Source organism: Nelumbo nucifera, chromosome 2 (genome assembly GCF_055504915.1).
Source record: "Nelumbo nucifera cultivar China Antique chromosome 2, China Antique-T2T, whole genome shotgun sequence".
Classification (NCBI taxonomy): domain Eukaryota; kingdom Viridiplantae; phylum Streptophyta; class Magnoliopsida; order Proteales; family Nelumbonaceae; genus Nelumbo; species Nelumbo nucifera.
Window position 1 is genome coordinate 35,521,672 of NC_142650.1, and position 133,464 is coordinate 35,655,135.

The 133,464-nt window shown below is 37.2% G+C and overlaps 3 protein-coding genes and 1 pseudogene across 10 annotated transcripts; 2 read left to right on the forward strand and 2 right to left on the reverse strand.

Moving 5' to 3' along the window:
* The first annotated feature begins 21,487 nt into the window (after nt 1-21,487).
* On the forward strand, nt 21,488-24,429 carry LOC104612327 (protein EIN4 pseudogene; annotated as a pseudogene). The gene is made up of 2 exons (XR_016083074.1): nt 21,488-21,732; nt 21,966-24,429. The product of XR_016083074.1 is annotated as a protein EIN4 pseudogene (transcript).
* Nucleotides 24,430-28,099: 3,670 nt separating this feature from the next.
* On the forward strand, nt 28,100-69,577 carry LOC104612329 (Alg9-like mannosyltransferase family). Of its 5 annotated transcripts, none has more exons than XR_016082390.1 (11): nt 28,100-28,512; nt 28,640-28,757; nt 37,106-37,210; nt 37,296-37,579; nt 42,147-42,428; nt 42,548-42,746; nt 43,006-43,157; nt 43,294-43,456; nt 43,572-43,677; nt 54,113-66,257; nt 66,398-69,577. XR_016082390.1 is itself a non-coding variant. In XM_019200260.2 (10 exons), the coding sequence occupies exons 1-9, from the start codon at nt 28,298-28,300 to the stop codon at nt 43,650-43,652; spliced, it is 1,599 nt and encodes a 532-aa protein (XP_019055805.1). In that variant the 5' UTR covers nt 28,100-28,297; the 3' UTR covers nt 43,653-43,677; nt 54,113-69,577. The 5 variants fall into 5 exon arrangements, 3 of the variants coding, with proteins under 3 accessions (XP_019055805.1, XP_019055804.1, XP_010278015.1); XR_002023510.2 differs by having other exon boundaries at nt 66,144-66,257; XM_019200260.2 differs by having other exon boundaries at nt 54,113-69,577.
* Nucleotides 69,578-101,369: 31,792 nt separating this feature from the next.
* On the reverse strand, nt 101,370-106,620 carry LOC104612330 (uncharacterized). 2 transcript variants are annotated; one of them, XR_016082235.1, is made up of 9 exons: nt 105,901-106,620; nt 105,743-105,817; nt 105,523-105,591; nt 103,940-104,297; nt 102,839-103,006; nt 102,646-102,695; nt 102,445-102,542; nt 101,838-101,895; nt 101,671-101,751 (listed from the first exon to the last, which is right to left on the reverse strand). XR_016082235.1 is itself a non-coding variant. In XM_010279714.3 (8 exons), the coding sequence occupies exons 1-8, from the start codon at nt 106,081-106,083 to the stop codon at nt 101,534-101,536; spliced, it is 1,179 nt and encodes a 392-aa protein (XP_010278016.1). In that variant the 5' UTR covers nt 106,084-106,618; the 3' UTR covers nt 101,370-101,533. The 2 variants fall into 2 exon arrangements, 1 of the variants encoding a protein (XP_010278016.1); XM_010279714.3 differs by lacking the exon at nt 102,445-102,542 and having other exon boundaries at nt 101,370-101,751; nt 105,901-106,618.
* Nucleotides 106,621-127,554: 20,934 nt separating this feature from the next.
* LOC104612331 (transcription factor IBH1-like 1) lies at nt 127,555-129,049 on the reverse strand. 2 transcript variants are annotated; one of them, XM_088897179.1, is made up of 2 exons: nt 128,897-129,049; nt 127,555-128,471 (listed from the first exon to the last, which is right to left on the reverse strand). In XM_088897179.1, the coding sequence occupies exon 2, from the start codon at nt 128,427-128,429 to the stop codon at nt 127,872-127,874; it is 558 nt and encodes a 185-aa protein (XP_088753305.1). In that variant the 5' UTR covers nt 128,430-128,471; nt 128,897-129,049; the 3' UTR covers nt 127,555-127,871. The 2 variants fall into 2 exon arrangements, with proteins under 2 accessions (XP_088753305.1, XP_010278020.1); XM_010279718.2 differs by having other exon boundaries at nt 127,555-128,431; nt 128,897-129,047.
* Between the last annotated feature and the right edge of the window lie 4,415 nt (nt 129,050-133,464).

Genomic DNA, 133,464 nt, shown 5'->3' on the forward strand with positions numbered 1-133,464 from the left:
AGTGTCAAAGCTCGAGTGGGAGCAGTTGAAGTTTGTAAATTGATCTTGGACATTGATTTTGTTTTAGACTTAGAAATGAAATGCTATTTGTGTACCTAGTATGAGGAGAAACCTTTTGTTAGTTGCTAAACTCCATGCTCATGGTTTAAATTTAATTTTAGAAGTAGTGTTTTTAATTTAAATTTTCAATCTTGTGTTATTGGTAATGGAACCTTATATAATGGTTTATATAAATTGAAGCTTGATACTACATATGCTTAATCTCTCTTATTAATGGATGCATATAATGTTGTTGGTACTGTAAAGCATTGCATTGTTAATAAAAGAGAAATACTAGGACCTTATATAATGAAAATATATAAGACTAGGTACTGTAAAGCATTGCATGTGCTTCAAGAGAAATGATTGAGAGGTTAATAAAAGAGTTGGATTTTACAAATTTTAACACATGTGTAGAATGAATTAAAGGTAAAATCATGAAGAGTAAAAAGAAAGGAGCCATGAAGAGTTCAAATCTTTTAAAATTGATACATATTGACACTTGTGGACCTTTTCCCACATCGGCTTGGAATGGTGAAAAATATTTCATTATTTTTATTTATGATTATTTTTGTTATGGTCTTGTTTATTTGCAAAATAAGAAAACACAAGCTTTGGGGTCCTTTAAGATTTACAAGGCTGAAATTGAGAATCAACTAAACAATTTGATTAAGGCGGTAAGATCTGATCGAGGAAGAGAGTACTATAGAAAATTTAATGAATTTGGGCAACATCTAGGACCTTTTGCCAAATTTTTAGAAGGGTGTTGTATTGTTGCATAGTATACCATGTCTAGGACTCCTGAACAAAATGAAGTAGTAGAAAGGTTAGAAGTATGGTATGCAATTCAACATTTCTAGAGTCCCTTTGGGGGAAATCCTTAAAAACTGCTGCATACATCTTGAATTGTGTACCTAATAAGGTAATCTACAAGACACTATTTAAACTATGGACTGGCAAAAAGCCCAGTCTAAGTCATTTGCATGTTTGGGGGGTGTAGAGTAGAAGCTAGAGTAGACTATATAAACCCCATGAAAAGAAGTTTATCCCAGAATAGTGAGTTGCAACTTTATAGGATACCCTAAGAAATCTAAAGGGTATAGATTTTATTGTCCATCATGCCCAACCTAAATTGTAGAAACTTGAAATGCAAAATTTATGAGGATGAACTTATTGGTAATGATGTGCCAACTCAACATATTGAATCTGCATTTCATGTACTTCTTCTACACTTCTATTAATAAAGTTTTACCTCACCGTTTTCAATAAAATTAAAGAAATGAATGACAATCACCAAGTAGCGATTGATGGTCATGTAGAAAGGGAAGGTCCACACTTTCCCGTGGTAGTTGATAATCCATTCGTAGAGGAATTTGTAATCTACAAGAGTGTGAATTTGATGTTGGCAATGAAAGTGATCTACCCACATATAAAGAATCCATCAGTTGCCAACAATCATCCAAATGGCTAAGTGTTATGATTGATGAAATGTAATCAATGAAGAAGAATGAAGTTTGGGATCTTGTAGAATTGCCTAATGGAGCCAAACTAGTTGGTTGCGAATGGGTGTATAAAACTATCTGGGATTCAAATGGCAACATAGAAAGTTACAAAGCTCGACTAGTGGCGAAGGAATTCACTCAGACAAAAGGTTTTGGTTCTAGAGAAACCTTATATCCTATCTCTAAGAAGGATTCCTTCAGGATTGTTATGGATTTCGTCGCTCATTTTGATCTAAAATTACATCAAATGTATGTTAAAAAAGACTTTCTAAATGGTGTATTACATAAAGACGTGTACATGGTTCAACTTGAAGGGTTTGAAGTGGAAGGCTAGGAAGACCTTGTATGCAAATTAAAGAAATCGATTTATAGCCTGACGCAAACATTAAGGCAATGGTACATAAATGTTGAAGTCATCACCTCTTTTGGTTTTAAAGAAAATGTAGTTGACGAATGCATCTATCTCAATATCAGTGTGAGCAAGTTTATCATATTGGTCTTTTATGTCGATGACAATTTACTCGCGAGTAATGACATAAGACTGTTTTTAGAAACTAAGCAATTTTTAACTGATAATTGTGACATAAAAGACATAGGAGAAGTATCTTTTGTCACCGATATCTAGATACATCGTGATTGGAATGAGGACATGTTGGTACTTTCTCAAAAATCCTACATTAACAAGGTTCTCAAGAGGTGCGACATGGACCATTGTTCGCTTGGAGATGTCCTAATCACTAAAGGTGAGAAGTTTAGAAAAGAGCAGTGTCCAAAACCTGAATTAGAGGCTAAAGAAATGAAGAAAGTAATGCACAAATTCTCTTATGACTCAGTTGTTGGGAGTCTCATGTACTCTCAAGTTTGCATCCGACTAGCCATTGCTTTTGCAATTACTATACTTAGTAGATATCAAAGTATCCCTAGAAAGGCTTAACTACAGAGTTTGGATTTTTTCTTCTCTAAAAACAACAGGAGAAGGTTCATGGAACATTTTCAAGCCACTAAGAATTTATTATGACAACTCTGTAACTACTTTTTTTCCAAGAACAACAAGAGTTCGGGTGCATTCAAACACATGGACATAAAGTTTCTTGTTTTGAAAGAAAAGATTCGGGAACAAGAAATTACTATGGAGCATATCAGCATTACAAATATGATAGTTGATCAACTAACCAAAGCTCTTAATGTAAAATTGTTCATAAAACATGTAACCCATATGGGTGTTGTAGAATCATTTGATTAACTTGATTACTGGGGGTATCTTTTGCTAACATAAAGTTGATAATATTATTGTTCCCCTACAATATAATTTTTCTCCATTCATTCTACATCAATTATTTATTTTTCCACTATAAGGATTCTAGTGGATTGTAAATAGCAGGAGTCTAAAGGGACCATAAAGTGGAAGAGATGATATTGATCACCACATCATACAAACCATTCCACATTAAGGTTAGTGGACTATGAAGGATGTGGATGTCAATTCAGTAACTATAGAACATTACATTGTGAGTAAGATGTGATGCTCTCTACGATCTTGTGTGGATAGTCTTATTTGTCTTAGTTTGGTTTAACATTGAAAATTCCATGAGAATGTAAATGGGTGTGCTTTTTAAGGTATGTTCCTATCCCGACCAGGCATTTCAAATGGTAGTGGATGTCATGCATTGGTGAACCATTCCTTGATGGGTATGGAAACAATTGATATTTTCCTCTAAACTCTATGTGTTTTTTGTGAAAAAAAAGGCTTCCCCATCGAACCAACGAAGAGGAGGCATGAGGGTTGTGATTTTGCTCATTTTAGAGAGCTCTCCCCGGTGAGGAATTGTCATGACTCCCTCTAATGCAATTTCAATTATTATTTTTTACACATTGGTTGGCTAAATCGTGCAAAGAGTGTTCTACAGTTTTTGATGCCCCTCACTTTTGGAGTTAAAGGGGCTTATACCCCTTTGATAGCTATGAATATATAACACTAGCAAGTGCACTAGTTATCAAGTAGTATAATAATATTGTTCCCACGGGGATTTAACAAAATAAGTATTAGAACTACCGTCTTCCCTAATTATTTGGACAATCGCAATTCAGATTTGAGCAAGACTACTGAAAATAAAATCTAGAAAAAAAGAAAATGGAAACAAAGGTGATCACTAATCGAATATGCAATGGATGAAATTGCTAGGACTTTAGGTCCACTTAACCAATGTAATGAATATTGATGGGTTCGATTAACAGAGATTATTTGTCATTCCCATAAGTTGAGGTCTTTCCAATGTTATTTAATATTCTCTTTCACAATATACTAAACTTACGCCCATCAGGTAGCCCTTCGATCTCTCGAGTAGAGCTCTCAAGATGGGAGTGCATTAAGTCCAAGAAAACCATTAAATTCAGATGAATCATATATATATATATCTCTATATACCATTCAATTCACACTATGAATGATACAGTCGATTATGTGAATTTCTCTCTCGATTCATTCACATAACACAAATCAATTAAGAGGTGGCCAAGCTCTTAATTGCATTAAGCACAATAATTCATAGACTATATGAAAATCACAATCTTGGATAAATCATAAAGATAAAAATATATTCATTAACATGATTAGACTTTCCTCAGCCCTAGCAAGAAACAAATCAGTTCATGATAGAAGAATTAAAGCAAACAAAGGGAAAGAAAGAACTCTTGGATTCGCCCATGGTGTTGAGATCTCCTCTTCTTGATGTCACCTTCTTCTTGAAGTTTCTTGAATTCTTGATCTTTTCTTGACTGCTTGCTCCTTGCTTCTTGATTCCATCCCCAAGATTGAATGATGTGTAAAGCTGGTCCGCCCCCTCCTTTATATAGCTTAAAGGGGAGGGGTGGTCTCCTACTTCCTCTTGAAGTTGATCTTTACAAGAATAGAAAGTCCTATCATAATTTTAATCTTATCTTTTTATTTAATGAACTCAATCCTCTTATCTCTCTAAGATTACATCAAGAATTTAGATCTGGAAGGACTCTTCTCAGTTTCTTGTTCTTGGATTCGTATTAGACATCCTCTGCGGATTGGGCCTTCCTATGAATTTGCCGTGACTTCGGGCCCGGATTTGACTTCGATGCAGGCCGAATCTATGAAACCCCAAAACATGAAAGTTGTGGCTTTTTCTCTTATCTTTCTAGTGGATCTTGAATCAACCCATTCGGATTTCGGATACGCGAGTTAGGCCCAGATTACTGAACGATGTCGAAATTGTGAAAAATCATCCGATTTGTCTTTCTTTGCTCCTGATGCCTTCTTTCATGCCCTGAACAGAAATATGAGTCCAATTAGATGCTAATTTGGTATAAAAGACATAATAATTGGGGATAAAAATATGATAAATTCTACTCTCATCACCCTTCTATTAGTGTGACATTAGGAATCTACCCGAATATGTTGATTTCATAGTTTAACATGTGAAAATGCCGAATTTGCCCATGGATGAAGAATATTTAATGATTGAAATACTCTAAGAAAATCTTTTACCTCTTTGTAAAGGAAGGACAAGGGACAATGGTAAGGATGAAGGAAAACTCTATTTTTGGCATGGAATAGTACCATAAAGGAAAAAAAATTGGCATTGGAACACCTTCTTGGCTAAAAGACTCTGTATGCTATCTATAAGAAACTATTTTTTATCCTTCTTCATAAATGTAAAATCTATTCATTGAAAGCACATCTCAAATACGCATTTATTGTATTTGCTCTAAGATATATACTATAATCAAGATTAAAATCTTAAAATGCAAGTAAGGAAATGTAGATATTAAAATGCTTATAAAAACAGTAGATATTAAAATCTTAGACTCAATTTGGGAAGAGTGCAAATACAAATATGTGCAACGCAAAACCTTTATCTTGTATTTGTATTATATATATTTTTATTTGCACTCTTCCTAAACAGAGATTTAGGCATAGTTTGGGAAGGGTGCAAATACACATGTTTTATGCAAAACCTTATATGCTATATTTATAAACATTGTACGTACACTGTACTTATTTGTATTTGCACTCTTCCCAAACTTAGGCTTAGTTTGAAAAGAATACAAATACAAATCTATCTATAATATATAAAACGAATATTTGGTTTGGTTTTAGTATATGTTATAAAAGTTAAATTTGATAATATAATGCCAACTTAAATCTTTAGTGTTGCATACACCTTTACACTAGTAATATATAAAGTAAATAATTGGTTTTGGTGTAAATCATAAAAGTTAAATTTGACTACATGTATAATCTATATTTATATATTAAAACAAAATGTGCCAACTTGGCATTTTCTTGCATTCTGGTTTCTTTGAAAAGCACCTATCATTTTCCTAATTCTTTTTTTTGATCTTTTCAAATTTTAAAATTGAACAAAATAATTTAACTGGCCAATCACCTTTAAAATCTCTCCCCACCATTAACTCATCATTAGTTCTCTCTTTCCACTATCTTCCTTTTCATTAACCCCTTTAATTTGTTAGACAGTTTTGTATGCCCTTAGCTTCAATCTGATTTGATGTACTTTTGATATTTAGTGTAAATAAATAAAGTGCATGTTTGATTCATGTTGTTTGGTATAATTCTGTGTAAGAACTTAAAACTGGACAGTTATTGAGACTCGCGTTAGTTTTAAATGTTCACAGCCATTGGATAAGTCTGGGGAGATTTATCCTGCCAAGACTAATACTGGTGTGCCACCAAGTGTTAGGATGGCCTATCTCGGCCACCAGGGTAAGACCCAAGGCACATACAGTATAGGATTACTCGAATCCTTGAACCGGACCAGATTTCCAGTATTGCCCTGGACCTTGGAGACAGATGTGCAAAACTGGAAAGTTACACCTGACCCCGAGACTTGATTATAATACTTCACTAGGTGTCGGATCAAACTGTCTTTGATGTGCCTATCAGTGAGATCCTTAGAGGGGGTCAAAACCTGGGCATGTTGGGGCAGTCTAAGAATTCATCTGAGTGGGTGATCATAGTGACAGGATCAACCCCTTTGTCGGACAAAGGTTATGATCGGGAATGCACTCTCTCTGATGGAAACCAAATTGTCGGCAGTTGATTTCAATCGTTAGAATTTTGTTTTGCAAAATTTATATATGATATATATATATACATACGGTTTCGAAATGTTTGCAAATGGTTTTAATTCCCGGGATCCATGTGAGTAGAGTGTGCAACACTGTTCCTTGCAACCGAGGGAGAGGTCCTCTCTTGTCGGGCAGTGCTTGATCATTATGGGCCGAGAGGTTAAGTGTAAGGCCATTTAGGATAGTACCTGATGGGCTAATCTTGCACCTGCCCACAGTCCCTGGGTTTTTATAAGATGGCTTAGCCCAGGGACCACTTAATGTAAGTGTTGGGCCCATAGGGTCCATATGATGTGCTCAAGGGGTTCATTGGGCTTCTCAGTAAATTCGGCTAAGCCTTATAATAAAGGCTGGGCCGAACCCATGTGGCTGGTGTGTAGGTCGATGCTTGGGTCCCACGCCATACAAAGAAGCCCAACTGGGCAGCGGATTGGAAACTAGTTAAGCACTGAACACTTAATGGGCCAAAAGCCCATTTCGAACTAGGCTGATATGATCACCCATTTATGGGGCGGATCTGAGATTAAAGTTAGCAAAATGATTGGGCCTTTAACCTTATCCACTCTAGGAGACCAAATTCAAATCAGATTTGAATCTGGTAACCTTCTGATAAGATCAGGAGTAAGCAAACTTAATCTGCAGATAAGATTAAGATCATCCCCTATCCAAATACTGATTTGGATTGGGATAACTCCTCCTTAGGAGGTTTCTTAATTAAGAAGAAAAGAGGAGAAACCCTAAGAGAACAAGATCAGAATTCGAACATAGGGTTTGTGTGCAAGAAATCATCCTACGAATTGAGATTGGATCTCATACACACTCCAGAGAGAAGTGAAACAATTTCAGCCATATTCATCTCAGGAGTTCTCCTCCAGCCGCCGCCATTTTTCTGACAAGATTCGATCTTTGAAGGAAAGAAATCAAGAAGTCAATTCTTGATATCAGTTTTTGCAGAAAGAACTGAAAAGATTTGGTGCTCAGAGTTTCCAGAGGATTCTTGCAAAGGATTCAGTGTGTAGGACGCACTCTGCTGGTTCTGTTCCACATACAGCTGTGTCATCTTCAGCAGGAGCGGATCTTGGTGTCCTTTTTGGGCGTGAACACCAACTTTGGGAGATACTGCTTCTCTGGATCAGGTATAATTCCTCCCTTGTCTTTGGTTTAGATCTGGTTCGACTATGGTTCAAGTAGGATCATTGAATATTGTATTTATAAATTAGGGAATACGATTCCCAGTTGGAAGAAGGTAGGAAAATTTTTGAAATTCGCCCACCCATTCCGCAATCTTTATGGCATCCATACGATGGATCCTACCATTCTTTCAGTAGTATCAGAGCCACAGGTTCGAATCTTGAACCAAAAAGAAAATCAGATCTGAACCTGCGCAGATGAACAGAAGATGTTCTGCCAAGATTTGCACAGATTATTTTCTTTATTTCAAGAAACTGTTTCTTGTTAAGGGCGATTGATCTGAAATTAATTTCTGTTAAATCCAAAATTTATTTAGAACTTTTCTTTATTTAGTTTGATTTAATGGGTTGTTCAAACCTGGAGATCACAGTGCAGATTTGGCGCAGATGGTCTGCGCAAACTTTTTTTTATTATTCATTCAATTTGGTCTGGAAATAATTTTTTTTTTATTTTCTAAACTGAATGTATAGGATTTGATCAAGAATGTAATTAATTAATAGAAATAGGATTTCTGTTTCTTTTTGTTTTCTTGATTGAAGAAGAAGAAAGAAGAAGGCGACATTGGAGATTTGTAGATGGAGAGATCGCTTTCTGCGATTTGCAGTTTGTGAAACTACAACCCTAGTGATTAACCTCTGTTTTGTAGGTGGTGCGAACAATCCATATTTGATTTGTGATTATTTAAAATCAAAATTATTAATTTCAGATCTTTCATGAATTAATTCTTAAATTGAAAATCAGTTTCAGACAATTTCAGACTAGATTGGACCAAAACTGTTTGGACCGAATCTAGAGTTCGAAGGGGACTGTTTTCAGTCCATTCTTCTCCCTCTTGTAGTTCCAAATCTGATGTTCAATTGCAGGGATTAATTCGCCCCACCTGTAAAGCCCAGTTTTAAAAGGATATAACTACAAAAGCCCACTCTTGTGAGAAAAGTTGTATGGGCCGAACTACTAACTGCGATTCAGCCCATATACCTAGTCGACATTAATTGTTAATGTTATGGATTTTAAATGGGCTGTTCAATGGGCTTTACAGCAGTTAATTGATTGGATCAATTCTTCCTTTACATGTGATGCTTGGATGTTTGATGTGCTACGACCATGGGCCATAAGGACTTGGCCCATGATGACTCGTTAGTGGCTCTTGCACACACCATGGCTGAATGCACATCATTGCCATGGTGTTCCTTAAGGTCATTGGATGACCCCTCCTTACTTGGTGGGCCCCACAACCCTGAAAAAGGGATACGTGCGGAAATACTAGCCGATTAAGGCCCACCAAAAATATGACTTTATGAAAGTCAGTGGGAGCCACTCTGGTTTGACCTAAAATTAGAACTAGGGTGTAATTTTGTTACCTCCAGCAAATATGAGTGCATGTGATAGGGAGATCCATACGATGGACTCTCTAAAGGCCTTCCGTCATTAGCATAATGATGAGTCCTTCAGTAATGAGGAAACACACCATAAAATTGGGCTATCCATTTGTTGTTGGATCTGTCAAAGTGTTTCATAAGATGATAGGGGCGTCATAGATCGATGTGGGAGGGGCTTCACTAGAAAATGTGAACTCTCTCACGGTTCCTTGGCGTAAACTAAATATGATGGGTGAGCACTCACTGGACAAAAATGTTTACCTGAAAACGGCTCTGAACCTTGTCTGACAGAGGCCAAAGGGAAACTCATTTGATGAGTGGATATGATCCGTCATAGAAATGTGGTGGGGTTATGCAGCTGAAACAGTTGGCTTCACGCACCCTATGTGATTTTCCACATTTCCAGAGACATTTCTCCGTCTCCGTCACTGAGAAAGGAGGGAAATCTCAGAGATAAACAAATGAGAATGGAACATAGATTAAAAACCATGTCTATATAGGTAACATGAATCAAACTAAGGTTGGGGACTAACGTCTTTGCTGTTTTATCAGAAAATGGCAAACGGTCAATTCGCAAAGCTTCTAGACAATAACAAGCTTAAGGGCCCAAACTATGCCGACTGGTACAAAAATCTTATGCTGGTCCTAATTTCTGAAAAGTTAGATAAGGTGGTGAAAAATCCTGCCCCGGAGCGTTCGGGTGATAGGGCTTCTGAGGCCCGTAGGAGGGACTACCAAAATTGGGAGGATAAGAACTCCCTAGCCCGCTGCTTTGTCATTGCCTCACTAGACAACTCAATACAGAGGCAGTTCGATCAGATCGAACTAGCCAATGACATATTGGACAGTCTAAAGACAATGTATGAAGAGCAGAATCGTTCTACTCGACAGAAGGTCCTGAAACTGTTCATGACCGCGCAGATGTCCAAAGGGTAGAAAGTTCATGACCATTGTCTTCGGATGATGGGCTACATTAATGAACTCGAAGCCCTTGGATCCGGGCTAGATCTTAGCACGCAAGTGGATGCCATTTTGAATTCTTTGCCCTCTTCCTTCATTGTGTTCACAATGAACTACAACATGAACAAGCTGAATGTCAGCGTCCAGGAACTCAGCAATATGTTGTAGAGGGCCGAAGATCTACTTAAGAAGGATGAGCCTGTGGTTATGCTTGCTGAAGGTAACAAATCGGGCAAGAAAAAGAGAAAGGCAAAGAAGCCCCAGAAGAAAGCTGCCAAGCCCAAGAAGCAGAAGAAGAACAAGGCATCTGATGTCTATCACTTCTGCAAGCAGACCGGCCACTAGAAGAGGAACTGTCCTGCCTACATGGAATCTAAGAAAGGTAACGTCGAAACTTGTGTCATAGAGACTAATATGTTAGTTACTTCTGTGTCCTGGTGTGTTGACTCCGGGGCTTCAACTCATGCGTGTTATTCACTGCAGGGGTTCAAAGTTAGTAGAAGATTGAGTGAAGGCGAAGTGACACTATTCTTGGGAACGACTGCAAGTGTTGCAGCTGCGGCAATAGGAACTGTAGAATTAGTCTTTAGAGAAGGAGTGCTTGTACTTAAAGATTGTCTTTATGTACAGAACTTGAGAAGAAATTTAATTTCTGTTTCTAAATTGTGTGCTGATGGATATACTGTTTATTTTAGTAATATGATTCCTGTTAAACGGAATAACAAATTCATCGCATGCGGGGAACTGGAGAACGGTCTCTATGTTCTACATCCTTCTCTGGAAACTAACTTAACCGAAACTACGTCGGTCGAAAATCCCAAGAAAAGAACTCGTGATATAGTAAATCCCACGTGCCTCTGGCATTACCGACTTGGCCATATCGGTGTTGACCGAATCACAAGGCAGGTAAAGGATGGTCATTTGGATTTTCTAACCGTAGAAAATCTCGCCACTTGTGAGCCTTGCCTCCAAGGTAAGATGACTAAGCGGCCATTTGATGGTAAGCCTGAAAGATGTGTAGGCACACTTGACCTAATACATACTGATGTATGTGGTCCTCTGAGTGTTAGGACACGGAATCAACACGTGTATTTCATCACCTTTACAGATGATTTTTCACGATATGGTTACGTGTACCTAATGAGACACAAGTCAGAATCCTTTGAAAAGTTCAAAGAGTTCAAACAGGAAGTCGAGAAACAGTTAGGGAGACAAATTAAGGCGCTTCGATCGGATCGAGGTGGCGAGTATCTCTCTGACGAATTCAGGGACTACTTGAAGGTCAACAGGATAGTGTCACAATTAGCTTCTCCTGCTACACATCAATTCAACGGTGTTTCAGAGAGGCGGAATAGGACCTTGTTGGACATGGTCCGGTCACTTCTCGTATGCTCAGAATTACCCACATCCTTTTGGGGATATGCATTAGAGACTACTATCTACGTGCTGAATCCGGTTCTAACCAAATCGGTTTCCGAAAACTCCATATGAACTATGGACCAGAAGGAAGCCAAGTGTAAGACACTTGAAGATTTGGGGTTGTCCTGTTCATGTTAAAAGAACGAGTGCGGACAAGTTGGAATCCAAAACCAGTCGTTGCCTATTTATAGGCTACCCAAAAGATTCGGTAGGTTATCTATTCTATGACCCAAGTGAGCAGAAAGTGTTCTGCGGTCGAAACACCCAATTCTTAGAAACCGAATACATCCTGGACACCCATCCTCAGGAAATAGTTCTTGATGAGGAGAGCTCAGGAGCAGTGGGAGATGTCCCATAAGTTTCAGGTAGTGACCAACCTAGAAGATTCACTCGGGTATCCAGGCCACCAGTCCGATATGGTTATGACCAGGATAGTTTCCTGGTGGAAGCCTTGACTAGTGAGGAGGATCCCGCAACTTACGCGGAAGCAATGTTAGACATGGATTCCCAGAAGTGGGTGGAGGCCATGGGAGCTGAGATGGACTCGATGGAGACCAATGGGGTTTGGACTCTAGTAGATCTGCCCTCCGGGGTAAAAGCAATAGGTTGCAAATGGATCTACAAGAGGAAGAAGGGCTCCGATTGCAGGATTGAGACCTACAAAGCTCGTTTGGTGGCGTTCCTGAATGGAGATCTTGGTGAAGATATCTACATGCAGCAGCCACAAGGTTTCATTGCTGCTGGTCAGGAACACATGGTATGTAAACTTAATAGATCCATATATGGACTTAAGCAGACTTTAGGAGTTGAAACATCCGTTTTGATTCTGCCATCAAAACTTTTGATTTTGAGCAGAATCCGGATAAGCCCTGTGTTTACAGGAAGTTCAGTGGGGATAAGATCACATTTTTAGTGTTGTACGTGGACGATATCCTACTAATTGGGAATGATGTAGGAATGTTGACTTCAGTCAAGGTATGGTTATCATAGCAGTTCTCCATGAAAGATCTTGGAGAAGCTTCATATATACTGGTATTCGACTCTATAGAGATAGATCAAAGCGGATAATTGGATTATCCCAAATTGCTTACATTGACAATATTGTCAAAAGATACAGCATGGAGAACTCCAAGACTGTTACATATCTCTCAGATCTACAAGGAATTTGGATATGCTTATCTCTACTGCTACATATCTCTCAGATCTACAAGGAATGCAGTTTCCATCGACCTCTGACATCGTAGGCCTCTTCTTCGCCTGCTCAACCACGCAAGCCAACCCCATATTGCATGCTACAACAGTTGTAGCATGCAAGAAGAATTGCAACTGCAAGGAACCCCAACGCGTTAAGAAGGTATGGATATCTCACAGTTGGAGATGGAGATGTTAAGAAGGGTAGGCCACGGACGGGGACGGTGACAGAGATGGGGATGAGGGAAGAGGGAGGGAGGAATGAAGATCTCTAAAAATTTCGTGGGTATCAAGTTCTTGATCAGTCCTTTCGGACCCAGAAGCAAAATATCTTGGCGATCAGATCTGTTCTCGGACTATGAACCACTACGGGTTATTCCCAGTTTGAATAGTAAGTTTATAGGATGCAGGGCTCCGCCAACGATCCTAGTGGTAAAAGAACGATGAGACAGTGACGAGGGAAGAAAAACGAGACTAAAGACAACTTAGATTTTCGCTGGATTCAAGAAGGATTAGGAGATCTCTGCCACTACAACTCCATTGTTCTCCTCGATAGAGCGGAGTTGCAGTGGCCTGACGGTGAACTGAAAAAGAAAGAACTTGGCCTAATATTCTCTCTCTCCCCGCCCCCTTCATTCTCTCTCCCTCTCTCTTTGTCTCCTTCGTTCTCTCTCTCGTCCCTGTTTCATCACCGACGCTCCAAGGCTACTGCATTAGCGGCGGACCCTCCACATCCGCTCTCTCTCTCCCTGTCCCCTTCGTTCTTTCTCCCGGCCTCTCTCTCGGTCCACATCCGACCTCTTTCTCTCTCGGTCCTTAAAGTTTCCCTCAAAACTACTCAAATACAGTTCTACGACGTGTGTTTCCTAACCCGCAGTGCAACTTGGATTACATCCTCATAAGCCAGAGGCAGATTTCAGGAGCAAGGTGGTGCTCGACGGAGACGATCAAGAAAGATTTACTCTTTTGAACCTTGCACTATTTGTTGTTGCGGTGATGAAACGAGTTGTAGAGAGAGAGAGGCCGGAGGTGGTGGATGCAACGAAATAGGGGAGAGAACGAATGGTAAGGAGATAGAGTATGAGAAAGATAGTGAAGGGTAAAATTGAATTTTAAAAAATTATAAATCATTTGGTGTAACGTGTGTACGGAATTATATATATATTAAAGCGAAAAGATACTTTCGCCGAATGGAATTTTACGTTCATTTTTATAAATTAAAATTTCTCCGTATTACATGCGAAACAAGTGTCTCTTTCCTCTTCTCTCCCTCTATTTTACATGTATCACACTTGTTTACTTTTCTTTTTTCTACTTCTCTCTCCCGCCATCTTCTCCTTCGATTTTCATTTTTCTGTTCCCACTTTCTTCTCCTCTCTCTTCTGCTCCATCAATTCACTCCTTCTTCTTTTTTATCTACCCTCTTCTGATCCTACAACGGATCATTTGTTTGCCATCATGCGATGGATCATTTGTTTGCCAGTAAATGAATACCTTCTTTTGATCACCAGATCCAATGGACCGTGCATCATCACCGTTACCGTCGTCGTAAGCGCCGTCATCGCCATCGAAATTCATTGCATGACAGACACGTATTCATAATTCTGTCTCCCTTCTCTCAAACTCTCATATCTTTCCTCCTTCGATACTCTCAATGCCTCCCTTTCTCTCCCTCTTTCTCTTGGTTACAAAAGGATCTTTCTCTTGGTTACGAAAGGATTTCGGTTGGATTTGGTGGTGTTAGTGTTTCACTTGGGCAGCTGGTTGGTATTATTGATTGGGATTTTCTATCAACGATGTGGGTGGGGTTTATTGGTAGGTTTTCTCTTTTCTTTTTGTTTTCTTTGTTCCGGCGAGAGAACTCCACTGGAGAACCTGATTTCACCGGGAAGCCTTTTGCCAGCCCTTCCAAGGAGTTGCTCTACTTCTTTTGCTGGAAAAACCAATCTCGCATCGAGCCCGCCGTCCCTCCAACTTCCCTGGCCTCTGATGCGCAGGATGCGACTCCGGAGCTCGTGGACCCGCTGAAATGGCACGGATTATACGGACCATCAAGGGTTTTGTTTACAATCAAGGAAGAAAGAGAAGATGCGGAGTCTCAGAAATCATCGGCGGAGAGGAAGCCGAAGAAGAGGCAGTCTTTGGAAGAATGCTTCGAGGTCACGAATAGCGAAGAACTGGAGGAAATGGTGAAGGTGGAGGTGGAGGTGGAGAGGGGGACACCGTTCACGACGCCTTGTGGTTCGCCTCCTTATTACTTGATAAAGCTTCTCCTGATCGGTGACAGCGGTAAGAGATTCGCTCTTTGCATTCGTCCCTTCCTCTGTAACGCATTTTAATTCGATTTTTTTTCTTGTCATTTTCTTTTACTTTTCCGGATCATGATTTAGATTTGGAATTCTAAGGTCTTCTGGCATCGATGGTGAGAGTTCTACGACTGTGATCCTATTATGAGGGTGCTGTTGTCAATCTAGCAAATCTGAATTTAACAAGACCCGTATCCCTAAAGTGTAGGGTCAGTTTTCACTTTTTGTTACTCATTAAGTAGATTTGTTCGTAGCATTTTTCAAGATATTCAGTTTAAACTTTTCCTGTTAGGGAGCTCTTTAGTTTTATTTCATCCTTGTAATCAGTCATGGAGAGTGAGAGACGAGAGAGAGAGAGAAAGAGAAGGAAAGGGAGATACGATTGAGAGAAAAAGAATAGAAATTACAAGTATGCCCTGGCGGCACACCCTAGAAACAAATTAATAAGAAAAAAGGGAAAGGAAAAATAACTAACTCACAATATCTTAAGAGGACAACCTACTAATAGCAACTATAAAGTAACATTTAAATAAGCCTTACAACACTCCCCCTCAAGTTGGGCTGAATTTGTCTATCATGCCAAGCTTGTCACATAATTCATTGTGCCACAAGTATGGAAGCCCTTTTGTGAGGACATCAGCAAGTTGTTCCTTGGAGTTGACATAAGGGATGCAAATTTCTCTTTTTTCCAATTTTCCCTTATGAAGTATTTGTCCACCTCAATGTGCTTGGTCCTCTCATGTAGGACAGGGTTGCTAGCGATGTTTATTGCTGCCTTGTTGTCACAGTAAAGAGACATAGGATTATGAACAACAACTCCAAGCTTCCCTAGAAGATTCTTTAGCCAAAGGACTTCAACCACCCCATGTGCCATAGCTCTATATTCAGCTTCAGCGCTTGACCTTGTTACCACACTTTGTTTCTTGCTTTTCCAGGTCACTAGGTTTCCTCCTACAAATGTGCAATACCCACTTGTGGACTTTCTGTCATCCACAACACCTGCTCAATCAACATCTGTAAAGACATCCACCTTTAGGTGATTATGCTTACTGAATAGTAGACCTGTTCCGGGATATTTTTTCAAGTATCTAAAAACTCTTTGCTGCCTTCATGTGTGGTTTCTTAGGAGAGTGCATGAATTGGCTTAGAACCCCAACTGAATAGGCAATGTCTGGATGGATCATGGACAAATAAATCAGCTTTCCCACTAACCTTTGGAACTGTTTCACATCTTTCAGAGGTTCACCATCACAGTCACCCAACTTGTGGTCAACATCTATGGGAGTATCTACTGGCCTTGCACCTAATTTGCCTGTGTCCTATAATAGATCAATGGTGTATTTCCTTTGAGAGGTAAAGATACCCTTTTCTGAGCGGGCGACTTCAATCCCAAGGAAATACTTTAGGGGACCTAGATCTTTCACTTCAAATTTAGATGCAAGGAATTGTTTCAATTTTTGTATTTCTGAACTCCAACTTCCTGTAATGATGATATCATCCACATACACTATCAATACAACAACCTGTTCATGACATCTCTTCACAAAGAGTGTATGATCAGACTGACATTGTTTGAAGCCCATTTGCTGAACTGCCATGTGAAACTTACTGAACCAAGCTCTGGGAGATTGTTTTTAGCCATAAAGAGACTTTCGCAGTTTGCACACCTTATTTTCACTTCCCTTGGCATAGAATCCAGGGGGTTGAACCATGTATACTTCCTCCTCTAAGTCACCATTTAGAAAAGCATTCTTTATGTCCAGTTGATGCAATTCCCAATAAAGATTAGCAACTAATGACAGGAGAACCCTAATTGAGTTCATCTTAGCTACTGGAGCAAAAGTCTCATCATAGTCAACCCCATACACTTGTGTGTACCCTTTGGCTACTAATCTTGCTTTGTACCTTTCAACAGTTCCGTATGCTTTGTGTTTAACCATAAACACTCATTTACACCCCACGGGGTCTTTCCCCTTTGGAAGATCCACCAATTCCCAAGTTTGATTTTTGTGAAGAGCATTAATCTCCTCCTTCATGGCATCTGTCCATTCGGGGCATTTTAAGGCTTTTGCAATGTTTCTGGAAACGGGGATGCAATCAACTACAGATAGGAAGGCTTAATATGAAGGGGAAATGTGATCATAGGAGACAAAATGGGTAATGGTGTGTTTGGTAGTGCATGATCTGACTCCCTTTCGTTGAGCAATAGGAATGTCAAGGTCATCCATAGTAGGAGTGGGGGTATCAGTAGGTGCAACAGGGATTGGACTTACCTCCTGGGAGTCTTAACGGTGTCGGTTGCTCAATGTTTGACTGCTCCACATCTCTATCACATTTTTTATCTCTACGGCGTGTACGTTGGAAGACACGGAAGGGAGCAAGGTCCGGAATAGAAGGAAGAGATACTTGGTGGACCTGAACCTACTTCTCCTCTTCCACACTACTACTCTCCCCCTGAGGAGAAGCAGGGAAGAATGGGTCAGACTCAAAGAAGGACACATCCATAGACACAAAAAACTTATAACTAACAGGATCAAAGCACCGATACCCTTTTTGAGAGGAAGGATACCCCAGAAAGATACAAGGAATGGACCGAGGGTCTAACTTACCTCGAGATGGAGACAAATCATGGACAAAGGCACGACAACCAAAGACTCTCATGGGAATGGAAAATAAAGGGGACTAAGGGTACAATAACTGATAAGGGGCCATGTAGTTCAACATTTTGGAGGGCATGCGATTGATGACATAAGCAGCTGCAAGTATAACATCCACCCAAAACCTTTTTGGAATATTCATGTGTAACATCATCCCACGAGCTACCTCAAGGAGGTGTCTGCTTTTTCTTTCTACAACACCATTTTGTTGTGGTGTTCTGGCGCATGAGCTCCTATGAATAGATCCGTGGGAGACAAAGAACTCATTGAGCTACCTCAAGGAGTTCTTTGTGGGGTATCCTTCCTCTCAAAGAAGGACCTGGTCTTCATGTGTAACATCATCCCACGAGCTACCTCAAGGAGGTGTCTGTTTTTTCTTTCTGCAACACCATTTTGTTGTGGTGTTCTGGTGCATGAGCTCCTATGAATAGATCCGTGGGAGACAAAGAACTCATTGAGCTCACCATGGAAGTATTCTTTTGCATTGTTGGAGTGGAAGATCTGTATTTCAACATGGAACTACGTAAATATCATCCTTTGGAAGTCTTTCACAATCTTTGGAACTTCGTCTCTACTACGCATAGGAAATACCCATGTATAGCGAGAGTAATCATTGATCAATGTGATAAAGTACTTATATCCACCCTCAGAGATTATATTAGTAGGCCCCCATACATCAGAATACACAACATGAAAAGGAACACTTGATCTTTTATTACTTGAGTGAAAAGTTGTTCTACATTGTTTGCTCAACTGACACGTTTGACACTGGAACTCTGACACTGAACATGACTTAAATAAAATCGGAAACAAAGACTTTACTATTTCAAAAGAAACATGACCTAAACGACTATGCCACAAAAAAAAATTGACTCTTATTTGACTGACTATGTGACTCTGAGGATGACATCGAGAGACCAACTTTGTTGTCAAGAATGTAGAGACCATCCACTAGGCTCCCTCTACCAATCGACCTCCCAGAAGTTAGGTCCTGAAAAACACATGAGCCAGGAAAAATGGTTACACTATAGTTTAAAGAGCTTGTGATACTACTAATTGAAAGCAAATTTATAGGAAGTTGAGGGACATGCAATACACAATTCAGGTTAAGGCCATGGGGAAGAGATATTGATCCTTGGCCTGCAATGGAGGAAAACGAGCCATCTGCAAGTCTCACTCTATCCCTTCTTGACAAAAGGCTATAAGTCTGAAACAAGTTTGGCTTACCGGTCATGTGGTTGGAGGCTCCTGAGTTAATGATCCAAGGGGAACTCGTGGGAGTGACTTGGAATGCAGAAGTCGTATTACCTGAAGTAGAGAGAGTACCAGTGACTGAGCTATCCATTTGTCACAAAGCCCTACCATAAGACTCTAGGTGTTCTCTGAAGTAATTCATTATATCTTCCTTGGGGTCAGAATTATTAAGGTGGTCCCGGGTAGTACCGGAAACCTGAGTATCTTGGGTTGCCACATGTGCTGCATTCTGTGTTGTGTTCATCTTCTTCTGACCTTGACCTTTACCCTGTTCTTGGTTATTCACTACCCACTTGGGTTTCCCGTGGATGTCCCAACATGTGTCACGTGTATGCCGTGAACGCCGACAGTGGGTACAAAACAACTTGTCTTTATCATCAGTCTTCTTAGTGTCACTTTTCTTCCCCGTGGAGTTATTATTCATCGCAGCCAAAGCAACTTGTTGCTCCCCCTCAGTTGTAACCATCACACTCCGCCTAATTTCTTTTGATTGAACAAGGGAGTATACCTCGTGAACCGACGACAACTCTTTGCTTCCTAGGATCTGAACCCTCAAAGGTTCATAGGCAGGGTTCAGTCCCAACAAGAAGGCAAACACACGTTGCTAAGAGACCAGCTTCCTGTAGGCCTTAGCATCATCATCATGTTTCCACTCTATAGCCTAATAATGATCAAATTCTTTCCATATGGAGGTAAGGGCTGAATAATATGAAGACAAACTACGGTTTCCCTGTTTACAGGTTGAAGATTCAGCTTGTAACTGGTAAACCTTGGCATAATGCCTTTGCTCAGAATAGGTAGTTTTGGTCTGTTCCTAGATCTCACTAGCGGTGTCTGCCCACATAAAGTTCTTCTTCACATCAGGTTTTATGGCTGCAAGGAGCCAAGACATCACCATACTATTTTCTTGGTCCCACCTATCATGTTCAGTTGTCTCACCCTTGGGTTCTTTCACCCTTCCATTTATGTAATCAGCTTTTCCCCTTGCCGTTACATAGAGTTTTAGACTTTTAGCCCACTCCAGGTAGTTTAGACCATTTAAAGGGGTAATTGGCATGGGAAACATCATGTTTTCACCTCCCATACCAGCTATGCTGCGGGTCGGTGTAACCCCCGATGAAGTTGATTCATAATTTGCCATAGAATACTGTTGAAAACAGTCAAAATCCCACACAACTACACAACAGCCACAAGCAGAATACCAACCCTCAAGAAATTTACTTCTAGGATGTGAGGAAGAAAACAAGAAACTGTTGAAATCAACTCTGTGATGGTTCAGTCATTAAACCAGCCCGGTAATCAGTCCAACACAGCCAAGGCAGACATTACTATCAGTCCGATTACAACCCATACAATCTAACAATCTAGCATCCAAACGAATGTATAGAACCAAGGAATAAGGCCTTCACACCATTGGCCAAAAAAGACAAAAACAAGAACACACCTGTCCAGCACCTGTACGAAGGTGCCAACCAGAAATCGACTTCACAGCATCGAACAGAGAAGAAAGGTAGTCTCTATCAGCATCGCTCTTCTTTGGCTAGGGTTTCCTTGATATTACAACCAAGGAAGAACCCACAGGAGGTGCCGCCAGTAATCTAGGGTTTCTCTGTCTTCCACGTCCAAGAATTTAAAGAAGGAAAAAAAAAGGTGAAGCAGGTTCAAAACAGGTGGGGCCGAAATTCTTTTACAGCCCAAAAACTTGCTTTGATACCATGTAATCAGTCATGGAGAGTGGGAGACGAGAGAGAGAAAGAGAAGGAAAGGGAGATACGATTGAGAGAAAAAGAAAACCATCTCTGGCTGCCGCCAGTTCACTATTTATATTAACTTAATAAAAAGGAATAGAAATTACAAATATGCCCCTGGTGGCACACCCTAGAAACAAACTAATAAGAAAAAAGGAAAAATAACTAACTGACAGTATCTTAAGAGGACAACCTACTAACAGCAACTATAAAGTAACAGTTAAATAAGCCTTACAACAATCCTCTCTCCAGAATTTATAACTTGGTTTGTTGTAATCACTTCAGATACTATTCAAAATATGGTATCTTATGAAACAACAAAAAAGAAATAATCATTCATTATCTGCACTTAGTCAAAGTTTCTAATCTGTGTTTGTGATCTGTGAGCTAAAGGTTGCTGCTTTAATACTGGAGAATACATTCACACCTATCCTGGATATGGCTGGAGTTCTACTACCTTTCTTGAAGTGGTTCATTGGTGGCAGTGGTTCTAAAGGCCTCAAGGTTCTTAATTGCCTTGTACGGTCTCCATGGAGCACTATTGATATTATTGGCCAGGTAAGAATAGATGTTACTGGAAACTTTAGATCTGTAACCCCTTGCTTTTTATTGTATCTGCAAGGCTTCTGATTTGTAAGTGGATGATTTTATCCCTTTTGTGCCCATATTTTGATCTATAGACGTCCAAGTTCTATATCATGTTTGATTTAAACCTATTTACTGCAGATCAGACAGCCACTCCTATTACTCTCAGGATTGCAAGATGAGATGGTTCCCCCATCTCACATGCAGATGCTTTATGCTAAAGCAGCTTCACATAACAAGCAGTGCATCTTTGTTGAATTTTTCTACTGGTATGCATATGGACACATGGCTGGCTGGAGGTGACCATTATTGGAGAACAATTCAGCAGTTCATGGATCAAAATGTCCCTGAGAATAAGGAATATGACTCGCATCAGAATGACAAAGGTAATGATTCTAAACACTGGATCTCTGCTTTTATAACCTGCAATGTCAATAAGGCCCTTTAGTTTGTTTATATTTCTTGTAAATAGCGAAAGAGGGAAATCAAAACAATTGGAAATTTTTGAATTTTGATGTAAAGGAACTGGGTATCTAGCTATCAAGAACTGGCAAATGGGTTTCTTTTAATTTTGAAGTTTATCTGGTTTTGTTAGAATTTTTTTTTTTTTTTTGAACAGGGTTAGATCTTGGAGCTTTGGTTCTAGGGTTTTAGCAGCATTTCTTAGAAAAAAATGCTGAAAGAATCGGCTTCTTTGTTGTTGATTTTTTCTCTCCTTTTCTCTGTTTCTGCCATGGAGAATGGATTCCCACACTGTAATTGTGATGACGAAGGCTTCTGGAGCATGGACAACATTCTAGAATGCCAGAGGGCGAGCAATTTCCTTATTGTAGTAGCTACTTTTCAATCCCTATTGAGCTCCTTTACTTCATTAGCTGCTCCAATGTCCCATTCAAATGGGTCCTCTTTCAGTTCATTTCCTTCATAGTCCTCTGCGGGATGACTCATTTGCTGAACGGGTGGACTTATGCCCTTTATACATTCTAGCCGATGCTGGTTCTCACCAACTTCAAATTTCTTACTGCTTTGGTCTCCAGTGCAACTGCTATCACTCTGATAACTCTCATTCCTCTGCTTCTCAAAGTAAAGGTGAGAGAGCTCTTCTTGAAGAAGAAGGCCTGGGAGCTTAATAGACAGGTAGGGAAGATGAAGAAACTGAAGGAAGCCAGTTTGCATGTTCGAGAGTTGACCCAAGAGATTCGGAAATCATTGGATAGTCATGCCATCTTATACACCACTCTGCTCAAGCTGTCCAATACTTTGGACCTGCAGAACTGTACGGTTTGGATACCCAACGATATTAAAACAGAGATGAACTTGACCCATGAGTTGAAAGGGAGGAGTTCGTTGATTCACTCTTGCCCTGCTATCCCAATAAATGATCCAGATGTAAAGAAAATTAAGGAGAGCAAGGGAGTGAAGATCCTGAGGCCAGACTCAGCTCTTGGTATTGCAAGCAGTGGTGGATTTGGTGAGCCTGGTGCTGTGGTGGCAATTCGGATGCCCATGTTGTGGGTAGCAAACTTCAATGGAGGGACACCAGAATTAATCCCACAATGTTATGCAATACTGGTTTTGGTTCTTCCAAACACTGGTGGTAGAGTTTGGACTTGCCATGAATTGGAGATAGTGGAGGTGGTTGCTGATCAGGTGGCTGTTGCTCTATCCCATGCTGCAGTTCTGGAAGAGTCTCAGCTCATGAGAGACAAACTAGCAGAGCAGTACCAGGCACTGCAACAGGTTAGGGAGAAAATACTTATCTTGGGACTGCTGCCTATGATACGGCATGAGAATCTGAGCAGTGAGCAGCAGATCACAGTTGAATCAATGCTAAAGACCAGCATTGTACTCTCAACCCTGATAAATGATGCAATGGGGATTTCAAGTGCGGATAATGGAAGGTTTCCACTAGAAATGAGATCTTTCCAGCTAGCTGCACTCGATGATCAAGAAAGCAGCTTGTCTTGCCAAGTGTCTATGTGTTTGTAAAGGTTTCTCTTTCACCATGGAGGTTGAGAACTCAGTGCCTGATCAGGTAATAGGAGATGAGAGAAGAATTTTTCAGGTGATATTGCATATGGTTGGGAATATTCTGAAGGAATTTTTCATGTGACATTGCAATTAAACATTTTATTTTCATTGATAAAAAAAATGAACATTTTATTTTCAAAATTATTAAGAAGACAACTATATATTCTAACAAATTTTCTCAGAAAGTCATTAAGAGTTTACGACCTTGAACAGGATATGCCAAGCCATAAACTCTTTTATCTTAATATTCAATCGAAAAGCCATGTCTACTGATGGCAATTGGCCAATAAGGTTTGCCAAATTGTTATTTTTTTATATGTATTGCCAAATCATCTTCATTCTTATGGGTTGTATTTGCTTGCATTGATAACTCTAATGTGTGGCTCATATTTGGTTATCTGCTTGGGTTTGGTTCATGCTTCTATTGATAACTCTAATGAAGTATATATAACTGATGGATATGTACATCATTGAACAACTTGTATGCCTTGGTGATTAATTTTGCATCTTATATTTCAGAATTTACTATCTTGATTTTGAAACCCATGTGCAGATGATGAAAGGGAACATTTGGGTAATTCCAAACAATAAGGATTTTGCACAAAGCATGAGACCTTAAGTTTCAACTCCAACCAAACCATCTATAGGAGGAGGCATCTTTGAACCAGGTGGATCATCAGAGCAGCTACCTTCAGAATTCAGAGGCCTTCAAGTTATATTAGCTGATTATGATGACATCAATAGGGCTGTGAAACGAAAGCTCCTTGAGAAGCTCGGTTGTCAAGTTAATGTTGTTTCCTCTGGGTTTAAATGCCTTAGACTTGGGCCCTCTGGAACTTCATTTCACATCATTCTTTTGGACCTCAATGTGCCCGAGATGGATGGCTTTGAAGTTGCATTTTATTTTAGAGGTTATTTTAAATAATTTTTATTTTTCTATTAAGATTTGTTCAAACTGGTTGTACTTAGATATCTTACCCATGTATGACCTGGAACATGATACGATTTCTTCTATAATAAAGTTGGTTGATGTAATGATGTTTATGGGAAAATTCCACTTTTATTTTTTAAATGTTTCTTCTATTTACAAAAAATAATTTTATATTGGATTTTAGTTTTAGTTTATTTTGTTCTACTTTTACAGTTTAAACTTTTAATAGTTTTACTAGCATTAATCAATAATAATTATTTAAAAACTTACATTCAGTTAAATTAATTAATTAATTACTTCAATTTCTTTACATTAAGTGATATTTATTAACTCTATAAATAATCTTTCTCAGTACATGATATTAAAATAGTAAGGGTATAATTAGTCAATTTCTTAAACCTTAGGAATAATTTGAGAAATTTGCCCATAAGAATATTAGTATGGACCTGTGTGATGCACGGATTTTGTTGAAGGGAGTCTTGTGATATTTCTAAATGGATTAAGGGAGACCAAGTCCAATTCAATCATTATTTTTTGATGATGTATTGTTAGATAAATTAGTGTTAAAATTAATTTTTGTTAATTTAAAACTAATAATTTTCTTATATTATTAATTTTATTAATAAACTTTCTTATATTTTGTTTTACTAATTTTTATTGTTTTTTATTAGAATTTTTGATGTTATATTTTAAATGGATTTTAAAGTCAATAAATTTTTTAAATATACTTGTTCTTTTTATTAAATGTACTTTTAGTTTATTGTTATCATATTTATTAACTTTTATCATGATTTTTAAATGTAATTTTAATAGATATTAAGATATAAAAATTAATTTCAGAACTAATAATTCCTTACTAACATTTTGTTTTTATTAATAAACTTAAAATGGATGGAAGGTAAGTGGTTGTGATCATGGGCTGACTCGGGCTAGGCTTAGCACATGTTATAAGGCTATGGCCTAGGCCCAAGCCTGACCTAGGTTCTGAGCGAGAAACATAGGTCCCATCCAGCTCTACACATGTCTAGGTAGGGCTTAGCAAATAGTAATTGTAATTAGGGCTATAGCCTAGGTCTGAATAGGTCCATGCATAATTCCGCCTATGAATTTTATTTACAAAATAGTGAATGCATATAATATTTTTATATCAAACATTCATATGTCATGTATAAAAAAATATTTTATACATTTTATATTATAAAATACCATACATTATATGTGCTGTAAGTATCGTTTTATAATATTTATATGTAAATAAAAATAACATAAATAACACAAATATGTGCGGGCCAGGTGGGACTTGGGCTAGGCATGAAGTGTTGGGACCAAGTCCAACCTTGAAATTTGTGGTGCTAATATGAGCCCAATCATGGGCTAGATTGAAAAATGATCACCCCTAGGCATGAAGTGTTGGGACCAAGTCCAACTTGAAATTTGCTAATTTATATTATATTATCAATTAGTTAAGATTAATTAAATTATTAAGTTTAACTAATTAAGTTATAGTTAATTATATACTATTTGTAAATAAAAAAAATATCATATTATGCTTTATTAATAATATAGTTGACAAATGTAATTAACCTATTAATAATACTTAATTACATATGAATAATAAATTATCCTTAAAGTAATTATTACTAACCTCTATAATATGACTCGGATCTCCTGCCCATAAAAACTCTGCCCATATCTATTTACAATACATTACCTCTCGTGAATTGAGAACATCTCCCTCTATATAATATTATGTAGAGGATGAAATATTCTCTATATATCACTGTGATAAAAATAGGCAGGAGATCCGGACTCCTATAATATAATCCATATAATCTAATAAGCATTTTAAATAATAACACCCACTTATCGCTCTATGACACCCACCTAATGCACCCACAAATGACTGAACGGAGGTCTCCCATTCCAATTCTCCAGTACTCTCGTTCTCTTTTTGAAACAAATTGAAAGACTCTTGCTAAACACAAAAATCTCTACGACTCCCATTCTTTGCTTCAAGAAATGCCCATGTGAAATTATATAAAATTAAAAAATAAAAAAAAACAAAAAAAAGAGAAAAAGAGAAATGTTACATCAGATTATTCCTCTTTAATATATAGATATAGATGGGGAAAGGAAACCAATGATTAAAAAAAGGAGATCCATGCATCTGGTTTAAGTAATTGCCTTTAGATAGAACGTTTTTCCTATTTCTTGCTTTATTTTTTATTTGTTGGTTCAAGATTCAATTGAAATTATTTCAAGTAACTATTGATTCAACGAAGATTGTCAATTGCAATTAGGGCTGTTCACAGGTCGGGTTGGGTCGGTTTTATTGCAGTTTTTTCAACCGACCCGACCTGGTCGAGTTACTTGACATAGAAACCGAAACTGATTCAGTGTTAAGTAAAATTGACTTGGTCGGTTTCGGTTCTAAGTTCATCCCTATGATAAAATTTTGCTAATTTTAAAAACAGTCATAAATTGAACATCATTTCAACTATCTCCTATGATAAAATTTAAATGAAAAGTTAATCATAAAAATTGTTCATTAATCACTATTCACTAATCCAAAGTTTCTTGCAACCATTCAAAAACTAGGTGGCCTAATGGGCTTTGGAACTTCATGTTTGAAGTAGGAAGTAAATCGGTTTGGTTCAGGTCGGTTTCGATTTTTCTTGTGTAAAAACCGAAACAGACCCGAATCATTGGTTTAGGAATTTGTACAACCCGAAACCAACCCGTACTGATGAAAACCCGGTCGACTCGGGTTAGGTCGGTCCGGGTTGGTCGGGTTGGGCCTTCTTATGAACAGCCCTAATTGCAAGATATCATAAGAGAGACCTAAAAATCCTGGCTTCACCTATACAAAACCACTGGAAAATAATTAAAGCATAATAATCAGAAGATAAGAACAAATATGAAGAACAAAAGAATGAGAGAGACAGAGAGAAATTGTAGGAAGTTTAGATAAACATGTAAAGAGGTTATTTTAATATTTGGGTGAAGATCGTGATGAAAATGCGACCCGTTTTTTATCAATCCATGTGGTTTAGAGTTCGTGTGTTCCACGACATATCCGTTTACATGCATTTGCATATTTCCCATTTACCAGATTCACCAATTATCTGGTTTTGGATTGGGCTTGTATAAAAATTAATGAACATTCTTTTAAAAAATTAAAAAAGAAAAAGTCAATAAAAACAATTCAAAATCATTAAAAGTAAAATAAACTTATCTAATAATAACAAATAAAAATGAAATTATAAATTAATAATTAATAAACATCAAAATCAATTTAAAAAGTAGCAATTATTACAAAATTATATAACAATAATAAAAGTAACTCATTAATTGTTAAGCAATTTTATATTCTAATGGTAAAAAAATAATATAACATAAATATAACATAAAAAATGGTCAAAACCGTTTGAATAATTAACCGCTTGGATCAGTGATTTATTGACCAATATCAACGGTTTTTAAAGAAAGTCCGATTTATTGATCGTCTAATTGGTTCCCGGTTTTCCAATTCGACCATCCGATTTGGTTTTGAAAACCATGGTTTAACACTTTAATTTGGCCCAGCAAAAGAAAATTCGTGCCACTAGAACCAATGATATCTCTCCAACAATATCATTGGTTACACAGCCGCTGAACAGCCATCGCGTTCAGCTAATATGAATTACATTAAACGGAGGGTGTAGTAGCGTCCGTTAAGTTGCTTGCACGAGTTTCAGCTTCACACCATGCAATGCCTATGTGTCAAATGTGATTGAACGTGCAATAAAATGTGCACAACCCAGGGTGCAGGAGATCCGGACTCTTCTGGAGTGGAAGCTGCGGCTCTCAAAGCAACCGGTTTCCCGGCACCGGCACCTGGTCATTCGTCATCCTCGAGCGATCGTGGAACCCCTCTGTGATTGCATAATGTGGCACTCTTCAATGCTCTAGTATCTTTTCTTGCGTCAGCTTGCTTGCTCGTAGGGATAATGAAGCGGAGACTGAATGCTGCTAGTGCAGCAACTAAAGAGCCAATTGATAAGTCTAGTTATTCCAAAAGGGAACCGATTTCCTCAACCTCTGATGTTCGAATTTTCGCAATTTGTTTGATTTTTCGAGCAGTCAATTCATTGTTAGTGCAAACATATTTCAATCCAGATGAGCATTGGCAGGCCCTAGAAGTTGCTCACCGAATTATATTTGGGTAACTCAACTAATCTCGCTTTTTTCTCTTTTAGGTTTGTTTTTAGTTGTATTTAGTTCATCAATAATGCTTGGTTTGTCTGGATCAATTAATCAAATTATGTTTGTTTGTGGAAATTGAATGACAGATATGGCCACTTAACCTGGGAATGGGAGAAAGGGATCCGTAGCTACCTGCATCCTTTGGTGTTTGCTTTTCTCTATAAAATTCTTGCTTTTCTTCATCTTGATACTCCCTGGTTCATGGTAAATCTTCATTTTAACTGAGAATCATTTGAAACTTGTTCAGGTTACACTTTCTTAGATTTAGATTTTTGAGAAAGATATACAAAGAGAACCAATTTTGTTATGTTTCTTTTTATCCTTATTTTTTTTCCTTGTTCAATGCTTAGACTGTGAGAACTTTGTTATTTTAGAAATAATTTAGTATTTACAGAACATTTGGTTTTATACTTTTAGTACAAAGGTATAGATCCTCTCAATGCCTATACCAAAGAGATTTTCTGTTTAAAAACAATTTAGTAAGAACATTTGGCTATGCTAAAGGGGATGGACCTTCTGAGTCTATATTCTGTGGAGTGTAGAAATTCTAGTATCTTACACCTTGTAGTCTAGCAGTTGAGGTGAAGTCTTGAAAAGACTGCACATGTTTGTATCATGGTAAAATATCCTTCTGTGGCAGGTTTTAGTCCAGTACCCATTGCTATATGGCTAAACCATCGTTCTCCTTCCCATCTTTTTCTTTTAACCTGAGGAAAATATAAAATCTTAAGGCTGCCATATGTAGGGGAAAGATCTTATACATGGTGTAATTTGGGTTGGAGAAAGGTTTTCTTTGCTCTTTGCTTTTTATAGAGAGGTAGCATCTCGTGCCTCTCTGAGGGATGCTTGTAAAGTCTTATCTTAAAGTCTAATAAAAGCTCATCTTATTTATCAAAAAAAAAAATGGGTTGGAGAAAGGTATTTTATATTGTTTAACTGGAACCTTGCCCACTAGTTGGACTGCCCTCTATACTCTATAGTCCACTGTCCACAATCCACATGGTTTTCTAATTTTGTGGAATATCAGAATCACTATAGAAAAAATTTTTAAACAACTAATAATGAAATATTTTCTTTATCCAAATTATCTTGGCCTACTGTTAGGTTCATGAACTCAAACCAAATAATTTAATTATTGTTTTGCATGGAGATGTAGAGATGATGGGTTATTAGAAAAACTAAATCTTCTAATTATCTTTGCATACTACCAGGCATACCGCATGAATCTTGGAAACATCCTCTCTCTGTATCTGTAGGAGTAAGGCTGTGTACATCTATCCCTCTCCATACTCCGCATTGGTGGGAGCCTCATGCACTAGGCTGCCCTTTAACTTGTTCATGGAAGTAATTGGATGGTTTGTTCAAAATCCTTCCCTTATTCAAATCGCCTCTCCCCACTTCTTGGTTAATTTAATTTGCATTTGTGTGTTAGGCTGTAATTTCTAGATGCAGTATTTATACCAATATATATTTATAATGCCTACCAAATGAAGAAAAACCATGAACTCTATGAATAGGGAGTTGAAACATGGAAGGATCATTACTTGCATATTTTGATAATTAACATCATTATATTACTAAAAGGAAGAAAAAACCAGATCTGCCCAGAAAAAGATAGATGAGGAAGCACAAAGGCAGCCTCAAGCTGATTACACAGGAATAAATAATGCAATAATCGGAATACAAATGGAGCTGTGGCCCAGGCATTTCCTATTGACACCCTGACAGTCCACCCCAGCTTGAGCTAAACTGTCAGCTAGGGAGTTAGCTGATTTTTGAAGTCTATAACAAGTGTTAATAATTTGGAGCGGAGCTTCCCAACAGAACACTTTGACCTTTGGGGTGGGTGGATCAATCCAAATGTGTTTTAAAGGAAAAGATGGGAGTATGAGGCTGGGATTGAGAGAAATCAAGCAGTTTGAAAAAGGATTAAACAGAGAAAGGAAGGATATCTTGGTTGATGTTTTGCAAGAATTCTGATAGTTCCTTTGTTTCCTAATCAGCCACTCCTTGTCTAAGTCCAAATTCCAAGAGATATTGCCGTTTTGAAGAGAGGCCAAACTGGCAATAGGTTTTTCTAAAGCCTATACAAATAAGGGTAAGCACAAGAAAAAGGAGCATCTCTCCACCATTAGACTTCCCGAAAATTCATCTATTTTTGTTTTGGGAATCATATCTAATGTTTGGAGAGAAAGTGGGTAAGATGGTCATGATAGCATTACTTTCTATTTATAGAGGGCAAAAAAGCTCATCTGTATCATTTAATTCACTAGTGCATTCTATCATCTCCTATAAATGTTAATCTCACTTAGGTTACTTGATGTGGCTCAGATTGTGATGGTGAACTTAGGGCTTATTTTTGGGAGGGGATGACATCACTAATTCTTTGTTCATGGAATTGGAGGAACTGGATAGATCAAGGATCTTTTGAGATGAGTAAATTGTTGAGAAAGTAGATTAAATTTGATGGAGGTATTTTTGTACTGTTATTTTACTTATCAGGGGTACTTGAATCATTGTACCTGTCTTATTATAAATAAGATTGAGAGAGGTCAACTGCCACATCTAGCATTTTTTGGCTAACCCTCTTGTTTTCTCTTTTCTTCCTCTCCTCTTCTCCAATACTTTTATACTCACCTACCACCCAAGGATGCTACTTAGGAGTCTTATTCCAACATCCAGCAACAGTATCCTTATATCAACCTTGAGGATAAGGTTGTGCCTAAGGGGGGAGGGATTGTTAATTTCCAAGTCCAGGCCCAATGCTCTGATGGGAAGACCATGGCCCATACAGCTGCACCTGGGAGAGACAAGCCCAATTCTGCCTATGAGGTATGTATTTGCATGGAGACCAAAATGAATAAGAAGTTCAAATTTCCCTCTTATCCTTAGCTCTTCTTTTCCATATGAGGAAGAGTCCCCTTGAAGAGACTCCTGAGTGAGCAGATTCTAACTACATTATGGAGAAGGATGATTCTAAGAAAATGTAGGGTTGTGTGGTGTAGAGAACACTGATGTGGGCCCCACAGCTACGGTCCCACTGTGTTCGTAGGGTAGAAGGTGTTCTAGTCTGCCTAGGGTTAACTATTGGTCATTTAGTTGTTTCAGTTGTTACTTATTTCAGTCTTATTTTTGCTCTATTTGTTATGTAAAGACTAAGGGCAGATCTGTCCTTTCCATGTAATGAGCATAACCTATAAATATTGATTAAAGTGGCGGCGGCAGAACATCAAGCTTCTGCTGCTCCTTTTTCAACTCTTGTGTTCTACTACTTCTCTTCCCTCTTCCTCCTTTTTCTCTTTACCTTTCTTCTTATTTTCGAACCTGAAATCCATTAGGGTTCAAGACTGATAACAGTCCTGAACTCCTACTTGGTATCAGAGCTAGGGTTTCTCATGTGAGTCTAGTCCAACCGACCACATGAGAACCATCTAAGGTTGGAAGCTGAGAAAGTAGAGTTCGTTGACTGGTTCTTGGAGATCTCCAGAGGATTAGCAGCTGTTTGAAGAATTGCCACAGTTGCAGCGAGTTGGTGATCAGGAAGAATCAGCGAAGGCTAGGGTTCGGGTAACCTTGGAAGGCAGCGAACAACATCCTATTATAAGTTTTTTATTTTCTGAGAGAAGTACTATCAGAGAAGATAGGTTGGACCTATCTAGCAAGGGCGGCTGAACCACTCTAGGGTTTATCTTTCTATTCTCTAGGGTTTTGTCTTAATCCTACGGCAAACCCTAGTACTGGATTGAACCTTGTGATCTAATACTGCGGCAAACCCTAATAGTTCTCTCCTCAGCATTGATCAGTTTTAGGGTTTCATATTAACCCTACTACAAGCCTTATCCGTACGGTACTGTCTGGAGTGTACGGCTGAGAATTTGCTTTTAGGATTGATTAAAACCCCAATTCGGCTCCAGCATATCAGATTGTTCTTCAAACTGTTTTTTCAGTTTTCTTTTGGGGTTTCGAACTCTTCTAAGGGGGTGAAAACAGTTCGGACTGTTGCTGTTGTGTGTGGTTACTGATTTCAGATCAGTTTATACCTGTTTCATGTACATCTACTGTGAGTACAGATTGGTTCTATACTGATTTTGTGATTGTGGTTGATAGTCCAAGTGTTGGTTTTGACTGTAGTAACCCTATTTTTGAGACTTCTGGTTCTTGACCGAAATGGAGTTTAAGAATCAGGCAAAAGGCAGTATTGGGAATAACAGTTATGTGGTATGTGGGCATTGTAAGAAACCCAAACATATAAAAGAAACATGTTGGAAGCTACACCCTTATTTGGTCCCGGCAAAGTTAAGAAGCAAGAAGGGTAATGTTGGAAGGGGAAGTTGGGAACTCAGCTCAGCCACCGCAGTCACCATTAGCCTCTGCCACATTTGCTTCCGCAAATTCAGGTACTCGAGCCTCAGCCTGCCATGCCTCAGCTCCAGGTACCACTGAACCCTGTTGGGTAATAGATTCAGGTGCATCCGACCATATGACTAGCTTGCCTTCATTGTTTACCACTTATCATTTATCTTCTGGTAGGGATAAAGTATTTATTGCTGATGGCTCTCTTGTCCCCATTTTTGGTAAGGGTGACATCAAACTATCGGATACCATCTCCTTGTCTTCTGTCTTACATGCCCCTAAGCTTGATACTAATCTTCTTTCAGTCAGTAGTATTACCTAACACATGAACTGCTCAGTAACCTTCTTCCCTAACCGGTGTGTTTTTCAGGACCTGAAGACGAAGAAGGTGATTGGGACTGGCTGTGAGACGAATGGGATCTATCTGCTCGGGGAGAGTTCTCGTAAGAAAGAGTCAGGGGGTAAGAAGTCACTTGTTTCCCAGAGTGTGAGTTCGGTTATGCTTTGGCATAACCGATTGGGTCATTTGTCTTTTCGGTCCTTAAGGAGTTTGTTTCCTAATTTGTTTGAGTCTGTTGAGTTGTCCCAGTTGCAGTGTGAGAGCTGTGAGTTTGCTAAACATTGTAGACACTCTTATTCGTTGAGCAATAAAAGGAGCAATCGTCCTTTTGATCTTGTGCATATGGATGTTTGGGGGCCATATCACATTCCTTCCGTGGGTACAGATATTTTCTGTTATTTGTTGATGACCATACCCGACTTTCTTGGGTTTATCTTATGCGTTCACGAGATGAGGTTCCCACCTTGACCCAAAACTTTCACCAAATGATCCTAACCCGGTTTGATGCCAAGATCAAAGTTCTTAGATCTGATAATGCAAAGGAATACTTTGCTAAGCCATTGGCTTCTTACCTTCTTACTCATGGGGTTATTCACCAAAGCACTTGCCCTCATACACCTCAGCAGAATGGGGTTGCAGAAAGGAAGAATAGGCACATCTTGGAGGTGGCTAGAAGCATTATGTTTACCTTCAATGTCCCTATTCGCTTCTGGGGTGATGCTATCCTCACGGCAGTATATCTTATTAATCGGGTTCCTTCCCGGGTTCTTGATATGTCATCTCCTTTTTCCCTTCTATACCTAGATGAGGAGTTGTTCACTGTTCCCCTCAAAACATTTGGTTGTACCTGTTTTGTTCAGCTTTTCGGTCCCCATCACTCCAAGTTCAAACCCAAGGCCTCCAAATGCATCTTTCTTGGTTATGCACAAACTCAAAAGGGTTATTGCTACTATGATCCTGTCTCAGGGAAGAAGTTCGTATCCATGGATGTCACTTTCTTTGAGGAGACACCCTACTATTCTCGGGTCTCTCCTCAGGGGGAGAGTAGTGAGCGTGGAGTTTTGGGTCCTTTTCTTCAGGGGGAGTGCAGTGAGGGCAGGGTTAATATTAGTAGTGAGTGTGGAGATTTGGGTCCTTTTCTTCAGGGGGAGTGCAGTGAGGGCAGGGTTAATATTAGTAGTGAGTGTGGAGATTTGGGTCCTTTTCTTCAGGGGGAGTGCAGTGAGGCCAGGGTTAATACTTTTGGGGCTGTTCCCTTACCTATTTCAGTGGGTGATGAGGGCTGTAGTAGCGAAGGTGGTCAAGGGGATCGGGAGTTGAGAGTCTATCACAGGCGATGTAGGCAGGTTGATCCCAGTCATCAGTAGTCCCGGCCAGCTCCAACCTCTTCTGCGGCTCCAAGTCCAGATATTACAGTCCCAGGGCCCATAGAGACTCCTTCCATTGTTGCTACCTCACCCCCTGCAGATGACCTTGACCTTCCCATTGCCATCCGTAAAGGAAAACGGCATTGCATCACATCTACAACTCACTGCATCTCCCAGTTTTTGTCCTATGATCGCCTATCTCCCTCCTACAGGTCCTATCTCACTTCCGTTGCTAATGCCCCTATTCCAAGAACAGTGCAAGAAGCCCTATCAGTCTCGGAGTGGAGAGGTGCAATGCAAGTTGAAATGGATGCCCTGTTGAAAAATAATTCTTGGGAGCTAGTTGACTTGCCCAAAGGAAAGAAACCAGTTGGATGCAGATGGGTATTTACTGTGAAGCACAATGCGGATGGTTCCATTGAGAGGTACAAAGCTCGGCTAGTTGCAAAAGGATTCACTCAGACTTATGGTATAGATTACTTGGAGACATTTGCCCCGGTAGCCAAGATGACCACCATTCGGGTTCTATTATCTCTTGCAGCAAACTACACTTGGCCTTTGTACCAAATGGATGTTAAAAATGCCTTCCTGAATGGAGACTTGTAGGAAGAGGTTTACATGCAGTTGCCTCCTGGATTCTATGATACAGAGGCAAGTAAGAAGGTCTGTCGGCTCAATAAGGCATTGTATGGTTTGAAGCAGTCACCTAGAGCTTGGTTCGACAGATTCAGACTAGCCCTTGGGAAGTTCGGTTATGTACAGGCCCAGTCAGATCATACACTGTTCATCAAGAGGGTGAAGTCCTCACTGACACTACTTGCAGTATATGTTGATGATATTGTGGTGACAGGAAATGACAGCCATGAGATTGAGTCCCTCAAACAGCTCCTTCATCAAGAGTTTGAGGTGAAATATCTGGGTACACTACGATATTTTTTGGGTATTGAAGTTGCTAGATCTAAACAGGGGATCTTTGTCTCTCAGAGGAAATATGTTCTAGATCTGTTGGCTGAAACTGGAAAGCTGGGTGTCAAACCTGCAGATACACCCATTGAACAGAACCACAGGATTAGTGCAGAGAGTGGGGAGCTGCTTGAAGACAAAGTTATGTTCCAGCGGTTAGTGGGAAAGCTCCTATATCTATGCCTCACTCGGCCAGATATCAGTTATGCAGTTAGTGTTGTCAGTCAGTACATGCATTCTCCTAGAACCCCACACCCTCTAGCAGCAGAAAGAATACTAGCATACTTGAAGAGATGCCCGGGTAGAGGTATACTGTTCAAGAACAATGGCCACATGAAGGTGGAAGTCTATACAGATGTCGATTAGGCTGGGAGTGTTGATAACAGGAGGTCTACCTCTGGATATTGTGCTCTTGTGGGAGGTAACCTGATCTCTTGGAGGAGTAAGAAATAGAGTGTTGTCTCCAGATCTAGTGCTGAAGTTGAGTACAGGTCAATGGCTAACGGAGTGGCTGAAATTCTTTGGCTGAGATCACTACTTGAGGAGTTGGGTATTGAGTATGAGAAGTCCCTGATGCTGTATTGTGATAATCAAGCGGCTATTAATATAGCACACAACCCAGTGCAACATGACAGGACTAAACATATTGAAGTTGATCGACACTTTGTACGAGAGAGGGTCTCATCACAAGAAGTGTGTCTCCCATACATCACCTCCAACATGTAGCTGGCAGATATCTTCACCAAAGCTGTACCACGGAAGAAGATAGAGGTAGATCTATCCAAGTTGGGAATGATAAACATTTATTCCCAACTTGAGGGGGAGTGTAGAGAACACTGATGTGGGCCCCACAGCTACGGTCCCACTGTGTTCGTAGGGTAGAAGGTGTTCTAGTCTGCCTAGGGTTAGCTATTGGTCATTTAGTTGTTTCAGTTGTTATTTATTTCAGTCTTATTTTTGCTCTATTTGTTATGTAAAGACTAAGGGCAGATCTGTCCTTTCCATGTAATGAGCATAACCTATAAATATTGATTAAAGTGGCGGCGGCAGAACATCAAGCTTCTGCTCCTCCTTTTTCAATTCTTGTGTTCTACTACTTCTCTTCCCTCTTCCTCCTTTTTCTCTTTACCTTTCTTCTTATTTTCGAACCTGAAATCCATTAGGGTTCAAGACTGATAACAGTCCTGAACTCCTACTTGTGGTTTGAAAGGCATAGGGAGAGTCTATATGCTTTTAATGTAAGAGAACAGATGCAATATGGTTGGTGTAGGCTTTAGAATTTCAGTTGACTTGTGTACGAAGTGTGGCCAAGCAAATACTTTAGCAGTTGTGCTGTTATGATGTTGCTATGGTCACTCTCTTGAAAACCCAGGTATGGGCTTATTATATGATGAAATATTTTGTTATTTGGTAAATGAATTTTTTCTTTTCAATCTTTTGGTGCTCTAAATAAATGGTGTCTCAATCTTCTGCTGTTTTAATAATGAATAAGTCTCTGTTTAATGTTTTATCCTTCTTCCTGCTTTTAGATGAGGGCTCCACGACTCTTACAGTCTGTCTTTGCCTCAGTTGGTGATGTCTACTTGTACAAACTCTCTCATGTCATCTTTGGTTACTCTGTTGCACAGTGGACTGTATCCTTTTATTTTGTGCGTTTTTAACCACTTAAGTTACTTAAAACATTACTATATTAAGTTGGAACACTTAATTCTCTGATAGCTCTTCTCTCAGTTCACAAATTGGTTCATGTTTTTCTGTTTCACTCGGACTTTATCAAACAGCCTGGAGACAGTTCTCACCCTTGTGGGTCTCTACCACTGGCCCTTTGTTAAAGGTTCTGGCCATGTTTCTGTAGCTTCAAGAAGGTGGGGTTTGTTTGTAGCAGCACTAGCATGTGCTATTCGACCAACGAGTGCTATCACATGGTTTTATGTGGGCCTTTTGGAGTTGTTTGAAACACATGGTAGATTGAGATTCATATTTCTCGAGCTAGTGCCTGTTGGGTAGGTACATTGCATCTTATCCCCAAGTGACTACAAATATAGTCATTGTCAATTTGTTTTTTTTTTCTTATCAAAATTGATGGTTGTCATATACGGTTTTATACTTTAAGTAAATGGTTAGTTAATTAAGTTTATTTTGTATACCAGATAATGCTACCATCTTGTTTTGGCTATTTCTTTGAGCTGCTATACATTTAGAATTATTTACTTGTTATCAAGGGCTTTAATTGGATACTTAGGGTGATAGCAATTTGATACTTTGGTAGTGGTGGGAAAACCTGTTTATGCATCAATTGAAGAACAACTCACCGACTACCAGTCTAATATAACAAACAGTACTTAGAGGGATCATTTGACTAGAATAATTGAAATTTCTTCTATCTCAAGTCACATTTATGCCATGAAATCAATATATTTATGCATATACTATGATACCTAGATACAGATACATGAACATGGATATGGGAAACAAAGATATGGTTCTCCATTTTCTAAAATCCTGGACTTAGTTTGTGGATGCCATTACACTTATTTGTGAGGATGTAATGGGAGGAAAGGGTGAGAAACATGGGACACCTAATAGAGCTTTTTGAGGAGGTGTCTAATCTGAAAATAAATTGAGATAAATATGTATGATAGAAGTTAATGTGGGACAGAGAGACTTGCAAAGATATGTAAGAATTCTAGTGTGTGAGACCTCTCATTGGTCTTTGAAATACCTAGGCATAACCTTGGGGGGAAATCCAAGTCCAAAGAACTTTTAGAACCCAATATTGGATATATTCAAAAAAAGATGTCAACCTAGAAGAGGAATCATATTTGTCTAGGAGGTAGGATAACCATAATCAAGTCAATCCTTGTAAACTTACCTTTCTACCTCTCTATTTTTAGATTACTACCGGTGAAAGCAAAGAGGTTAGGAAATTCATGAACTTTTTTGTGGGAACTAGGTAATACCAAAAGAAATCATTTGGTGAGATGGTAATAGTGTGCAAAAGAAAGGATAAAGGGGGAACTGAACATAGGTAAATTACTAGAGAGGAACACGTTTTTACTAGGAAAGTGGTTGTGGAGGTTTCTCGAGGATCTTAATAAGCTTTGGCACAAGGTAGTTCTAAGTATTCATGAGCTTTTGACAAATGGCTGGAATGCTGGTCTATCAAATAGAGCTACCTTATTCTCCCTTGGAAGTCTATCTCCAAATTTCTTCCCAACTTTATCAATTTTGTCAGGTATGATCACTATGATGCATGTTTAGGGTACAAAATAAAATTTTGGGATCCCTAACTCCCTTTGGAACCTTCTCTTGTGCCTCTTTCTTCAAGTCCCTACTGCCTTCATCCAGTCCATTTGCACAAAACTTTCCAGTTAAGGATGTTTGGGGTGAGCCGATTCCTCCAAGGATTGGAGCCTTTTGTTGGGAAGCCTTCCTCGGAAGATGTAATACTTGTGATGTACTCCAAAGAAAAAGGCCTTTTTGGTGCTTGTCTCTGAATTGGTGCATTCTTTGCAAGGCTAATGGTGAAAGATCCTACCACTTATTAGTTTCTTGCCCCTTTGTTACTGATCTTTGGGAATGGTTTCTTTCCTCTTTTGGTTGCAGGTGGACACCACCGCCAAAAATTCAAAGTTTGTTTAGCCTCTCATTCTTTGGTTGGACAAACAAAAGGGGAAGGATAATGTGGAGATGTGTGAGGGCTGCTGTTTGCTGGACTCTTTGGGAGGAAAGGAACACCAGAATTTTCTCTGAAGTTGAAAGAAGTAAAGAATGCCTTATTGAAGTAGTAACAGTGAGGGTGGTACATTGGCTGAAATCCTTGGACCTGTTTGTTGATATTTCTATGGATATGTTGCTGAATAGCTGGTTGGAGGTGGCAATTTCTTCTCCTGCTTGCTCTTTAGTTTGTCTTGTGTGGTCACCACCAGGAAGTGGACTTATAGAGCTAAACTTTGATGGAAGTAGTGAAGGAAATCCAGGTCCATTAGGTGTAGGAGGGGTTTTCAGAGATGGATGGGAAGGTGCTCGCTTTATATTCAAGTTTCATTGGGTTTGGAGACTCTTTCAAAGCTGAGGTCTATGCAGTACTAGAGGGTATAAGGAAGTCTAAGGAACTGAATATACAAAAGTTAATCATTGAAGGGGACTCAAAGCTGGCCTTAAGTTGGTTACAAGAAGGTAGTGGACTTTGGAATTATGCTAATGAGAGGAGGGAGATTGAGTGGCTAACTAGAGGACTGGAAATCAAGTTTCAGTGGGTCAAGAGAACAGCAAATGCATTTGCTAATGCTTTGGCAAAGCAGGGGATGGGAAGGGATCAAATGTTTTGGGCTGTTCTGTAACTTTTTCTTTTTTGTTATCTTCCTGGAGAGAGTTAAGCCTGTTTATCTCTCTTTGAAGCGCTGTAACTAAATTCTTTTAATTCCAGTTATTGATAAAAAAAAAGAAATTGGGAGGATTTATGGGTGGGGAATAAACCCCTCAAGTATTTTTATCCAAACCTCTACTCTATCTTCACTTTCAAGAATAAAACCATCATCAATTTGCTTTTCTTTCACCTAATGGTGCTAATTGGGACTTGGGATTTAGGACTTTGAAACACAAGATCTTGTGTCTAATTAGTTCCGTAGAGAAGGTTTTCCTTGATTTTTCTTCTATAGACTCTTGTATTTGGACAGGCAGCCTTTCAGGTTCATTCTCTTGTGTGTCATTTTTTTTTTTCAAGCTATATCCTCTCCTCTTCTTTCTTTGGAGGTGCTTCTGATAAAAGAGATTTAGAGTTGACTAGTGTCTCTTAATGTAAAGGCATTCTGTGGGAAGTTTACCATCTGAGAATCTTGCAATGGAGAGTCCATTCACCATTGACTAATCTCTTGTGGTTTTGTCTCTAACATTGGGAGGCGTTTCTTGCTACTTTTGATTGCAGATGGAATTGTCCAACTGATGTTATAAGACTATTTAATCTCTTTTTCTGTAGAATACCAACAAAGAGAGGAAAGGTATTTTAGAGATGCACCAGTTCAATACTCTATGGGAGTTATGGGAAGAAAAAAATGACAGGACAACCTATCAAAAAAAAAAAAAAAATAAAACAATGACAGGATATAAAAGAGGTGGTTATGGAAAAGCATAATGGTTAAGGTATTGCGTTTGGTGAAGACCATGTAGTTGTTTACTCCTTTTACTGTGGATGATTTTAGAAGAGGATGGAATTGGATACAACAAGACCCAAAGTTTAAGATAAATGAAGGCCACTGAGTTCATCTTGATTTAAATTAAACTTTGATGGAAGCAGTTTGGAAAACCCCAGAACATCAAGCATAGGAGGAGCTTACAATGATGCTAGAGCAAACATCATGGCTATATTCTTGGAATCAATAGGTATTGGCGTTCTTTTAGGGTGAAGTTAATGGCTATATTGCAAGGATTAAGGGTAGGGAGGATTATGCGAGTTTGAAATATAATTGCAGAAGGCAATTCAAAGGTAGTAGTATGTTGGCTGAGAACAGACAGCAAAGGCTTATGTTACAGTACAGGCACATAATGACCGATATAAAAGTGCTATAAAGGGAACTGGAAGTGACATACCATTGGGTAAAAGGATGAGTAAGCTGTTAAGAAGATTTACTTGCTAAGCAAAGAGCAATTAGGGATCAGATGCTCACCGGACAGTTGTAATATATTAATGTACAGTGCATAAAAGGATGTAGGAGGACATTGTAAAGATGGGTAACAAACATGGCTGTGCTGAAACATATACTTATGCACTTTCCATTCTCTAATAAAACTTACAGTTACTCATAAAAAAAATCCAGATTTCATTGCTTTGGTGGAAAGAACTTGGGATGACTTGCATGTGAAGGGGAGGGCATGCTTGTGATGAAGAAGTTGCAAAAACTAAAGGAGAAGCTGAAGGAGTGGAATATAAAAGTTTTTTGGAGAGTGGAAGAAGCAGGTATTAGAAAAAAGTGTTGTAGCTGGACAGAATAGAGGAGGGGAGGCTATCTTGGGAGGTCAAACTTGATAGGCATGAAGTTAGAATTAAGTTGGAGCAAATCATTCATAGAGGGGAGATTCGTTGGATACAAAAGTTGAGAGCTACTTGGGTAAAAACTGGAGAATTAGTTATAAGAACTAAAGATGAAGGGGAGGTTCTTTAAGACATGAAGGACATCCAAGATAGAATTTTGGCATTTTATAAGAAGTTAACTGATACATAGAGAGTGTTCAACTGATACAACTGAACCCTGTGTATTTGGTTGATTGTTTTGTGTCCAGGGTTCACCTGCCCTAGGTCTACACTCATGATGCCCTTTTTGTGTGTGCCACTTTCTTTGTGTTTTTTTTTTCCTGGCGTTTTTTTTTCCTCCAGAGGGTTGGTTAGTTAGGGGAGGCTAATCCCATATAGGTGCCTACATGCATGTTACTATGCTTGTTATGAACTTAAAATGTTAAACTTTGTATTACTGATTGTGTGATGGCATGATTGTATTATTGTTTAATTGGATGCTTGGTAGTGCATCAGGGTGGCTATTTTTTATGTCCTTATCTTTTGATGTGTTGTGCCAGAATTGTGGTGCTTGCTTTCACATGTTTATTGGATCGGTTGATGTATGGGTCATGGATCTTGGTTCCACTTAATTTTCTTAAGTTCAATTTTCTCTCTTCTGGTGGAGACTATTATGGAACACATAAGTGGCACTGGTACTTTACTCAGGGGTTTCCTGTCATGCTTTTTACTTTCTTGCCATTCTCCTTAGTTGGCATCTTTAAGTCTAAGCAATGGAAGCTTTTTGGCCTGATTGTATGGGTCTTGGGACTTTACAGTCTGCTTGGTCACAAAGAGTTCAGGTAAGCCCATATGAACTTGAATGTGCTTTTATTATGAGAATACTTTGTACCCTTATTCTTAAATTACTCATCTTTGTTTCATGAAAATAGTGGCCTGCTAAAATAGGCTGGATTTGCAGGTTTGTCTTGCCTGTGCTCCCAATAGCTTTGATGTTCTCTGGATATTCTTTAGCAGCAATGAGAATTCCTATTTCTTCAGATGGAAAAAGTAAAAGATCACTTCACCACACTAGATGCCATAAACGAATGCAATTGGCTGTACTTTTCCTCCTTGTGACCAATCTTCCAATGGCCTTGTATATGTCTCTGGTTCATCAGGTAAGATTTTTTCATAAATAGGCCTGGATATAGCTGATTTTGTTTCTTAACATGCTGAAGGTAGTATAATTGTGCTCTTTGGTTCTATTCTTTTTTTTTTTTTTTTTTTTTTTTTTTTTAAATTTTTGGAAAGAAGATGAAGGTAAAAAAGTCATTGACTTAGCGAAAAGAGCCTTAATCTTGAAAAAGATGTTTAGCTCATTTCTTGCTTTGTTCCATTTTTCATTCATCAATTCTTATCTATAATCATGTCAAGCAGAGAGGAAGTGAAGATGTTATGAACTTTTTAGCCAAAGAGGCCCTTGATGAGAATGTGAAGAGTATCCTTTTCTTAACGCCTTGTCATGCTATGCCTTACTATTCTACTTTGCATAGCAACCTTCCTATGCGGTTTTTAGATTGCACTCCAAGGTTAGAACTTATGTACCTTGTCTTAGTTTATTTAGTATTTTTTTTTTGTATTCCTTTTAGTTATTTTTGTGCTATACTGCTATTCTATAGATAATTTTAACTTGTACTTAATTTTGTTCTTGCATTTATTTTCCAGTGATGAAAAGGGTATTCCAGATGAGTCGGACCTTTTTATGATGGACCCAGTTGGGTTTGTATCAAATATGGCGAAGAATTGGTCTTTGCCTAGTCATATAGTATTGTTTGACTCCCAGGAGAGATTACTGGAGGAATTTCTGACCTCACATTCTTTTAGAGAGGTATATGCTAATTTGATTTTCATAACACCAACCTAGAAGGAATTAAACTTGTTGGTTTCATTGTTCTCATTTTTAGCAATTTTCTTTTTTCTTAGTCAACCTTGGTAATTGGCAGATGAAGAGGTTTTTCCATGCACACTTCAAGGTGGACCGGGATCTCCAATCATCTATTGTTGTATATGCCTTGTCTCAGTGATGAAAGTTCTATAGCATTCAAATGAGTTAAGTCATTGGAACCCATTTAATTGGCATAAGAGTTTTTTTTTTTTTTTCTCAAATTTTATAATGTTGTTATTTATTTGAGTTGGTTTTGACCCTGAAGCCACTGCAGGAGATTCATTCTTTTGACATGTAACAAAATCATGATTTTAGTGCCTACTATCTCTTGGTGTTTATTTCATTCCAGTGTATGGTTTTACTAGAGGGTGTTTGATATGTCTGTGTTTCAAGAACATTTTGTTGCCTCAGCTTGCCTCATTAGCATTTATGCAGAATTGGGAATGAAATATCTTTGGTAATTCTGCTTCATGCAAAAATGGTGGTGAAATGGCATGCCTAGAATTTTGGGCAGGGGGGTAGATTCTTGAGTCACCTTTTTGATATTTCTCAATTTGGGGGTGGTGTTGTAGCAAATACTAGCAATGCACCCTCTGACGTGAACATTAAAAGTGAACCAGAACACTTCTCATGTAACATCCTTTTTTCTTTTGAGGACAAGATAACCTCAAACAAGGAGAGACATGACATGCCACCCCCAAAATTGGGGGTAGGATTAGATAAAAAACTGAAAGTATCATACTCATATGTTACTTGTTGCCAAAAAGTATTTTAATAATAAAAATAAAGCAATTTAAACAACCTAATCAGTATCATACTCAAAGTATCATTCTGTTTTCTTTTGTGGGTTGTTGCATTTTTTGATAGTAAACAAAAAAGTTTTATTAAAAACAAAAAGATGATTACGATCACTTGGGTGTTGAGGAAGCACTGGGGAAGAAAAATCAAGTTTTGTAATTCAAGTACATCCCAAAAATTAGCCCCTAAATTTGAATGACAAACTTGTGCAGATTCAGGTAGTATAAGCACCCAATCTGCAACACACTTTCCAATGGCTGCCACAATCTTCTCAATCTTCCATAGCTTGTCTTCAAACACTCTTCTGTTTCTTTCTCTCCAGATGGACCAACATACAGCAAATGGAATACAGCTACACCACCTTAGCTTTCTTGCTTCCTCTAAGTGGTGGCCACTTAGAAACAGATTTCAGCCAAGGACCTTGGCTGAAAGACTTGCATATTGAAGAGTGCTGAGTAAAACTTCCAGCAAAAGCCATAAATTCTACAAGAGAAGAACAAATGAAATATTGTTTCATTGTCCTCTTTGCACATAAAACATACATTTTCCAGGCTGAGCCCTCGGATTTTTAGGTGATCTGCAGTTAAAACACTATCCATAGCCACCAGCCACGCAAAGGCTTCTTCTACCCTTGGAGGGACCAGATTACCCCACACACCTTCACAACTGTTTGCATCCACCTGGACCCTTAACAAAGCTGAATAAAAGGATTTCACAGTAAACCTCCCATTCTTTCATTCCTTCCATCACAACTCGCCCTTTGAAGAACTTGACACCTTTGAATTTTCCAGCACTTCCAAGTTCCAATAACACACTCCTCCCCCTACCTATCCAAAAGAGCATACTGAATTTAGGACTCCAGGTCATTTTTTTTTTTGGATCAATACTCCAGATCAATCAATTTATCCCCACTCATCTCATAGAATGGGCTGATAGTGGTCTCGATCGTGGAGGAAGGGATTCAAAAAATCTGAGTCTGATGCTTCATTGGGAGAATTGAAAAAAAATCAAGAGCCTCAAACAAAACCCATTTAGTGCATGTTACAAAAGTTTTTTCACTTCTGAAAGATGGCCTTGTGGGGGCTGGCCCGACTAACAAAATTGAAAAGATGTACAAAAGGAAAGGGATCAAATCTAGAGGTCCAAATGGCTCTAGATTTTTGCCTCCAGATCACCTCTTCCCTCTGAATTATTCTTTCCAAATCACTCCCTAGACTCTCTTTCCACCTTGGCAGCCAAGGACAAATTATCTTCGTCCTCCAAAGTTCAACCTGTCCAGCTGTGCCAATTTTTCTAGCACATCCTTCTTCCTGCTATCCAAGTTTCTAAACACCTCCTTATTCCATCCCTTGATTTTCTCCTTAAGCATCTATAATTTTTTAATTAATATGAACCCCACTTAATTGAAAAGGTCTAGCACCAACTCGCAAAAGTTTGGATGATCTAACCACATGTTCTCGAATTGAAAAGGTCTAGCACCTGCCACCTCTACAAACCTCTGCAGAAATATGTGTTTATGGTCTGAAAGGAAGAAAAGGTAGAGCCTCCTGAACTACATCACCAAACTTCTTCCACCCAGTCTGCTAAAAACAAGAATCTATCCAACCTTCTTAGTATTGCCGGATGCTGTCCATTTGTCCAGGTGAACCTTCCACCATTTAAAGGTGGATCAACAAGCCCAAGTGAAGTGATGAAATTCCCAAACCTCCTCTTCCCCACACCAACGCTTCTCTCCCTCCCCCCTTTCATCTCATTCAACCTTCTTACAACATTAAAATCCCCTCTCAAAAAAGAAAAAAAAAACGAACCAAGGATCCCCCATGTCTGTCTAATTTCCTCTAGCTCCTCCCAGAAATCCCTCCTCCCTTCTTCTTTCGGCTTATAGACATTTTTTTGATCAATAAGATAATATTTTATTAGTTATTGATAAAAAAAGATAATATTTTATTAGAGCCAAATAAGAAAGTTACAACAGGGTGAGGAGGTTTTTCTCCCAAAATACAGTTTTACAGTTTTGCCCAAAACATTTGATGTCATAGCCCCTTGTTTAGCTAGAGTATCCACCATCCCATTTGCTGTTTTTCTCACCCATTTGAAAATAACATTCAACTCCCTTGCAATGCTCTCAATCTCCCTAAATGTATGCCTATAGATCCAAGGGATTTGGGTGCTACATCTTGTCTAGGAGATGACCACCTGAGAGTCCCCTTCCACTTCCAAATTAAGGAATCCAAAACGCTTGGCAAATTTGAGTCCATGTAGAAGTCCAAATAGTTCTGCTGTCAGTGCATCCCTATTTTCTGAGGCCCTGAATACATAGCTAACACCTTTCCTCCTGAGTCCCTAAAGACACCTCCTAACCCAGCCTCATCTTGGTTACCAAGAAGAATTTAAAATGACAATCTGTACCCCTCATTTGTTAAGTGTTGGTTTCTTCATGCTTGATATCTTCCTTTTCATGCTTGGTCTCTGTACTTGGTGACTTTCTGATCTCTGTATCTTCATGGTTTGAACTTTCCGACCTGAGTTGCTTCATCCATCTCTTTTTTATCAGTTTTTGTACCTGAATGTCTACAGGAAATAATCTTTTGAGTCCAAGCAGGGTAGATTCCTAAGAGTGATTAGCCAGATGTGCTATAAGTAATTAAGAGTTGCTAATGACACTTGTCTTTTTGTGTCCCCAGTTCCAGATGCATATTATTTCCTTTCACATTTCTATTGGCCTCATATATAATAGTTTTCGAGCTTCCTGGAATTGACTGTTGATGCAAACCTTAATTCCCTAGAGTAATTCTTTCTTTTTTCTTTTAAGTTTCCTTTTATCAGTTTTTTCTATTACATAAATTGTTAATTGATTATTTATAAGATAAAACTTTTGTTCCGTAATTATAATTGAGATCATTTTTTTTTTAAATTTCCCTGTAGTTAGTTGGGTAAAGAACTGATTACTGCTGCTTAGTTTTTGAATTTATGTTTTGGTTAATACTGTAACATGCTTGTTGTTCCTTAGTTTTCATTTCATTGCAAATGGCTTTTTGATATGATCTCAATTTGTTAAGATGGACTGCTCTTTGTAAGTCTCTTATTATTTTTGTTCATGGCTCTCAAAGCTGTCCTGAAATATTCAATGGGTAGAACCTACCTCCCGAGTCCTGATTGAATGTGCACCTTGGATTTTCATTAATATGTTACCATGGCTGAAGTACTGCACCCCATTGAGAGGATGAAGGAACCCAGTGTTGAGTAGATTGGGATTGTCATTACTTTTGTATTCGAGAAGATGTACATCTGGGTTCATAGTCAGAGGGTGAAATAACCATTTAAGTATTTAATACAAAAGTTTATAGAAGAAAGGAGACAAGTTCAATTTTGCTGTACTTCCATTGAGGCCATTGTTCTTTCTACTTAATAGTGAGGATAACTGTAGAAGAAAGGAAAGCTTTAATTGTTATGCAACTGGTGAATTATTGTGACCTTTCACTTCCTATTTCATATTTGTTTCTCTCTTTTAGATTCATTTATGTCCATCTTCTTTTTCTTGACTAGTCTTAGTGCGACTCTTCCATTTTGTTGAGAGTTGTTTTATGTTAGCAAGGTTATTGATGTCATTGTGGCTAAGTTGGTAAAGAGATGCCTAATTAAGGGCATTTGTGTAATATTTCATCATTATATAAATACCAAAACTAGGGGTCATGTGAAGCAAGTTAGACACACCCTATTTGTTCATCGTCTTTTATTTTGTTTTCCTATCTCTTCTTCATCTTTTCAATATTTCACTGTTGCTTCATTAGGTTCAAACTCAAATATCACAAGTTGGTATCATAGCTCATTTTAAATTGTCAACTGCTGATGTCAACATCGCTGGAGGATGACATCAGTAGGTTGTATGGCCAGCTGATGCTTGAGAGGGAGATGACTGTACCACTAGGTCGATCTCAATTTTAGAAGAATTTTGGTGCATATTTGAGGTGGATCTGATTTTGATTTGATATTTTTCCATATTTTATGGATCTAAAACGAAAAGAATTAAAAATCTCATTTTGGGAAATCTGTTTCGGTGAGATGGTAAGGGTTTTTTTTTTTTCCAGAAGTTTTGTTGATGTTGTTTGGTTTATATGAAAACTTGTGAGAGATCAAAATTGATCTCACAGCATTTGGATGAGTTTTAAGGGAGTTGTGATGTTTTCTCTCCCTTATATTTACTGCCAGTTCTTGTTTTCTTTGTCTAGGCCCTAGGGCAATGTGAAACCTTATAATTGATACTGAGGCTCTTGTTTGATCAAGTATTGTTATCAGAGCTTTTCTGAATGCTGTTTTTCATTTGTAGAGGGGCTTCTTTTGTGTGTTTTTGGCTTTCCAAATTTGTTTAATGCTTGTTTTTTGAATATGGCTACCTTGGGAGATTTTGCAAATTAGTTCTTGTGGTTCTATGGGAATAGGTAACTATTCTAATAGTCAAATAACCACCATCTAACTTGATGGAAACAATTTTCTTGAGTGGTCGCAATCAGCCAAGTTGTCCATTGGAGGAAGGAAGATGATTAGTTGTGGAGTGAAGTCAATGGGTATACCCTCTGGATTTGCTTGCACAACAAGCTTTGGTTAGTCTATGTCTTGTGAAGATAGTTTTGATTGTTATCAAGTCTGTAATTTATCTAAACATTGTAGATTGACTTTTCTTTCTAGTAATAAAAGAAGTTCCATTCCTTTCCAGTTGATTTATACTGATGTGTGGGTATCCTACTCCTTTGCTTACATGGGTAGTTACCCTTGTTTTTTATTGTTCATTGATGACTTTTCTTGATGCACCTGGCTATATTTGATGGACAGGGATGAAGTGCCACAATTAATTACAAATTTTTGTTCTATGGTGGAGAATCAATATGATACAAGAATAAAGATCTTGCATTCAACAATGCAAGTATCTTGAAAGAAATTCAAATAACTTTTTACAAGAAAATTTCTTCAGAGGTAAAGGATAAGGCTGTGATGGAATGGAATCCACTGACCAGTCCAAGAATGAAGCTTAACTTCAATGGCAGCTTTCTAGGCAATCCAGGACCGGTAGGTATTGGAGGTGTAATCAAAGATTTACTATTAAAGCTCTGTTTTCAGGATCCATTGGAATTAAAGGTTCTGTTAAAGTGGAAATCTTGGCATTGTTGCAAGGATTGAGGATAGCTAAGAAACTAGTAATTAGACTGTTGGAGGCGGAGGGAGATGCTAAGGTTGTCATTTCTTGGTTGACAATGAGGGAAATTCAGTCTTTAGGTAAGGATGTGGGAGCCACTTTCAACTGGGTTAGGAGATCAGAAAATGGATCAGCAGATTATATGCTGGGCTGAATTTTAATTGCTGTTATTAAAAATATGGGTTCCTGAATACATATTGGGTAAATTTGTAGTCTTATTTGTCTTTAATCAATGAAATCAATTGCCTATCAAAAAAAAAAAAAAAAGAAAAGGACTTTTGAGGTGATGCAATTGATACATTGGTGTATCTCATCAATTGGTTGCTATCAGAGGTCTTTAGCTAAGGATGTGGTGCTACCTTCAACTGGGTTAGGAGATCAGCAAATGGATTGGAAAATTATATGGATAAATAGGGAGTGCATAGAGATCAATTGTTTTGGGCTGAATTGTGATTGCCGTTGTTCGAGATGTGACTTTTATTGAAGATGTTCCTTTTCTCTCCTGCCTTGCCTCTCTTTAGGGGGTTAATTCTAATGAAGAGAGGACTCTTGTTTGTCTTCCTAATCCTATTCATTTAGATCATTCTCTTTTTTCTTCTTGTAGTCCTATTAAGTCTGTAAACAAGCCAGAGTTGCAGGTTTATGCCAGGCACAAGGTGACTCTAGAGATAGAGCAACCATTTCAATTAGATACCTTAGACCAAGGTAACCCTAACCCTTACCATTAAAAGAACCTAAAAAGAAGGAGACTATGGTGCAAGAAATGGATACACTTATTAAGAACCAGACATGAGAAATTGTTGGCCTTCCTCAAGCAAGAATTCTGTTGGCTATAAGTGGATGTACACCATGAAGTATGGGGCACATGGTTAATTGAATGATACAAGGCTTGTCTAGTTGCTAAAGGATACACTTAGACTTGTGGTATTGACTATCAAGAGACATTTGCTCCTGTTGCGAAGATGAGTTCAATCAGAGTTATTCTTTCATTTAGTTTCTCATTTCTCTTGGCCACTATATCAAATGGATGTGAAGAATGTATTCCTAAACAAGGATCTTTAGGTGGAGTTGTTCATGGATTTACCACTAGGTCTCAGCATTCCTAACAGTGTAGGAAAAGTGTATGGATTGATGAGTTGAAGCAATCATTGAGAGCATGGTTTGATTGTTTTAGCATCAATGACCTTGTTGATCGCCTATGTGAATGACATTGTCATCACAGTTGGAAATCCTGTAGAAATTGTCAAGGGGTTTCTTTCTTCTGAATTTGAGATTAATGACTTTGGAAATCTTAAATATTTATTAGGCATTAAGGTGGTAATATCCACAGGAGAAATCTTTATCTCTTAGAGAAAATATGTATTAAATCTTCTATAGGAGATAGGCAAGTTGGGAGCTAAGCCAGGTGAGACTCTGATAAACCCAAACCATAGATTGGGGACTGATGATAGTGATATATTATCCGATTGAGGTATGTACTAAAGACTTGTGAGGAGGTTGTTATTATCTCTTCTTAGCTAGGCTGGACATCTCTTATGTAGTCAGTGTTGTGAGCCAATAGATGCATCAACCTAGAGCATCTCATTTGCATTCTGTGTAGAGGTTCTTGTCGTACTTAAAGGGTACTCTAGGGAAGGGATTACTCTAAACTTTCCATGGATACCTCTCGTTAGAAGCATATAGTGATATTGACTAGGCTGGTTCTGTTGTTGACTAATGTCCTACCTCAAGATATTGTGTATTTGTTGGTGGTAACATTGTCTCTTTGAGGAGTAAAAGCAAACTGTGATGGCCTAGTCAAGTGCTGAATCCGTATATAGGGCAATGACCCACAAAATGTCTGAATTATTATGGCTGACTAAAAAAATCCTTTTACTGAAATAGTATCCAGGATGATAAACTTATGAAGCTTTATTGTGACAATCAGGCAACTACTAATATTGCTCAATCTGATTGTACTGGACACATTGGTATTGACAGACATTTATCAATGAACAAGTAGCAAATGGCGATGTTTGTCTCCCATTTGTGAAATTGAAGGATCAGTTGGTTGACTACTTGACAAAAGGATTTCCAAGACCCAAGTTGAAAATTAACATTGGAAAGTTGACATGTATGAAGTATGATATCTATGCCATATTGAGGGGATTGTTGGAAGTTTTTTTTTAGCAAGGCTTTTATGTCATTGTGGCGAACTTGGTAAGGAGGCACCTAATTAAAGGCTTTTATGTAATATTCCATCACCTGGGGGTGATCATGAAAAACCGAAAAACCGAACTGAACCGATGAGACTAAACCAAAATTTCTAGTTAACTGAACCAATGGGTTCAGTTTCGGTTCGGTATTTTCAAAAACCAAAGGTACTGGTTCAGTTTCGGTTAACCAATATAAAAAACTGGCGGTTAACCGAACCGGCCAATATACATATATTTATATATTATAAATGAATATATATGCATCATATATAAATATATATTTATAATATAATGTTTTTTTAGTGAGAATGGGCCGAATGGTTCCTAGTGTTCTTTATTTCCTTTAAGTAGTGTTTAAAAGTTATGTTTCTTAGTTATGGGCCTTCTTTTATTTTCTTTAATTATTTCTTTAATGCTGGCTGCCCCATTAAGGGCATCCAAGTAATTGTACTCAGACTTAGAATTATTAATAAAAGTGATGAAAGGGGGCTAGAGAGAGGTTCAAATTCTTCTTTTCTCTCTTCCCTTCTTTTCTTCTTCCACAACCTATTACTGAAACTTCTTTTCTTCTTCTTTTTCTCTCTCTTTTCTTCTTTTCTTGCATTATCTGAATTACTGTAGGTGTAATTTTCAACTCAGTATCAGAGTTGGTTCTCACTTTCGACTTTTTTTTCCTTTCTTTGCCCATACATAGTGTGTATGGAGAACTGATCGGTTGATCAATCAGCTACTTATGCAGCCTAGTTAGGAATGTTTTTGGAGAGTTTTGTGGAGGTTTTTCATCCTTAGTTGAAGCCTAGGGTAGGTTCTTGGAGATTTTTCCTGAAAACCCTAGGTAACTAGAGAAACCTTGTTATAGGTCATAGAAACAATTTTAACCTGGTGCTTGGGGATCAAAGGTAAGCCTTTTGATTTCTATTAGGGGTGGTTTTGGTTGGATTGAATTCTAGAACCTCTGGAAGGGGTGGTTGAAGTTTATCTCTTTCTCCCCATCCCGCAGGACCCTGTGAAACCATAATTTTGGGGGGTTGAGAGGTAGTTCTTTGCTTAGAACAGTAAATCTAGCCTAGTAAAGCCCTAATTTGATTTTTCGTTTGCATCCGTTTACTTAATGGAGAAAACTGGAGGAGAGATCAAATATTCCATAAATTCCGAGTTTGGACATGGGGGGTCAGTGGAGAATCTTTTTGGGGCTGTGACTACTGTGAAGCTAGATGGGACCAATTTGGTCTCAATCTATTAAGACACATGTGTGTAGTAGAGGAAAATGGGGTTATATTACCGGGAGCAAGAAGAAACCGTTGTAGGATGATCTTACCTATGAAAGGTGGATGTAGGAAAACTACACAGTAGTGGATTTGTTAGTGAATTCTATGCAACCACACATTAGTCAGCACTACCTGTGGATTGAAACTGCAAAAGAAGTGTGGGATAGTGTCACCGAGACCTATTCCCAGGGGGAGAAGCCCTTAGCAGTCTACTTCTCTATGCTGAAATCTCTTTGGCAAGAGATCGATCTGATGGAGACTGTTGTTTGGGATTGCACAAAGGATGCAGAAACATATAGGAGGTTGGCGGAGAGAAATTGGGTCTTTGAGTTCCTCATTGGACTCAACTCGGAGTATGATATTGTGAGGCAAAATGCTTTAGCAAAGGATGAGGTGACTTTGTCTCCAGCATATGCTATGGTGAGTAGTGAGGAGAGTAGAAGACAGGCTCAGTTTGTTGAGCCACAGGTTGATCACTATGCTAATGCAAGGATGAAGCCGAAGGTTAGCACTGGGAAGAAAGATGTTATTTGTGAATATTGCAAGAAGCCTAAACACACTAAAGACAACATTCAAACCTTGTTCCTACCAGTTTCAAGAAAGAAAATGGTGGGAAAAGGGTTGAAACTAGGTAAGGTGGAAATGCAAATGTTGCCACCTATTCACAAGGTGAACAAGGACAGAGTGGAGAGAAGTTAGTGGGAGAACAACTTACAACCACCAGGGCTGAATATGAGAAGTATGGCCGAATCATCAACCACTTAGAGTCCACTGCTATAGCTCCTTTAGAGACTGTTTCTTCCTTTGCATATGCTCACTTAGGTATTCGTGCCACTACACCTCATTCTTTTGTCTTAGGTACTCATAAAACCCCTTGGATAATTGATTCTGGTGCTTCTGACCATATGACCAGTGTTTCACAGTTATTCATCTCTTACCAACTTCTTTTTGGTCGGGATAGATATCCCTTGTTGATGGCTCCCTAGCCCTTATCACGGGAAAGGAAGACATTAAGACCTCTAATGCCTTGACCTTATCATATGTTCTTCATGTACCTAAACTTAATACCAATTTGCTTTCAGTTAGTAATTTGACAAAATCCCTGAATTGTAGTGTGACTTTTTTTCCTTCATATTGTGTTTTTCAGGACATGGAATCTCAGAAGGTGATTGGGAGTGGCCATGAGGCGAATGTGATCTATTTGTTAGACATGCCTGAGTAGAGTCAAGTACAACCTAAGAGAACTGCATTTGTTTTAGAGTCCACTAGTCGTATTATGTTATGTCATAGTCGTTTGGGTCATTTGTCCTTTTCTTCATTGAGTTAGTTGTTTCCAAAGTTATTTAAAGGAATTAGTCTATCGAGTCTTCATTGTGAATCTTGTGACTTCTCAAAGTATTGTAAGAGCATTTATCCTTCAAGTAATAAAAGATCAACTATTCCTTTTAATATTGTTCACTCTGATGTGTGGGGACCTTACCATTTACCATGTATGGGTGGGTATAAATATTTCATCCTGTTTTTTGATGAATAATATTTCATCCTGTTTATTGATGATTTTTCATGATATACTTGGATTTACCCTATGCGTTCTCGGGCTGAAGTGCCTAAACTTGTGCAGCAGTTCCATGAACACATACTCAGTTTAATACCCACATCAAAATATTCCATTTAGACAATGCTTAGGAATATTTTGAGAAGGGCCTTACCTTCTATCTTGAGAAGTTTGGGGTTATTCATTAGAGTTCTTGTGCCCGCACTCCACAACATAATGGAGTAGTGGAGAGGAAAAATAGACACATTGTAGAAGTTGCAAGGAGCATTCTTTTTGCTACCCATATTCTTGTGAAGTTTTGGGGTGATGCAGTTTTAATAGCTACCTACCTTATTAACCGCATGCCTTTTCAAGTCTTGGGGTTAAAATCTCCCTTTGGAGTCCTCTTTCCTGATGTTGGGATTTTCTCTATTCCTCTGAGGGTCTTTGGTTGCACTTGTTATGTCTACATTCTCAGTTCCAAAAGACACAAGTTTGACCCAAAGGCTCAGAAGTGTATCTTCCTTGGTTATGCCTCCACCAAAAAGGGTATTGTTTTGATCCCATTAGTGGCACCTGATTTGTTTCCATTAATGTCACCATTGCAGAGTCAGTTCCTTTTTATAGCCATCCTTCTGAGGGGGAGAGATCTCTCGAGTTGTTTTCTTCATCCCTTCCTTTGCCAACTCCAGTTGAGTCTTGTGTTGAGCCCTCCACAGTTACCCCCATTCCTGTGTAGGGATCCTCTCCTTTGAGGTCTTCCACTCCTGCTCGTCTCCCTCCTCCTACTAGTCCTCTAGTTGTTTCCACTCATCCTATTCTCTAGAGGTGGTATCAGTGACAAAGGCTAAGGCAAACACAGGTTGATTCCACACCTCCAGTTGAGCCTCAGGCGCTCCTGATTATTGAAGAGAGGACATGTCCATCACCTCCTCCACCAACACCCTCGTTTCCAGACCTTGACCTACCCATTGCTTTGAGAAAAGGTAAGAGGAAATGTTTAACTCATTGTATTTCCAAACACCTTTTCTACAACTTGTTGTTCCCATCCTATTATGCCTTTCTAGCCTCCATTTCCTCTCAATCCATCCTAAAGTCTGTTTCAGAAGCCTTAGCCACACCAGATTGGAGGGATGCTATGAGTACTGAAATAGAAGCCCTTCATAAAAACAATACCTGGAATATTGTTGACTTGCCAGTTGGAAAGGATCCTGTTGGGTGCAAGTGGATTTTCACTATCAAGTATCGTGCAGATGGGTCAATTGAGAGGTATAAGGCTCGACTTGTTGCCAAGGGATATACCCAAGTATATGGGATAGATTACACTGAGACATTTTCTCTAGTTGCTAAGATGACTTCGGTGAGAGTTCTTTTATCCTTAGCTGTGAGCTATGATTGGCCTCTGTATCAATTTGATGTTAAGAATGCATTCCTGAATAGTGATCTCACTGAAGGGATATATATGTCCCTTCCTCCTGGTATATATGGCAAGGAAATGCAGGGTAAGGTGTGTAGATTGAAAAAATCACTTTATGGCTTGAAACAATCTCCACGTGCTTAGTTTGATAGGTTTAGGGCTGCTCTTGTTCAATTTAGGTACACTCAAACTCAATCAGATCATACTCTCTTTGTTAAGAGAAAAGGCATTCTGGTGACATTCTTTATAGTTTATGTAGATGATATTGTGGTTACTAGCAGTGATACAGAAGAAGTTAGTGCTCTCAAGAAGTTTCTCAGTTCTAAATTTGAAATGAGAGATTTAGGGGAGGTGCGGTATTTTCTGGGCATTGAGGTTGCTAGGTCCAAGGAAGGTATCTTTATTTCTCAAAGGAAGTATGTGCTAGACCTTCTTATTGAGATTGGAAAACTTGGTGCTAAACCTGCCTCTACCCCTATTGATGTAAATCATAAACTCTCAGCTAATGATGGAGAACTTTTAGCTGACAAGGGAGTGTTTAAGAGATTATTGGGGAAACTTATTATCTATGTATGACTCGTCCAAATATTTTATATGCTGTGTGTCATCAGTTAGTTCATGCATGCTCCCAGAGAAACACATATGGCTGCTGTAGAAATGGTGTTATGCTACCTTAAGGGAACCCTCGGGAAAGGTATATTATTTGCTAAACATGGACACATAAAGGTAGAAGCATATACAGATGCTGATTGGGCAGGAAATGTGGATGACAGGAGATCCACATCAGGATATTGTGCTATGGTAGCCGGAAATATTGTTTCCTGGAGAAGCAAAAAGTAGTCAATGGTTGCTAGATCTTCAGCAGAGGTAGAGTATAGAGCTATGGCTCATGGTGTTTCTAAGTTGTTATGGCTTAGGTCTCTCCTTAATGAGATGGGTGTTTCATGTGACGAGCCACTGGTGTTGTATTGTGATAACCAAGCTGCTATTAACATTGCTCACAACCCAATTCAGCATGACAAAACTAAGCACATTGAGGTAGATAGACACTTTATACGGGAGAGAGTGGCTTTAGGAGAGGTGTGCCTACCTTTCATTGCATCGGAAGAGCAGCTAGCAGATTTTCTAATTAAGGGAGTCCCAAAGGCAAAGCTTCAACATTATGTAAGCAAACTGGGCATGATTGACATCTATCCTCAGCTTGAGGGGGAGTGTAGTGAGAATGGGCCCTAGTGTTCTTTATTTCCTTTAAGTGATATTTAAAAGTTATGTTTCTTAGTTATGGACCTTATGGGCCTTCTTTTAATTTCTTTAATTATTTCTTTAGTGCTGGCCACCCCATTAAGGGAATCCAAGTAATTGTAGTCAGACTCAAAATTATTAATAAAAGTGATGAAAGGGGACTAGAGAGAGAGGTTCAAATTCTTCTTTTCTCTCTTCCCTTATTTTCTTCTTCCACAACCTATTGCTGAAACTTCTTTTCTTCTTTCTCTCTCTCTCTTCTTCTTTTCTTGCATTATCTGAATTACTGTAGGTATAATTTTCAACATTTTTATATGTATTTATAGTTTTTTATTATATATTTATACTATATTATAAAAACCAAAAAACCAAAAAACCAATGAACTAAACTCGTGGTTAACCGGACCGATCAACCGGTTAATCGATTGGCTTCAGTTCGGATTCGGTTACTCTTTTTTAAAAACTGGTACTACCGGTTCGGTTTGCAAAATAGGCCCACGGTATGGTTAATCGAACTGTAAGCATCCCTACCATCACCATATAAATACCAAAATTAGGGGTCGTGTGGAGCAAGTTAAACACTTCCAATTCTTTCATCTTCTCTTGCTTTCTTCTTCTCTCTGATTCATCTTCATTTCAATTTTTTATTGTGTTTTCATTAGATTCAAACTCAAATATGACAAGTCATTTAAAACTTGGATTTTTCTTAGAGCTCTTACTATTTGCTTTAGATCCACATTTCATCTTGTTCTTGTTCTACACTTTGTCTACATCTCTTCTCTCGTGCTAATGATTGGACTCTTGTTTTTGGTAACTAATAGAAACAAAAATTTCTTATATCAATTGAAAGCAGCCATACATGGAAAAATATAACTCACAACAGGAGACAAAAGCCTCAAACTGAGACCAGGTTCCCATGTTTCATCATATGCAAAATATCGAAACAAAATTACAAAGAAACTCCAGGGCCAAATATACTCCAAAATGAGTCTAACCCCTTTTCTAGCTAGAGCATCAGCATTGCAATTAAAAGATCTTGGGATCCATTTGAACAAAAAGTTCAAATGAAATCCAAAAATTTTGCTTCTGTAACCATATATCAAAAGGCCAAGGCACCATCTCTTTCAACGGCATCTGGTGGATGACCACTTTATAGTCACCATCCACTATTAGATCTCCCCATCACTGAGGGTATGCAAGAACCATGAATTTGATGATATAAACTACAAGAAAGCTGGTTTTCAGATGTTGAAAACTGTTGGATGGGAGAAACCTTATGGTATCAAGGGTGCTTGGTTCACTGTTTTAGTTTTGAGATTGAAGTATGCTATCATAAGCATATCAGTATAAAACAGAGCAATATTACACAAAAGGGTGCAACTTCCATGCTTATAATCATATAGCATGTAAATAGAGCAACAAAGGAGCATCAGAATCACTCACAGTTGATAAATGGTGTTAAAGTCTTATATTGGAATCAGGGTCTTTGTTGTCTTTTTTTTGTTTCTTTTCTTTTCTTATTATGATGTTATCGACAGTTTGGTAATTGTACATTCATTATAATAAATAATAACATGGGTCGGGAGTTGGAGAAAGAACAGAACATCGATCTCTCTCTGCCTACCCTATTTTCTTCTCCGTTCTTTGTTTTCTTCTTCTCTATATTGTTCTATCACTCAGATCTGGTTTCCAACTTAGATTTCTCTAATTTTCTTCTGTTTTAAAGAGCATACTAGGCAGATCACAAATGGGATACTTGAAGACATTGTAAAATTTAATATGTGGAAGAATGATGAACCAACAAAATGCTCCTGTTTTAAACAGGTACCTTCAATGGGTAAGATAGGTCATCAAGGGAAACACCCAAAATGACTTAGTAATTATTGTTGTTATGATATTACTATTTACTGAATTAGAAATAGATTTAAGTGTTTTTGATCATTTAAAACTGTTGATCATAGGGACTTCTGATCCGGGAGTGTAATATTATGATACTCCTACGTTATAAAGTAATTGTTATTTGTCTTGCTTTAAAGACCATCTAAGTGGGTTGGACCGGTTGAATTATAATCTTGGTTCCCTAACCTGATTTGGACTAGTATTTGAATCCATACCTAGGACCACACTTTAATTGAGTTGAGCCCATTTTGGAGGTGCATCTAAGCTAATTAAAAGACCCACTTTACATAAAAAGAGGGCTGCTTACATGGGCCTGTACACAGATATTCCTCTTTAAGTGGGAGCACAATTTTTTCCCAAATAGAACAAGGAAACTGTTGGAAAACGTGGGGTTACTGGTTCAGATCTGAAAATAAAATTGTATATATTCCTAGGAATGTGGAAGGATTGATTTAGAAACTTTTTTCTTTCTATTTCTTTCTTTCTTTCTATTTTTGTACTTTCTATTTTCTCTTCTTTCTATTTTTTCTTCTTTCTATTTTCTTTTCTTTCTATTTTTTCTTTCTTTCTATTTATTACAGCAGCTTACTGTATAAATATTGCCCATTGGCAATAGACTACCATCTAAAGTTCTTGACAACCGAAGCGCAATACAAGTCCTTTCTCAATTTTACCCTGATATTCGAGCCTCAAATAATCTCACACCAAAAATTTTTGGTTGCACTGCCTTTGTTCATGTCCATAATAAGGGAAAATTAGACCCACGAGCAATCAGGTGTGTCTTCTTGGGATATTCCCCAACTCAGAAAGGTTATAAATGTTATCATCCAGCCACCAGAAAATTCTACACCTCCATCGATGTCACATTTGAGGAAGGAAAATCTTTTTTCACTCAACCTTATCTTCAGGGGGAGCCCTCATTAATGGAAGATAAGGCCTCGGATATACTCTCCCTAGATGTATTACCCTCCTCACATCGTTAAGAATCACATCCCTCTAAGTCACATTCCTTTGAGCCCCACATTCCCGAGTCTCAACAAGAGTCAAACAACCCGACCATTGAACCAAATTCGGACACTGTTAACCCCACGAATGATGTGCATGATAATGTGAGATATATGCAGGTTTACTCTAGGAGGAAAAATCCAGATCCTCAACCTGTGCAAGTCCAAGATTCAACTCCTAATCCTAGAACTGAGGGATGTTTAGATCCTGAACCTACACCTTCACAGTCTGAGTATGAGTATGACCTACCTATTGCACTGAGAAAAGGAACCAGAGAATGTACTAAACGCCCATTGTACCCTTTAGCCAAATATGTATCATTCCAAAGATTCTCTAAATCCCATAAAAGTTTTCTAGCCAGCCTTAACACCATTCCAATTCCTAATACTCTAGCCGAGGCACTTTCTAATAAGGAGTGGAGAAAAGCCATGAGAGTGGAAATGGAGGCATTAGAAAAATACAACACATGGGAAGTTGTGGATCTACCAAGAAACAAGAAGACGGTAGGTTGCAAATGGGTGTTCACAATTAAGTACAAATCTGATGGGTCATTAGAAAGGTACAAAGCACGCCTGGTAGCCAAGGGATATACACAAACTTATGGGGTAGATTATCTGGAGACTTTTGCCTCAGTAGCTAAAATGAATACAGTAAGGGTGTTATTATCGTTGGCTGCTAACTATAATTGGGATTTGCAACAGTTTGATGTAAAAAATGCGTTTCTCCATGGTGATCTAGAAGAGGAGATATACATGGACATTCCACCGGGTTTTGGAGAAGGCATTAAAGGGAACAAAGTTTGTCGGTTGAAGAAAGCACTATACGGTCTCAAACAATCTCTAAGAGCATGGTTTGGAAGGTTTACGAAGGTAATGCTGAGTACAGGTTACAAGCAAAGTCAAGGTGACCACACATTGTTTATCAAACACACAGCCTCAGGGGGAGTTACTGCACTATTAGTCTATGTGGATGATATAATCGTTACTGGGAATGATAAAAAGGAGAAGGAAGCATTGAAAAATTGCCTTGCTAGAGAATTTGAGATAAAAGACTTGGGGAGACTAAAGTATGTTCTCGGAATTGAAGTTGCACATTCTAAACAAGGCATCTTTATCTCTCAACAAAAGTATGTTGTTGATCTTTTGAGAGAAACAAGAAATATGGCATGTAAACCAGCTTCCACGCCTATAGATCCCAATCATAAACTTGGAGAAGCCAATGAGAATGCAAATGTAGAGAAGGAGATGTTCCAAAGACTAGTTGGAAAACTCATTTATCTTGCACATACACGACCGGATATTGCATATGCTGTAAGTGTAATAAGTCAGTTTATGCATAATCCTAAAGAAGTTCATCTGTAGGCTGCTCATTGAATTCTGCACTATTTGAAAGCCAATCCAGGAAAAGGAATTTTATTCAGAAGAAATGGAGGACCGACTCTTGAAGCATATACAGATGCCGATTATGCAGGATCTCCAGTAGATAGACGGTCCACTTCTGGTTACTGTACCTTCTTAGGAGGAAACTTAGTCACTTGGAGGAGTAAGAAGCAAAATTTAGTGGCTTGGTCAAGTGCAGAGGCAAAATTCAGGGCTATGGCACAAGGAGTGTGTGAATTACTCTGGTTGAAGATAATTTTAGAAGACCTGAAGATTCCACAAGAAGAGCCTATGAAACTATATTGTGACAACAAGTCAGCCATCAATATTGCTCACAATCTTGTTCAACATGACAGGACGAAGCACATCGAAATTGACCGACACTTTATAAAAGAGAAACTGGACAGCAAGTTGATTTGCACTCCCTATGTGTCTACAAAAGGACAACTGGCCAATGTACTTACTAAAGGGCTCAATAGTACAGACTTTCGGAGAATTATAGCCAAGCTGGGAATGGAGGATCTCTATTCACCAGCTTGAGGGGGAGTGTTGGAAAACGTGGGGTTACTGGTTCAGATCTGAAAATAGAATTGTATATATTCCTAGGATTGTGGAAGGATTGATTTAGAAAGTTTTTTCTTTCTATTTCTTTCTTTCTATTTTTGTACTTTCTATTTTCTCTTCTTTCTATTTTTTCTTCTTTCTATTTTCTTTTCTTTCTATTTTTTCTTTCTTTCTGTTTATTACAGCAGCTTACTGTATAAATATGCCCATTGGAAATAGAATGAAACACATCAGTATTCTACCATTCCAAAACAGAAGCCTCCCTCTCCTGAGGTGGGATGCTACATGGCTCCCTTAAAGGAAATTGGTACGTTAACCTATAGGGACCTCTAGGCCTGATGCTAAGCTGGCTGTCCTTAGCAAGCAAACCGAAATAGAGAATGGAGAGAGTCGGGTGTGGAAAAGAATAGGAAAGGAAAAAGGAAGAGAAAGTAATCCTAGAGCCTTCAAAGTAGAGAAGAATGTCAGGTAGGTTATCTTGTTTCATCCTTTTCTCTTTGGAGAAGATGATCCCCTCTTTTTCATTCGTCCATAAACATTTCTTATCTCTCTTCTTTTATCTCTCCATGAGTAATAAAACCATCTACTGCCTTAATTTTCAAATTTCAGCTTTGCTGATTATGGTTCTCTGCATGATATATAATAAAGAAGGAAAGGAAAGACCTGGTCTGCAATCCTGAAATTCATTTTCCTTGATTGCAAGCTTCCATAAATTATAAAAGGACTATGGCCCCAGTTAATCATGGGACTGATTGCCAGATATCCATATAGAATATTTTATTTGTTCTCTAGACTCTCAAATCTTAAATAATGTTTGAGGCTTTCAAACTAGAGTTTTCAGTAAAAATTTTGCAGTTGCATATATTTTGTTTATCTTGTTCATTACACCTGTAAGCAGTGTTACATGGACACATACATGGAAAACGGAATCTGATGGGAGTCCAATAGTCTGACTTGGCAAGATAACAAAAATATGGATTTGCAGATATGTTTGTAGAAAAGTATATACTATTGCAATAGTTCTTTTTTTTTTTTTTTTCTTTTGAGTATCATAAAGTGTGTCTAAAATGTTGCCTTTATTACTAACATTTGGTATGAAAAATGACATTCATCATTTTTTTTGGAAGGCAAAAAAATGACATTATCTTAAGAATATGTGGAGTGTTAGGATATGATGCATGTCTGGCATTTATATCTCATCTACTTAGAAGAGTTCATGCATTGTTTGTAAGTCAGAATCAAAAGTTTTACTTTGTCCTCAACAAAGATGTAATCATTTGCAAAAAATCTGTATGATACTCAGGATACAAAATAATAAAAGCTCAATTATATTAATTAATGTATCATGTTGTGTAAGAATTTCTCTAATTTTTTCATGTAAACATTATTATCATGATTTTTGCTGTTGTTATGATATTATCATTATCATCATTATGGGAAAAGTTTGTATTAGCAGATAGATTAAACTTGTTCCCTTTATCACCTTCTCTGTTTTCACCGCTTGGATTGATGATATGGCCCATCTGATTCATCCAGTGGACCATGTAGATCAGATTGCTTCGACTTTCATCTTTCCAGTTCATTTTGTCCTTATTTCCAACTGAGTTGGATTCTTCCCCAAATACCTTACTTGTCCAATGTTGTTTTCTAATTTAAAAATACCCATATAGAAAATATAAAAAGCGATTTAAAAAAATACCCACAAGAAGGGGCATACCCTGAGTATATGGAAGGCCTCTGGGCTAATATTTGCCCCATCAACAGTGGATGGCATGAGGCACACATGGGACCTTTTTGGTCACCAGCCGAACTGTCATGTTGGAGATTCCTGGATCATTTAGGCTTATTTTGTAAACAACTGGACTAGCATGTAGAGGGATCTTCTCTGAAGCTATTTCTACCTAGTAGAGAGATGTTAAGATTGTTCCAAGCAATTCATCTAATAGGGAACCTTATGGATTGGCCATGACCCTTGTACCCATCTTGCCTGGATATTGTCCTATAATAATATTAGCAGTTCAATGCTACAGTTCTTTTTTTTTTTTAAAAAAAATTTAAAAATGCCTATATAAAAAGGGCTTTGTTTTACATACATGGCTAAGCCTTTAGAGCTGGAATTTCTACCATAAGGTCAGAATTAGGAGACTAACTTTTGAGACTCTTGCTAGGTGTAAAGATTCCTGGTTGTTTAGACTTCACCCAGTCGCTGTAAATAGAAGAAAAAGGATTAGATGAGCCTTAATGGTCTTCCTCAAATTTACGAGTAAGAACTAAGAAGGCACATGCACTGCACATGGTATTTAGCAATGGACAGAAAATATAAGAGGTCCGTACATCTAGATTTTCTGTGTATGCTTTTGTGGAAGTGGGGTATCCAGAGTATATGGCAATAGATACAGGAGTGTGCATTCCATGTGTTATAGTAGAGATGACTCACACAATACTTCGAGAGGAAGTACCACTTGCTTGCTTAACAGAAATACCTCTCAGGGGGGCCCCAATTTGATTGACAGTTAGCATAAATGCATGAGGGCAAATAGGATGAGTGTAAATTCTGGTTTACCTTTGCTTCAGATTTGACTTTTCTTGTTTGTTTGTGATAAGTATAATGGGTAGAAAAATGATGTCTCTACCTTCTATGCAAGACAATGGAGGTAGGAGGATTATTTGTGGTAGGAAGAAGCTAGATGATTTGGTCTCCACTATGAGAGAATTGACGATTGAGGTAGGTGGAGGCGGCGTGGAGCACTGGCTGCACTGCTAGTGAGTGCAAATATGACAAAAAGTATGAACTTTGTAACAGATGAGAATGCAAAATCATTATTGAAAACAAACAGATGCAAACTGAACCAGTGCAAAATATGTATCTGGTTCAGATTCGCATTGCAAACAAACAGAACCTTAGGTTTTGCCATTTCATCCCTTAAAACAGGTAATATTGGAGGGTTGTCCAGTGGAGTAGTGTCCATAGTAACTCATCTGGTGAATTCTCAACTCCATATTAGGGTTTTAAAAGACATAGATGCTAAATTTTAAAGTACATGTTAGAGTCTTAAATTCTTCTTTTTTTTCCCTTTTTTTTCTTTTCTTTTCCTCTTCTATTGGTTTTTGAGCTTTCAGTTTCTACTGGACCGTGACTTTCAAAGAACATCGGAAAACCAATAAAGGTCTTTCTTGAGCTTCATGACTTTCGAAACCCAATCACGGTCTTCCCAAATGGGGCCTAAATTTTCCCATATTTGGTCATTTCTATTGGCCGGCTTTATTTTATTCTTTTCTATTTACCGTAACGTGTTGAAACTCCCTCTCTTAGCAGCAGAACTACTTTTGATGTCTGTAGTCAATAGTAAGTCATTCTCATTCAATAAATGATAGTATGAAAAGCTTAGCATTTGTCCACGTGAAACTGCATGTCGTAACCTGGGGAATACTAGCTCAACACGGATTGAACTCTGGTACTTGCAGAAGATATAATGGAGTTGCTTTGGATGCATTATTTGCGTGCTGGATAGGATATACCATATTTCTTTTTTTTTGATAAGCAGGATATATCATGTATCTGGATAGAAGTTCAAGAGGCCCTTGGTAGTAATGTGGTTGGATAAACCCAAATAGAAAATGAGTTATAACTGGTGTTGGGCTGCAAACCTATAGAATGGACTAAAGCAACTTGCCAAATGTCTCATATTCAGAGGATTAAAACCAATTTTAATGGGTCCCTCTCTATCAATGCACCCGGAGTCGGCTTGAAACTAGATATTTGATGGTACCCTAATAAAGGGGAATACCCATCAAGACAGTTGATTTCAAAAACCATCCAATGGTGGGTCCTCGTATTTTAATGTGCAACATTTGGTGGGTTATGACTTATGAGTTCACACAACTTGGGTCCTAACCCTATAGACCCAAATCCTAGATTCGCCCAAATTGTAATTTAATATTTTTCTGTGGCCAACTGTCAATTGCCCATAGCTTGAATAAGGGTATATATATAAGCTTGTTTTAAGGCTTGTGCACTGGCTTCTGTCTTTGATGTGGAAGGATTCTCCGACCCTGCCCATCTTCGAAGTTGAACTAGTCCTACTAGTGAGCTGGTGGTCATTAGAAACTGATCTGCAAATTGGTTCCTTTTTTGTAGAATTGTTACAACCAAAACAAAAGAACTGGAATGCAATTCAGGGTGCTCAGTCATCCTTGCTTGTCAACTTGACCAGCAGTGCACCGATTCTCTGTATTCTACCAGAAACAGTTGGTATGTCAATCAACAAGTTGGCCTACTTGGCTCAGTATCCACATTCTTTGAATTCCTCTGCAATCAATACTATGTCTGGTTTCAATGAAACGTGGCCTATCATTGAGCCCATAGATTAAAATTAGATTATCTTGATCAAGGAGATGCCAAGAGATGGGAGGTCTATCTATGGTGGTGTCCAGAAAGTGGTTGCATGAAGCTACTCAATGTGGTCAGTGGTGGCATGGTTGGCACATAACTAAGTCCCAGACGAGATGCGGTTTTGAGCCCTGCTACTAACGGCTCCAAATCCACCTTTGAGAGGAGTATAATGTTGCTAGACAAAAAAGTGTGGTACTATGCCATGGAAATTGAATTACAGCCCCTGTGGGGGCAAAAGGCGAGTAATCAATACCAAAAAGAAATGTGGTCCACCTATTAAGACATACATCTGCTATGTGCTGTGTACAAATTAAGTGCATCCATCTTTGTATTTACTTATTCACACATGCACAGTATATAGCCTTCCTTGCTGGTTATCCATAAACCCAAAATTTATAATATTAGCTATATTAGATATATGCATCTCTTATGCTGAAGTGTGTGATTGAAGGTACTCCTTCCTTCCAAGAAAATAACCGAAAATTTATAATATTAGCTATGTTAACTCTTGATATAAGCAGTTACAGGCATAAAGAGACGGAACAAATGGTGATATATAACAAGTTTCAACAAGATGAAATATGGTGAAAAAATTGTTTTCACCGTTGATTATCATCTTCTGTTCCTCTTAACTTGTTCATCCAGTAGATTCATTGATATAATCATATGATTTTTTTAGATTATGTGTCTATAAGTTGGCATAATCATGACCTCTCTCTCTCTCTCCTTCTCTCTCTCTCTCTCTCTCTCTCTCTCGTGCAGCAGCTATGTATAACTGGTTACATAACCAATCACGAGTGAACATTCAGTGTACTGTTCACTTGAGGCCTACATTCTCTTCTGGGCCTTGTGGGCCTCAGGAAAATGGAACACTGACGTGCACGATTGATTACGTAGCCCCTAATACACAGCTGTGCGAACAACACCTACCTCTCTCTCACTCTCTCTCTCTCTCTCAGAGATACAGACCCACAAGGTACTGTCATGTGAGAAACTCAGAAAACACCAAAGCTCTTTAAGAATGAGAACATGAGTTTGTTCACGCAATCGCATTCACGAGCTGGAAGCATTTTACTTTTTGTTACTCTACATATTTATATAACGATAAAGATGTATAGTATATATATTAAATAAAAGAACCACAACCATGTGAACAGATCATGCAGTAAACCCTGACCACGTATATACATCCCCTCTTGGGAAACCCCCAAGAAAGGAATCCCATGACAGCCTTTCAACAGCGACGCGGTCATCTGGGCTATTTCAATCATTTAATGTCTTTGAGACAGAAAATCACTTTTAATTTATAATTGAGCTTATAACTTAGTGAATAAGTTATATTAATTAAGGAGGTTCTGAATACTGTAATTGCAGAGGTTTATGAAGTTGGGTTGATCACCATAGCTCTTGTCAAACGCTTCTAAAAAGCAAAACTGTACTTTGTTATTAACACTACTTGCTACAACTATCTTGGACTGTCCCATGAAGACCCATGAAATTAATACTTTAACTCTGTTGTGATTTGTTTTAATGGTTTCCCTATTTTATGATGGGGATTGGTTTAGAGTTCACACCATCTGATCCTTAAATGTCTCTCAGATTGTCTGTAATCAACCCTATCCAATACGGTCCTATACAATGTTCTAAAACATACAAGTTCGTCTCAGTCAGGTTTCCATTGAATTAGGTAACTCAGCGAATTTGTAAAGTTTATTAACTTATCCGGCAAAATAAAAGCTAAGTAATATTTTACAATGAATAAATGGAAAAGTAATAAAAACAGAATAAAAGAAAGTGTTTTGGCCAATGGGTTTTGAAAAAAAATCTCTGATGAGAAAAATAATAAAGGCAAAATTTAAAACCTTGTTACCTTAAAATTAATTAAGTGTTTCCATTGTGTATCTTTCTATTAATAAGGTAAGAATTATTTTTCTCTGTTATTTAAAATATCTTAGTCTTCTTATTTTTGTTATGTTTAAAAAATTTAAATTAAAGCAGTTTTTTCAGATTAATTCGGATCAGAGACCCAGCAGTTGAACTTGTAAACCGGTGACCCAGTGAGCCTCCCAGGTCCTGGTTTGTTTTTCCACGGTTTTTACAGACTGAACAATCTAACCTGGACCCAGTTATCTTTCCAGGTTTTTGGCTCCACCTTGGTCTAGTAAATACTAAATAGTTCTCCAAATGACTCGGTCGAGGTTCCGATTTACAAGGAAGCGAGTCAGGGGGCGATTGCACCAGGAATCTGAATCCTGCCAATTTCCAACAACTTACGGAGTTGGAACCTTTTCAATTTGAAGTTGGTCTTACAAGTTACAGACACTTCTACTGACCGCCAAAGAGCAGATTAGACCTTGTGGTCCATTCAGTGTGTGCTTTATCGTACACCCCCATTATCCATGATTGGTTTCAATACCAACTAGCTTACTTGTTCTTTTCTGCAACAAGTTTTAGAGGAGGGGGTTAGCTATGTCCATCAATGTTCCACCTCCTTATCTTCAACTTGATCAAAGCATTTATCCTTTTCTCAATCCAAACTCCTAAACCAAGTAATCTTATATGGGTCTATTTATATCTCCTTATTCATTGGGTGCTAGTAAGCCTAAACCCTAGACCTTATTAAGCTTCTTCAGATACAAAAATGAGGTGTTCTCACAAGAGAAATGAGTTTCTGTCTATGAGAAGAAGAGGAGGCAGAAAGATGGTTTCATTTACGGTTCCCAAGAAGCCCAAGTGTGCCATACAACATAAGCTCGATAAGCTTCGAAGAATCATTCCTGGTGGCCAGAAGATGGATGTTGAGACATTGTTTAGGTTGACTATCCAGCAGATTCTAATGCTACAATTGAAAGTGAATGTTCTCCAGCGTCTCTCGGAACTCTATGGAGTCTGACAAGTGCTTCATCTTGTCAATGATACTTCTCTCTTTGATGATTTCATCTCCGCAAACTCATGCAACGTTTCCAGAGATGAGCTTATTTACACTCTCTCTCTCTCTCTCCGATGAAGGGTGTTGTCTTTCAATGCTCTCTGTAATATAGTTAGTGTGGTGGAGAGGAAATCAAGAGATTGAATACTCTTCCTTTGTTCTTAATGGAGTCTGTGTCTTGTGTTTTCAGGAGACTTCTTTTCTTATTGATCAGTTTAATCATATAAGTATATTGTTTGTTTTTCTGTAATTGTTTCTCTTATCAACCAACAGTACTCGTGAAATTTTAAGACAGAGACTGCACCCCCTTCATGCAACCTCGAAACAGAGAAAATGAAGATAAAATTGTGGATGGGGGGGAAGGTGTAGGCAAGGGAGGGACCATTCAGCACAATCTAGTTCTAAAATCTCACAAGTGTTTGCTTGGGAGAATTGGGACTTACTGAATATACTATTCCCCACCATAATTGCACCATGTGCATGTAGGCCCGTCTTTCAATGCTGCTAGTTTGTCTATTGTTTGTTTGCTTATAGATGAGTCAGTTTCATAGAAAAGAGACCTGCATAAAGTGAAACCCATTCTCTTCTGTGATATACACCTAACCTCCACCAAAGCTCACGGGCCAAGGTTAGGTCACCATTGCTTCATGGGTTGTACATGATGGTACCAGTTTGGCCTTATCACAATGACATGATGGGTATTTTCAAGTTTATGTAGAAACCATTTGATCATGAGAGAAAGAGAGAGAGAGAGTTTGTAGCATCACTTTTTATCCTTCAATTAATTTCATTCAATTTATTAGGGGAGAGTTGGTTCAGAGGCAAAACCTGGAATTTATCGTATAGGGATTGGTTCTAAGTAGGAGTGCAAATGTATCATATTATGATCTTATTTGAATTTGAATCCGATAAGAAAATAGGTTCTATTTTAAAATCGGATCAAATTTGAATTACTTCTATTCAATCTGGCCCCAAGATTGATTATGGGGTCTACTCATAGAACTTGTTCTTTACAAAACCAATAATAGTATAACAATTATAGAATGTTTAAACTTGATTTTCAATAATTATAATATATAGTCGAAAAGTTATATTATCTTTATTAATTAAATTGAGTAATTTAATCTATAGATTATCAGAGCATATTAATATATAGTTCAAAACTTATCATTATGATTTAAATTTTATAAATATCAACTTTTACATTACTTATTATATACATTTAAATATTAAATTGAAAAATATCAATTCACTTAAGTGGCTTAGTGGTTAAGTGAGACCACATGGTATTTGGGTTAAATTTTTCACATCTTTAAAAGTATTTTGGGATTTATTTTAAGGCAAATTCGATTTACGGCTGGTTCTTTGGATAGGGTAAGCCTCTAAACCTTGGCTGGGGTTAAAACACTAGTCTATCTAAGATGTTCTATTACATGCAAGGCCTCACATGTATAAGCCGTCATTTGGAAGTGCTTATTGGAAAGAGAGTGCTTATCCTAATAAATGCTGATGTGTCGGGGTGGGGGGTGGGTATTAATGATAGAGATGGCAATTTGACTTGTTTCCATGGGGCCCCACCTCACCCGGGGTGGGTTTTTTGACCATCAAGTGGGGGTTTGGGGAAACCTGAAACTCTAGGGATTGGGGACAAGGTGGGGATGGTATTTGTCTGCCCCGACCTGACCTTGGCCCCCTCGAACCTGCCCCAACTATATTATATAACATATATATATATATATAGTTAGATAGATAGATAGATAAAACTATTGATATATGTTATATTATATGATATTATATTACATATAATATAAAATAGTTTCAGGTAGGTTTCAAAAAAAAAAAAAATTTGTTAATATACAAGTAAAAATGACCGGGGCGGGGTGGGGTAAATTTGGGGATCCCCATTCCCCATAGAGATGAGTATGGGGTTAGGATTTCTAGCCCAGCTGGGGTTCGGGGTCAGGGACAGGGCAGGCAAAACCTGGCCCCGCCCTACCCGTTGCCATTCCTAATTAACGAAAACACGACTTAAGAATCTTGGTTTAAGTTATCTAATGGAGACAAGTCTAGTGCAAGTGTTTAACTCCTACGTTATTATTTTTCTTATATATATCAAGAACTCCTATTGTACCTATGGCTCTTTTGATATAAATATGTTATCAGCAACCCTATTCATTTTAAAGGTAGACGGTTATTTCTTTAGAGGTAGTTGCTCGATCTTGATAAAGCTAATGCATTGGATGGATATCGAAGGTGGTGGGTAAGAGTATTCAGGGTGGCTTTGCACACTTGGTGCTGGGTTACCTTTAAAGAGTTCGTCAACACTTTTGGTGGCTTTGTTGAGGTAGATTCTAAGAATTTATAGTGGAGAGCGGTTGAGTCATTGAAATTGGTGATCTGGTTGGGTTCTCCTTGTGCCATACCAAGCTCAAAAATCTTGATTGTTCAAAGCATCTCATAAGTGGTTAGGATAACAATGGGAGGCCCCTAGATGCTTTTTGGTAGAGTAAAGAAAGAGAGTGTTCTGTCTGGTATAAGAAACTTTAAACAACTGCCAAGACTCAAATACAAGAGAATCAAGATGTCGAATCTTAACAAAGGAGTGATCATGAGGAGGCGGTTGTGAATTTAGAGCATAGACTGACATGAGGTGCTCTTCGAGTGTGTAGGTTTAAGTGAAGTCCCTAAAGGAAATAGAAGGTGGGTGACAAGAGTGTGCAAACATGAAGACACAAGTTCTCATGTTAGGGGTCCAGTAGGGAAACTGAATGACTTGTATAGGGGTGGTGATGCTTAGGGGGAGTTTGGATTGAGTCGTCACAGAACCGTTCTCACAGCCTTTTACATCTGTGCATTGGAAACATCTTCATATTTGTATGTTTATTTTCGTGGGGAGATATTCCCAATGCATGATTGCAATGAACTGTGCAAATGGTATAAATACGATCCTGTGAGTACTAAATCCGATTTCGCTTAAAGGATGTAGGTTGCTGCAAGAGTACTAGCAAATTCAAATTCAAATTTAAATTTTCCATTGAGTGTAGGAGCAATTTGAGATAAAGATGTGGATAAAGCTGGTAGGAGAGAAGACGAGCCCAAATCCAGATCTAGGCATGTGGATGGGTCATCAAGTTTAGTGGACAAAAGGGCTTTTAATGTTGGATGTTGGAGTTGGGCCTGCACCATAGGAACTTGGCTTTATTTACAAAGTTAGGTATAAATATCTTATGATGAGGTAATTGGATTTGATCTATTACTTGAACATTTTGCATCTAATCCTTATTTTTGTAACATATGCAAGGGATGCAAAACTGTAAAAATGGATAAATTTAAAATTTTAGATGGTTACCTCTTTAAAGGAAACCAACTTTGACTTCTAGTTTGGTGACATTTTGGAGAAGATAAAACCATCGTCATGGTTCATGAGAATTCTTTTGGCCCAAATTAATCCGAGATGTAGAATGTCTTGTTTAATAATGTATGGCATGTCAAAGTGTCAAAGATAAAATTCAAAACTATGGATTTCACAAATCTTTGCCCATTCCAACCCATCCATGAGAGGACATAAGTATGGATTTTGTTGTTGGGCTTCCAACAACTCAACAAGGCTATGATTTTGTTTTTGTAGAGGTTGACAAGTTCTCAAAAATAACTAATTTTATTGCATGTAAGAATACTACAAATATTTCTCATCAAATTGCATGCTCATATTTACTTCAAAGAAATTATTTAATTGCATGGAGTACCCAGAAGCATCACATCTGATTGATATAAACTATTTATGTATGAATCATTTTTGGCATATTTTGTAGAAGCTCATGGGACTTTTCTTCAATTCTCAAGTGCATATCATCTACAACCAATGCTAGTCGATCTATTTATGATTTTCATTATGAGAATTGTTTCATGAAAGCTATACAACATGAAGGATTAGCCATTGGAGTTGCATGTGACATGCATGCCACCCTCATTTATTTTGATAAAATCCTTTGTGGGTTTAATCAATCCATTTATACCGATCGATTAGGCATGGTGATTGAGGCATGCATGATTGTGAGAAGAACATTTTAAGGCAACTATACTCTCTTTTCACTTTTTTTTTTTTCATTGGAGGTATGTCCTTGAGCCAATATTATACAACACCAACAATCCTCTCTAGACTCATGTATTTTCAAAGTGACACTTGTTTTGTGCACTCTATTGGAGAGAGGAACCAAGTGAAGGGTACTAGGAATTGGTAACTTTGGTTGCTTAATAGAGCAAAAGATGATTATATCTCCAAGACATTGAGTTAGGTAAAGAGAAAGACCTTAATTGACATATGAAAGAGGGCATTGAACTAGGATCATACTTATTCTCATCCTCCTTATAATTCTATTTGGGAAAATAATTACATTTTCATTGGAGAGTTATCCCTAACCAGTGAATGGACTTGTCCATGGGGATCTTATTAGTCGTGACTCTAAAATGGATATCATTATTTTTATTTTTATTTATTTTTGTTTTTTTGTTTAGTTTTTGTCGGAATCAGAATCGAAATCGAAATCTTTTAGAATTGGAATTGGAATGACTTATTCCTATAATCTGTTTGGTTCAGTCTGGAATAGGAATGAGAATTGGAATCAACATGAATGAAATTTCATTCCCAAGGGAGGGGCATAGAACGATCATTCCCATAAATGGGGGAATGCCATTCCAACAAAAATGGAAATGGAATTCCGAGTCTGCCCAACCAAACAATTGAAATCAAAATAGGCCATTCCGATTTCGATTCCAGACTTCTATTCCTGCAAACCAAATGGAGCCTAAGTCCATTTACTGGCTCACATCAGGGTGGCTCAACTCCTTATCTTATTTCAATATTTGATTTGTTAGTACTCCAAGTCATGTAAAATATTGTGTTATTGAATTGCATCCTCCAACTTAGCACCATCCAAATGCCAATGACCATCCACAACTTTATTTACCCAAATATATGCTTCTATGGAGCTTTGTTCTTCAATCAATTTAATTACTCTTGGATGACAACACTTCTCAAACTAGAAATTAATTACCGTCACTTATGCAAAATAATAAATATGTTGTGATATATGATATACCTGCCTCCTATTAAAAGGGATTGTTGCCCCTAGCTAAAGTCTTTTGTATATTCTATAAATAGTATTTGCAAAATGAGTACTGATTAGCCTTCCTTTGGCACTCCTAAGTATATACTTTCAATTTTGCTATGTATATATGGAGCTCTAGCTCTTGAGATGAAAAAACTACTTTTCTTTTCATGGCTTAATTGATTAACCTTCTCAAGACTTACATTAAAGCTGATTTTTACAAGTGGATCCCATTTAACTGGAAGAGGCAAATATTTCATGGCTTAATTGAATTACCATGTGGCAATTTAATTGCACAGATTCTTATTAACAAGTGGAAAATCCATGATTCTGCAAAGATATGTTAGTGAAAAGGCGTTGACCAATTAAAATGAAAATCCACCTGATTGGTTATCGCTCTTCAACAAATTATATTAAATTTCTAAATGGAAAAGGGTTCACTAATGGGGTCAACTGGGAGCTTAATTTCATGAAAGCACCTATTTCTGTCATGTGAAGGGATCTTGTGGTTGATCTAGACTGTCCATCATATAGGAGATCCTCTGGATTGCTTATATATGTTCCTTTTCTAAAGTCCATACCAACCATATGTCCCATCTTGTCCACACAATATTAATGAATTAAAGCTCTGAATTTTTAATATATAACATTATAAAAGTAGGCTTATTTTGCAGAGTTGGAGAGCTGTTTTAAACTGAGAATCCTTTTAAGTTCCAGATTAAACTAATTTGCGAGGTGTTTTTCAGCCTTTTTGTATCAATTTGCCAGGTGTTAATAATAATGATGTTCACCAAACGGCCCAGATCTCCATCTATTCTTTTGGTAATGAACTTTGGATCCATGTTCCCCATCATCATGCATGAGCTCAAAAAAGTAGTACCATACTGGGATTAGATGAAGGTACCTCTCCTCTTGGTAAGCAAACTGCTTAAATTTGTCAATCACTTGATAGATATTAGACAGTCTACCCTCCTTGCCTAGTCTAGTGTTCTTAATATTACTAGAATGTAATATAATATTAAACAAAAAATATTAGAATGTAATGCATTTTCCCGTTGTTTATTGAATTTTGTGCCCGCTGGTTTTCTTTAGCGGATCTCTTATTCCAACGAGAACTGCTATGTTGTGAATTGTGAGCCACAATGTCATTATCTTCACCAACAGTATGTCCCTAAGTCCCTTGTCCGATCCTCCATCTTTTATTAAAATTTACACCCTGAAGTGATGGAGAGCTGATCTTTTATTTATTCTGAAAACCCAATTAAGATATCGTTTGAAATCCTGTTTCAAAGTAGTGAAAATTAAAGGTGATGGGCTGGGATGAGAAGACTGATGAAGTATGTTTGCTTTTCACCTAAACTGAATTTCCCCCTTTCTAGTTGGGCCAACATGTTTGATTTTGTTTGAACTGACTCATATCTCCTTTCCTTTCCTTTCCTTGTGTTGACACAGACAACAGTGTAAATCAAAGATACGACATATCAATATTACTGGTGCATCCCATTAATTAATTATACATACAACTTACATCAGTATTATATTATAAAAGAAAGGATTGGAGAGAAATCAATATTAGATGCATCACCAAACAAGTTTGTTCTGTTCCTACTACAAGGCCGACAAGGGTATTTTACAACACTCAAAAATCCAACTCTAAACCATCAATTTGATATCCAACCCTCTCAAAACAGCCGAAGCCTGCCAGTTCATGTCAGCCCCAAAACTTAGCATCTGCTCTATTTCTTCATCACCCACTCATGTACTTTGATTTATTCTTAATTTATCTTCTCTTTTCCCTAACAAACAAGATACATATGACCCATTTTTCATTGTTTTTTTGGGTTTTCCACATGAATTAGTGGGTCAGTCTGGGGGCAGTAAGTAGTTCAATAATCCATTAATGGCTCGAACCATGCATGAACATTTTATCAACATGCCAAACGTGTTTTATTTATTTATTTATTTTAGGGAGGGGGGTTGCACTCATCAGTCCAACCTGGAAAAATAAGTAGGTATGGATGAATGTTGGGTTGAAACTCATTAATGGCGAAACATGTGGACCGAGTCTGGCAGCTGCCAGCTTCAGCACCCATATCTTCCACCTCGAAAGCAGCGCATTCATTCAGTACTTGTAGTGAGTTTGGTCTTATCAGCACACCTGGCTTCACCTTACCACTGTATTGTTGTCCAACAGAGTAAACTAGCTAGAGTAGTGCATATTGTAGTACACCTTAGAATTGTATTATTGCCTAAGAGATAAGAAAGGATACAGCATTTTCTCAGTACTACGTCCATGTGTGGATGAGATGAGATAACAAATGGGAGCCGATGCTGATTGCAGTAGTAGGTTTCATGCAACTTATACCAACTTGGACTCTTTCTCTGCTAAAACTATACCAGAAACTGTAGCAGTAGGTCCCACGTTCAACAATTGGGCCAAGTAGCCAACTTGACTAGCTATTCAGTGACAGTAATTATAACTACAAATATCCCATTAATTCAACTCCAACCATTACTGGGTTGGTCACTGCTTACCACTCTCCGTACTTTTTAAGCCCACAGATTGGCTGTGCTTAATTGTCTATGGTTATGTTGAGCAAGGAAGATCCAGCTGATGGAACCTCTCTAGTCTCTATCCATGCATTCTGATCGAGATTGAGATGTGGTCCTTAATTTGACTTCTTCCAATTGAAGATTGGAAGTGCACATATTTCTGTTGCATGCTGCAGTGTTCCTCAACGACTGAATTAAACCTAGTTACACATGCAATTAGCTTGTTAGAAGAATTGGAAGGATCTATACATTTGATTTTGGTATGTCTGTGAGCTCTGGTGCAATTTGATTTGATTTGAAGCTTCTCTCTGCAACTCCCCTTCTTGCCTGGTAGATGGTTTGACGGGTAACCTCTTGATCATATAGATAGAGATTTTATTTTCCTTTTATATGATATGCTAGATGGATTGGATCGGATTCGAATTAGGATATATCCGAGTCCCATCCGATAAGTTTTGATCTCAATTTGAATCCTATTGCTAAGTCAAATTTTTGGATCTGATCTCATTTGACTTCTTTTCTTTAAAAAGTAATAAATTGTTAAAAGAAAAATAAAATATATCAATTTTAATAAAGAAAAACTAAAAAAATATAAATATTTTTTAATTATTTTTATCATATATATATTTTATAAAAAAATAAAAAATAATGTATATTTATATAAATAAATATATAACATATATCGGATCAGGTTTTCTCGGATCAAATAGGATGATGATCCCATCTGTTTGCACCCCTATTGCCCATCCTATTCAATGAATATTTGAATAGGATATATACCACTCATCCCAATTAAGTGTGGATTCAAGTTGAGTTGAGTCGAATAGTACCAAGCTCGAGCTCGAGCTTAAACTCGGTTTGAGCCAGAACCTTGAGTTTGAGCTCGAACTTGGTTCGAGCTAGAACCTTAAGCTCGAGCTCAATTTTGAAAAAACATATTTTATAAATATAAAAAATATATATAAAAAAATTTATTTTAAATTTTAAAAATTAAGAACTATAATAATTAATAATTATAATATTTTTATTATATATATTATTTTCTATAATTTTATAATATATATTATATATTAAATATCATATATATATATATATATATATATTTGAACTAGCTCGTGAACCTCACAAACCAAATTCTAATACGCTCGAACTCAGCTCAGCTCGTTCAATAATCGAGCCATTATATTAGGCTCAAGCTCAATTGGAGTTGAATAACTCATGAAAACTCAGCTCGTTGCCACTCCTAAATTCCTAATAAATGGGCAAGCACAAGCTAATAGCAAATTAATGCTACATGGATGCCTTAGTCGTCGGTCGTCATAATAAGAAATTCCCCATGTCACACAAGTCACATCTCTCTCTCACACACATATCCAGTCACTGATTGATTGATAAGCTTGTTCTCATGTGTAGTAGGTATTATCTGGCCCAAGTACGTAATCGATTCCTTGCACCATGCTACAATGGATGTAGACCCAAACCGTCGAGATACAGCACCCTACCAACGTGTGATCTTAGTACATGTACAAGCCACATATAAACCCACAAAACAACAAATCTCGTCCCATATATATATTAGCATCAAAACTATGAATTTTATTTAACTTAATTTGTGTTGCAATCACAATCAGAAAGATTTCTTCCATTTCTATTATATTATTTTTAAAGATATTATCTTAACTTTTTTTTTTTTATAAAAACATGAAAAAAATTATTAATATTAGGATTTGACTATGATACCAAAAAGATATAATATAGGAAAAACTATTAACCAAACAATCAGTATTATAAAATAATAACCAATCATGTGATATGCATCAACATTTAAAGAGGATTTTTGAATATTGATAGAAGGTCTTCCATTATCATGTCTTTCCAGCAGAATAAATTTCCCCTTACCCCATTATCGATGATGCTAGGAAGACATGATAACAGAATATCAGCTAAAAAACTTGAATGAATTAAGAGTTGCTCCAATGGTGTTTTTGTTACCAAAACTCAATTTGAAAAACAATATAAATACAAATATATACACTATAAATAAAACAGAATAATATAAAATACAAGATTTTGCATTTTTAATTACTCCTTCCAAACTAAGTCTAAGTGGTAAATCAAAGCCTTCTAATGTTGTGGCTCACTTAATTTAGATAAAGTGACGTGGTGGTGGGTCACAGCAATACATCAAAGGCCATGTTTCGTAGCTGTATCTCTATGATAAAATAATGTCATAGAAAAAGTGATCCCCCATATTCCATGATCCATCATTCCATCTGGCTCAAGGTGATCGACCAAACAACTCTATATATAGTTTGTGGTATTCTTCCACTTGCAAAAAAAAAAAGAAAATATTTAAATCTCTTGCCACATGGCTAAAACAAACCCTTTTTACAGGGTCCTGATCATACCAAAATATTGAAAACTTACTTTTTACTTCATATCATCTGGAGAAATCTCCAATATAAAGCTGGAGAATACCCTCTATTTAGTTTAAGTGTATTATTGTATGGAGCGGTCAAAGAATTCAGTCACCTGACAAAAAGAGGTTCACTTGTCGGACCGTATAGGTCTAGCATAGTCTAAGGGTCACCACATGAGCCAGGAGGCCGTGGAGCTAGCCATCCCCACTCTTGAAAACCCTATATATATGTAGTGTAGCACCCCATCCTATCTTAATAGAGGGTCCCTACAAATAATATCGGTTCAAAACTGCTGCATTCACTCGTGATGGGTTAATTGAGTATTCACTCCCATGTATATGGAATGGAATATATTATAGATTGGTAAGTTAGTGGGCTGGTGACAGGATGTATGGGGCCATTGGCACACAATATCGTGGAGAGACTTGCCTTACCACGGTTTGAGCCCGTGCCCCCTCACTACAACCAACTTGGTACAAGTGGACTCTTTTTTTTTTCTCTAAATGAGTCGGTACAAGTGGATGGATATACCCTCTTGTTTCGAAACGAATAATTTTAGGAATTATAAACAATTTGCAAGTAGAGAAAGCAAGGGAAGAGTAGAGAAAACAAGGGAAGAAAAACGAAAGAAAGAGCAAATTTAAAGCACACAGATTTATATGTGCCTCGGCTTCCATTATAGAGTAGTAGAAATTGTATTTATGGTGTTTTCGGCCTTCTTCACCTAAGGTCTTAAAACCGGACCGGACAGGGAATCATATTATGGACTCAAACGGTTCTATACTTGGACCATCCAGTTCAAAATTCAAATGGATGATTCATTTTGACTTAAAATATAAAAAGATAAAAAGGCCAAAAATCATTGTCTGGGTCGACAGTTGGACCGTTTGAGTCAAGAACTCGAGGACGCATAACTTGTAAAGCCAGTGTCAGTGAATTCCTACTGTAGATCAATCATTTGCGAATCTATAAATATGATGGACCACCTGAGAAATGGTAAAACAACCACTATGAAATAGACTTGAGCAACTGAAATTAGGTTAGGTCATGAAGTGGATCACACAACTGAAATTCAAGGAACTACTAACACAATGCTTCCAAATGATCATAAATCCTGGTTCCATGTATCTTTCTCCAGACTCATTTATAGGGGAGATTCAACGAGTCCCTATTGGTAGAAAGCTTTCTTTTCATTTATAATATGAGGAGTTTGGTAGAAATCCAACGAATCCCTATTGTGAATCAACCATTTTCAAATCAATACATATGGCAGACCACTTGAGCAATAGCAAAACAACCAACTGTGAAACAAGTGACTATGGCCACAAACCACCACTATGAAACTTTGCCTTGAATATTTGTTTTGAACTTAAATTAGATTGGGTGATGAAGTAGATCATAACAGAAATTCAAGGTACCAACACAACACTAAAATAGTAAAATGTTAAATCCTTGTGAGCTTTTTTTTTTTTTTAATCAAGCTATAATATTAGGACTCTAAGAAAATCAAGTACTAGATGGGCCATAGGGATAATGAGCTAATGTAGATATGAAAGTTAGCATGTGGTTGTTTTAGATGGACCCTTATAAGATAAGCGGTTCAGTTTGGCCAATAGGCATCCTCCATGTATGGAAAAAGTATAGGTATTATCATTGGAAAGATTTGCTAGTGACTTAATTAGGGTATGATGTGACCAAGCAAAATCGTCCACTTGCTCCTAGAATTGAACTGAGTTTGGACATTGCTAGAGTATCCCAACATTTAATATGTAAATAACCTGTTTGGTGTTGATGCTAAGTTGGTTATTATCTCGTCTCTCAAAACATGTCTTAGCAAAGATAGTCGGTTGTAGAACCTTTAAAGAGGTATGGAATTGACAGCTCCATGCTTTAATTTCTTCTGCTCTGCTAGTGTGTTCATGAATTGAAGCTTGAACTAGCTTATCTTAAGAAAGGTACGTGCACTACTTACTATCACAGATTATATTCAGAAAATTAAGTCTTCAAGATATATGTTTGATATTAATTTAATCCATTACCTTGTGGGTGTGTCAGTGTTACCCTTCAACTACTAGACTTGATGCTTTATCTTTTCCTAAAATTGATCAGAGCCTATTGCCCACTTTTGAAAGACGTTTAGAACGTCATTAGACTCGGGCTCGGGCATTACTGGAATCACCTCTGCTAGTTAATTTTTCCAGCAAGAAGAAAGAATTTGCTACTTTTCCCTCTAGTCGCTTCATGAGTTCTCTTTTCAAATGCTTATCCATCTGGGAATTGGTTGTACTACTCTCTCTTATTTATTTCTTGATTTATTGGTGTTTGCATCACTTCACAACTTGTACAGTGCATTATAAATATCACGACCCAACCACTGAACATTAATTCCTTCAATTTCCTCTCTTCTGTTGTACTTGGTAATTGGTATTAGATCGAGCCATATGGCTGTCATAACAACCATTCTTCCTCCTTTGGTCCTGTTCAATACTTGCAAGACTGAACACAGCCATAGTTTCCTCTCTACCAAATACCACCACATATTATTATCTCCCCGTGCATTAAACTGATGATCAATGGGGATGACACACTAGATTACCAATGTAATGCACAACACTTGAAGGATGACACACTAGATTGGGTCAGTCGGAGACTTTATAATTAAGAGAAGAGGTGATTAGCTAGACGGTTCGCTCGTGGTTTGTTTTATCACCGTCTCCAAGAGACCGTTCAGCTTATGGGTGGATGCTAGAGTATCCTAATGCTTAACGTAACCGACCTGTTCGTTATTCATCTCGTAAGAATTAATTCTTTCCTTTACTGTATGTATTTCTTTTAAATTTTAAACCTTTGAATTGTGCATCTCACTCAATTGTATTTAGGGTAAATTTCTGAAACATCTTTCTGACAGTTGCTAAAACCTCCCTTATAATAGTAATTGGTAATTTTAATTTCCTTCTCTGAATTTTTTGACATAGTTGTAAATAGACCTACTCTGCTCTGGTAGAATCCTCTAATAAGAGGAACAAAAATGTTCGAAATACCCATGCAATTACTATTGAGGCTTGTTTCTACAAAAAAAAGAAAAAAAATCCAAATTTTATAAACAACAAAAAAAGGGTTATTTACTGAAACACCCCTATTGTTTCATTGATTTACTAAAACCTACCCTACACTTTTCATTTTAATAAAACACCCCCTATAATTTGCAATTGATTTACTTGATTGACCTTCCATTAGATGAAAATGGAAAATGACAGTTTTGACTCCAATGTCCATTTGAATAAATTTAATCAAAAGAAATAAAACAAAAAATGCCATTTTTGCTCCTAGTAAAACACTAACAACCACTGTATTTGGCTCTATTTGATCAATTTTGCTTTATGTGAGAAGTGTTAGCGGTACTTTTGGAATTAACAATCATGTGCTCATGCACTTCTTAGTGTATGGTTGATTAAGTAAATAGAGGGGTGTTCTATTAAATGACTCAAAAAATAAAGAATTTAAAGTTGCAGAGCTTTACCTTTGAGCGATTCATATGAAGGTTTGAGCTAGCAATTCATATGAAAAGAAGATTTGGAAAATAAATATTTTGGTCAAAAGCAACTATATAGGTATTTTGGACATTTTCATGCATCTTTTTAGAGGATTCTAACAAAGGAGGGTCTAATTGCAACTATGTGATAAAATTCATGAAAGGTGTGATTGCAATTTCCAAACTTCAACGGAGGTTTCAGAAATTTACCCTTATATTTATTATATAAATTTACCCTTGCAATTTTCAATCTGGTGGCAACAGTTTGAAATTTATAGATGTGGGCGGGAGACGCTTTGGAAATGCAAACGTCTCTGCCCACTCTTTAATTCAACCTTAATAAATACGTGGATTAAAAAAAAAGAAAAAATAAAAATAAAACAAAAAATTAGAATAAGGGTTTCTAAAAAGAGAATGCTGCTGATATGACAAACCAATTTTATATATATATATATATATATTTATATCATTTACAGCCAGTCAATTGGACTGAGCTACTCCAATTATTTCCTACTGTTAGAGACATGCTGGTGGCAACAGTTTTCAAACCAATCAAAGCTGTGATGGTTGTGTGAGGAACTAATTAAAGAGGTTCTAAGTTAGAGAGAAAAGGAAAGCAAGTGGGTCCTTTAATTTGGGTCTTAAAATATATATATATATATATATATATATTTCGCCGTTGATAACTCTGAGTCTTTTACTGTCGTAGCTAATCGAGATTATTTGGCATTTTTCCTTGTTGAATTCATTTGTTCTCCAAGAATGATGTGACAAGTCTGAGCTTTCCAATAGAGAGGAACCAAGAAGAAGGTGCAGTATAAAGCTGAACTTGATTGGGGGAATAAGCATAAAGCACTGTCTAACACAAGCTACCAACAGATAAGAAGAACCATCTGGACTGGTCAAGCTTTTCCCTGCAAAAGTCTTTCTCGGAACTATACCCCACATTTTGTTTGAATCTTACAAGTGATATTACCGACCCCCTATGGAATATATCTACATCCAATTGAGAAAAAAAAAATGGAGTCATGATTGGATCTTGTGGGGCTTGTGAACTCCCAACCATGTTCTCATGAAAAGAACTAGAGAATTAGCATCTGAGCTGGCTAGTCTGGTATTCTCTGGTAAAAATTCGATGGGTCATCCATATCATTTTCTGTAACCCAATTCCTCATGCAACTGTAAAGCCATGGCCCATCTCATCTGACATAAAGAAAGCTCTATTTTTTATTGAGAGAAAAATACTCAACTTCAACTACTATCATTAATATGTAGGAAAGAGTTCCCCCATCTCTACAATTAAAGGTTTCCTACTAATATATATAATACTCACAGTCTGAATGAATCCAACCTAAGAGATTTCTTAGGTCAAAGATTTGGTGCCTTTTTAGTAACTGTTGGATTTATAAAACTCATTAGAAATTAAGCTGCTACAATTTTTTTTCACATTTTAAATCATTGATTACAGTTAAATATATAATTGTATTATATTTGCCCACTTTAAGGATTTTGAATTCACACATGAAAAGACACTTTCATGTTGTGAAACCATTCACAACATAGACCACCTTGTATTGGAGTAATTTTTTGTCACACCACCAATCACCACTAATTGAATATCCCCCTAGCTTCATGCCTTAACTCTCCTACTGAATCCCAATTAAAATATTAATTAATTAATGCCTAATATGAATTTAATATACCATTTCCATGTCTATTACACTGAAAGAAAACTTAGAAACTAGCTAGGGTTAAGAGGTATTATGGTCAAAGTGTTTTTTGATAGTCTAAAATTGGTTTAAGGTACGTACATACTTTCTATAACAATCCTCTATGACAAAGGATAAACAGAGATGATAGTGGAGAAACAGAGATAAGGGAGAATGAACAATTTGTAAATAATTGTGTATCAAAATTGTTGTGCTTCTGTACAAGGGCATAGGTAAATGTATATATAATTGGACTGTACAAAAGAAGGAAACAATACAAAAGGAAACTATATCAAATCTAGATCCAATCCGTGATTACTGTAATCACGACTAGATCCAATTTTGTGATTACGGTAATCATGGTAAGACAATCAATATCATATCTTAACATCCCCCCTCAAACTCAAAGTGGTGCATTAGAACAAATGTTGAGTTTGGAAGTTAGTTCCTGGAAACACCCTGGTGAGTGAGCTTTAGTGAAGATGTCTACGTTCGGGTCCATAGAAGAAATAGATACAAGATGCATAGTGCCATTTTGAATATGTTGTCCAATAAAGTGACAAGCTGTTCCAATGTGTTTAGTGCGTTCATGAAAGACATCATTATGGGCAATCTGAATTGCACTGCAATTGTCACAATAAAGTGTAGTTGGACCATGGTGTTTGATTCCCATATCTTCTAATAACCATCGAAGCCAAATAAGTTCAGCAGTGGTGTCTGCAATTGCTCTGTATTCAGGCTCAGTGTTGGATCGAGAAACAACAGTTTGTTTCTTACTACGCCTAGAAATAGGAGAATTACCCAAAAGAAAACAATAGCCAATTGTTGAACGTCTATCAGTGGGATCGCTAGCCTAATCGGCATTTGAATAAGCACTCAATTGTAAAGAAGAATTAGTAACAAAGTGTAGTCCATAAAAAAGAGTACCCTTGATGTAACGGAGAATGTGAAGGACCACAACATAATGACTGGAGCGAGGAGCTGTTATAAACTGACTGACAATATGAGCTGCATGGGCAATGTCTGGACGAGTGATAGTAAGATATACAAGACTTCCAACAAGTTTTCTGCAGAGTGTGGGATCAAAAAGAGGTGTGCCATCAATGGGGGTTAGTTTGGCATTAGTCTCCAGTGGCGTAGAGGTGGTCTTAGTATTTGTTAATCCAGCTTGAGAAATGAGATCAGATGCATACTTAGCTTGAGATAAATAATACCCATCAAGTTTGGTCGTAACTTCAAGGCCTAAAAAATAATTGAGTAGACCCAAGTCTTTCATTTCAAATTCTTGGCTAAGGTGCATTTTGAGTTCACGGATGCTAGAAGTATCATCTCCAGTAATGATCATGTCGTCCACATAGAGTAATAGCAGTATTAAACCTCTATTAGACTTTTGAATAAAAAGAGCTGAACCATAGGAATTGGATGTAAAGCCAAAATGAGATATGATGGTACTAAATTTTGAAATCCATGCACGGGGAGCCCGCTTAAGACCATACAAAGCACGACGAGGGCGACACACTTTTTCGGGTGGGTGAGAATAACTGGGCGGCGGTTGCATATATACTTCTTCCGTAAGATCACCATTAAGAAATGCATTTTTCATGTCCATCTAAAACAATTTCCATTGACGTGCTGCAACAACTGCAATTAAACTCTTTATAGAAGTAAGTTGAGCAATATGGACAAACGTTTCATCATAATCAATGCCATACTCTTGAGTGAATCCTTTAGCAACAAGTCGTGCTTTATAGCGTTCAACTGAGCCATTAGTACGAGTCTTAATTTTATAAACCCATTTACAACCCACTATTGATTTATCGGGAGGTAGATCAACAAGATCCCAAGTACCCGTTTTTTCCAAGGCTCGTACCTTGTCTGCCATTGCTTGCTGCCAAGGAAGTTCAGAATTGGCCTCGTGAATGGTACGAGGTTCATACAGAGAACTGATGGCAGAAAAACGATGATAATCACGGAGATGACCAGGAAGTTTTCTTACCCTTGTAGAGTGGCGTAGAGGAACAACATCAGAAAAAGTTTGTACAGTAGAATCATACAGTGTAGGATCTACAGATGGAGCAGTGCTATTGGGAAGAGTCATAGTAGTGGGCGCTGGACCGGCTCACTAGAGAGTCTTACATCAACATCTTCAGAAAATAGCTCAACAAAAGGATTAGTGCAGAAGGAAGAGGTTGAAGGAACAAAGAATTCTGACATGGTTGAAAACATTTTATGTTCCCGAAAAAACAATGTGAAGAGAGATTCAAAGTCTCTTAGAAATTTGATTCAAACATCTATAGCCTTTGTGTTCAATCCCATAACCTAGAAAACAACATAGTCGAGAGCGAGGTTCAAGTTTGGTACGCTCATGAGGCTGAAGTTGAACAAAACATGTACAACCAAAAACTCAAAGCAAATTATAGTTAGGAGGAATACCAAGGAGCCGTTCATAAGGAGACTGATTTCCTATTGTTGGAGAGGGAATGCAATTAATGATATAAACAACAATAAGTGCAGTTTCTCCCCAAAACTGTCCAGGACAAGAGGTAGAAATAAGGAGAGCTCGGATGGTATCTAGTATGTGTTGATGTTTTCGTTCTGCCCTTCCATTTTGTTAAGACGTACCTGGACAAGAATGATGAAGATTACCATTTTGTTTCAAAAGATTAAGACGAGATTGTTCTTTGTATTCCATGACATTATCAATTCGAAGGATTTTGATTTTACAAGAGAATTGAGTTTGAACCATGTTGGCAAAGTTGGAATAAATTTCAAGCAATTGAGATCTATTGTGCATAAGATATATCTGTAAAATGAGAGAAATCATCCACAAAAATAACAAAGTATTGTAAGCCACCCATAGTAACAGTTGGGGAAAGTTCCCAAATGTTTGAATGCACTAAATCAAACGGTGCATGAGAAACAAAATCACTAATAGGAAAATGTAGTGCAGTTTGTTTTGCAAGTTGACAAGATTGACAATCAAAATGATAAATAGAAACATTTCCCAATTTTCCACTAGAGACCAAAGTTTGTAACCTACTATGTGAAGCATGTCCTAACCGAGAATGCCAAACACTCAAAGAAGATGAAGGTGATGCTGATGCAGAAATATTAGTAGGAGGACAACCAACTTTACGCCTGGTCCCAATGACCTGCTTTGTCTATGGGTCCTGTACAATATAACCATCATGATAAAAATGTAACTCAAAGCCCATATCACAAAGCTGGTCAACAGATAATATATTGAGGGTAACTTTAGGAACCAGAAAAGTATCGGGAAGATACAAGTTGGGAGTAACAACATGCCTAATGTGGCTAATTGACATGGTTGAGCCATCGACAGTGTGAATATGGGGTAAGTGTGGTGCAGATGTCTTTGAAGAGAATAAGGTCGAGTCTGAAGTCATATGATTATAGCATGCAGTATCAAAAAACCAAGCAGACTTACCCGGTGTGACAGACATGACAGAAGAATAGTTACCAGAATTGGAAGAGTATTGATTGAGGAAGGCTTGAAGGTCATGTAAAGAAAATGAAGACACAGGTGAGTCCTCTATGGTAGAAGTAGTAACAGCAGCAGGATGAGAAGGTTGAGATGCATTTTTTAACTGTTGAGATTTGGCATGATTTTTCCTTGCATTTTACGACAATAAAAAATATGATGCCCAGGCTTTTTATAATATCGACATTCCACTGTTGATAGAGAATTTGAACTAAGAGCAGCTACAACAGTACCGGTTGAAGAGGTTGGAGATGAAGCAACTGGAGAAATGGCTGCAACTAGATCTGAATGGTGAGATCGGAGAGATCCCAAACGTGTCTCTTCTGAAACCAACTGCGCCATCGCTTGGTCAAGCGTTGGTAGTGGTACCATATGAAGTAAGGAAGCACGAGTATTTTCAAACTCATCTCGAAGAGCCATTAGAAACTGAATTAATCGATCTTCATTCCTGTAAGTATAGTATTTTTGAGCATCAATAGTAGTATCCCATTCCAGTTCAGAAAGAGCCAATTGATCCCAAAGGGAGCGCATTTATCCGAAAAAGTCTCGTATGGATTGACCAGGTTCTTGCTTTAGGCGATGAAGATTGCTTCTAAGTTGATAACGATGAGCGAGATCTGCTGTGACATACCGTTCTTTCAACATATCCCATATATCTTTAGTAGTCTTGTAATATCCAAATTGCTCGTGAATTGAGGGAAGAGTGGTATTTTTAAGCCAAGTAATGATTTGATGATTTTTGCAATCCCAGTTTTCAAGACGTTCTGAATATTTTGCATCATCTTCATGGTTTGCTTTGATAGGTTGCATAGTGTCACCAGTGATGATGCGCCACAACTTTTTTCCTTTGAGAAAGCTACTCATAGCTTGGGACCAAGCAATGTAGTTTGAACCATTCAACACAATTTCAAAAGGTCTGAAAAACTCAGAGCGAATCTCACCAGTTGCCATGATGGGATGAGTAATTGATCCCTATAAGACGTAGTGAAACTAGTTGGTAATTGAGGTTTTACTAGTGGGTATAATGAAATGGAAGCATGTATATGGCTGAGATATTAGCACTCTGACACCATGATAAAGGATAAACAGGGATGATAGTGAGACAAGGGAGAATGAAAAATTTGTAAAGTATAAAAATTGTTGTGCTTCTGTACAAGGGCATAGATAAATATATATACAACTGGACTATACAAAAGAAGGAAACAGTACAAAAGGAAACTAGATCAAATCTAGATCTAACCCGTAATTACTGTAATCACGACTAGATCCAATTCTGTGATTACAGTAATCACGGAAAGACAATCAATACCGAGATTACTGTAATCCTTAATTACTACTCAAAATAATACCGAGAACAATAATAAGATTGAGACATATTTGCAGTTCTGATATCATGAAATGGACCTCAAGTTGTAATATAAATTGCAACCTAAGAATTTTGATGTTATACCTTAAGGCTCAGTTTGGGAAGAGTATAAATGCAAATATATACAGCATAAATACATACAAAATATAAGGTTTTTGCGCTCTACATATTTGCATATTTATACTCCTTCCAAACTGCTCAAGGCTCAGTTTGTAAACAGTGCAAATACAATAATATGTATCCAAGCCTTGTATTTTATATTTCTGTGAATGTATTTGCACTGTACATATCTGTATTTATATACCCTCCCCAAACTGAGCTTAAATGTTTGCTATATTAGTACTGCAATAATGTTGTGTTGAAAATCAGGCTATATTATCAGTATTGTAAACATGTTTCTATTCCATATAATTGCTTTAGAACAAGTACAACTCATGGCTTCAATAGGAGAAAAAAAAAATAAAAAGAAAAACAATTACAACTCGTACTCCTCCCTCTAATCAATTTCCCCCTCAACCACCAAAAAGAAATAATTAATTAATCCCACTAACTATAGTCTCATGTTCTTGTGTTTGTGATAAGAATATACAAGTTCTTTGTCATTTTATGGCCAAATAGAGAGAGATTCACCCAAGAGGGGAAATAGCAGAGACCAATTTTACCAGGGTATTAGGTTATTACAGTAATAGAATGCATGAAAAGACGATGAAAATTGCATACTCAAAAGACAACATTTGGTGAAATAACAATCAATAACACAAATGGGGACCGTGCCATAAATTGCTATAATATTTCTTCTCAGCCCATGTGTTACCATAAATCATGTTCCCATATTGAAAAGAACCAGGCTACAATGGAGGTACCCTCATTATCATAACTGCAGTAAGGTGCTTTCCCTTTAGCCACCATGCATTAATTCCCATGTACAGAGGATTTGGATCCATTATTAAAAAGCTCTGCCCTAAAAGGTCAATTGTCTAAAAGTTGAGAAAGATCAGTTCAGTTACATCCATTTCATTTGTGAATTATAGATTAATTGCTTTGTCAATCTATTATTCAGAGTGGGCCAAATCTGATAGTGGGTCTAGAAATATTACAGCTTGAGAGGAGGGTGATTCGTCATTCATGGTTGTTACGGGAAGGATGCCCTCATCGTAATGCCTCTATTGGAAAACATCCATAGCCATAGGGGCTGTCCTCCAAATATACTGGGTAGTAGGACCACACTCTCCATAAAGAATTAGGGCAAGCTCAGATTTCTTGGTTTTCTATTGCTTTCTCGTCCCTAAAAGAGTTATCCTTACTCTGGATGAAGAGACAGTCCCTCGAGGGAGGAGGCATTGCAAAAGATATTATTGTACCAATTGTCTTGTAACTTCAACTTGGAAATGAAGATAATGTTACGACCTCTGGGCTCTGGCCCCAAGTGAAAGAGAATAGACGTCCCCTGTCTCAAATGAACACATTCATGTGCTAAATTTGCCTATTTATATCTCCTTTGGGGGGATGAACTACTCTAACCATCCCAACTCGTTCACTTCTCTCCTAGACTGTTCTAGCTATGACTTCTTCACCATCATCATCGAGAAATGGGTTTTCATCTGTGAACAGAAAGAACCGACGGATGGCTTCTTCAGTGGCTCGAAAGAAGCCCGAGTCTGTTGAAGTTTTGATACAAAGGAAGTTTAACAGGCTTAGGAGGATGATACCTGGGGAAGACAGAAACGATGTTGAAACATTGTTTCGTGAGACTGCCAATTACATCCTCTTCCTAGAGCTGAAAGTTGTTATTCTCAAGCGTCTCCTGTATGGAGTTCTGTAACAAGAACAAGTTGGTATTCTCTGCTGAAACTGTTGTGCCAACAACATCTTTACTTTTGATACCTGCATTTTCAGGATGCTAATAATGTAAGCAATTGCTGTGTGATTGATTCTCTTTAGCATTTCTGATTCAGAGGAATTCAATCCTCATTTAATCATTTTCAAAGTCCCTGTCTATTTCTTATATTGTGATATTGAGGCAGACTTTTGTACTCTCTCTCTCTCTCTCTTATGGCTGTTGATCAACTCATCAAGAAGCTTAATTTTGGGAAATAAAGAGTATGTTATATTTCTGGGTTCTAGCACAGATCAAACAGAAATGGTTTTTTTGATTCAGATTAACCATGCCCATATATTCATTGTCTTCGAGCTATTCGTTGAAGACCAAAATCATGGCAGTGAACTAGTGATGGCCGGGCTCAAGTAAGTCATCAATTCTTATAAAAAATAATAACAAGTCCACATGTATAATGTATTTCAGAAACTTTCTGAATGGTGATGTTTCATATCTGGATAACAATCAGGAGAACCGAGGTTGAAAACTTGAAAACTTCTACAACTTCACTCGTAATGCTGGCCCAATCACTGTACACCACGTCATATCCGTACTTGTGGGGTCCTACATATTAGTGTCATGAGGCATCATGTTTGGCCCAGCGTCGTCATGGTCAGTTGGTCACTAATTAGAGGATTGGGACACTGCAGTCTGCAGTCTGCGGAGCCGAATTAAATGGATCAAACTAAATGGGTTCTTTTGAATTAGCCCATGATAATTAGGACGCCCTCTGAACTGAGAAGAGTGGATCATTCATCAATCATCTAGAATATTGCTTAAAATGGATTAATTATGGAAGTTAAAAGGTTTGAATAGTGGGTTGATCAACAAATTATTCAAAAATAATTTGATGATATTATTTAAAGATTATAATTTTATGGATTCAAATAATGTTATGAGAAACTAAAATGAAATAGTTTCAATATTGTGTGTGGCTTTTTAACACCTTGATCAATGAATAACGTAGGTCTGGCATTGGTGCTGGTGGGAAAATAGTTTCAATCCTTGATAAATAAAACAAAAAGTGGTTAGTTAATTGTTTGGTGTTGCTACTAGGTTCTCCTAATTCAAGTCTGAAACCATCCACACCAGAATGGGCCCTAAAAATGCTCTACATGCATATCTCAGCGTGCATTGAAAACATCTCATATATTTGTTATTGGGATATATTCTTAATACACGGTTGAGATGTACTGTGAGATGTTTTTGGGCCGGACACGCTCTATGGGAGGCAAATGGTTTTAAGATTAAAATAAATTAGAATGCAATTCCTAACTAGAGTGCAATTCAAGTTTAAAATAAATTAGTTTATAAGCTCGTTTCAAGATTTTCTATCCACAGAAAGGGGGAACTTAGTCAAATGGCATAAATAAATAAATAAAAAAGGATTTTGATAATGATATACGACTAAAGAAGACAAAAGATCTGTTTATAGTGCGTGGGGCCTATTATAGCTAGGTATATGGTTATTAGTTGATTGGTTTATGTGAAGCTCAAAGTATGGTTTATTAGTCTCTAAACTATAATGCCAATAAATCCATAAAACCATATTAAGATAATACGGTCATTTTCTTAGGCAATTATCAACAAATTGAAAAAAAAAAAAAAGAAAAACTAAAAGACGTCTTCAATCTATCATATCCCATAAATAATTAATAAAATAAGCAAAATCAAGCCCTTGTGCATGAAACACGCTCCTCCATTGTGAGTTATTAACTTTTTAAAGAAATAATATATATTAATAATCTGGAAAGGGACCTAAGAGGGGGACATAAAAACCTAGCCCCTCGAAAAAAAAACAAAAACTATACAAAAGAGCATAACTCTATACTATATTCGTGTATCTATCAATTGGTCGGTTCTACCGATCAAACTGATTATATCATTTCTGGTTCTATGATTTTATCCTAATTTTATTCTTGTTTGTTTTAAACTGATTTAAACCCAAACTGATTATTTGGTTAATAATATATAATGGTTTCCTAATTTTCTTGTAATTTTATTATATTATGACTAAAATGATAATTAAATTTGATAAATAGTGAATAAGATAATTTTGATTAAAACAATTAATTTATTGACATAAATGATTTACTATCATTTTTATTGAGGTTATATTATCAAAAATTAAGTTTAATTTTAAGCTGTTTTCAGCATAAATAATTATAGATAGGGTCTAATCGGGTAAGACCCGATTATCCCAATCAACAATTAGAACTGTGCTGGATCTGTGATTTTGTCCCGATTAATAATGAATTCGAGGCCGATACACACCCTGTCCCGAATCAGACCCGACCCATTAATAGCCATATAACAAAAGACTTGATCAAGAAGCTAGAATAGCGAGGATGATGACCACTCATTTAACTGAAAAGTTTATTTAAAAACCTGTGCTGCTGGTGCTTTCAAGGCATGTAGCACATAATGCAACTAGCTAGAATGGAATTAGATCCTAGCTAATTCATCTTCATGCAAGGATTCAATAAGCCACATATTTCAGGATGAAAAGGAAAATGAAATTAGATCCTGATCAACTCATCACAATGACTAATTATTGATGGATCAATCAAGAAGATGTAGAATGGAATGGTTGTGACAATATTGTGGATTTGTGGTTGGGAAGAGGGGATGTGTGAAGTATGAGTACATTACAGTTTCAGCTAAAGGTACAAGCTAAGAGACATTTTTCCATTGAAGGGACTCAGTGAGCCCCATCCATGTGTGTGCATGAGAAGAAAAGTGGTTGTCTGTGTACGTTCTGGGCTGCTCATCAAGTGCATTGGCATGTGGCTCCCATTCTGACTGTCAAAGCGTGTGGCACACATATATAAGTTTAAATCTGCCCCTCACAGAATGCACCTCAAAAACGTCTCACATCACATTCCAACCATGTATTGAAAACATCTCTCAATAACAAGTACGTACGGGCCATATTCTCGCATTCTGTAGGGGTAGATGTGAACTCCACGTATATATATATATATATATATATATTAACTCTTTTGTGCTTAATTAATACTCATGCCTAGCCCAGCTGCTATTACTGCTAAACCTTGCCAGAATAAGTCGAGTACATAAGCTAACAATAGGGGATATATGTAGAATGTGGAACACTACATTGCACATGGTGATCAAGAAAAAAAGGACATAAGAAATAGGATTGTAGATTCTGTGAGTTGGTGCATCCTGATTGTCGCATTGGGTCCCTGACAAACTACATGTTCTTAAGTGGGGTGGATTACAATGCAAGTTCAATGTAAGGTTGTCAATTGGCCCTGGGGAGGAGGTCTCAAGGCTGAAATCTCCTTGGGATTTGACACTTGTTGACACTGCTTATTTTTAGGCTATGTCTGGTTTTGAAGAAAAAAGTAGGGAAAAGAAGAAAAAGGTAAAGAAACCTATACAAATTTTATAAAAGTTTCCCTACTTTTTCCTTCAAACCAAACATAGCATTAAGACACATACCTCATCACTAGCTACTTTGCAAGTTGCATGGTTTCTTTGTCCAAGTCTCAAATAGGGCCTACCATGCATTGAGAAAAATATATCTGGCCTTAAATGTTTTGGATATTGGGATCCTAGATCCTTTCAGCTAACTGTCAAAAGGTTTGGAAGATTCAAACCAACTTGGGTCCTGTCCAGTCATTGTGCTGGAATTTGAGTAAGGTATGTTTGAACTGGTCTCAGGACCCCAAATATGTATAAGCATAACCCAACAAGCAACCAACAGCTAGGCTGGAGATTAGAAGTTGTGGTCAGTGGTGTTTAAGAATGGATAGAATTAGTATCTGTCAAGCTGCCTGAATTGGAAACCTGTGTGTGGAAAATTCTCGTGAATCCCAACCATGTATCCAAAAAGGGAAAATTACCAGGGGCTGCCTTGTCTCAAAATGTTTTCCTATCTACAGAACTTAATTCTTAAAAGTTTAATGATCTATGACTAAGAACAGACTTGTTTATGAATTTCAAATGGAACCTTATTACTTGATATATGACTAAAATTTGCAAAATTCTATTCGATAGAGAGTTTTTGTTCTTTAAATAGCAAAAATAGACAACTCTTTTTTTGGGATTTTATCTGAAATACCCTCTCCATGTTCTGGGATTCACTTCAACTTACCTTGACATTTTGATGTCTCTAGAGACACCCCACCTCCTGCTAGAAAATTTTATGTACGAGTACGACATACCTATCTTTTTTCATTTGGCCATGGGTTAGCCGTTGGGTATCAGATGCGGGTGGGCCGATGAATTCAGTTGGGCCTGGACCCTGGTCCTATTATTGAGTGTTTGGCACCGATCAGTCCAAGAGAATGTTGGCCAACAACAATTAACTGAAAATTATGGATTGTTCTTAAAAGATTGGAAAAAAGGGCAAATTAAAAATCGTAAAAGATTTCAGTTGCTTTTACCCATCGCAGAAAAGCGAGGAAGCTGATTAACAAGGCTCGGGCCGAGAAAGAGCAAATCAGATGGTAGCCCAGCCCGGTGTGCATAATTTTATCTCCAACTAATTTAGGAACAAGGTTAAAGAGCATTGGTATGATATCATGTGGTATTTTATGGTATTTTGATGCCCAAAACGATATATACTGACTTTTAATATTTTAACTTTTAAACATTAAAATATATGATTAGACAGGCCTATTGTCGACATGATATCAGAAAAGCTTACAGCCAATCAATTGATATCTTAAAAGGGGTTACCAATCATGTAGTGTTCATAAAAAATTCATGGGGCGCTTTGATTGATCAAACAGGATAGGGTTGAAAATGATATTCACATTGGCAAAGGTGGCAGGTTTATTCTTCCTTTCATGGGGTGAGGGAGCCAAAGAAAAACTGATATTTTCAAAATTGGAACCAAAGTTTTTAAATCCGACCCAGAGAACAAATCGGTCAGGGTCTGGTTCCTGGGTTGAATGTCCGATCGTTCGAATCGAATGGTTCGATTGTTTCCGTTTTAATAAAAAAATTAAAAATGATTAAAATTATTTGAATGGTTAATCGCCTGAATCAGCAGTTTGCTAATTAAAATTAACGATTTTTGGAAAAAATTCCGATTTTGAAGTAAAACAGAACCGGTCACCTGACTGGTTCCCAGTTTTCTGGTCCGCTCCGGTTTTAAAAACTATAATTGAAACACAAGAAGCTTTGAAGCAAGCAGTAGTCCCCGTGAAAAGATACATGGTAAGTTGTATCTAAGGAACAAGATGTAGTCTCAGAAGAGGATGAGATGAAGGACCTCTATGATTTAGGAGGTTTACTGGGTAGTAGGAAACTGAGAAAGATGGTGGATGTTTTTTCTGGGTATAGTGATTCAAGTAGGACCCAAGGGTTCTAAAGGTTTTAGGGGTAGAGGTAGGGGCGTAGGGGAGGGAGAGGTAAAAATATAGCCTCTTGTTATTGCCCTTTTGGATTAGGTTTTTGGGGGTGTTGGCAAGAGTGCAGAGTGTTGTTGGTTCTTTTGGTGTTATTGGTTTCCGATCAGACAAGGAATGGTTTTGGGTAGGGGTGAGCAAATGGTAGGTTTTACTTGGAACCAAAAGAAAATCGACTTAGGCTTTGAACCAACCCTACCTAATCTATAATAGGGTAGGGTCTGGTTCCAAATTCTTGAAACCGATTCTCACCCAAGCCAGTTTTAGGGTCTAGGGGTTTATCCTACTCAAACTGATCTTAGTTGGCCTTCGTGGAATCAATGCTGGTGGAACTTACCTTTGAACTGAATTTGTCTTGAAATAAACCCCAAAATACTTTTAGGAACGTGAAGATTTGAACCCAAGCACTCATGGTTATAAAGGCCATGGTCTCACTTGACCATTGAGCTACTTAAATTATCTGATCATTTGTTTTCATTTTAATATTTGGATGTGTACAACAAGCCATGTAAAATGTAATATTTACAAAATTTAACTTTAAACTATAAGTTTTAAACTATATAATGATAATCTACATATTAAATTACTCAATTAATCAACAATGATAATATAAGTTTTTTACTATATATTATATTATTGAAAATCAAGTTTTTAAAATTCCCTTTGAAGAGGGAGAGTAAAGAAAAAACAGGTTCTATGGGTAGATCTTGAAATCAACCCCAAAACCATCAAGGCCAGAACCGACCTTAGAACCAATGACTATCACAGGGTTGGTTCTGGTTTGAAAAACTTGGAACCAGCCTGCCCTACAGTGTAGGTTTCAGCTTCTGCCGTGGAACCGAATCAAATTGACCCTTGCTCACCCCTAGTTTTGGAACTAGTTCTTGGGTCGAATGGTCCGACCCTCTGGTTTGAATGGGTGGCTTGTTCTGATTTAAAAAAAAAAAAAATTAAAATAATTGATTAAAATAAAAAATGACCAAAAGTCATTGTCTTGGTCGACCTATTGATGGTTTAACAGTTTTTGTCCAAAAAGTGATTTTAGAGTGAAACAAAACCAGTTGTTTGACCGATTCCCAAGTCAACAGGTCCGACCAACCGGTCTAATCCGATTTTCAAAACCATGTGACTTTTTAGTATGAGAGTCCCATTGTTGTAAATTTTGTCTCTCTCTTTTTTTTTTTCTTTTAATAAAGCTTTTGTTTACCTATAAAACGAAGATATGCCTATCTTCCATTAGGTTATCATTAGTTGGCCATGATGGTATGTTGTTCATGCACCATTAATATTTATTTAAAAATTAGCCTGACCGACAATATTAACTATTTTTTGTATGATAAAATACTGTAATTTCATTTTTCTTCCCTATTTTATGTTTTTTATTCAATTAACAACTCATCAAAGGTTCACTTCACCTTCTCATTTGAGATAAGTTGTAAGTTTTTGTGTTCACCTCTACATCAAGAAAATGATTATGGGTATCGTAATTTAAAGGGTAGAGATCAATAAAGTGATAAATAGAGCAGTACTTTGTATGTTGTAGCTAGGGACTCTTTTAACGGAGAGTATCTGATAGTGATAGTGCATTCATGTACGAAAAAAAAAGGTATGTAAATTCAAATTAAGAAAAATGGGAGTCAACGAATCAATTGAGGTCAAGCCAATAAATAATGATCATCACCTCTTTATTCTACTTGAAATTTCGTTTCATTTTAGAATTCTTTAAGAGCTTGTGCTCTCTTGTATTAGTTTCTTTAGATGGGTAAGGTCTATGTCTAGAATCTTAATTTTTATTTGAATAAAAAATTTTCTTTCCTTTAGAAAAAAGATTAAGAAAATCCTAGAAAAGTGAGTGGGAATTTCAGATAAGAACAACTTTTTTATTTTAGTGTAATTTCAACCCTTTTTATCACTTAGGCTGTGTTTAGTTTGAAGGAAAAAGTAAGGAAAGGTACAAGGTTTTTCTACGTTTCCCTTCCTTTTCCCACTTTTTCCTTCAAACCAAACATAGCCTTATTGTTTTGCTTTTACTTGGTCTTATTATTTTCACATTGAAATTCTAAGCCTTTTAGTGTAATTTCAACCCTTTTATCACTTATTGTTTTTAGGGTTTCACTTTGCTTGCTTTGATTTCTTATTTATTTATTTATTCATTTTCATTTTTAAAGAGGTAAAATACAATATTAAAAAGGGAAAATCTATGATACTGGGTCCAAAAGCACTAAATGATCCACTAAAGAAACACAACCAAATTGGGTCCAAAAGAGGAACCACAAAGCCCCTACACCCTTACTAAGCCCATATAGGATAAAGAATGAAAAAATGACCTAGAGTGAGTCATGGCAGAGGAATCATTGCCCGTGATCAACAAATCATCTACATAGACAGGACTGTAAACAATAGTACCACCTGATGAGTAAATAAAGAGAAATGTATCAGTTGGATAACCTTTGAAATCCATTTCAAATAGGGTTACAGTCAACCGTCGATACCAAACGGGAGGAGATTGATTGAGACCATACAATGACTTAGGGAGCATATAAACATGATCAGGGTGAGCAAAACCAACAAATGCTAGAGGTTAATGTATGGAAATTAAACCTCCTCTAAAGATTCCCATTAAGAAATGCATTAGAAATATTGATGAGAGAGAATGAAAAAGATTGTGGTTGGTTTAACCACAGGCTTAAACATCTGCTTGACTGTCTATCCCATCATGTTTTTGGTGAAATCCCTTCACCACTAGATGGGCATTGTAGCAATATTCAACAGAGCCATTAGGTTGTCACTTAGTTTTATATACCCACTTATAGCCAATAACCTTCTAATTTGGAGAGGGGGAACAAGAACCCATGTACCATTCCATAGAAGAGCATTGAACTCTTCTTGCATAGTCAGATGCCAATGAGAACATTTGATGGCCTGAGAGAAGTACCTTGGTTCAATGGAGTCACTTGTTAGTGCATACTTTGGAACTTGGAAGTAGTTAGATTTTAGTCTTCCGAGTTCCATTCATTGCACGAGTGATCATATGGTAACGGTAAGGAGGAGCTATGGCCATGGAGGGAATACTCAGTGTTAATTGTGTAGATGAAGGTGGAAGTTATTCTTATGCTTGCGTTAGAGAGCATGGTGAAGATGCATTAGCAGTGTCTAAGACATAATTGTCTGGGTCAGCGGCATTTTTAAAGTACCATGACCAATTTTTAAAGTCATAACTCAACCCTACAACTCCTTTGGATTTGGGTCAAAACCTTGTAACTTGCCAACCAGGCAACCTTGAATGACCTCCCTCTCATGAGTCCTATGTCCTTAAATGCAAGCATTAAGTGCATCATTAAAAATATAATAAGGCAAAATTACGTTTTCATTGTCTCTCATAAAATCCATATTTACTTTTTAATAAGACAATTCTTCTCTCTCTCACACAGACGCATAATAATCAATGTTTGTAACATCTCCCCTCCCCATTAAATCCATAGTCTCTTTTCACTCTATCTAATAAAGTAGGGGTGTTAATTAGATGGATTGGGTTAGGTTAAGGACCAACCAAAATATGAGCCCTAGATCTACATCATAAGTGCTCCTTTCTTCAGTTGTGCATAGCAGTATTTTCAAACCGGACCGGACCAGATGGTTGGACTGAAAAAGCTGCTGATTTGGTTAGCAAACTTTTCACCTGGTCGGTCAAATTGTCAAACCGTTGACCCGAACAATGGTTTTTGGCCTTTTTTGTTTTGTTTTTTTAAATTTTGTTAGGGTGGACCAACCATTCGGAGCACACGATCAGACCATTTAACCCAGAAACTGGACCCAGAACGGTTTTAAAAACCTGGGTGCATAGTAGATCAAAGTTTTATATATCTCAAAGCAGGCCCATTTAAATGACCAAAATGGCCCATTCAAAACGAAGGGATTTTCCCAAGATTTATAAATCGACCGTCAAGTTACAGAAAAAGAATTAAAGGTTGATCACCCAAGTCTTATACAACGCAAAGTGAATCAAGTCTAGATAAACTAAACCCTTTAAGTTTTTATTTTATGATAAAATTGAACTCCATGTGAGTTCTGTGGAGGACACTGGAAGAGAAAATCATTCTCCTGAATAAAATAAAAAACTTAATTGTGGTTTAGTTTAACCAAAGGAACCTGTTGCATGATTGCTTGGTTCTATATTTTTCCGGTTAACCTGGCAATTGGCTTCAAAACCGGTTGGTTTTCATAAACCAGATTGGTAGCCAGTTCTTGTCCAACCCAGTTCAGCCGGCTGTCCGAGTCCTGTTTCTGAGACATTGACTACATGGGTTAGGTCAAAATATCCAGTCTGCATGCTGTAATTTTAGGTTTCATCATCAACTCTGGAAGTTCATTCCAAGTGGTGTTGGATGTCTTATGCAATGGGAAGACACTTACTGTGTGAAACAAGGAGTTGGGGGTGTAATATAAGAGGGTAAAAGAGCTCGTCCTTTGATTCTCTCTCTCTCTCTCAACCAAGTCTAACACCTGCCATATAGATGATGGCATGAGAAATCCATAGGCCCATTTTGTAAAAAGTTCAACACAATTCCAAATTTGTATGTTCAAAATCATGAAAATTAAAGAAAAATAAAATAAAAATAATTACTTTATAACTATAGCCAGACATTCCTAATTTCTAAAATGAAACACCACTCTTAGAGTTCCATGTGTGGAGTGTAAATTATTGAACAACGCTTATAGAATTGTCCAATTGGATTGCAAATTCAACATGATGGACTACTCAACTCCTGTAGAATTGGAGTTCGTATCTTCTAAATGTAGTAGAGAGCATCAGCATATGTTTTATGGTCATAGCCCACATCCTGTAACAAGCATAATCATCATCCATGTCTAGCTTGATCACTCCCCTACTTGTTGTCAACACAATAAGGTATGATGAGTCGGTATCTTCGCCGGTCGGGTCCTTATAAAGCTCAGCATGCAAGTCAAGCACAACACCTGTAGCCAAATTAAAGATATTTATTTGGTTAGCTCCTCTGTGCAACACGACACGCTGAACTTATTTGGATGTTGCTAACACTTACTTTCTCTTGTTCTTGCAAAGGCTGTGACAACATTGGTCTTCCTAATTTTCAGAATAACCTGTCATAGAAATGTGAATATCACTGTCAAATTGGTTTCTGATCTTGTTTTTTGGATTTGTTTCTTGTTTGGGTACTAATTAGAAACTAGTTAGATCAAAGTTCAAATACAGATGTGCACTCTTTTATACTGAGAACTGAAATTTAGTCCTTTTAAAAATGGAGTGCACATGGACTGGTCCAGCAGGGTTCGCCACTCTTGGATCACTTTACCAAAACCGTGAAAGACACAGCTAACAATCTGCATATTTCCAAGTATTATTGTCTCCATCTTTTGAGGCCAAATGGAAAATTCCAGGAAGTATCAAGAGTTGTTGGCAAAATCCCTCCCACAGTTTGTTATTTGGTAGACCAAGGCTGTTTTTGGTTTGATAGAAAATGTAAGAAACAGAAAGTTGATTGAAAGTTCTTAAGGAATTTCATAAAACCTGTTAAGAACTTACTCTCTTTATGTTTCTCTCTCTTCTTTCTATCAAACCAAATATAGCCTAAATATTAAAATTCAAAGGCAAAGTTGGACCTAAATTGTCATGACTCATATTGATCTGACCTTGATGTAGCCTGGAAACCACCACAGACATGGTTCTATTAATGGAGACTGGAGGAATCTGCAATTTTGGTGCATGGTATTGGTATAACCATCAAATTCTGGATAAGAAAGCTGGTAAGTCTGGCAGTTTAGGTTTAGAAATGTAGGATTTGTGAATTATGTTATTGTGAGGCAAACAGAAGTACGAATTAAAGATATAACCTTTGTTTCATTGTTGAGGATGATTGAGACAGATCTTGACAAACACTTCCCTAACACAAACCAAAGATGAGACAGGAAGACAAAAATCCGGTCAAAACCACTTAATCAAGAGTAGTATATCTCCATCTAGAAGAAATATGAACATTTACCTTTTGAAAGCTACAGTATCTAGCCATTAGTTGAATTGACTTACCGTCGGATGATTCGATGTTAAGCTCTAATCCCTTGGCAAGCAGACATCTACACTTTTCAAAGTCAAAGTCAATATTACTGTTCTCTTCAATAGGGAGTATGGGTGATCTCCCATTTATTCTGTCCCTGAGACCCGACCTTCCCCTTAGTGTAGCAGCTCCTCTCAGTGCTTGAATATACAGAGAAGGAGTAATTAATTAGACGGCATGCAAGTCAGGTGGTCTGGGCCGGATCCAGAACTAATCCTAAGAATTAGGCTAAGGCCCAAATATGGATCAAGTACAATTTGTCCAACCCAGGTCCATCATAAAATAAAATTTGATGCATTTAAGTTGGGGTTGGACTCGGACCAGGCTCAAATTGGTCAATCAGCCCATATGCTAAATTTGACATACATACATAAGGGTTAGGCATAGGTATAACCCGAAAAATAATAAAAGCCAAAATTTTTGGGCCCAGGCCTAGCCTGAAGACGTGAAATCTAAACGCATCGTTTGTAAAATTACAAATTAGGATGGCTCGGTTTTGGGTTGGACCCACTTAAGTTTCACCCTTTGGTGGCAAGGATGGTGAGCAAATTGCATAGGTGTAGGGATCACCTGCGAACAAATGACGTTCAACACTCTCCCAACATGATATCACACCGCACATCTCACCATGGGACTGGGACTGGGACCCACCATAAAACGAAGACTCCGGATCTCCTACTCACTAGAACTTTACCCACACCTACCCACAAAACACTACCCCGTGCATTAGAAACATCTCCCCATGTATAATAACATGTAAGAGCATGAGATGCTCCTCATGTGTCCCTGCAATCTCAAGTGGGTAGGAAATCGAGATTCAAAGATGTGTGGTGCGTATCGATCATGTTGGGCGGGTGTTGAAACGTCTTCTGTAAGCAGGTGATCAGGATTCAATTACATGAGGCGAATACCTTTACTGGACCTTGGGCTTGGGGCGAATACAAATTGTGTGGGCCTGATATGAATGGTTAGCCCTAATGGGCCTTTACCGGACCTTGGATGGTAGGCAATGGCACCCCTAGCTAAACATTATGTTCCATTCATGCAAATTTCTTATAGAGAGAGGCCAATACATGTTGCAGCTGCAGCTGTAAGTGTCAAGATATCATTGGCACTGGTACTGGTCATAGCAGAACCCATGACAACGCTGAGCTGTTCCCTCTTGGCACCCATGGCTTCTGCGACTTGTGCGCACTGAGCTGCCACCAAAGCAGCTGCAGAAGCCATAGCTGCTTCTTTTGTTGTGCTGGGCTGGTTCTGTTTATTGTTCTCTGCAGCAATGGCTGCCAGTGCAGCTGCCACACCGGCAACTGATATCGCTGCATGCACTTCAGCTCTCTGCAATCTATCTTCCTCCTTTCTCTTCAACCTTATCTCTTTCAACCACTTCTTCACTGAAATGTTCTTAAATGGCATAAACTTCCAATAGTCCTGCACAAAATTGATTTATTATTTCTAGTCAGTTCTCTGTATAACTCTAGCTCTTGAAAATAAAGGAGCTTCTCTTGATCTATTCAATGTTATAACTAGGACGTATTCTGGGTCGACCCATTAACCCGTTTATTTCAAATTAGGAAAAGTGGGTCCTTTAGTCCATCACATATTTGACTGCTGCAACTGCAATCTCGTCTAGATCCTTTTACCCTTGTTGGCAATGTGAACCCAGTATTTCTGGCAAATCATATCCCATATCCCATTAGTTTCGGGTCGGGTTAAAATCAAACAAGTTGCAGATCATGACCAGTGGCCAAGGATCCTACAAATCCAGCGCAAAGGCCCAAAACAAACTTGGTCAGGTGGGCCCACTAGACCCAATATGGGTGGGCTGTTGTTGAACTGAATTTTCAACTTTTAGATTATAATAATCCTACCTCCACATTGACTCTGGGAGACCTAGTAGACACAGGACACCAGCTGCAACTTCCTTTGTATTGGTGCAGTGGTGCTCCCAAAACTGGAAACATATTCTGCGAATGTTTGGGGAAGGATGGAGGGTCTCCCTGAGCTTGAAGACTGAAGAAGCCGTGGTCGTTGTCAGGCTCTTTGGACCAAAGCCACCAAAGCCCAAAGCCACATTCCTAAATAATATGTTACGCTGACTATTCTGTCAGCAACTGATCAGAATCTAGTTCACATAAGAAGTGGGGTTGGCCTTGGCTCAGGCTAATTCAGGGCCAGGCAGATGGTACCTATCCGACTAAAGATGGACTTCGCCCAGTTGAACGCATGCGGACACAGACACTATCTAGGACTCTATCTAGACATCTGAAAAGATTTAATTAGAATGGTGGAGAGAAATTCGAGGCTAAATCTAAGTTCTATCAAGCTCTATCTGATCATAGTCTACACAACGACGTGTTCATAATTTGGCTATTCGAAAGTGTTTCTGACCTCTGAGTGAATTAAGTTTGTCCTAAATCATCTTGTGGGACTGAAACCCAGCCGAACCAGATTTCATATTGATTTGATTCCCGAAAAGTGGCCCGTTTCATTTAAGTTTCCTAAAGCTAAATTAAGTTGAGGATTGGGTATGTTGATAATTCAAAACTAGTCGGTGGAGTCAAGAGGGGAAGATATCAGGACTCGGCAGGTGTTGTATTGTTTAATAAGATCAACAAACACCACACAGGAAACTAGAGCAGAAACATGAGCTTACCCATCTCTTTCGGAAACATCGATCATAGTTTAGTTCTGGATGCATCGCTTGTTGAAGCCAGATCCATGACTGGGTTTTTGAAACAAATTAAAAGACAAACACATAGATCAGAACTGGTAAAACATCAATATATACCAAGAAAAAGAGAAACAAATAGAAAGTTAAGTGCAGTTTCTCTGCAAAAACTACTATCAGGTGATCTTGGGTGTTATACTGTTACCTTTACATCGTTTGATTTCCATGGCGGTACAGACTTGAGGTATCCTTCATCCATTTTTAAGCTCTTGTCCATGTTCTGCAAGCATGCACATGGTTAAATGCTTTTCTTCTTTTCTGCAAACTACTATCGATCGAAAATATATTAAGGTTTATACTCACCAACGATGGAGATTTAATATCATTCTCCAAGGCCTTAACCAGACTATCTTGATGAACAATTGATTGATCTTGTTCCACTGGTTGGAAGACTTGAAGTGCAGAGTTGCACCAATTTCGTGAAAGAAAATCCATAGGCTCATGGGGCACCTGAGGATCAACTGCTAGAGCAAAGTTGGAATCCATGCTGTTCTGAGAACGAAAACTAGTTTGGAGATGAACTCATAATAAAGGAAAACTGCTCACTTGTCGAGATATATATATAAACGGCTCCAATTACAGTAAATTATTGTCAAATTTTTGTGTTGGAGTTGTGTTCTTAACAGGATCATAGTTCAAAAGTATATCATCAAATATTCAATAAGTGATTAGCATCTTGGCCAAGTACTTTAATCCAGATGGAGGGGTAAGGTGGGTCCACCAGATCAACCAAGAGGATTAATTTCTGCCGTTGATGACAAGTGATCGACTACATTCAACGATGAGGGAGGACCCTGTTTACATGTATTATCACCTGGTATACAACAAAGCAGCAAGGAGGGCTTAGAGGCATCCTGTCATCTTACTCAAGTATTTCTGAAAAGAGAAAGTACATCCATGATCGCAGTTGGCAAGAATACTCTACACCAGCTTTGCAGATAAAATAATTAAATGAAGAAGGTTGAAAACAAGGGACCCAGTTGGCATAATAAGAGCATATAGAGGGAATAGGATTTGATTGAAAGGAGACTCAAAAAACAATGAGGATGAACACATGCCTACCATGATAGAAGCAAGATATATTTTGTTGGTGGAGAAATAAAGAGGAACACAAGGATCCTTCCTTGTAACCCTCAAGCCAAAAATTGAGACAACTAACAGAAAGAGGCATAAAAGGCAAGGAGAGAGAGAAAAAGTTAAGGGGTGTCAAGCATTATACACCAAACGTGCAGTTGGGCCACAATGGAGAAAAGAAGAAGACATGTATCATTGAGACCAAGCTTTCCTTCTTTACAATAAGGCGTGCATAATTAACTATTGACTAAGGAAACTCACTGCGGATTACCTTTTCCATATAATATCAAAGATGAAAGTTGGCTGAGAAGCTTTTAATGGGTTTTTCTCTCCTTTTGTGGTTGATATGAGGTCATCTCTCTCTCTCTCTCTTGATGGATTTGCTTACTTTATGGAGATTCGTTTACTTGTTCATTAAGCTCATGTTATTAGAGGGATTATCCTTTGCTTAGGTGTCCATTCATGCATTTGCATGATGGGCAGTTATGAGTTTAGAGGAATCATGCTTAACTTTGACAAATCTCATTATAAAAAATAAAAGAAAACAATGTTAACAGCCCAAGATCCAAATCACAATCGGAACAAACACTAAAAGGCGATACTCAAATATTAAATTCCTTCTGAACTCCAAGAGAAGTTGCCGTCTTGTACAAGACAGAGTATGTATTTGTGATGATTCGCAATGGTTTTCTGCTTGTTTATTAAGAGTGGGAACATATGTTTTCTGGTTAATATTCTTATCTGTTTCGAATTAATTTGTGGGTACATGCATATATCAATAATATGGTCAACACCAGGCACTAGCTAATATGATATATTTTTCTTCTGGTTCTGGTTTTTGTTTTGGCTCGAGGGTGATGGGGCTGTTTCTGGTGTTTTTTAGTGCTTTGTTGTTCCTAGCCTTGCGGGCTTGGGTCCGGCCTCTGGGCGTCTGGGCTTGGGTCTTTTTTCTTTGGTCTTGGTTTCCAGTGTGATTGTGTCAGTGCTCGGTAGCACCCCTATAGCTAGTATACTTCTTTTATGCTCTAGCTCTTTCTTATTTCTTAATAAATCTTACCTTTTTTTTTTCAAAAGAAAATAAAGCTATGGCTTCAGCATTCAAATGACATCTGTACGTTTGCCAAATTCAAACTCAATTCTGATCGGTTGAATTGGAATCTGAATACGATTCATCCCAATCTGATCAGATATGATATGATCTGATCTGGTACAACAATAAGTATATATATCCTTATATAGATTAAATTAATATGCATCTATCAGTAAAGTTGGCTTTAGTGTTGCGTGCTTAATTACCAAAGAATCAAAGGTTTCAACTTTCAGAATTCAAATCATTTTTACACATCAGATGCAACACCCAATAAAGTATAATATCATCGAATTCCATTAATTCCACCATCAGTTTGCATCTCTCTCTATCTCTCAATTCTCTCAATGCTTAATGAATTCTCCAACCCAACTTGCACTCTACAAGTTTTGGCCTTCCCTTGATTCCCTCTAAGATAACTCCATAAACGCTTCCAATTGTCAAGAGGTTTAATTAATTAATATATATATATATATATATATATATATATATATATATACTTCCTTTCATACTGAGGGGATATGGACAAGCCAGCCCTTGCACCTTGGAGATCTCATGCATGCGTCATTACTGGATGTAGGGGTGTCAATGGTATCTGAAAAACCGATTTCGAATTCAAGATAAGATGTAATCAAATCAAATTCGGATGATTCGAATAGCATAAATGGTCGAATTCGAATATTCATTTCCTACCGATTAATTAATCGAATCGAATTTGAATTTAGGTTGATTCGATTCGATAAATATTCAAATTCGATTATATTATAAATATAAATATAATATTATATAATATATTTTTATCATCCCCTTTTAATGCTTTCTAATTTCACATATCCCTTACAAGATACAGGGTTTTTATAGTTCACGTACTATTCATCTTCGATTTACCAATAGCCTACTGACATATCTCTTACAAAACACGCGATTATCTTCTAAGTGATAAGACCACTCAGTTTACTTTTTCATTTGCCAATAGCGTATTGCTCATCTCATCTCCCTCATCTCTGCTATTCCATCTCACTTGCCTCGCTTCTCCCCCATTCGCCATTCCCCTCCGTCTCTCCATGGTATGAAGGTGGTCGACATCCAAACTCTAGTAGCTGGAGGCATTGTTGCAGAAAAATCAGCCGAATGTTTGGGGTTTTCAAGTTCTCTGCATCTTTCTAATGTTTTTTTCCTTTGTTTCTCTTTTGATGAACGATCCCTCTTTCTACCTCTCTTGCTCTCTCTTTATTCTCCCTCTGTTCTTTCTCTCTTTCTCTCTCTGCGGTAAAGGGATTTGTTATTGTGACTAGAGACTTAGCTTCTTGCTTTAGATTTTTTAAGTGTTTTGTTTTCTTTTTTTCTTTCATTTGTTGTTCTTCACTTTGCTTAGTTTTTTAGGTGTTTTGTTTTCTGTCTTTTTTCGTTTGCTTGAGTTGTTTGTTCGTTTATGGTGAACAGAGGCTCATTGTTACACTTCAAGACTTGGAGTTTTTATGTTGATTCGAATAACCAATCGAATTCGAATATTCGATTAACCAGTCGAATTCGAATTTAGTTATTAACTCTTCACATCCGCTGAATATTTAATCGAATTTGAATCATCACTTTTACAATTGAATTCAAATTCACTCTGTTTACATGCCTAACTGGATGGGCTTCCACTGTATTCGCCAAGTTCTGTTAATTTAAGGCCCATTACATAAATGGACTATGTAGATGTCTGGATTAAGCCCAACAAGTAAGACGTTTTACTGTAGATAGAAGGCTAACAAATATCCGATTGTTCACTATGATATGAGAAGAAAAACTTCTGACCAGTCAACTAGTGGTAGCCAATTAGGTGTTATTTATCAAAATTCATGGGTGAGTTTTAATTTATTTGTCAAGACCCATGAAATGCACCCTTTAGTGAAAATCTATGATGTAGGAAAGACATGGTATCAGAAGAGTTTTGACCAATCAAAACCCACCCATGGATTTTGATAAATAACACCTGATTGGCTACCACGTTTATGAAAAAAAACAAGTTGACAAATTCCTTGCTTTTATGACAATGGAAAGTAATGTCTCTACTTTTGTTTTTATTCTTTCTATGTTGTAGTGTTGTTGGTGTTTCTTTAGATTAAGTTCTTGTGTCGTCTTCCATGTAGTAGATTTGTTTTGGTAGTTTTTTCTAGGCCCTGTGTTTGTGGCTCTTTATTGTAACAGGAGTGTTCAATGGCTACGGGATTTCTATTGGAGGTTTTGACCTTAGTTTCATGAAGGTTCTTGTCTCTATGACGCTATTTGCAAAGGCCTTGCAAGATGACAAGTCTTTGTTTGTCTTGGTTGTTTCATCTAGTAGATTCTTGTGTACATTTCTCTCTTGTGTCTTTACCATCCATTTCCAGGTAGTGTTGGGCAATTAAAAGCAAGCTACCAGTTTGGTAGATCAAAGATCTTTTGATATCATAGCCTTCTGGCATGACATAAATTGCCTACCCATTTTCTCTTGGTGCTTTTCTTAATTAAAATGAAATTAATTGTTTTAAAGTTTAAATTTTAATATAAACTTACCAATAAAAGAGGGTTTATTATGTACAGTAGTACACATGGCAATGCTTTTTGAGAATAATTTTTTTCTTTGAATATAAGGGGAGAAAACACAAGGAGTCCTTTTGAACTCCAATTAATTTTATGTGAAAGATTTGCTGGTTACTTGGGAAGTTTTCCCAAACTTCTATGGACTCATCCCCACCCTCTCCTTCCTCCCTTCTCCCTTCATATTTTCTCTCTTTCTCTCTCTTTCCTTTGTCCCTTTTCTCTCCCTAGTCCACTCCTTAGTGCCACATCAATTACCTTCTTCTTTCCTCTTATTTTTAGGGTAAATTTCATATTAGTACCATGTACTTTGGGTGTAGTTCAATTTTAGTATCTGAACTTTAAAACGTGCTACTTTACTTATAATATGCAACTATATGTGTGATTTGAAACATTTGAAAATCCTAGAATTACCCACCACATAAATTTAAGAGATTGCCTTCTCCTTTGGAAGTCTATCTTCTTCCTCATGACTAAATTAGATTAACAATCAAAAGTCTCCAACAACATCTACTCCCCCCTCTTCTGTGCAAAAAAGCCCCTTACTACAACTAGTTTGCATTTTGCAAGGGTTCTCTGTAAAGGTTTTTAACATTTTGGTTTGCTCCAATTTTCAAAATGGTGAAGACGATGAGGTTCCAATGATGGCGAAGATAAGAGCTAAGATTCCACTAGTGCTTTTTGTTGGTGATTTTTTGGATAGGCCAACAAGTTTCCAATTAGAAGCATTGAAATCTTTTCTACATTTCTCTAGCTTAAATTCCAAGTAGTACAATGTCGTTGTAGGTTATATGTTTTGGATAAGTTTTGTCTAGTGTTTGAGGGTAATTTTCATTATAGAAAATTGTTTCATCTATTTAAGGGCTTTTTGTGTGACTTCAATTCTTTTTGACAATGTAACAGTTTACTAATTTGAGAAGATGTGAGGAACAAAAATAATTCACTATGCTACAAGGTCCTCCACGATGCCAAGACCAAGTACCTTGATGTGAAGAAGATAGCATATGCACCTAGTGACCTCAGATAGGAAGTTGAGAACTTATTTCTAGGTGCATACTATAGTTGTCCTCACCAACTAACCTTTAAGGAAGATCTTGTAGAAGCCTAAGACCTCATTTTGGTTGATGAAGTGTGCTATTGAACTTAGAGAATTTGACATCAATTATCAAACAAGGTCATCCATTAAATCTTAAGCCTTAGTAGATTTTATCCTCCAGTGTACCTTTGGCAACAACAATGTAGCACAACAGATGAGCTTTAACTTATTTGGACCTTACATGTAAATGAGTCTTCTAACTTAAAGTGGAGTGGAGCAGGCCTCATATTTCTAAGTTGAGACAATACAATGTTGGAGTATGCACTTTGGTTCAACTTTCCAACCTCTAACAATAATGTCGAATATGAGCAACTTTTGGCCAATCTCTCTTGGGCTAGGGAGATACAAGTAGATTAGGAGAAATCCTTTAAGAGTTCGTAATTGGTTATTAATCAAGTGAATAGGGAATATAAGGCCAAATAGCTAGCTATGTTCAAGTATCTCAGAACAATCCAAGAGTTAACTTTTCAATTCCAGCACCTTACTTTCTAAAGGATTTCATGGCCTGAGAATGCTCAAGTTAATTCCTTATCTAATCTAGTTAGCTCAGTAGAGTTAGACCTTAATAGGTCAATATTTGTGGAAGAATTGGCCCATCCCAACATAGAAGATTTAGACCAAGCTATATCCAGTCTAAATTGATCCAAGTTGGATGGACCTTATCTTGAACTACCTACATCGTGATCTACCTATCAAAGAATATATTTGAAGCTCAAAAGTTATGTATAGATCAACTTGATATGCACTTATTGATGACAAGTTATATAAGAGATCATTTACTTTGCCCTACTTGAAGTGTTTGAGACCTGAAGAAGGGGACAACATCCTCAACGAAATACACAAAGGCCTTTGTGGTATCCATCTAAGGGGGTAGGACCTTAGCCACAACTATTTCTAGGCCACAATGAAAAAAGAGATTGCTCAGCTCATCTAAAAGTGCAACCAATGATAAAGGCATGCCAATGTGCCACATCGATTTTCTACTTCCCTCATCTCTATTAATAGTATGTGGCCTTTAACTCAATAGGGAATGGACAACCTTAGACCCTTTTCCTCCAACCATAAGTTAGAGAAAGCTTTTGATTGTAGTCATTAACTATTTCACAAAGTGGATCAAGGTCGAGTTGTTGACATAGATTACAACAAAAAACATTTAGAACTCTTTCTAAAACAACATCATCTATCGTTTCAACGTACCTCACATGTTGATTATGGACAATGGTCATTCAATGATTTGAAGTTTATAGACTTCTGTGCTAACTTTAGATTTAAGCAATAGTTCACCTTAATCGACTATCTCTAAACTAACATACAAACCATCATTCAACCTAAAGATTAGAATTGATTGAGTCTTTTTATGAAATAACTCCCAATACGTGTAGTCTAGACCTATAGGACTTAGAGTGAGATAAGCAAAACATCCTTCAACCTTGACTTTGGTACCAAAGCTACCATACTATCCAAGTTTGATCAGTCAACCTTGAAGACTAAGAATTAAAATGGAGGGAACAATGGAGAACTTAGATCCAACCTAGATCTATTAAAAGAAGCCTAGGAACACACCCAAATTAGATTTATGGCCTACTAGAAGTGGGCTATAGGGTACTACACCTCTTAGGTTTGAAGACAACAATTTTGGATTGATAGCCTCATCTTGAGAAAATTCATTATCATCAAGCCCAATACGGGTAATCTTGTACCAAATTAGAAAGGACCCTATAAAGTAGTGAAGGCACTATGACCTAGGACCTATCGGTTTGAACACCTCAATGAGAAGCTTATAACTTATACTTGGAATTTAAAATGTCACTAGATGTATTATTGGTGATGTAACAACTTCTCATTTATGAAAATCTTGTATTTTTCTTCCATGTGTGTTATGCATAGAAATCAAAGTTAACACTTTAACTTTTGCTAAAAAAGCATTAAACATTTTGATGCTCACTAACTAATACCTCGACTCTAAAGCCTCATAAAAGCTTAGTCCATCAAAGGTCTAAGGGTAGGGGTGTTCATAATGTGAGTCAAACTTACCATATCGGCCTGGCCCAACCCAATTTAGTCAAATTTTCAAAATTGCTAGTCGGTTTCAATACTTGTAAGTAAATAAATCGATAGAGCATGTCAATTTTGGTTTTCAAGTGTGACAATCAAAACCAACTCAATCCGAATTGTACATGTAATGTAAAGTGTGTTTCCAACTTTCCATTCTTAGCTATTGCTCCTTAGTCCTTTCTTATCCTAGTTAATTTCTTGAAGTTTAAGTAACAACAGTCAAATGGAATTTTTTTTTTGTCTTGGGGTTGCTATTTCTTTTCTCTAAATTTCTTCCTCCCTCTTTTTTACTTTTTTTTTGAGTTAGAAAATTTATACAGAAAAGGAAACATGGTATATGGGTGTCAACACCTAATTTTTGCTTGGCCCTTCACCTTATCTCTTTATACCCCCAAAACTTGAAAACACAACCAAATCAACTTGAGACTTATCAAAACCCAAATTCCCTACTTTTGATACAATCCATGTGAAAAATAAGAAACTTGAAATCAATATCGAACATCTGATAAGTCATGATACCTAGACCTAGGAAACTAAAGCTTAGTTGCACTTCATCACACTAACTTCCTCTCTAACAGTCTCAATCTATGTGACGTTTTAAACCTTGACTCCACAAAATCAAACCCAACATGTTCACTACCCCAAGGATATGGAGATAAGATTAACCCCCAAAATCCCACATTGAATATATGATGATCAATCTTGAAAATACCAAGGTTCCATTTTGACAACCCTAAATGACTAGAGTTAGAAAACCAAGGTTAACCATATTTTCTCAAATCAAAACCACTCACTTGACTCCTTACTTTAATCCGTTCCCACACATAAAAAATCCTCAAAACAAACCACATATAAGATCCAACCATAAATTCCTCTATTTTCTCCCAAAACAAGCAAGGTTCCATTTTGGACCCTCTCATTGGATGATGATTCATAAGCCAAAAATTGTAATTTGAACCAAATCCTTTAATCCACACCACTAATCAAAGATCCATTACTTCCATAAGATTCAGAACACCCAAAAATGCCTATCCATCAAATTTCATCTCAAAATTCACTCATTTAACCATCCACTAACCTAAGATTTTGTTTTGGCAAATCATATTGATTAAAGCACACTAGCCATAGATCTCCATCATACAAGATTTATTTAACCAATTGGACCCCATCACCATGTTCAAAAACCACAAAAACCCTTGAACATCAAATTTCATAGCCTAATTCATTCGTTTAATCAATAAACTAGAAAGATATCGTTTTGATGCATTAGATTAAATCACCACATCAGTTGTCCCAACCTGAGCTCTTAAGAGGGTGGGGTCTATGCTCTATGATTGAGTGAGATTCAAACCTGTTCCCCTCCCTTTCTCTATAAATAAAGACCTAATTCGAGCTCTAGGAGGGGGCTAGAGAAGGGAAAAATAGAAGAGAGACCCTAGAAGCATCTTAAAGCTCTAGAGAACTCTCATTTGTCAGAAGCACTCCCTAGCTCAAGGATCCATTCAAGCTTCAATATAATATATCTCAGTTGTTGGAAAACTCTTATCAAGGTCATATACGAGATGTAAGCCTCTCACTTCAACATTTAACTCAAGTTTGTAATTTTTGGGTTGCTTAAAGTTCTGAAACCTTGGAGAGCTTGCATTCTTATCTTCTCCTAGACTAAGAAAAAGAGGCAAGGACACGAAGGCCTTAGAAAAATTAGTACCGAAGGCCCGACAATATCACCTCGAAATAAGTCTCAAGAGTTAGGAGTATTTTTTTTTTCAGATTTCGGAAATTATAGCAATCATTCTTGTGGGTTTCTGTTAGAAATTGAGCCTAATCCATTCCTATATTAGGTTACTACAACAACTTTGAGAAAGGAGTGCCACTATCAAGACAATAAAATCAAATTTTTGAATATAAAAATGAGGGCCCATTTCTTCTGAAAAATGGGTAGTGACTCCATCATTTTGATCTGGCCATGAGCTTCCCAAAGCTCACAATGGGAAAAGCTAATTTTTATGTCATAGTTTGAGTCAATTTCAAAGTTTAATTGAAATAAAGACCCACACTTTTATCTAGGGGTAATAGCAAATAAGGGCAACTTTTGGGGTTTAATATCAACAAAAGTAATATATTTAAAAAAAAAATTCAAAAACGGGTTAACTTTTTAAAAATAATATCAATAAAGGGCAAAAACACTGTTCATTATCTTTTTCTTGCCATTTGTTCATCAGAACCGTCGTCCGCCACTGTTCACTACCACCCGCCACTGCCATCTACTGTCGCCCGCCGCCGCCGCCACCCACCTCCGCCTCCGCCTCCGGCAACGTTGTCAAAGATGGGTGGAGACAGAGGTGGCGATGGTGGTGGGCAGAGGAATGACCACCAATGCCGCCGTCGCCACCTCTACCTCCGGCCACCTCCGGCAGCGTTGCCAGAGGCGGTGGCGGGCGGCAGCGGACAGCAGTGGTGGGTGGTGGCAGATGGCGGCTTTGATGAACAAATGGCAAGAAGAAGATGATGAACAACATTTTTTCCCTTTATTGATATCATTTTTAAAAAGTTAAACCCATTTTTGAATTTTTTTTAAATATATTACTTTTATTGATATTAAACCACAAAAATTGCCCTTATATGCTATTACCCCTTTTATCTATTGCCTTTTTGGGATCGACAAGACTTGCAAGAAAGATCCCTAAGGGTTAAAATTGCCAAACTTAGGGAGAAAATTATGTTATGCACAACTGCACACACTACACAACCTTTTGTTTGCCCAATTGCTCATCTTTGGACATTAGAGTCTTGGAGAGAGAGGTTTGACCCAGCTTTCTTCAATTCTTCTCTTGCAATAAGAAGCATCTCTTGATTCTCCTTCCAATCTTCATCATTGTACTCTCTACTCTCTATTGTCTAATGTTGCAACTCTCAAACCTCAAGTCTTTTCACCCACCATTACAAGTGTTGTTTTCTTCCTCTCTTCTCAACTCTCAAGTCTCAAACAACACATTAACAGGTTAGTGTTACTTAATATTTTTTAAATTTTAATGCATGTTAAATGTTAATCTATTTTACTGAATTAGATGTTGTTATTGTTGTTTTGCTTTGAACCCACTTTCCGTATTGAACAACAATAAGAATTTGGGAGTTAATAAGTAGTAGTAGCAGCCATTTTATTGTTTGTTGTTTAAGAATTTGGGAGTCACTAAGTTAGATGTTGAAGTATCAACATCTCAACCAGGGCAATGTTATCCACAGAGCTTTGGGCAGTGTCGTTGAAGTATCAAATCTCTTCATTTTCCTTCTTTAATAGTTCTTAAAAGTAGAATATCTCCTCCCGGCACTCAACATTAAGGGCCTCTAAACTTCAGGCCTCAGCTATATCCTAGTCCCTTTCACACTCAAGTTGTATATGTCCCAAGGCCATAACTAAGTCACATATGCTAGTGACTTTCAAATGGGCCTACACAAAACCAAAATTAGTGCTATACAATTATAGGTGTACAAGATTCAAAGTAGAGCCAAACCCTTACCTCGACATTTCTCTCTTAGGTTGCATTCATCAATGATTGGTCTGACTCAACAGTCAAGCACTTCCTATCCCCAGGAACAACACACCCTTGAGCCAACTACCCAGAAATCATCATGTTGTGAATGGTGTGAGTGGTCTTAACAAACCACTCAAGATGAGAGATCAAGTGAGAGGAATGTTGCTGCTACTGTAAAGGGACGGAACGAGCATCGATTCAAACCATGACCTTGAGCGGCTTTCTTCTTAACAATCTCGGTCTTGACTACCTTGTTCTTTGCATTCTTTTGCCTCGGTTGCCTTCTTCTTCGCTACCTCAGAAAGGTCCATTTCGAGATACTCAAGATAGGCCAATGTCAGTAATGTTCACTTAGTAAAAAATGAAATCGAAACAAAGGTGTGGATTCAATGTGCCTAAACTCAGCCCAAATGACATCAAGGCTCTTTCAATGAGGAACTATTCAATGGTACCCTTGCCACGTTGAATCCAACTGATGAGGCCCTTGTCGTTAAAAATTAAAGTCAAGAGTAGCTTTCCAAATCTGAGGTCCAGTTTTTCCCACAGCGTCCTAATGGGCCAGCCTTCGATGTAGGACCCAAAGAAGCATCAGCTCTTCCACACGTTGATAGAAAATAGAGAATCACCCAGGATCTTCTTCCTAGAATGAGCCATGAATTACCACCACCCTTTATTTGATGGGTAGGTTCTCAAGCAAAGTAGAGCCTTGAAGAGTTTAAGATTCAAGTTGACACTTTGCTAATGGGTTGTGGAGATGATCCCTACCATGAGGCTAACAATGTTTGGGAATAGCTAACTAATGGAAAGGGAGTCTTAGCCCGTTTGGAGCTGATGCTCAAAGACACAACTTTCCCTCATGGTTGATCCAAAGCCTCTCTTTAGTTTCAAGGATTCTATACATCAGTTGGCTATGATGTATCACTGGCATATTCTGTCTATGTCCCTAGGTTTGAGGATACACTTTAACTCAAATAGTTTGGCTCCTCTCTTTGTGTAACAGCCAGTCGTCACGTCAACCACCTCCCTTGGAGTGATCTAGACCTATGCACCAAAACCTCCTCCACCTTGGAGGATTGAGGACCTAAAGTCAAATTCTCAAACTCCAACTTAGGTGAAGAAAAAAAAATAGGGGAATCCCAATTTAATAGCTTATACTCCTCATGGTTTGTCTCAATACATTTTAATTTGGAAGAAAAACTTATGGAAATGATGAAGAATGACATAATAGGATGAGCTAAGTTGGGCAACTAGACAAGTAACTCATGCATAAAAAATAGAGAAGAAAATGGCAAAAATTTTGGCTAGTTACTCTCCCTTTTTTATAGGAAATTCAATGGTTAGGATCATGACTATACAAATGGCAGAGATCATGTTGCTTCATCTTCCCACACTGACAAATGCCACAATAAGTACCTAAGAAGCCAAAATGGCTCCTTGTCAGGCATGCCAATTCTCAAGAAGGTGCTTTGCATCCAAGGCTTGATGCTTCAACGAATCCAAATCACCACGTCTCCTCAACGCTCAAACTACTAAGAGCTCTACACTGGAGAAATGGACCTGCTATTGCTGCAACCATGTTACTTCCTTTGCTTAAAGCTAACTTGATACCCAATAACTTGGTCTCACATCACCTCAGCTTCAAAAGTTAGGGTCATGTGATATAACCAAACATTGTAATCCAAAAGTCTTGACAGATGGTGGCCTCGTAGTATCTTTTCGTAGGCCTCAAAGGGCATTTATGGGATTTTCCTTAAGACTTAGTGATGTGCTCACCTTTGACCATTACGACCTTCGTCGAGCATTTAGACTCATTTAATGCTTGAGTAACACTCGACCATGTGGTGCCTTTAATGATGGTAGTCAATGCAATCTGACGTGGGAAGACATTATAAACCTCATTAATTTGGCATTTAATATAGGCTTTTGCTTATAAGTAGCTTGGGAGACGGTAGGTATCCTTTCTTACACATTCTGTTACTCATCTCAACTCTTTAATCATCTCTGCTGACTTAACAATCGGAGTCTTTGCCTCTAGGACTACAGGGCTTTTGACATCTTTTTTGTGTTCATAAGTGGAACCCATAGCCAATCTCATCTCTAGATTCCCAAATTACCCTCATTACCAAATTTGGCAGAAACATGATTGAGTATCATAATATTCTGATATTTTCTCATGTTTGATTTATGGGATGCAATGAGATGGGATGAGAAAAGGATGGTATTACAATTCTCAATTCATAGGATGTAAAGTCCCACCATTTTGGTGGGAAAAAAGTGAGAAAGGAGGGGAAAACCTATCAAACAGAAAAAAAAAACACATTTCTTGAAGTATTTCTAGTTATTAATATTAGATCCATGACCCATTGTTAAATTATTAATTATTTAATAACATATTAATAAAATAATTTAAATGAACTAATGAATGAATAAATTAAAATAAATAATTATTAAAATGTCAATCAATTAAAGAAAGTAATATTTAATTATTAATTATTAATTAAATATTAAAATTTCTAATCAAGTGATATGTATTAACAGAATAAAATATTAAAAATAAAATATAAACTAATAAAATGAAAATATTAATTCATTTTAATAATTAATTAACTAATTAGTGGATAATTAAATAATCATTTTATTATTAATTTACTTATTATTAAAATGCCAATCAATTAAAGAAAGTAATATTTAATTATTAATTAATAATTAAATATTAAAATTGTTAATCAAGTCATATGTTTTAATAGAATAAAATATTAACAATAAAGTATAAACTAATAAAATTAAAATTTTAATTCATGTTAATAACTAATTAACTAATTAGTAGATAATTAAATAATTATTTTATTATTAATTTACATAATAAATAATGAAAATAATTAAAAAGTAAGAATGTTAACTAAGTAAAAATTATTAATAGTAAAAACAAGAAATTATTAAAAAAACATAATAAATATAAAAAAATAATATTTTAACCAAATTAAAAGATAATTTCTCAATTAATAGTTAATTATAAATTAATTAATAATCATTTTATAATTAGTAGAATAGTTAATTACTAATAAAATAAAAATAGAAAATTATTACTTAATTAATTAATTAGTAATAGTTGTTGGGGTTAATTTTCCCATTATTTTCCCTTTTGCAACAAAGTAGGGAAATGTGAAAATTTTCCACCCATTTGCCCTTTCTCATCCCATTCCACCAAAATATTCCCTTAAACCAAAAACAATCTAATGACAATTTTCAAAATATTCGGTTTTAAGAATACCAATCTTGGAGGGTGAGTTTAACTTTCAAAATGACCTTTTTTTTCTGCTTTTGAATGGGAAGAAAAACCCAATCTAAACAATGTTCTTCATATTTGATAATTAAGGATTTCTAGAATTAAGGACATCTTTAGCAACAAGAATGGAAGGGTGTAAGTTTTTTGAAAAGTTGCTAATGTCCCAAGGTTTATTTTTATGACAATTTATTTATTTGGAGCCATTCCTAACAGATTGATCTTTGATGAGGATAATGGGTTGCTATGTGCTATATATTACTTCAAATAAAGATATTAAATGTACTGCCATTAAGATTTCAATGACAATATCCTAGTGGTGTCAAAATCCTAGGCCTTGATGGGTTTATTGGTCATTGCAAAATCACTTTGACCCTTTCACATACTTGCAAGTCCCACTCTAACAACGAAATAATGATAGAATTAGCAACTGAATCCAATGATAAGAGTGGCAAACCAGATCAAGTACCTCGAAGCTTTCATGGAAAGCTTTGGCAATCCAAGAGAAATACATAGTCAAAGTTGCAATCAAGAGTCTAGAAACTACAAGAGTATCTTACTCTTAGGATAGTAAAGGAGCCAGAGTATGATTCGAAAAACAGTACAAGGAGATCAACTAGTATGCATTTCATTTATATTGTGACTATGTAGGATAAGATATGTACGAGTTCAAATTTTGAATTTAAAATTACAACAACCCAAGCCTTATCATAATAGAAGATAATGTGCATAATGTGATAACCATTATCTTCTAACAGCCCCCTCAAGCAAGAGCGGGGGACCATGGTGAGCTTGCTATGAAGAAGATCAAACTGTGGCTAAGGTAACAATTTTGTTAGAACATCAACAGGCTAATTAGCAGAAGGTACATACTAAACAAGAAGTTGATTACATTGTACTTTCTCCCTTATGAAATGGAGGTCAAGCTCAATATGTTTATCTTGGAAGTAGGAGACTAGATTGAGAGAAAGGGACTTGGTGCCCATATTATAACACCGAATGCAAGGTACCACAAAGGAAGAGAATCCAATTTTCTTCGAGAAGCATCTAAAGTGACAAAACTTTGGAGGAAGTAAAAGCCAATCTTTTTGTACTTGTCTTCAGTACTAGAGCGAGATACAATCCCTTGTTTCTTAGAGCTCCAAGTAACCGGGTTGTTACCTAATTTCACTTATATTAATTAATAATTCTAGAAAATAACTTTCAGAAAAATTAATATTTATTGATAATAATTTTAAAATCTTAATCTATATTTATCTATACTAAAATTAATGTTTATTGTATATTCAATAATTATTTATTGTTTTCTATGATAAATATATTTTCAATAATTATGCATAAATTTATTTTTGTTTTTATTTAATATAAAATTTTCAATAATTATTGGAGATTAAACTACTGTTATTTAGCTTTTTAAATTTAATTTACTGTACTTAGAGTATTTTTTTATAATTTATTAAAGTTTAAACTATTATTTGAGATTAAACTATTTATTCACTAATTTAATATATTTTTTAGTATTTATTGTATGTTTGTAATTATTGTCTTTATTATAGTTTTACTAGTTATTTATTGTATTTTCATTAGCAATATATCTTAAATAATTGTGTATTTTGTTATAAATTTTCAATAATTATTGGAGATTAAACTATTGCTATTTATTAGATATTAGACTATTAATTTAGTTGAAATTAGGAGTGTTCATGGGTTGGTTTGGCTCGGTTATAGGCTATTTAGCTACCCAAATCGACCTGGTAAGGTTGGGGAGTTGGTCACCCGAAACCAACTGACCATTAGTGAAAACCAGCCAACTCAGGTTCTATCTGTTTGGATCGATTTTCGATTTGGTCAATCAATTCAAAATTTTTAAACTTAAAAAGCTAAATTTAAATTTAAAAAATTATAGTGGCATTATTTAAAAAATAAATTTATGATATGAAATATTTTAGACTAAGAAATATGGGAATTTTCTCACTTTCCCATATTAAAAGTTATATTAAAAATATAAAGTATTAGCATTATCTATGATCAGGTCGTTTGATTTTAGTGAATTTACAAATGGCCAAATCGAAACTGATTCAACCTAGTTGGGTTGGTCGATTTCATCAATTTGATGAACAACTCTAGCTAAAATTAATTATTGTTAACTTTGTATTGTAAAAAAATTAAAAGTAGTATATAAAATATAAAATATTATTAATTATTTAAAAAATTAAAAATATAAAATAATTGTATATTCTTATGTGTTTCTATTGTTTAATTTTTGATTAACAAATCCTATACATCACACAGGTTTCCACTAGTGTTACTTTAAATTTCACTTTGGCATACTTCAAGTGGGGGATTCTCTCTCTCACAATGGCATCCATGCTTTAGTGGTGAACATATTTCTCTAGACGAGTGACGTGCAAGGCTTGGCCATCATCCTTCTTTGTGCATTGTTCAACAAGTCTTGTCAACCTTTAGTTTAACAATTATTAAGTCTAATGTTTCTCCAATTTGTCACCTTGTCAAATTACAAAAAGTCATAGACTCCCTTTTCTCCTTGGCATTAAAGAACTACTTCCCATTTGCAGTGATATATTCTAATGTTATTTGGGACCCTATGCTCTTTACTTCTACTAATGGATTTCAATATTACATCACATTTATTAATGATTTTTAACATTTCACTTGGACTTATCCCACGGGGCACAAACCTGATGCTACTGAAATTTTCTTGAAATTTAAAGCTCATGTTGAAAATATATTTTTCACAACTTTCAAGTATTCTCAATTTGATTATGGTGGAGAATACTACTGTTCCTTTTTAGCATATGGTATCTCTCATCACCTCTCCTATCCTCATGGGATCTCTTACAACACATGTGTCCATGCCTACTTGCTATTGGGATGAGTCCATTCATACTACATTTTCTCATCAATAAGATGCCTAAGAAGATTTTAGGGAGAATGATGGTTCAGCCCAGGGTCAGAATTTTTAGGCCCAAAGTACAGTTGGCGTAAGTGCCACCTTAGAATTGATTCTAATTCATAGGCGGGCATTGGTGTATAGAACGAGGATTTTTGATATTTTGAATATTTATAGCTCTGCAGTGGAATTCAGAAATCTGCATTGAACATGTTCATACTTTTCCGAAGATTTTATCTAATAAATCACCATTTGAAGTTTTGTTTAACACTATATTACACCATACGACTTTGCATGTTTGGTTGTGCTTATTACTCTTATTTACGTGTCCTTATTCTTCTCACAAATTGCAACCATGTGTGTTTCTTGATTATAGTGCCTCCCATGAATGCTACAAGTGTCTGGATCTAATAGAGACAATATAGTAAGCACATTTAATGAACATTTGATAAATATTCTGACAACTGTCCAAAGTGGATTTTAATCTTTTTCAATGGTAGGTTCCAGGGTATCTCAAGGGACAGGTGTCAAAAAATTTTGATAGGTTTACATTTGTGGTGAAGCTATTTTCCTTTTTAATTATGACAGCATTGCTTTTCGTTTTAATAAAATGTTACAGACATCTCTTTCTCTTAGTGTTTAACCTCTGCTATATATCTTCTAGTCTACATCGTCTACCGGCCGGAGAGCTGAGGGCGTCTCTCCCCCCTTCACTTGTTGTTCCATCCTCTTCAGGTCGAGTTTGATGCTTTACTCTGCAAACACCTAGTCGTTGCTATACGCTCTCATCCATCTATGAATGTAGCTGGCTATAAGTGGGTGTACAGAATTATATATTAAGAAAAAGGCAAACAGTTTCATTGAACATTATAAAGCTCAATTAGTAGCCAAGGGGTTCTCTTAGGTTCCCGACATTGATTATGAAGCATGATACGTACCATTAATCTTATTATCAAAACAAACCACCATACGGTCTGTCTGTAAGAAGGAATGGTGATGCAACCATCTTCTCTCTCATCTCACACTTGGGAGCATGAATTTTCTCTCCATTATAATGGTCCTCCCACCCTTTTTTTAGTCCTTCAAGTTGCTTTTAGCTCTGGTTATCTTATCCCTCAAAACAAATACACTGCTGGCTTCCAGCTATCCCAAAAGATGATGGCACACCTCCCTCCCTCTAATCCTTTCCTTTAGGCCTGTGTTTGCTTTGAAGGATAAAAAAAAAATTAGGGAAATAAAGAAGGAGAAAGGTAGGAAAACCTTTACAAACCTTTTATAGATTTTCCTATACATTTCTCTTCCTTTCCCTACCTTTTCCTTCAAACCAAACATAGTATTAGAGTGTCGTTGGTGCCTTGTATATCACTCTCACTACACCTGATGTAGCCTATGCAGCAAAATAGAAGGATTTGCAGTTTGTGTTGGTTCTAATCTAGTACTGATCATCAGTCCAGATTCCACCGCATGGCTGACACTGCAGTAAAAATCAGTTGGCTTGAGCTTTAACCTGGCGTCTCTATCACCTGACCATGCACCCACTCTCTAATGTGACAATGTGGGGACAAGGACAACCTCTCGCTTCTAATCCTCTATCACATTCCAGAACGAAGCATATATATGGACATTGATGTTCAGTTCTGCAAATCCCTGCATGTCCGCCACATGTCTACTCAGATCAGGTTACTGATGCCTTCATACCAAAGCTCTCTGATCAGCTCCTAGTGTGTAGGTCAAGTTCAATGTTGTTGTTCCCCCATTGACCTTGAAGGGACCTGATAAGGAAACAATGCTAGAATTAGCAACTGAAACCATCGATAAGAATGGCAACCCAGATCGAGTGTCTCAAAGTTTGCATGTTAAGGATGGCCATATCCAAGAGGAATACGTGACCGAAGTGGCAACCCAGAGTCTAGAAACTAAAGAGTGTCATAAGATAGATATAGATAGGAGAGTTGTTATATTATTGTGTACGTATATCCTTGTACACAGTTTTCTCTTTCTTGTCTTGTATACAATTTCCATTAATGTTCATTGGTTTGGCTTGTTGAGAGAAAGAGCCCTTATTCAACTAAGCTCATTCACATCTATAAATTAAATTAGATTTCCAAAAGACTGAATGAGTACTGGAAACAACAATCGTTAATTCTCGCTGAGCTGCTAGCATGCTACAGTAATTAATCAAATAAAATGGATAATTAAATATAGGAAAGGCGTAGCATGCATGGACACTTTTACCATAAGAGTTACTTCCACTTTAACCACAGAGTTGCTTAATTACTTTTGGTTTTGCCTTTTTTGCTTGTAAAATATGTGGATATGATACTGGGTGCCATACGAAACAATAATATATGTGGCCTCTGATATTTCAAGTTCCCCTCGGCCGTATATATTTATAGCTAGCTAGACATTAATTTACTTTGTGTCATTTCAATATATCAACATGGGTCTTGGACTTTTGCAAGCTAAGCAACATGTGACCTGTTCACCAGTAGAAGTTGGAAATTAGCTAACAATAAATCATTAATGAAATGTTTCAAATAGTTTCCATTAAATGAAGGCTACTAGCCAGATATTTGAGTACTGGACCAACTGCATAAGAAGACGGAGAAATAGAACATGAAAGCAGAGAGAAGTACCCGTGACTCTTTGCCTAGCTACTCGATGAATATTGAACCAATACTATATTTTCTTGGAATGATATTTGGAAAGGATATCTAAATGGTTGTTCCACATCCATCGAGGCATGCTGGAGGAACAATTCCAAAGAGTACTAGTCTTCATTTATTGCTGCTTGATCTGGCAATATAGAATAAAGCCTATGTTTTGTCCTTCTGTGAGACCCAAAATTATCAGATTCCTTTTCCCAGACAATGAATTCATGAAGATAAAATGCATAATTGGTGAATGCTATCTATACAAATGAAGGGAAATCCGTGGAAACATGACCCACTTAGCCCAATTATATATATATATATATATATATGGTACGTGGTAGGTGCAGGCACAACATCTAAAAGGTTGGACTGTTCTTGTGGATCATGATTGGAAGCCTGCTGGATTTAAGTTGGGGTGAAATAGTGTGTTAGATGGAGGAATAGGAGCTCTGTCACGCACCAAAACAGTGAGGAATTAATACATATATTGAAAACATTTTTGGATTGAGAGACATGATAAGATTCACATAGAACAATTGTTATAATTGAACTCTTGCTTAAGATAATTAAGCACCTGCACATTTTGAAAATAAAATCTTCTTTAAAATATACATAGTGGAATTACATGTGAATTGTACTTATTTTGGCTTGCAAGTGGGTTTCATCTCTGTCCTGTCAAGTGATAACCTGTGTGCCCATATTATGGTTTCAGAGTTGGTATTCATGGTTATCACTTTTCCCTGGAAATTCTGAAATTGTGAAGAAGAAGAAGAAGAATAAGAAGAAACAGAAAACACCACGTAGTTTTTCATGTGAACCTCACATCAAATGAATGGCCTCATTGTGGTCTTCTATGTTCTAAAGATCTGAAAATTTGAATTGAAAATGAAAATGGTTTTGAAATTTGAGGTGTCTGATCGATAACTGCACTAACATCATGAAGTACTTTAATGGCGGTGGACACAATATAATTCCATCTCGCCAACCTACGCAAGAACAAAATATCCTTGCTTTTTGAGGAGAAAAGGTTAAAACAACGCTGAGGCTTTAGTTTGGATACTTATGATTGATGTGCACTTACCTCCCATGTAATATTTTAAATTAGAACATAGAGAAAATCTTTATGCTCATGTGTTCCTATCGCCATCACCACATATATATATCCTACACAAACTGGTCGATCTGCACGGGTGTGCAATTTGGCCTTTCTTTCTGATCTCATGTCAACACCAAGCTTTATAGCTTTATCAATTAACTTCACGTTTCAACAATTCAAAACCAATCTCCATTTTCCTCACCAATATTAGCAGAGAAAAAAATCAGTTGCTTCAAATAACAGGAAATAGAATTGCATTCTCTCTCTCTCTCTCTCTCTCTCTCTCCTCAACCCTTTAAATTTGTTTTATTTCTTTATCTATGTAACAGCATCTAGGATATGGAGGTTAAGATAAACAATTTGGGCCAGAAATTGAAGTTACTATAAAAAGGTATCAAGTTGCTCAAAACAAATGTATAAGCCTTGCAATACTGGATTTGTTATATTATATGATGCCAACTAATTTTCTTTTCTTGCAAACGGAGTTAAAGCTGTTTCTTTTATTTACTTTTGTTCATGGAAAACAAAATCATACACTTTCTCTTGTTTTCTGAATAAGCTCAAAACCAGAATATGGAAACAAAAAATATAACAAGTAAAAAATGAATGAGAAAAACCAAAATGGATATGCCTTCGCATCATAAAAGGGTTAAACCCAAAAGCATAAGACACAGACCTGTAAACTTGTGTTAGTTAAAATGGAATTATGGAAATGAGAAGAAATAAGGGGGGAAAAGGAAAAAGAAAAGAAAAGAAAAGCTAGGCTTGACTTACACATATAGTTTCATCTATACATGCCTGAATTATATAAGCTTCTATTCTTCTCCATCTTGTCTAGCTAATTAACATGGAAGAAGGAAGAAACTAAACCAAAAAAAAAAAAAGAAAAGAAAAGAAATTTAACTAGATGCTCGATGATCTTATTTACTTTTCAAGCGCTCTGAAGCATCAGCAAGACATCGCATTACATCAACTTGAGCTCTGAGAGAGAGAATATAATCAAGAGTCTCCTCTATCAAAGAGAACCCATCCATGGATTCTCCTCCAGGTACAAGACTTTTCAGAACTTGGGTTCTTCTCTGCACCATCCTTTTGGCGATAGAGCTAGCTTGCACCCGTCTTCGTGCAGTACTTCTTCTCAGCCTACGCAATCCGCGGCTCATTCTCAAGATCTTCTTGCTCATAAACCTCTTGTTGCACGAGGGAGTTCCGACTGATGCCTTCATTAGCCGCTCAAACTCATTGCCCAATATGTTCCTAACGAGAAGCTTGCTATCGTCTCGTTTGGAAGCACTAGAGATGACCGCGCGACTCCATCGAGTTTTTCCACCTCTAGCGGAAGCCATGGCAATGTCTGCCGATAGCTTGATTGCATTTTTTCTCTCCAGGAAACTCATTTCCTTGGCCATTGAACCACAGGATTGGAGACCCAGTACCCATTTTTTCAGTAGTTCTTGCTTGAAAGAACTAGGAGTCATGGCTGTTGCAACGAAAGAAATAAAGATATGGAGAATCTGATCCTAATTAAACGTGGAAAATATGAAATAATCAGTTACCAATGCTGTTATTTGGAATGGGGAGTAATCAAATATATATGACTTTAATTTGCGAGAATCTGGTTCAGGCAAACATAAATTATCTTGCTCTTATCCAGGGAAAAGCAAACGATAAAATCAAAAGCTGGAGGCAAGTTGCAGGAAAGAGGAGAGAGAATCAAGAAAACTATGGTTCTACAGATAGAGGTGAGCTGTGGAGCTAGTTGCAGTGGATATTGATCAAAATGTTGGAGAAGGTAAAGAATTCACTATAAATTAAGAAAAACCAGAGTTTCCCAGGACACGAATCAGCAATGGAGATGAAAAACAAGGAACAAGAATTCAGTTCGCTTGACTAGAAAAAAGGTTTCTCATGGCTTTGGTCAAGAGAGATGCTTTTGGATGCTTACCTTCTTTCTAAAATCCTTTTTTAATTGATTGAGCAGCAGGAACAAATGAGTAAAGATGTCGCAGAGTGTTGGAAACAATCAGTTTCTCCAACCAAAATGTATCAGAACCAAGAGAGAGAGAGAGAGAGAGAGAGAGAGCAGTGGGGGGAATTTGTAGAAAGCCCATTTATTTGCACAAAGTAGGGAAGTGGTGGGACCATGAGAGAAAGACACACCACATGTATGCACATGGTTCACAAGGCCCACCACCCAAACCCGAGAGATTAAAATATTATCTCTTTACGGTAACAAAAGAAAAGTTCTCTCAGCCAGCCATACACAAATCCAAATCTTCTGTAGTTTTATACACACACAATACACAGCTGGGGGCCTATCAAGAAATGTGGAGGTGGTTGGAGCACCAAAAGGGGTCAAATGCTAAACCGGGGTTTTGGGGTTATTAGGGTTTATGAGTTTCCTATTTGTTAGGTAATTGAATTTAATAAGTGTATAGGGTGACATCATTTTCGGACCTATTGATAATGAGAAGGATAGGACAATGAAGGTTGTGACTTGTGATTGGCAGGATCCGGAGAACATGCTGATGCTTTGTGGTGGGTGGGCCCCACCAGGGGAAAAAAATTCCTATGCATTGGCCTTGACAGAAAATAAAAAACCCCACATGGTCTCCACATGGTGGTTTAAAATCTATGGTGTGAAACAAATACAGAGATGAGAGATCTCCCTCAATAATTGGATATTTCTGGCTTACAAAAATATGTATATATATAGTTTTGGGCAAATTTTCCACTGAGGTATATATCAAGTAGTAGTTGTAATATTAATTAATCCCCACCGTAGGTTAGTGGGGTATCACTACTGACTATGTATATTGAGTGGGATGTTAGGGCTGGGCCCACAATCTAATGGGCGGCTACTATTCTTGGGCCTGTGTTGAAAATTACGAGACTGCAAGTCACTGACTGAAAATCTCATGCATCTCCCTCATCTTCTTACCCCTTTGTCTTTCAAGACTTTTCTCCAACTCTCCCAACTACCCATCAACAGGCCGTGGGGTACGGAACCCTCTCTGCTTCTCTCTTCTCTTCCCAATACACTCCAACAGCTCTCCACTATGCTGTCATTTGCACATTCTTTATCAATCATGTACAAGACTTCTCAGATCATGAATCAAACTTCATTTGGAATTTTGGATGATCATGGTGAATATTTAATAGACTATTTTTTCTTTCTTCAACTTAATTGGATTAATCAATGTTTTGAAAACCGATCCGAAACTAGAATCATCTTGGTCACCGGTCAATAGTTTGATCATCTAAATCGAATGGATGACTCATTTTAATAAAAAATTAAAATAAAAAAATGATCAAAAATCATTGAATGGATAGAATAGATTATTGATCAAACAACGATTTTTGGCCAAAAACTAAATTTGTAGTAAAACAGAACCTATTGCCTGAACGATTCTCTGGTTCGAAAACATTGGAATTGATTAACAGTAAACACTCATCTTAAAATATTTTAAAGAAGCCCATGAACATGATATATATAACTATATATACAAGAATGTGGTCATTAGTGTTATCAAGTGTTAGAACAACTACCACTGGTGAGTACTGGACCAGCTGAGCAGAGTGATAATTAACTCTAGACCCAGAATTAAAACTCAGAACCCCATTACCCCAATTCTCCCATATGATGTAAGTGAAAGTATGCAAATATAAAGGGGAGGGTTGTAATGGAAGTTTACTCCACAGTGGCTACTTCTCAAATTTATTGCTTGTAAGTGTACTAAGGTGTTAAAGAGATTCACATGGAGTGGACTGAAGAGTGAAGACACACAACCCACAAGCTGAGTGCGTTATGGCAGGGCAGCAGGAGCAGGAGCAGGACCAAGTCACCAAGTAAGCCAGCCAGCCTGGGGGTGTCTCAACTGTCAACGCCCGTGATTTACGCCCATCCTTGCACCCAACTCGTACCACCTTTGAGAGATTTGGAGGAAAATTGTGGTTAACTCGGACTCTGCACTTTTTGAACACTGTAGAGGGACCCATATCCCTTTGTATGTATCTGTTGATTTAAGTGGCTGTGGCCGTGCCCACACGCAGAAACACACACACAAATACATGAACACTGTAGAGTACACATACACAAACACATGTGAACACATGGATGGGCTCCCACCATGTCCCAACAAAGGCCAACAGTCCTACAAGCTTCAATGATGAGGGGCATCCGGAAACCATACTCCTTTACAATCCCAAAGCTCCATGACAAACCAAATTTGACAAAATCAGCAAAGTCCTGACATTAGATTATTTAGAATTTAGAAATAATCATGTGCTGTTAAGCCTCATTAGTGCTCACATCACATGTACACATGGCCCATCCACTAATGAATCCAGCCAATTGGAGATCTAGATTAATTAAGGATTTTGTTATTCCATGGTTTTCTAGTTTGTCTTAGATTAAGGACTTATGTTGTAGAGTGGATTATAGTATTGTTTTTTGGGATTTGTTTTGTTTGCATATTACTAGCTTTACAGCCAAAAGTCTGTTAGGATCCATTTGATTAGTAATTTAATTTGTTGCTCCTTAAAACAAGGATGGTCGGTCGCTTCTTTGCGAGACCTCTTTCTTGCTTGAGCAACCCCTGTTCTTGAGTAATCCAATTTAATTAGGATATAATGTCAAAAGAGGATAGAGTTCTATCATCAGATGGGAAGGAGGGCACCATCATTGTAGCTTGTCTCTTCAAATTGAATTTATCACAAAGATTAATAGATCAACAAACTAATAACAATGTCTGAAGTTGTTTATATATATATATATATATATAGACAATGAGATGATATTCAAATTTCGCTACAGGCTTATATAAAGCGATAGATGATTATTTATTTGGGTAATTAGTTATTTAATTAGTGCAAGTAGAAGAAGATTTGATGGTAAAAGATAAAAAATAAAGTTATTTAGTGCAAACGGCCTGTCGTGATGTGCCGTTATGGTGCTGCAGTCTGGTTATGCAAATTCAACTATTCAAGAGACAGAGAATATAGAGAATATACGGCATGTTCTTTGGATTAATGTTACGCTGTTAAACAATTTTGATTTCTTAATTGGAAATTGAACAAAAATTTACTCCCAAACCATATTATATCAAATAGTTAAAACTTAAATAAATTATGGAAATATTGTAACCCAAATAAAATCGGCAGGGTAATTATGAAACCTATTTTGTCAAATAATATGCACTACACGCATCTGTGTTCGTTTGTTTCTAACATAAATTAGTTTTGTTCTGCAGTAATCTTTGTTGTGATTTTAAGAAAACTGGGGCAAATAAATGGTTAGAAAAATAATATTTTCTTAGAACAAAAATACATAATTAATTTATGTTCTTGCTTGTCTTTTCTCGGAGTCAAGGTTGAGAGTAGTGATTTTTTCTTTTTGTTTCTTTTTTTTTTTTTTTTTGTTTTGATATTGATAGACTTGGGTTCTCTTTAGTTTTGAGAAAGTTGTGGCTTTATTGTGGGTATTGCCTGTAGACTTAGCAAAAAATTGACCCAATCAGTGAATCTGACCTAATCAGACCTGATCCGAAAAATAGGGTTAAGATCTCGTATCTAGTGACCCCCAAATTCGAGATGAACCTGATGTGAACCAAAAAAATTGGGTCAGGTCACCCAATTGCCAGGTATATTTATGTATTACTAGAAGCTCTCACTCTTTACTCTTATAGTATTTATTCTTTGAATTTTTCAATTTTTGAATTTTCAAGTTTTTTCTTCGTTATTTTCTGAATTTTCAATGTTATTTTAGGGTTGATCTATAACCGAATATTTAAGATTAGAATTTAGCCTTTGTGGACCCAACCTAAAACGAGTCCAAATCTTCTGCTCACGTCTACCCACATAACATTGCAGCTACACATAGAGAACATCTCATCCTCCTACATAATATTATGTAGGGGGAGATGTTCCCAATTCACGGGATAATGTGTTGTGGGTAGATGTGGGCAGAGTTTGTGTGAACTAAAAATTCGGACTCACCTAAATTGCATTGACCCAATCCAAATCTAACCAACTTGTTTTTGTTTTTCTTTTTAACGCCTCTTGTCTAGGTCTTGTTGCTTATTTAGGCTTTTGTACACATTTTAATTATTAACTTTTTCTTTTCTCAATTATTAAACAAGAAATGCAATGTTGAATCTATGGTTCCAGAAGCATATTTTCCTTGGGGATTTTAATATTTTATAGAGTATAGATTATTTGGATACAGATTCTGTACAAATCGATTTTAATTGGTTCATGCTTCTTATTTTTATTTTTATATGTAAATTGGACCCATTTCCATTTGAATGTAGGTTGGTATGCTAGATAGGAGTTTTAAAGTAGCACTTTTAATAGGATCTGTAGGTGATGTCAGTGTGTGTCGCAAGCCGAAATCAATAATCAGGAAATTAAAACATTTTTTTTTTTCTCTTTGTTTGTGAAAGTATACTTTTTTTTCATTGATTTTAGAAACAGGATAGTTTTAATAATTAGGTGGAATTATCCGATTACAAT

What these genes read in the sequence shown, in the direction of transcription:
- LOC104612329 (XM_019200260.2), top strand. Translation starts at nt 28,298, where the DNA reads ATGAAGCGGAGACTGAATGCTGCTAGTGCAGCAACTAAAGAGCCAATT. An exon ending in CTCGAGCTAGTGCCTGTTGG is followed by an intron (nt 37,580 to 42,146) that starts GTAGGTACATTG and finishes GTGTTGTGCCAG; the next exon opens with AATTGTGGTGCTTGCTTTCA. An exon ending in ATATGTCTCTGGTTCATCAG is followed by an intron (nt 42,747 to 43,005) that starts GTAAGATTTTTT and finishes CATGTCAAGCAG; the next exon opens with AGAGGAAGTGAAGATGTTAT.
- LOC104612330 (XM_010279714.3), bottom strand. Translation starts at nt 106,083, where the DNA reads ATGGATTCCAACTTTGCTCTAGCAGTTGATCCTCAGGTGCCCCATGAG. An exon ending in GGAAATCAAACGATGTAAAG is followed by an intron (nt 105,592 to 105,742) that starts GTAACAGTATAA and finishes TCAAAAACCCAG; the next exon opens with TCATGGATCTGGCTTCAACA. An exon ending in TCCTCAACAATGAAACAAAG is followed by an intron (nt 101,896 to 102,645) that starts GTTATATCTTTA and finishes TTTCTATGACAG; the next exon opens with GTTATTCTGAAAATTAGGAA.
- LOC104612331 (XM_088897179.1), bottom strand. Translation starts at nt 128,429, where the DNA reads ATGACTCCTAGTTCTTTCAAGCAAGAACTACTGAAAAAATGGGTACTG.